The following is a 144,179-nucleotide window of genomic DNA, read 5'->3' as shown; positions in this document are numbered from 1 at the left end:
TATTAAGCATCCTTATATAATATAATTGTAGGTTGGTAGCCAAAAATGTCCTCCCAATTATGTTTACTAAGTTTAACTAAAAATCTATCTACAGATTCTTCATTAATGATTCTAGTTTGTATAACCGTATTGCTCCTAGTGATGCCCTCTTTAACTGAAAATGAGAACATTTGCGCCGCATGGTCAGATATATGTTCTTCCACAATCACTGAATTACCCTGTAACGTTGTTATCAAGACAAGTTGCAGAGGACACACCGGTTTGTGTAGGTTCAGCTATGGTTGGTTTCAAGTTATAACTTTTTAATAGTGTTAAAAAAAGTTTAATTTTGGGTGGATTAACAAGAATGTTCACGTTGAAATCCCTCAGCAATATAACTTTCGACACCTTTTCAAGACAGATAAGGAGCCCTTGTGATCTAGGAAGATATCAAAGTTTAACCTGGTTGGGTTTGGCCTGTACACCGTAATCAGTGTAATGCGAACACTATCAACACAAATCTGCACGACACAGCATTACAAAACGTTAATAATGCTGAGTTCATTTATATCTGATCTTATCTCAAAACCAATATTATCCCTAACAAAACATGCACATCCACAATGAATTCGTTCATCACGACAGCAATAGGCCAATAACTGGTATCTGTCCAAATTATAATATATGCACCCTGCTCTTCTCTAGATTTCCAATGCTCAGAAATCGCAAGAACATCGATCTCATATTTGTTCATGATATGCTGCAGCCTGTTGAAAGCTGTACCGAGCGACTGGACGTTCTGATCGAGGCAGACGAAGTTACTTTCATTGACCAAGTTTTCTGCTCCACTTGCATTATCAGCACTATTACCTGTAGACTTCCCATTATGCGTAGTTAACCAGCCTTTTTGACGATTACAGAGGCCCTGTTTCACTGGCTCGTCTATGCTCTACGTGAGGAGAGTCTGATCCTTATACTTATTGAAATTGAAGCGTTTTATGCCTACTCCGTTTGGCCAGAATTTGGTTCATACATTTCTTCTTTGAAACGACTCGCGCGTTCTACGCGCGCGTCGAGATACTAGGGTCCCAATGGTAGCGTCCAGTACACATGCGTTGGTTGCTGCGTTAGGACGGATTAAGTGCAATTTCGAAATGGAACTCGATAACGATATTGAACTTTTTATCGATGGAATGGAAAGGAGAATTCTGTTGTGGGATATGGAATCACCCGAATATTCCAATCGTATTCGGCAAAAAATGTTGGGAAGAAATTGTTGATAGATTTCTGAAGAAGGTGATTAAGGAGAGAAAAAAAGAGCTTTTAATAAGTAAACCATTTCTATTAGTGCGCGAAGTAGGATTATACGGAATTAAAAAGTACTACGCTACATGGAACAATACATGATACATGATACACCATTTGATTTTGTCAGGGCAGTTGACTCGTTTACAATATTCAGCAAATCGGTCTCTTGTATTACGTTTCAAACGTCAATGAGTTGTAAAAAGTGCCACTTTATATGCCAGAATTGGAAAAAGATAATTCTGTTGTGGGATATGGAATCTCCCGAATATTCCAATCGATGGATATCTACTGAAAATACATTTTGGGAAGAAATTGTTGAGATATTTTGTGAAGGAAGTAATTCAAAAGAGAAAAAAACCATCCACACTGGAAACCGAAGATTCAATAATAAGGAATACTGGACTGGAAACTCGCGTTTTGACGCGTAGACAAACGCCACATGTGAATGCAACATGAAATGACACGCACGTAGTCAATCGCGCGTTTCTCGCCGCATCTGGACAAGCTTGAGGACGAAATCTAGGAGGAAGTGCCAGAAACATAAGTAGATTTGTGTATGGTTATACGAGCTCAAACCACAGTTGAAAGAAAATTATTTTTTTTGTGGCCCAAACCACATTATTTTTTTCAGTTTTTGGAATTTCTAGAAATACTTTCATTTAAACATTACCTCTTACTTCTTTTATTTTGGCTATATTGAATGTTTGTTAATAATATCACGTATATTTGAAATAAAAAATTTGAAAAATTCACTCATTTTTTGTTTTTATTTCCATATCACCATCCAGTGGCTCAGGCCGTTATTCCACAGAGCGACTTCTGGAAGTAGCAGAAAAAAACTAAAATTCTATATATTACGTAAATAATAATTTTTTTTGAATTTTTGAGAATTCATCACCAATTCATGATATGTCGAAATTATTTATCAGAACATCGGATATCGGTTTTTCTATGATTCCCGAAGTCACAGAATAATCAACCAGATCTAAATGGCTCTTCTCCCATATTTTTCTCTTCCTTAGTTTTTATTTGATAACTTTGAAAGTTTCCATTTCAGTTATAGGGTTTTTTTGGTAACCACCACGTAGAATTTCCTGGATTAAGAAGAAGTATAGGTTGTAATTTGAAAATCTAGAGTTTTGATGAATTCGATTTGTTCTGGATGAGCTTCTCATAAACATCCTGTACATTTAAGCTCCAAACATCAAACATTGTCATATTAGAAGGAAAAATCCTCCTCTGTAGAAATATTCCAAAAAGTGTTACCTCTCCTTTTCATAATTTTTTTCATGAGAATCCCAATTTTTTTTCATTGCTGTGTCCCGTTACCGGGAATAAATCTACAAAAAGACATAAAAAAAGAACAGACTTATAATTTCTTAGATCTAATTACGACTGTGTGCCCTCCTGTGACTGGAGAGACCCAACCGTGACCTACAGATCTCCACACTCCGGGCATGGATAGTCACCAACCAGATCTGTCCGACGCTGTATTTTTCTCGAGTCCCCATTATAACTGTGCACCATAGACCTCCACTGTGACCTGCCTAACGCTAGTTGTTCCCAGTTATGATTGGCATTAACTGATTTTAGGGATTGATGTAGTGTATCCTTAAACCGCTTATACTGGCCTCCTGGTTTTCGGGCTCCCTCTGTCAATTCGCCATACAGAGCTATTTTGGGGAGTCTTGTGTCTTGCATCCTCAGAATGTGACCACTCCATCTGAGTTGGGCCCTCGTTACTTGAGTCTCAATTGTTGTACAACTCGCGCGTTGCAAGACTTCTGCATTCGAAACTTTGTGGAACCATCTGATGAGCATTATCTGTCTTATCCCAATACCTCAATAAGCGTTGAGTTTTTACGTAGGGTGCTATCAAGTAAGGTATCTATAGTCTCGTCTCGTGCAAGAGTCTCGCAAAAGTCTCATAGTCCCGTTTCTTATGACGTTTCGTGACAGCGAAATATTTGAATCTAAAGCCCGTCTGCAACAGCCGAGAATTCTCTAGAAAATTTACACGAGATTTCATGCGCCGTGAATTATGTACCGTTACATACGCACTTTCGGTAGAATTCTCTGTTCAGTTGCGTACAAAATAATCTCTGCCGTTTTCTCACCAAAATTTGGTAGATAATTCTCCAGAGAATTGTCGGCTGTTACAAACGGGCTTAATATTATAATAATCTATCAGGTAATATTTTCAATTTCTTTGCTTATAGATTATAATAGTACCATATGAAATTTCATTAATTGATTTTCGTATTTACCTCAAGAACTGAAGAAATAAATGAAGCATTCTATTATCCAGTATTAGAAAAGAGATAGTGATTATTCCTTCAAATTAAGTAAATGAAGATGAAGATTTTCGACAATGAAATCTGTAGAAGGAGCAGCTGAGAGAACAGCTCTGATAGGGGGCACAATAGACCTTATAGATGTAGATTGCTCTACGAACTCGACGTAGATGTATATCTAGATACATAGTTGTGAATTTCTTTAAGGAATGTCTTCGCTATTTAGAGAAGTACGCTTCAAAGCTCTCATATACCAATGTGCCTATAATTACTAATGGTTAAAGAAGTAATATTAATATTTCCTTTTTTTCTCTATAGCATATGGGATAATTTGTGTGTTAGTTGTAGTAAAACTGTCCGATCGGAACAATAAAGCAATAATTCTGATAAGGAGGTTTCAATCGAAAATGTAGGAGAAAATGTAGTTGCCCTTTGAAAATTTCAATTTCCTTAACGTGCTCTGCATTGGAAGCCTCGACCACGCGAGTATGCCGCGCGTGAACATATCTGGTAGAAGTAAACGATCACCCCTGCATATTACCCCTAAATTATAGGCACAACCAAATATCATACTATTGAAAGCAAATTGTAGGTATCTATATCTCAATGGAATTTAACACAAACAACCTTTATGCCCGTTTGCACCGTTTCGCTGGTAACCATGGTTAAACTAATCGATGTTTAATATTTAAACGTTGCTTAGCGGTTGACGGTTTGCACCGTGGAATCATAATCGTTGTTTACTTTAATCATCGAAAGGTTTGGCAACGCCACTCAGAGCATAAAAAATTCAAAATTTCAGCCAAGCACATCATAGAAGATAAATTAAAAAGAAAAAGATGTCAAGGTTTTGTGATTAAACTTCTGTTGTCAAGGTGGGAAATTTGAACATTTCTTTTGGAGTTTCGGCGTTGTGTTTTGAATTTGAAGTGCGAACATGAGTAGCATCAACACATCCTATTACTCTAGGAAAAGAAGCCTTCTTGTGAAAGGACTGTTGAGTGTTGATTGCACTATATCCTCATCTTTGGTCAATTTAATGAATTCGGAATATAATTTACCAATTGCTAATGAAACTGCAGCAATAATTCTTGATCCTTTCGATACATCTACATTTATGAAATTATCAACAGAAGCCAACTGACCAGCACTAGCATAAAACCTCAATGTAGCTAGCAATTGATTTATTGGATCAACACTATTATTCCTGAAATATCTATATTTGTATAATATAACTAATTATTAAATTCCAAATCATTCTCCATATATGGCAAAAAAAAACACGGTTTCTTTCGGTAAACGAAATCTTCTGAAAAAAGTGAGGTCCATTCTTTCGAAATAATTTCTTCTACGGGGAAAACATCTGGGAAATTCCAAATCATTCTCTATATATGGCAAGAAAAATAACACGGTTTCTTTCGGTAAACGAAATCTTCTGAAAAAAGTGAGGTCCATTCTTTCGAAATAATTTCTTCTACGGGGAAAACATCTGGGAAATCCAAATTCGATATTGCCAAGTGCATCCAGATCATCATCAAGTAATATCTCATCTTCCAAATCATCCATTATTAATTCGAATTTTATATCGACACAAATAGAAAACACAGTTGTCAATCGAATTTGAAGTATTACTTCAATCAACGTTTTAATCGAGCTTTAATCGAGCAAATTTCTGCGATTAGTTTAAACAACGTTTAAGGGCCTTATAATCAACGTTTAGGAACGGTGCAACCCGGTTAAGGAATTAAACGTTGTTTAAAAATATAATCGTTGTTTAGACAAACGGTGCAAACGGCCATTACCCAATTATAATATCAGTTAGCTGTGGCCGCTTGATTCGCAAGACGAATTATCTTTACTTCAATTACTTTTTCCAAGATGGTGGTGAAATGGGGCGGAATTGGAAAGTGAAAAATGTAGTCTGAAGGAGATTCCCTCCCAAAAGACAAAGCCGCGTAAAAATCCGATGGGCCTCGGTACGGTCTGGATCCGGGATATTTCTTGCCTAAATTTGTACTCCTTCAACCTATATCTCGCGAAATATTCGTTAAAAAACATTCGTCAGGAATGAATTCATTTCAAGCTAGTCAAAAGCTCTCTTCAAATGAAACATTATTTTGGTTTGAATTAAAAATATTGAAATTGGATATTGTGAGCTGTTCTCGAAAGTTAGAATATGGCATTGCTGACTTATAATTATATACAGCTTTTTGAGCCTTAGTCGTACCCGCTCATTTTTCATTGTCTCTCATAGTTTACTCAACGTCGACGATAATAGCCTGAAATCACGGACTTTCACTTTATTTGATATTATTTCGCCTTGAGAAATTTTTATCACTCAAGAATTATGTAGCTTTCTACTGCTGAAAGAATTTCCGAAATCAGTTCGGTAGTTGCAGAGATTACTTTATACTGACCTATAAACTTACAAAACTTTACCTTTTATAATATTATAATTTTTTAAACATATACAGGGTGAGTCTTTGAATCGTACAAATATTTTAACAGAAGTAACTTTTTTCCTATAATTTTTTTTCTATTCGGTCCTGATAAAAAGATATAACCATTTTATGTTTAAATAATGAGCTGCGCCACTCCTGGAAAAAACAAAATTACCTTCAGAATAACTAGCTAAATCTGTGACACTACACATTTGTAGTTCTTTTCAACACAGTTGTATTCAGCCAAAGTACCCAATTTTTCAAATTTCACAGATACTTGTTAAGTTTTGAACATCAAATTACTGATAAACGCCGCATTATACGTTGAAATATGAAGAAAACTTTTATTTTACAAAACGTTCAAATATTCATTATATAGCGTCCAACTCAATTTCAAGAGTTGGTTTCTTTGAATTTTTGGTATTTTTATGATACGTTATGGTCATAATGAGAAAACTGGAAGACGCGGGTGATATTTTGTTCGAAAAAAATGGTACAGGAAAAAAGTGCATCTTTCAACCCCAAAAATATACTGTGAAAATAATTGTACGACACTCACCCTGTAGAAATGATGACGCTTGCTTTTTAAGTGAAGAAGCAAGTTTCGAAAAGGTTACCTCCGTGTCATACTATATTATTTTCAAAATCATACGAATCAATATAACTGTAAAATTCCATATCTTGGAGAATTATTCATCATATAATTCCAAGGTAATTTCGTATTTATAAATTACAAAATCAATTTCGAATTGTTCACAATAATTGTTTCTCCCGTTTAGAGAATTTGATATATTCGAGGACGATAGCATACGAGCTGAAGGTCAAGTAATTCTTCAATGATGACTTTTCTTCACAAATAGTAGTTCAATAAGGCAAATTTAGTTCAACTCAAACTTATGAGCATTGAGTATAACTGGATTAATATTTTATTGGAGAGTTTCGTCCAACCTTGTATCCAGTAACTCTTCTCGTTTAAGTTTACATACGCTACTCAACAATTGATGAAGATCATCAATGAAGTTATTTCAGGAATATTCGCTTCAAGATATTTGATTTGGTATTCTTGTATTTTTCAGAAAAAAAGTGAAAGAATGAAGTACCATGAAAAAAAATTTTTCAATGAAGATATGAACAATTTTGGGTTTGAATAACAGAGAAAAACAATTAAAGGATAAGTTGAAAGTCTCTGTAAAGCTGGAACTTGGTTGTTCCCCACGAGCTCTTCTCAAGTATTTTGCTCTTCGAAGGATACATTCGATGACACAATCTATGAAATTTTTGGACAAATTGCTCCAAATTTCCAGATTTGGCTGTTCTAAAAAGTACAGTTGGCTTTACATCTTCGCCCAGACATGCCCGATGTAATTCATGTCTGGAGAGCGAGCTGGCTAATCGATCCTTTCAATAACATGAACTTCCAGCCAGCGCTTCGTTATCATTATAGCATTATCGTCAATTGATAGTTATTTAATCAACTGGTTAATCGATAATGACAGCAATTAATGATTGAGATATTTTAACATATTATTATATATTATATTGACATATATAACTTCGAATATCAGTGGGACATACAGATAAAATGATTATTCGGATGGCTGGTGAATATTTCTATGTTCGGTTGCTCATGACAATTATGCATTAATAAGAAATCATACCATTAAAGGGGGTCATTAATGGGTGATTTCATGATTCGCTATTATAAGCGGAAGGATTATTGGTTCAGTTATCATATCGTGATATATTTGGCTGGTTATAGTACCGTTTTGCAAAACAACCAATTCTGCGCGACAATTCGAACAATGCTGCAAAAGCAATTGTCGGAACCATAAACTGTTCTGAATATCTCCGACATCTTTGCCTTCAAAAGAAGAGTGCACAGATTACAGAGAATCTTCTCTGTAATCTGTGGAAGAGTGCATCCTCTGGAGATTTAAAAATGAAATCTAGATTCATAATAAATAAACACCGACACTCCAATTGCGGTGATCCTCAGTCCGCTGGCATCAGCGGGATTCTGGGATTCTGTAACGCTCTCAATTTAAACTGGGATGCTAGAGTCATTCGGGATAACGCAGTGGCTAATATTGGTTAGGAAATGTATGACGGAGTGATTTATTTGGGTGAAGCAAAAGGCGTAGAATCGCCGAATTAGTTGATTTTTATTTGCAATCGATCAAATTTACTATTTCTATTATTAATTTATAACATCGTTACAAATTCTGCCAGGTGTAAGTTTCAAATCTTATACTTTTTTACAATAGGGATTAATTCAGATGCATACCAGATGATTGACTGTTTTACAATGTTTTATTCGATCATGCGCAATGTTCAGATGAAAATTAACATCCTGGTCACAACACAAAACCATACTTTTGTTTTGTCGCTCAGGCTGTTTGTTTTCCACTCTCAACAAAGTCTATACGTATTGAAATTGAATACAAGGAATAGAATTCGAATTTCATGCCCTTCAATTATAAAACAGAAAACTGTTTTCAAACAGTTGGCCAAAATGTAGTCGGTTTTTGTTACTAGAGATATGAGGGCATTTCCTATCTTTCTACCATATAATCTTCGGGAGTCGTGAGAAAAACAACATAGACTATAAGTCATTAAAGAACTTCATACAGGAACCAGAACAAGAATTGAAACTTAGGAAGGACTCTCTGAAGAACTTCAAATCAATGCTGGTATTTGACAGGGAGGAAGGAGGAAATGGACCTCATCAGTCAAGATGATTTTTCGATGGAATTCCGGATCATTTTCATGCATTTCAAGGACCCAATTAGCAAAAACACGACGTTGTTGATGATCGGCCGGCTTGAGTTCTTTGTTAACTGAACTTTATAAGCCTTAAGACTCAAGTCTTTATGCAAAATACGGTGTAATGACGTTTGTGGAATGCCCAATTCCATAGAACGACGAGGAATGGACAAACCTGGGTTTTCTTCAACACTTTGGGCTACAGCAACAATATTCTCAGTTGTTCTTGAGCGACGTGCACGGGTTTTATTCTTCACATCACTAACTTGTCCCAACAGGTCGAATTTTTCCACCAATTTCTGTATTGCGGTCCGACAAGGTGCTTCACGACGTCCCAAAAATGCTCTAGTTTTGCGAACTGTGACTGCAAAATTTTCACCATTTTTGTAGTGAATTTTAATAATTTCAATGCGTTGTTAAAGTGTGTATCGTTCCATTTTTAGTAATGGCGTTGTTTCTACTTGTCAAATATCAAAAAATAACAGCTTCAAAAGTGACAGCTACCGAAATAGCGGGCTATTCAACATAACACCTCTTATTGGAAAACCCTTTATAAGATGAAGATATATGCTGAAAAATTCAATATGTGCATTTCCATCAACAAGACACAATCAATGGTCATCTCTAAAAATCCTATTAGATGTAAATTGGCAGTCGATGGTGGAATAATACAGCAGGTATCAAGATTCAATTACCTGGGAATTAATATATCGTGTGAAAGAAACCTGACAGAAGAAGCACGAACAAAAGCGATAAAGGCATCGAGAGTCAGCGGCTATCTGAGAGATATAGTGTGGAGGAACAAGGCGATGAGCTCACAGAGCAATACCAGAATCTACAAAACGTGTGTAAGACCTATTCTCACGTATGCCTCAGAAACTAGAGCCGAAACATTGAAAACAAAAAGCATAATGGGAACCACAGAGATGAAAATATTGCGAACCATCAAGGGAGTCACTTTAAAGCTGCATTCACAATTCACTTCGCGGGCCGAAGTGCACTTCGGCACGGAAGTTAAGCAGGTGGCGTTCTCTGTTACCATTCCTAGTGAAATTCAAGTCCAGTTAAAATTAATAATACACTCTTCGAGTGTTAGCTGGTATTTTTCAGCAGTGATGGATCCTTTTGTCATCTTCAATGTTGTGGTCCCGCGCGCAGAGATTCCAGCCCAAACCATAATTGCAGGTTCATGCTTAGAGTACTGGAATTTTGGCTTTTCTTTTCTTCAGACCTTTACTTTGTCGCGGTAGAGCTGGAAATAACTTTCATCGGTGAAGACGACAATCCCGATTCAAGTTGGCCCGGTACCATTCCACCCGTTTTTTCATGTAAATAGGTGTCATCTTCAGCACAATTTTGAGCAGCCATTTGATGAATGCTGTGTTCTTCAATGACCGATATATCGTCCATTGAGACACTTCAGGACTTCCTCGGTCTTTGGAGCTTTAAGATAATAACGTAGGTTACAATGTCGTCAATATAAATTGTAAACAAGATGGCGGCTAATAAAACTGGAGGAGTTAAACCTCCTGATATATATTTTAAATGTCATCCTAAAAAGGTCTCGGGAATTGTTGTTTGTGCACTATGTGATGCAGTTAATCATAAAAGTGATTATCAAGTGTTAAAGGACGTCGTATATGTTACTGATTTATTAGTAATCTGTGATAGTCATAAGGACATTAACCTAACCTCAGTCGATACTGGTAATGATTTAGATTACACCAATAGATTACTATTCGCCAGACTCGCAGTAACATAAGAGAAAAAAATAATGAAATAAATAAAAGTGCATATTCATCATTAAAACAGGCATACGAAAGCAATAAGCTTGAAAAAGAAAAACTGGCTACAGAAAACAAATGCTCAAAATTAGTGTTGATGCTCTTCAAAGAGAGAATGCTCTTTTGAGTAAATTAGTTAGTGAGAATAGTGACAATAATTGAAATAATTTTCGCAGGAATTTGGACAAATTTTTATTCATTATCCTTTTAATACATCGCCAACGTTTCGAATCGGTTGTGATTCTTTCTCAAGGCTGGAATGTCAAAATAAAACCAGAAACAGATAAGGACCTAGAGACGATCTGCCACTCACCTCGTATTTCATCGGATTGAATATCGTCAATTTAATTAAAATAATTGTCTAAGTATCTCGTATCAATTTGCATTCAATCTTCAAGTGGTTCATGTGTTGTTAAAACGACATGGGTAAACAGAATCGCCTCCCGGTACGTTCCACAAATCACAATGAGCAACATGGAGATGACATTCAACTCTCCCATAAAACATTATATATGTTCGTCGCAATATCACATCTCGGGTAAAAAACAATAAGGTAAAAACAACAATGGTAATAAACAACTTAACAGACTAAATCAAAACATTTTGTTTTTGGTGGATGCACCTTAGATATATTCATATGACTTTCACCATGAAACACCAAAATGTTCAAACCACACAAATATCGAGGCTCCGAAAGCTCTCAGTTATATCCATCATTAAGAACCACCATTTTGAGTCACTGAAACCCCAGCATTGCCCAATATAAGACTATCATACACCAAACTGAGATGTTGGACGTCTTCCCTATAGTTTACTGTGTTGTTGGACCTTATGTGAACCATTTCACTAATTAGCCGTCTACTGTAGATAGGTTCGTAATCCAGAACTGTGACCTCCGAGAAGTTGAATTTATGTCCTTCAGCATGAACGTGTGCAGCGAGAGCCGTTCCCTCTGTTATGTGAGATTTTTCTGCATCATTTTTATGTTGTCTTATCCTCTCCTGTAGTAGTTGCTTTGTCTGTCCTATGTAGCATTTTGTGCAGTTATTGCATTCTATTTTATAAACAATTTCTGATTGCTGTAAAATTGGTGTTCTTTCTTTTAGTTTTGTGTATAATTTCATCTTATTATTGAGAACATTATAGAATGCTGCAGCACCATTGTATTCGCGGAAAATTTTTTCAATCTTATATGATAATGTAGGATAAAATACTAGTTTGAAATATTTTTTAGTTGTTATATAACATTGTTAATGTGCTTTGTGATGTGCTCACCTTCTCTACGTCTGTGTCGATGTTCGAATGGTGCTGCAGCATTCTATAATGTTCTCAATAATAAGATGAAATTTTACACAAAACTAAAAGAAAGAACACCAATTTTACAGCAATCAGAAATTGTTTATAAAATAGAATGCAATAACTGCACAAAATGCTACATAGGCCAGACAAAGCAACTACTACAGGAGAGGATAAGACAACATAAAAATGATGCAGAAAAATCTCACATAACACAGGGAACGGCTCTCGCTGCACACGTTCATGCTGAAGGACATAAATTCAACTTCTCGGAGGTCACAGTTCTGGATTACGAACCTATCTACAGTAGACGGCTAATTAGTGAAATGGTTCACATAAGGTCCAACAACACAGTAAACTATAGGGAAGACGTCCAACATCTCAGTTTGGTGTATGATAGTCTTATATTGGGCAATGCTGGGGTTTCAGTGACTCAAAATGGTGGTTCTTAGTGATGGATATAACTGAGAGCTTTCGGAGCCTCGATATTTGTGTGGTTTGTTCATTTTGGTGTTTTATGGTGAAAGTCATTTGAATATATCTAAGGTGCATCCACCAAAAACAAAATGTTTTGATTTAGTCTGTTAAGTTGTTTATTACCATTGTTGTTTTTACCTTTCACCCCGAGATGTGATATTGTGACGAACATATATAATGTTTTATGGGAGAGTTGAATGTCATCTCCATGTTGCTCATTGTGATTTGTGGAACGTACCGGGTGGCGATTCTGTTTACCCATGTCGTTTTAACAACACATGAACCACTTGAAGATTGAATGAAAATTGATACGAGAGATACTAAGACAATTATTTTAATAAAATTGACGATATTCAATCCGATGAAATACGAGGTGAGTGGCAGATCGTCTCTAGGTCCTTCTTATCTGTTTCTGGTTTTATTTTGACATTCCAGCCTTGAGAAAGAATCAAAACCGATTCGAAACGTTGGCGATGTATTAAAAGGATAATGAATAAAAATTTGTCCAAATTCCTGCAAAAATTATTTTAATGTTTATAATATGGACGTCACCAATAATCGAAAAGTGACAATAATGACATTCTGAAGCAGCTGAATAAAGAATTAAATGAAAAAAATGACTCTCTGAAAGAAGAAAATAAATTATTGAAAGACAAACAAAATCAATCTAATAACGAAGTTTCTACTATAAAGACATGTGAGGATTATACATATGTTGGAGCCCTAATGTCCCAAAAGCCAAAATGGATGGTAAATATACCAAATATTGTCGTTAATCTAAAAGGCAAGGATGGTATCAGCCAAATGGATAGAATGAAGAACTTGTTATATACTCAAATAAACAACCTGCTTAAATTAATAAAAAACAAGATCATTATTAGATGTAAAAATAAAGATGACATTGAAGACATATATAATTTAATCAAAGAAAACATCCAGTCTGGCATGACAGTTGAAGAACTCAAAAAACCTAAATTGAAAATTATTGGAATTGATTTGGACATTAAGGAACTTAGCTATGATGACCTCAAAATGGAATTGGTTTGGAGAAACCATTGGAATGATGAAAATCAGAGTTGTTCACAAATTGTGGAATAAGAAGTACCAAAACTGGAACATAATTGTTGAGGTTACCTCTGAGCTAAACAAAGAAATTATGCATTTTGAAAGCATTTATTTTGGTTTCAATCGTTGTGGTACTGTTGATGATTTTAATCTGTATCCTTGCTTCAAACGCTGTGGCTTTTTCCACTCTTCCAAGAACTGTGACAAAAAAATCTGTGGGATCTGCTCAGGTGAGCACTACACATATGAATGTTCGAGTAAAGACAAATTAAAATGTCATGATTGTGATCTAGCTAATAAGATGTACAAATTAAGTAGATCCACGGATCATGAGGTTATGAACTTTAATGCTTGTGAATCATATAAATATTTACTACAGAGGCAAATCAGTAATACAGACTATCCATATAATCCTATAACCTAATCTATCAACTTCTACTATGCTCCATTCACTTTTATTTTAGCACTCGGTTGGCCATGAAAATTTGACACATTTCACTCTGTTACGAGAATGTGGGGTTGTGAGGCTTGCCAAAACATTTTTGGATTTTAAATCAACGCTATGTTGCCCGTTCTACGTAAAAGTTTCTGTTATTACGTATTTTATCACAATGTCGAATCTCTTCGGAAAATATGTGACGAACATAATTGAAGTTTATACAAACTGATTGAAGGCATACCAAATCCAGTTATTTGCATGGAAAATAGAAGAGATCAGTGTAATATTATAATACGCACTAGCTTGAGGAGAGTTAATGTTCGTCATCTTCTTTGGCTAAATTTTGAATACGTTACATCAGTTGTCGATTTCAAAAATATCAACCCGAAGATGAAATGCATATGATGCAGTTGTTGGGAATGGGTATCTCCCGAAAGAATTAACAGGAATTACAAGAATGTTGAATTCTTCAACAAACATTTTCTCGCATCAATATAAGTAAATGGAAAGTTTCAAGTCAAGATGAACTTCACTTTTGAACAAAAATTTCACATGAATAAACAATTAACAGGACAACTGACACGTATATGTGGCTGTTCATCCTAATACATTGATATAATGATAATAATAATTAGGTATTTATTGATACCTTAAGACATTTACAATGTATAGGACAAGTCGAATGAAAAATAGAAAAATCAATTTTTGGGAACTCGTTCTACGATGACATTCATCAAAAATCCTGTAGTAAACTTTTCGCATTAATTCACTCAAACATTAGATTCTCAATCACCCACCACTTTTTTGGGTCTCCCAATAGAAGGAAATTCTTTGTCATCCTCTTCATTCATCATCTTTCTGATTGTGGAAATATTCAGCTGAATTATAAGTCGTTTAGATTCTGATGAAATATTATATAAATTCTCTTAAATTGAATATGTTCGCTACCGTCTGACGTATTGTGGATTTTAGAATATCAGGGTATAACTATTTGAATGAGCGGACCCGAATTCTAAATAGCACTTCCTGGAACCCTGTTTTTTTTTCAATCACTTTCGGCATTTTCGTAATAAAAATTGATATAAGTTGTGGCATCGGCGTTATGACATTAACGACATTTCATGAGTGCCAACCTAACTTCGTTCTAGTTACAAAAACTTGAGAGAATTATTTCATGGCCAACCGTCTGCTAAAATAAATGTGAATGGAGTATACTTTATGAAGTTTTCGTTTTTCTGATATTTTTCGGTTAATGATAATGCTGCTTCATGTTTGTATCTTGTTTTTTTTGCTGTCTTGTATTATTGTTTTGTTCATTTTTCAATGAATTTGAATATGAAAATATTGATAATTTAAATGAATGCATAAAGGATTTTAATTGGATAATTATTTATGTCAATATTAGAAGATTAAAGTGTAACATTGCAGCCTTACAATCGTATGTTCATGGTTTATGTACTTTGCCTCAAATAAATCGTTCTGTTCTGAGACCTGGCACTCCTGGCAGCTTGAAAACCCATATTCGTTCTCTATAAAGAACTATAAAATTCACTATAATCATGGTAATATTAATCTTGCTGATGGAGTTGTTGTTTATGTTAGGGAGGACATAATTCATTCAACTGAAATCATTGAAATTGATAATTTCAGGGTTCTTAACTGTGAGGTCAGCATAGATCAAAATATTACAAATCTGTTAATTACTGCAATTTATAGATAATTAATTAATGAAGATCGCTTTATTGAAATTATGCATCAAATTGTTAAAAATAGTAGGGAAAAAAATCATATTTTAATTGGTTATTTCAATATAAATATGCCTGTTTTACTGGGGGTTACATGCCAATGTTCAGAACAATAACTAGGTCAAACGAATCTGGAGGGTCTTGTATAGATAATATGTACAGGGTGGGCAAATTTCGATGTTTTAGCACTACAGTTTTTAAATCAGAGAAGATACACAAAATCTGATACCCCATTCTCGTTCTCTTTTTCTAAGAAACTAACAATAGTAGTAGTCATTTTTGGCCACTTTCTTTTGTTTTCGAGTTATAAGCATAAATTGGAAAAATGGCGATATCGAAATAAATTTATATCTCCGCTAATACTGATGATAGAGCTCTGAAATTGAAACATTATACAGGCACTTTTTTACGTAGAATCCAGTGGCGTGCTCGCCTTTTCAGAAAGATTTTTAATTACGAAGCTATTACCCAAAGTTATGTTTTTTTAAATGGGAACACTAGTTTTCTGTGCAATTTTTTGAAAGCTTAATTTTTACTGATTTCAAAAATATATAATATCATATAGTTTGTATCAATATAAATGATTTTTTTAAAGTTTATTATAATCTACTTATTAAGGCTTGCAATCAGACTGACTGGTATAAATATAACTCGATAGAAAACCCTAATACTGCAACTGATTTACTTATTAAGGATATAAATCTCTGCACTGAACAATCTACAATAAAACTTAAAAAATCTAAACTCAATTTTAGAAAAACATGGATGACCCCCGGGTATTCTTGAATCCATAAGGCATAAAGAATTTTTATATAACTTATCCAAAAAATATAATGAATGTGTTGAATTTAAAAATGATTACAAGCTTTACAATAAAATTCGCAGAAAAAATTTATAGAAAAAGCAAAAGAATTATATAAAATGAATCAAGCTGAATTAAGTTGCAAAAACACAAAAAATATGTGGTCTTATATAAATAACAAAATGAGAAATAAAAAATCCAAGTCAAAAAATATTGAATGTGAATGATGAAAGTGTCACTGATCCCAATCTAATTGCAGAACATATCAATAATTTTTGTACAAATAGTGATCATGAACTTGCTGACAATATCAGTCCTGTTAATACTGATTTAACTAGTAATCAGACTAGGAACCTTAAGTTCATTTTTATTAGGCCAATTAGTGCTTTAGAAATAAGTGAAGATATTGCAAATTTGAAGGATAGAGGTGCTGGTGTTGATGGGATTCATGCCAAAATTCTTAAGGAGATCAATTTTTATATTAGTGGAGTACCTGAAAAAATATTCAACACCTGTATTGGAGAGGGGATTTGGCCTAATGTTTTGAAGAAAACTATACCAGTGTATAAATCTGAAAATATAACTTCAATAACTAACTACAGACCAATATCGCTTATTTCAAACATTGCTAAGGTTTTTGAAAAGCTAATTCACTCAAAACTATATTATTTTTTAATCAAACATAAAATAATTAACAATAACCAATACGGTTTCTTGAAAAATACTGCTACCGAATCTGCTTTACATAGAGTTCTTAATATAATATATACTAACATGACTACTTTCATTGACTTGAAAAAACCTTTTGTTACAGTTGATCATAAAATTCTGTTAAATAAATTAAAAGACTGTGGTATTAGAGGATGTGCTTCAAAACTTTTTCACAGTTATTTGACTGATAGAGAGCAATGTGTAAGAGTCAATAATGTAACTAGCCAATTCAAAGAAATTAATATAGGTGTTCTACAGGGAACAGTATTGGGACCGTTGCTATTTCTATTATATATAAATGATATCTTCCTATGTTGTCCACTTATATATATATATATACGCTTTTGCTGACGACACTAGTGTTCTAAGTACGGGTGAAACATGGGCTACAGCAGAGAGTAAAATGAGCTTATACTTGAGGGCACTGCAATTATGATCTGTAAAAAATAAATTAACAATGAATGTAGAGAAGACAATATATTCAATACATTTGGCAGTTATGTTGATAGTGTCCATGATTGATATTTATATAAATAATGAAAAACTTGAAAGGTCAACTATTGTCAAATATCTTGGTATTTACAAAGACTTCAATCTTAAATGGGATTTCCATATTCAATTGTTGGTGACAAGGGTTAGATAATTTCTATACATAACATTTGAGTTAAAATATTTGCCAGCAAGTGTATTAGTGACAATATATTATTCATATGTTTATAGTCTACTAAAGTACTAAACTACTCTGTGCTTTTTTGGGGGGGAGCATATGCAGCGCATATTGAACCAATTGTGAAATTGGAAGATAAATTTATCAAAATACTTAAAAATGAAAAAATTCCTTCCATTAAGCAGCTCTATGTGTCTAAATGTATTCCGTTTCATTAGGACAAACCAAAATCATAATTTTGCAATAGCAAAAGCATTACAAGGGGTAGGCAGCTGAGCATTCCACTGTAGGATCATACGTTATCAAAGACCAACAGTATTTATACAGCAACTAAATACTTCAACATTCTGCCAAATAATCATAAAACAATGCAGTGTAGGAATAAAATTGTCAAGAAAAAAATTATGAATTATTTTGTGGGCACATTACGGATTTTAGAATAAGCTTCTTGTGTAACATTTGCTAAAGTACTATGTACTATGATAGGAGAAAAGAGGTGTATTTTTTATTTTTAGGGTGACGTTTACAGTTATGTAAGTAACCATCCCTGAGTACAGCTAGGCTTGCGTCGCTCTTCAGGGCCATTATATTTGTAGCTCAAGTGAGCATCTTATAATGATTGGTAAATTGAATTGATTGATTGATTTGATGTTGAGCGCATAGATCAAAATCCTAATTTTTCGCTATAATTATCCACAAAAGTGTATCTTGCACTGATGCAAATGAAATAATGCGTATTTTTCAACATAGATTTGGCCGACCTGAATTAATAGATATTAATCCAAGAGGGTAAATCTTTGCCATTCATAAAAGCCTATAATTTCAATGCATTGGCATTATTCTCAGACAAACTTCAGTATTTGGTGTCAACTTTGAGTAATATCAATATTCACAATTATCTGACTTGCACGTTCTTTTATATTCAAAATTACTGCTTGATAATGGTTTAATCATAATCCGTATACATGCTGTTTTCTCGATGATCAGGTTCCAACTTCCTATATAATCCATGAATCAGCTACTTTTGGATAACATCTAACATCATTTTATTTTATCACATTTATTAGCCCTTAGGAAGGAAATGTAAATTTCCGAAAGCTTAGCTGAAGCAATAAAGAGATAGAATTTTATACCATTGACTACATACCCGATTCTAGTTCACAGGCTGAAAATATTTTTACATATAACTCAAAACTATGCAATGAGAACGATGTTTAATATTAAATTCAGATCATCATGTAGAAGTTTTTTGAGAACAAATAACATTTTAACAGTGCCTGGTTTGTATATCTACAGAGTGTTATTGTTTTTTCGTAAATATTCCCACTAATTTGAAATGTACAAAAATGAGAATGTAACAAGAAGAATACATGAATATTTTTATCCAATTCATAAGTATTCTAATACAGAACGTGGCACACTATACATGGGAATCAAGTTTGTATTTATTTACTGCCTAAGTCCATTAGAAATATTTTAAAGTACGAGCCATATCGTAAGGCAATATACAGGGTGGCCATTTGAAAACGAAACAGACGAGATTACAAACAAAATAAATTTTTTCGATAGAAATACTCGGACAGGTCGATTTCTGTTTCGAGGGGGACAACTTAAGATGTAGGTTACGGACGCATAGCGCTTCAATCCTTGCTACTACAACCCTCACCCCCAATTTTTGAATGGGGAAGATGGGGTGAGTGATACCTCATTTGAAAGGTATTTTTATACTGATTTCAGCACAGTAATTGTTTTTTCATTTTATGCATTAGTTCTCGAAATATTCTCAACTAAGTATTTGAAAATGAAGTGGTGTTTTCATTTCACTTGTAGTGTTTTTTTGTGAAAAATCGACATTTTGAGCTTCAAAACAACCATGACTGTGGCTTCCTTCCTCCAATCCACTGACATAGAAATCTTTAATCAAGATGTCGAACAAACAAAGCGTATTGCGAAGGAGCTCAATCTTGCTGAAACTCAATCTAAATTATCTTCGATATAATTTGCAGTATTTCCAATAACATGCGGTAACACTTGATCGATAGAAATCTCCAAAAAGCCCAAATACGTACATATCTCTAATCAGATTACCAGGTAAGAAAATCAAATCATTAATGATGCCACAGAAATATTCCAGTCCCAATTCGTGAAACGATTTCCGACTTAATTATGAAGTGTTTTCTCAGTTGGCTTCAATAATGTTTTCATTTTGTTGATTATTGAATTCATATCTTTTTCAAAAAAATGAGAATCGATAATTTTTTATTTATTACGAACAGATCATCAAGTTGGCTTACTGGTTCTTTGACATGAAAATTATTCTTAGTTTTGAATCGAGACTTGTATGTGTTTTTATTCATTGTTCGACATGGTTTCTTCAATTGCACTTCTTTTTGCAAACAATCAATGTGCGAATAGAACCGCAGAATTCTTCAATCAACGACATTTAGATGAACATGTTAATAGGAAGTATGTTTTGAAGCTCAAAATGTCGATTTTTCACAAAAAAACACTACAAGTGCCATGAAAACACCACTTCATTTTCAAATACTTAGTTAAGAATATTTCGAGAACTAATGCATAAAATGAAAAAACAATTACTGTGCTGAAATCAGTATAAAAATACCTTTCAAATGAGGTATCACTCACCCCATCTTCCCTATTCAAAAATTGGGGGTGAGGGTTGTAGTAGCAAGGGTTGAAGCGCTATGCGTCCGTAACCTACATATTAAGTTGTCCGCCTCGGAACAGAAATCGACCTGTCCGAGCATTTCCATCGAAAAAATTTATTTCGTCTGTAATCTCGTCTGTTTCGTTTTCAAATGGCCACCCTGTATATGTTGATATTGAACTGTGTACCTTATACTCTCACCGAATTCAGAGAGGCTTGTATTGTACATGTGTGAGGGTTGAATTTATCTTTTCTTTTTTGTGACATGTTTTCGTTTTGTTATCTGTATGATGATAATTCTGAAAATAAAATTATTATGACTTTAGCCTTGCGGCTTTCACACTCCTCTCCAGAGGAAAATTCACTTGTCCCAGATATCTCAGATATCAAAAGGATTAAGCTCTGTTGGAGCCCTTTCCAGGTTTTCGGGCTCGTGGTGGTGGTCGGGTCCGGGTCGCTCCTCGCCTCCCTGCTGTAGGTTGGATTCCTGCTCCACCCGCACTTCCTGTCGGTGCAGACGGTGTTCCTCCGCATTCCCCATGTACTTGCGTACAGTTCTCGCCGTTCCGAGCAGTACCGCCTTCTGCATGACTCTATAGATATTTTCGTCCAACTGAAGTTTCCTCAAGTTCTCTAGTAGTTTCTGCGGTATCGGGCCTGTAGATGAAATGACAATAGGGATGGTCTTGATATCTTTCAGCTTCCACTGTCTTCTGGTTTGTTCCTCGAGATCTCTGTATTTTGAAAATTTTTCAGTGTGCCTGTCTAGAAGATTGTTATTATTTGGAATTGCCACGTCGATGAATAGTGCTCCGTTCTCATCCTTATTGAGCAATATGAGGTCTGGTCTATTGTGGGTTATTTTCCGGTCTGTGAGAACCGTGCGATCCCAGTAGAGCTTGTGATGTTCATTTACCAACACAGCATCCAGATGGTAATTGTAATAAGGAACCTTTTTCGAACTTAGAAGTTGGTGTTTTAGTGCCAATTCTTGGTGAAGAATCTTGGCAACAGCATCATGTCTATTTTTGTACTCGGTGCCCGCGAACTTCTGACATCCCCCGGTGATGTGCTGGATAGTTTCATGTGTCGCACAGCCATAACGACAGCTATCGTTCGCCACTGAGGCATCCTTGGCAATATATTTCATGTAATTTCTTGTTGGAATCACCTGATCCTGGATGGCGAGCATGAAGCCCTCTGTCTCAGGAAACAACCTTCCGGAAGTCAACCAGTAGTTCGACGCAGATATGTCGACGTAATCATGGTTGACCTCGTTCTGGTGCCTTTGGTGCCTTCCATGCAAAGGTTTGCCAATCAGTTTCTGCATTTTACTTTCTGCAGAGTGTTCGACGGTTTCCAAGTGATCCTGTTGTAGATTTAACGGTGTTGAACTATCAGCAACACAAACTACTCGATGGAGTTCTGACGAAGCAGCCTTACTCAGGAAATATTTTCGAAGTCCTTCAATTTCCTGGGACATACGGTTGGACAAATCAACAATTCCTCTACCTCCAAGATGTCGTGGGAGCTCGGTCCGTTCTATTGAGCTTTTGGGGTGATGTTTATTGTGTTTAGTCAGCATCGTCCTTATTTTTCTCTGTAGAGCTGCTAAATCGGTGGTCGTCCAAGAGATGATACCAAATGAATAGCTCAGCGCCTAGCAAGCGTAGGTATTAATCGCTTTTTATCAGATTCTTGCTGTTGAGACCAGTTCTCATTATCCTTCTCAATCTTCGGGTGAACTCCTCCGTTAATTCTTTCTTCATCTGAGTCTGATTGATTTTTCTTGCCTGTTTTATGCCTAGATACTTGTATGTGTCTCCTTCCTTTAATGCTTCAATTTCTGCCCCTTCCTTGAGTTTGAACTTACCATCTTCTATTTTTCCTCTCGTTATGTTCAGCAGTCGACATTTTTCTAGTCCAAACTTCATTTTGATGTCTTCCGAGAATCCTTCCACCATTTTCAGCATCTGTTGCATTTGTTTTTTGGTAGATGCGAAGAGTTTCAAGTCGTCCGTGTAAAGGAGATGATTCAGTTTCATCATTGTTCTACTGCCGTTCTTGATGGAAAATCCGTAGTCCGTAGAATTCAATCTATGAGACAAGGGATTCAGGGCCATGCAGAACCACAGAGGGCTCAGCGAGTCTCCTTGGAAAATTCCGCGTCTTATTGGAATAGGTGCTGTTGTAATGGAGCAATCTGCCGCTTTCATTTGAAGACTAGTACGCCAGATTGACAGGGCATTTTTCAGGAACTCAACAATATTGTGATCCACCTTGTAAATCTTCAAGATCGTCAAGAGCCGTTCGTGAGGTATAGAGTCGAATGCTTTTTTGTAGTCTATGTACGCAGCGTAAAGATTCCTTCGCTTTGAGAACGCTTGATTGCAGATAACTGAATCAATTATTTGTTGTTCTTTGCACCCTCGGCTGTCTTTGGTGTATCCTTTCTGTTGTATGGCGATGATATTATTCCTTTCGCAATGGTTGTGAATTCGGTTTGAAATGCACGATGTGATTAATTTGTACATCGTTGGAAGACATGTGATTGGTCGGTACTTGGATGGGTCTTCTGTATTCCTTTGATCTTTAGGTAACAGGTATGTTGTGCCATGTGTATTATTATTATTATTATTAACCTTTTATACATTACAATTGAGGGGCTCAAAACTGAAGTGAACCAAGTCCATTCAGCCTAGTTTTGAGATTATTGGCTTAGAAGTTGTTTATCTCCAATTAATTCAAAAGTGACTTCTAATGAAAATCTAATTCTAATAAAGAGAATTTTCAACTTGGAAATATTTTATTATCAATGAAATGTTCAAGTGTTAGGGGCATGAGAATCGTAGTGGAGTTTCAGCCAATTCCTTATGTACTGAATGTACTCTGATAACAAAGTTTTATAACTCAGTCCTTTTGATAACTTTCAAATCACTGCTGATTTCCTATAATTTTCGTTCATTATGAGAAAATACACGGGAAATGTAAGCAATGAACAATTGAAGATATCGAGAATTGCATTCAACAGTCAAAATTCGGCCATTCGCAAGTCATCGGTGCTACTCGTTTAACGTTCGGTTAACGTACGTCGATGTTTAAGGTATACGTGGGAGACCGCTAGTTTACGTAGGCCGTAAAGCTGATGCTAACGTTAACGTTAAAAACGGACGAATGAGCATGCGTAGATGTCAGTTATAACGTTAACGTTTACATTCATGGCTGCACTTCAACTCTCTAGTCTAGTTTACGTAGGCCGTAAAGCTGACGCTAACGTTAGCGTTAAAAACTGACGAATGAGCATGCGTAGATGTCAATTATAACGTTAACGTTTACGTTCATGGCAGCAATTCAACTCTCTATTGAGAATTTTCAGCTTGGAAGTATTTTATTATCGATGAAATATTCAAGTGTTAGAGACATGAGAATTGCAGTGTAGTTTCCGCCATTTCCTTATGTATTGAATGTAATCTGATAACACAGTAATTTAACTCAATCCTTTTGATAACTTTCAAATCACTGCTGATTTCCTATAATTTTCGTTCATTATGAGAAAATACACAGGAAATGTAAACAATGACAGTTTGAGGTTATCGAGAATTGCATTTAACAATCAGAATTCGGCCATTCGCAAGTCATCGGTGCTACTCGTTTAACGTTCGATTAACGTACGTCGATGTTTAAGGTATACGTGGAAGACCGCTAGTTTACGTAAGCCGTAAAGCTGACGCTAACGTTAACGTTCAAAACGGACGAAAAAGCATGCGTAGATGTCAATTATAACGTTAACGTTTACGTTCATGGCTGCACTTCAACTCTCTATTTACGCAGAGACTTTCTCTATGTATTTACGGGTGGATTACGTAGCACGTTATCGTAATTAACGTTGTTTTCTGTGAATTGTGAATACAGAAACAATGTTTCATAATAGTTTTCTGTTTCTCTTAGGCTCGGTTATTCAATTCTGGTTTAAACCGAGATTAAAGTTAATCCTGGATTAAAGTGGCAGATTTGAACGGAAATATCAAAATTAATCCAGGATTAATATTAATCACGAATTGAACAACCAGGCCTTATTGGATTTCAATATCGACTTTGTTGAGACCAGAAAACAAATATCCTGAGCAACAAAACAAAAGTATGGTTTCGTTTTGTGACTAGGATGTTAATTTTCATCTGAACATTGTTGGTAATCAATTGATATCAATGAAATGCTTGTTTTTATTTGCAATTTATAAACATTTATAAAAATTTGAAATTATGGACAACGATTAGAGCTCTGACTAGGACAACTTTTGTGATCTGCTATACGTCGAAGGGGATATTTATGCGCAATACGTTCTTTAGATATTATAAACTTAGTGGAATTTGTACAATTTGTGTCAGAAATCAATATGAAGCAATATTCAATATAACATAATAACATTACTGATTACTAATTGCTGGGTGTGTTGGACGGATAAACCAAACCTGCCACTGCGACCAAGCGGTCTATTGTAGCACACAGGCAAGCTCGTAGAGCTAGATCTCTCCCTCCAGTCCCATCCTACCCAAAAAGGAGATGATGCCGGAGGGGGAGTGATTCTTGAGTTCCTCTAGGATCATCTTCACCACTAGAATACAGCATAATGGCTCTACAACCGACCATTTCTCAACCAACTCTGGAATAAAACAAGGCTGCGTATTAGCGCCTTTACTGTTCAATATTTTCGCGATAGCTGTGTCGATAATTGCTGACATGAGCATGCCCGTAAGAGGTGTTGGGATAAGATTCAGATTTGATGGAGGCCTGTTTAACCTGAAGCGCCTCAGAGCAAAAACCCGTACCAAGTTTATCACGGAACTTCAATATGCAGACGACTGTTCACTCATCGCTAGCAGCTCAGAGGATCTACAGATAATGATGGACACCTATAAACATATATACGAAGCTTTAGGCCTTAGACTCAATATTGATAAGACCAAAATCCTGGTGAGTCCGCCAGAAAGCCTTCAAACAGATATCAGCCTGGACAATGAAACTCTAGAACAGGTCGAGCAGTTCAAATACTTGGGAAGCTTCATAAATACTAGGGCTAACCTTGACACGGAAATACACAACCGTATCAATTCGGCATCACGGGCATTCTGGAAGCTGAAGGACAGAGTGTTTCAAAATCACGACATCAATCTGAAGACCAAGACAGCTGTTTACAGAGCAGTGGTCCTCCCAACGCTTCTTTACGGAAGCGAAAGCTGGACTCCCTACAGGCGACATATTAAACAGCTTGAACAGACGCAGCAACGTCATCTAAGACAGATAATGCACATCAGATGGTTCCACAAAGTTTCGAATGCAGAAGTCTTGCAGCGCGCGAGTTGTACAACAGTTGAGACTCAAGTAACGAGGGCCCGACTCAGATGGAGCGGCCACATTCTGAGGATGCAAGACACAAGACTCCCCAAGATAGCTCTATACGGCGAACTCACTGAGGGAGCCCGGAAACCAGGAGGCCAGTATAAGCGGTTTAAGGATACACTACATCAATCCCTAAAATCAGTTAATGCCAATCATAACTGGGAACAACTAGCGTTAGACAGGTCACAGTGGAGGTCTTTGGTTAACAGATATAATGGAGAATCGAGAAGGATACAGCGGCGGCCAGATCTGGTTGGTGACTATCCATGCCCTGAGTGTGGAAGGATCTGCAGGTCACGGTTGGGTCTCTTTAGTCACAGGAGGGCACACAGTCGCAACTAGCACTAAGAAATTACTCATAATAATAATAATATAATAAGTCTGTTCGAATTTTTTTTTTTTTTCTTCTTCTTCTTTTGTAGATTTATTCCCGGTAACGGGATACAGCAATGAATGAATGAATATAGATCTCAGATTTGTTCTAGAAAATCCTAGCCAACGATTGGTGTATGGGATGGAAGGCAATGAAATAGTCCTATGCGAGTGACCCAGTCCAGGACGGTTGCACCAGTACTCCAGGACCTTTTGCCTTATCCAGCTGTTGTTTCGGTCCCTGATTAAGGAATTGGAAATTCCTATACTAGGTTCCGAGCCAATAAGCGCTGATGTTGCGCCTTTTCTGGCTAGAGCATCCGATGCATCGTTGCCCCTGAAGCCAGAGTGTCCAGGTACCCAAATCAGTTGCAGTCTGTTCCCAGCTTGGAGAGTTTAGGTCTTCATTCAAATAACTGTGCCGAGTTGCATTTGTCTGCTGCGAGAGATTTAATCGCAGCTTGACTGTCCGTTAGGATTTTTATTGATCCACCCAACCAATGTTAAGCAAATGGCTTGCGCATAGATCAATGGCTAAGATTTCTGCCTGAAAAGCTGTCGCCGACTTTCCCAGACTGACACTGAGTCAGCAGTCTACGACTGTAGACTCCGGCTCCAGATCCCTGACTGTTTCTGGAGCCAGGTGGGTTGCTAGTCTTGCCTCTCCCTGGACAAAAATGTGAAGGGGAGGAAGGTCTTATAGCATCTCCATGGACGCAGTTGGAGTAGAGCGAAATGCCCCCGAAATCATGAGTCATGCCATTCTCTGGATTTTTGAAAGTTTGTTTTGGGTAAGAACGCGTTCTATGCAGGACCACCAGGCGATACAGCCGTAGGTGATCAATGATCTGATCACCGTGACGTACAGCCAGCGGAGCTGCTTCCGCGCTATCCCCCAAGTCTTTCCACAAATCCTTTGGCAGGCCCATAGGGAGTGTCTGGCTTTGTGAATGACTTTTTCCACATGGGAGTTCCATTGAAGCTCCTATCCAGGGTAATGCCTAGATATTTGGCCTCCTCTACGAGTGGAATAGTCCTGCCGTAGAGAATTGAAGGAGAAATTTGAAACTTTTTTCTCCTGGTAGAGGGAACGATCAAGGTTTTGCAGGGGTTCACATCTAACTGTTCCCCATCATACCAACCCTGAATTACTGTTAGTGTTTCCTAAAGAGCAGCTGACATGATTTCATCGTCATTGCCCGACAGTAAAATAACTATATCATCCGCGTAAGCCTGAACATATACGTCAAGCGAGCTGATGATTGCAATTAGATCGTCAACCAGAAGGGACCAGAGAAGGGGTGATAGTACACCGCCCTGTGGGCAACCTCTGCCTGCTTTGAATATAAGCGCTTCGCCGCAAAGCGTGGTTATGATGTTTCTTGAGTTCAGCATTGTGCTGATCCAATTCGATATGGTAGAAGGGACACCTCTAACCTTGGCAGCCCTCACCAGAGATTCAGTGAGGGCAGCATTAAAGGCTCCCTCAATGTCCAGAAAGGCAGCCACTGAAATCTCCCTGGAGTTGAGAGATTCGTTGATCCTACCGACAAGATTATTGAGGGCAAGATCCGTGGATTTGCCTTTCTGGTAAGCATACTGCTGAGCACTCAGGGGATGCTTCCGAAGGATCACCTCTCTGATGTGCTCATCTAGTATCTTTTCAAGGGTTTTCATCACGAACGAAATTAGACTGATCGGTCGGAATGATTTAGGCTGTGAGTCCGTTTTTCCCGCCTTGGGAATATACACGACTTCAACCTTCCTCCAGTTGGATGGTATGAAATTCCATGCCACACTGGATCTGAAGAGCCTAATAAGATAAGACATTAAGTATTTCAGTCCGTGCTGAAGTAGAGCTGGAAATATTTCATCGTCGCCGGTGCTTTGTATGGGAGAAAGGATAAAACTGCCCTTCTCATTGCTCTCACAATAACAAGTTTATTAACAACTGTCCAGCATTCTTTGCTGGGTCGCTTAAAGCGACTAGTGAAGTTTCCTTCTTCTGCATCTGCAGAATTAATCAACACGTGATCTGGAAAGTGTGTGTCAGCCATGATTTTAAGGGTTTCCGCCCCAGAGAGCGTATAAGTGCCGTCTGATCTTTTAACGGATCCCAGCGTCAAAGACAGCTCCCTGGAGAGAATTTTATGGAGTCTTGTCCCGCTTGCAGCATCCTCGATGCTGCTGCAGGAGTTTTCCTAAGACTCCCTTTTGGCCCTCCTCACTTCCTTGTTATACAAGGTGAGAGTTTGACGGTACACCTCCCACTCACCTGCTGATTTTGCTCAGTTAAATTTCTTCCGAACCTCTTTACGAAGTGTCTCTAGTCTAGAGTTCCACCAAGATACTTTCCTATTATCGGAGTTCTTTCTTAGTGGACAGTTTTCATGATATGCCGAGACTATGGCTTGGCCAATTGAGTTGGCCAGCCTCTCTAGGTCTTCATGATTGTTTACGTCAACGTTAATGGATCCCAGATTCCACTGAAGGGATAGTTTATAACCATCCCAGTCGGTCAGTCTGGGATTGCGATATTCCTGAATGGGATTACCGCCATGTTCAATATTAAATTGAATATTTCTGTGGTCTGAGCCGGAGGGCGTGTCGGAAACCCTCCAGTCAGTGATTTTAGTGCTCAGGTATTGCGAGCAGAGCGTGTTGTCCAGTACCTCAGCCCGATTTTTCGTAACAAAGCCCCGATTCAATACAAAGAGCTCTTCTTCTAAAATGAAGTCGAATAAGTAGTCATCTCTTTCGTTGATGTCCGTGCTACCCCACGTGGTGTGGTGGGAGTTGGCATCATAAGCAACGAGGAGTTCCAGTAGGCAACTAATTTTCGCACTTCGTTTGGCGGGGGGAACATGGTGTCACCAGGGAAATAGGCAGAACAGATAATCAGTTCTTTAGTACCCGTTTTCGTGGGAAGTTTCACCAGGATGGAAGTTACATTGTTACGCTCCTTTTCCCCTTTCAATTTTTTGATGAGTAGTGTATGTGTGAATTATGTTTATCTAGCGTATATTCGCTTAACTCGCACGCAGCCCGAGTTCGAACAAATCAGTTTTTTTTACCATTTCGTATGTTATTGTTCCTTTTGTACGGATTTTCCTTCTGGGGCAACGATTAAAAGAAATGTCATTCTTATGATAGCTATAAGGCGAAGATAGATATTATATCATTGGATATTTCCTTCGGGGATTTGAAACCCTCACCTTAAAGGGAAATTTTATAATAAGGAATCGTCATTTTTTTTGCTGAACTCGTTAATCGAGGATTTTTGATATAAATTTCCCGTTACCTTTACGTCAACCCCACTCACCAACAAGGGTAAGACAAATATCATTCTCCAGAAGGAATATTCTAATTATTGTTTTTGTATTATATTTTAGGGTTTTTTCATTTGTACTCCAAATTCCAAATCCTGCTATTTTATTATTGATTGGCCGTAATTAAAGCAGAGGATCATCGAAAATTGGGTTGGATAAGTACCCCACAGAGGATTTGTATTATATACCTGTATATAGTAAATTTAATATTGTCAAAAAAACAGGCGAATAGTTAGGATATACTAGGGATAGGTTAAGATATAGGAAATATAAGAAGACTAAGAATTAGAGTAGGTTAGACTAGGTTAGAGTTAGGTATAGTTAGGTAAAAATAGGTATATAGGTTAAGAATTAGAGTAGAATAGTGTTAGGAATTAGAAAGTTTAAAATTATAGATTTAAACAATAGGGTTTCTTCTTTTTTTTGATCAATAGATTTGGTAATTTTTAAATACAGGTGGCCAGATATTTAAATTACTTGGCGCCCACAAATTCATTAAATTCTTTATTGTTTCATGCTCAAGAGGTTACCCCACCCTGAGTGAGCTGGCTGGTCACCTTTTTGTTACATCGATCCAAAATTAATTAAGTAATTTCTTTTTTTTTACGTAACAACATCTCTGGAACAGAAGTACAGAAATGTCAATAGTGTTCCTGACAAAGATACAGGACCTGGGTGATTCCCCAGATCCAAGTGATATTACCTTGCGAGGAAGGTTACTGAGGCCGTTAATTCTGCCTCGAGAAGTTACCCAAGGTTCCTGGATGCGGGCGATATCTATCCTCTTATCCTGGATGCGTTTTCCAAGGAGGTAGGATCCAACCTTGGAATGCTGTACATTTGTTTGTGGGCATTTAGAGCGGCGCCATCGCTGGATGTCACAGCTCTCTTCTTCCTCCCAACCACCGACCCTTTCCTGGCCGTTTTATCAGCTTTGGGAAGAGCCCCGGTGGGAAGGGCTGCCTGCGGACCTCACTCCCTCGGCGGGCTCACCTTTGGAGGTGCCGGCGGAGGTGGAGGGATTAACCCCTCCTTCCACTTTCTTGGTTTGGGTGTTCGGCTCTTTATCGGCACCCATGCCCTTCTCTCTGGTCCGGAAGGTAACCCTTCCGAACCCATAGTAGGGCATCATGTCCAGGGCTTTTAGCCTAGACATGGAGCACTCATCAACAGAGAAGGTCCATGTCCGGCCCGGCCCTGAAACCTGGTGGTGTAACACCGCCCAGTTCCAGTTCTCTGCTTCCAGGTCTGGGTTCATCACACTCAGACCTGTCAGCACCTCATCTTGTGAGGGTCGAACTCCTAGTGGAGGGTCAGGGATGTACGCTACGCATACATAGGGCTTTGGCAGCTCCGATCCCTGGACAATGCGGAGGTTGTTCCTATCCCACGGCTTGATCTGCAACAAGCAGTTGCCGAGCCACGAGACGGTAGCCTCGTACGCGCATCTAATCATAAGCCAACCCGGCTCATGAGTACTGCTCAAGAAGCGGATCCCTGCTCCTTTTTCCTCCTTCCTGAGGGTATGCCTCCAGTCTTTGACTGTCCGGTCAAGTTGGCGCCGTAATTCTTGTGCAGGCCCATAGCCACGACACTACAGCTGGGCAGGAGAAGTTGGTCCAAGGTGGGATTTTGGAAGGCTACCGGTAGTGTTGTTAAGACTATGAGCCAACTTATAGTCCCACAGTCCTCAGCTTCATTTGTAATCATCAGCAGGAGGACCCCTCCTATCCATCACCTGGAGACGCGCCTGATTGGTACTTCACTCCAATACCAGAAACATCATAGCATACATATTTCAGTTACTCACATATCTATTATTCACAGAATTTTCGGAACCACAATTAAAAAAAACCTTACAGAGGTATATTACAAGACCTGTATGTTAGCCTGTCAGTATAGTTTATTTATAATTTCCTTAGGATATTGTCTCTTTATAACACAATATACAAATTGATAACACTCACGGCAAGTTTCATAACATTTTGACAGTCACTCGATGAACAAAACGAAATCAATCAAACCTTTGCATTTCTTATATTAATTAGAAATAGAAAGATATCTAAAAAGCCATTCTGAACAAAAATTACTAAGTTTCCAGATCCTAGATGATATGTTTAATATTTTCTTTTTATTTAAAATGAACATCAGAGACACTCGTTGATCGGCCGCCATTTCAATGAATTCGCAACGAACGAATGCGCTTCTTAAATCGTCAACATCTTCCCTCTTCAATGCGATCTTACCTTACCACAATGCCTGCTAGGCGTTAGGTATTCAATAGAATACGTTAGTATTCTATATTAGAATACGTAAATGTATGAAATGAATATTATTTCATACATTGCCTGACTTTTTCAGCCATTCATGCAATGCCTAGGCATTGTATAGAATGCCGGATTATACACAATGGCGGTAACATATAACCAGGTCCGTCCATCATTGAACTGGGGATAATCTGATCAGCCTATAAAATTTATATCAGTGTCATTCAGTTGAGAAACAATAATCTTAGGTTAGGAGATATCTTTGTTCTAGATTAATTTTCTGGTGTTGGACGATTAAGAAAGGCAAAATGTGAATATTCATTTCGATGATTTTGATAGTGCTGAGATATATTATAGTGTTCTGTGGTGCAGAGAAACCTTTTTTTGTGCCCTAGAGGTAGGAGGAAAGCCTACGGCCTTCTCCGCAGTGCTGCGGATTCGTATGGGACGTTCACCCACTAAAACCACCTCCTCTACACGATAGTCAGAATCCCAAGGACGCCGATTCCAACTAAAGTGTTTCGTCGCTTCGGGCACTAGCTGATATTAGTGTTCTGTGCTAGCCGGCTCACCAAGGCGATTGGTATATCACGGAAGGCCCTTGAGACCGTTCACTCCTTCCCCCTTGGATGTCGGGGATGTGGGGGGAGCTTAACACCTCAAATTTCGTTGCTCTGCTCACAATTTGCAGTCTCACAAAGAACTTGTGAGACCTGCTATTTGCTAACCATTGTTCCGAAGTTACACCCTGGCTCTGGTTACGGAACTCGAGCGGTCAGGGAGAGATCCTCGGAAGGTCTTGACCCGGCTCACGTATAATTTATAATCCTACAACATATTTATAGTGCCGTTGGCCCTAGTCCCTCGGGGATTGTGCATTGAAGTTGCGGTGTCTGTCAATGAGAACTGACAGAAGCGCTAACTTTACTCCTTGGGTCTTCCTCAAGTCCATGGTATTCGAGGGGCCAAGTGGATCATACTTGCTTCTTGCATGTGGTACTAACATTACTTTTTGGGTCTACCTCTTGTCCGTAGACTAGGGGGGCCAAGGCAGCCATAGTTAACTTTCCCATGCCAATCACCCGAAGCCTTTTCTCACCAGCTCTGTCTGCAGCGTCTTCTAGGCATTCTAGCTCAGGGTGGGTCACTATCTAGGCGCACGCCGCGACAAGAGCCCTTGGATTTAGAAGGGATCTGGGTTGTGGTGTGGATTACTATAATTGCTCCTTGGGTCTGTCCAAAGTCTGCGGGCGACTTCAGGCGCCAAATAAGTCATAGTTACTCCCCACCCATCATCGGTTTTGTGTTAGGTACCAACCAGTGACAAGAGAGACACCCTTTCTCTATGGTACTAACGCTACTCCCTGGGTCTAACCCGAGTCCGGAGATTCGAGGGACCAAGTGAGTCATAGTTACTTTTCTCTCGTGTGATACTAACTTCTTGGGTCTGCCCCCGTTCCGTGCACTAGGGGAGCCAAGACAGCCATAGTTAACCACGCCACTTCCTCGTGCGAACCGTCCAAAGCCATTTCTCGATAGCTCTGTCTCCGGCGAACTGTACGCCTAAACTTTAGCCCTTGGATTGGAAGGAATTTGGGTTCGATTATTGTGGTGTGAAGCACTAACATTGCTCCTTGCTTGCGATCCTCTTTTTTGTTTCCCCACTGTCGTTTTCGTTGTTTCCTGTAACGTAGAAATCTTTGTAGTGGGGAACGCATCAGAAATAGGAATACAACAGTGAGGTACTAATATTACTCTTTGGGTCTGCCCCGAGTCCATGAATTCGGGAACTCTGGGAGCCAAAAAGTCATAATTACTCCCTGTTGTTGTTGGTCATTCTTGGTATTCATTGCTGCCCTCAAAACAAGTTTTGAGATTTCTCGCCGTGCACCACGACAATGTGATACCGACCGCACAGGTGCCGAGAAACCTGAGCAAAAGAAAAATACCTATATTCTACGTTTTATCCCTAAAAAAATTGAAAGTTCAGTGGTTCCTACTCTCAAATCTTCGACTGTGGTCCGTATATACACTTTGGTTTGGTTTCTTCTGGTTAGTAAGTGGGCGGTCCGTTTATGCCGAATTCCTGACAATTCGGCTCAATATCTGTCACCAGAGTAACCGCTCTGGTAACTTTCGGTTACCAAATGTGTATATACGGACCATACGCTTTATTGAACTCTAAAAGAACTGGACGACGAAATGTGTGTCCAACTGAGACGGAAGATGTAGAGCAACCCATCTCTTTCTAATAGTTCGGCAACCAATCGAATAACCGCATCAGACGTCGGACGCAGCAGTCGTCTCACTTCAACGCCCCGGGTTGTTTTTGCTTACATCGTTATAAACCAATTGACAGAGCGCAGAGAGAGATAGATTGCTCTACATCTTCCCTTTCAGTCTTCCTCAGTTTGCCGGCATCGCGATGCCGTTCCCATAGACATATAGACATGGACTGTGCCTTCCTTTTATATATATGCATTAAATACGGTAAAAAAAGTGACAGAGAGAAACGCACGTCGGGCATGCAGTTGTCTTTTTCTAGAATTTTGATTGGATCACACTCACCTCTATGTGAACAAAAAAGAGACAGTTAAATGCCCGACGATCATTTATCTCTTTCTATAAAAAAAACATTTTCATGCTGACATTGCTCAGTCCATGTCTCTATGTCTATGGCCGTTCCAGTTCTTTGAGTTCAATGAAAATCTTTGGTTCCTACAATAGGGCTGTGGTCCGTATATACACTTTGGTTTCTTCTGGTTAGTATACCCTATATAAGTTATAATTTCTATAGTTCCTAGTTCCTACATTCTAGGCATAGACATAGAGACATGTCTATATGTCTGAGATTCTAGCAAAGAATAACAACTCTCTTTGATTCTAGGGTACTCCCAGGGATACTACAGTTTGAGTGTCCGTGGGGTTATGGAGGGTACCCCTCCATACGTGGGGTACTCCTATTATTTGAGTTCTGTGGGGTACTAACGATTTGACAGAATCAGCTGATTGTCCGTTACCGTGGGGCACACAAAGCTTTTCATTATCACTATAAAGAGGCGTATGGTCACAGCCCTCTTAACACTTAACTTAAGAGGGCTGTGTTATGGTCCGTATATACACATTTGGTAACCGAAAGTTACCAGAGCGGTTACTCTGGTTACAGAGTATTTGAACTGAATTCGACATTCACGGACCGCCCACTTACTAACCAGAAGAAACCAAAGTGTAAATACGGACCACAGCCCAACTGTATTCAAGCGCTTTTGGTCATTATTGGTTATAATTCGTGACGTCATGAACTAGTCCTTCAACGTCATCATTTTGAACCGCAGATAACCGGAGATAACCATACTTGAGAGCAGGGTTAAACTTCTGGAAGTGAAGTTAGAAGTTGTGAAGGGCCATAACCAAGGGCAAAACCAGCAATAACCGCGGTTATTACAGGTTATTCGCTTGAAATCGATTCAAAGTGTATATTAGTGTTCTGTGGTATATACGGACCACAGCCAAAGTAAATCATAAAGTAAGTCAAGGTTTGTTGGGTCTGTTCTGTGAAGTAAATTTAGTTCTGTGTTCCCCATAAACACAAGCGTCAAATTGGAGGTTACCGAATTGTTTTTCATTCAGATTGCGAGATTCCGTCTACGTAAAATTCGTAGACTCAATAATATTGATAAAACTTATGGTAAAATTCAACAACTAATTAAAGGCTTGAGCCACAAAAAATGGGTGACTACCCAAATTCAGACGAAGAATTCGAACTTCAGTATGGGGACGAACTAGAACTCTTAAACGAAGTGGACGATTTCGATGAGCCTGTTGTGAGAACAGCGGAAAATAAGGCCCGAAAAAGTTTGGATTATGGTTTACAAAGAACTGTCACAACGAACACACAATCAGATTTATTCTTCACGCAATCACAAGAATCCAATAGTAGTCGAAACAATCTCGATAATTCTTTCACAACCGATTTTCAACCACTTAACGAAAGAAACGATAATAATATTCCCAAAAATGTAGCAGACAGTAATGATTGTATTAGCCAAGCCCCATCAACTAGCCTAATCAATACTGCAGAGCAGCCACCAACTAAGAAACGTACAATTGAAGAGTTATTTGGAGATATTGACGATCTTCTATTTGAAAATGAACGAAAAGCTAAGAAAAGCAGGCCTGATACAAAATTAGAGCAACAGATGGAGATGATTGGCAAAATTCTCGAACTCAGGAAGCAAAGGGAAGAGAATGATAATATTCTATTTCGTAAAAATAATAGAATTTCGGTGGATGATAGGGATAAATTAAATTTATCGTGGAGGGTACCTGCATATCCTTTTATAAGTATAACTAGACATGATAAGGAAAGATTTTATGTAAGATGTCACTCTGATGATTATGAAAAAGAGGATGTAAGTAGAGTAATAAAAGATATAAATTTCGTAGGTGTAATGGGAGATATGTTCAAAGAAACATGGCAGAAAGCTCAAGAAATCATGAATAAAAATCTAGATGATTCTACAAAGAATGAAGATGTACAAATGGAACTAGAGGAAGTTGAAGAAGACAATGAACTTTGGGTGGATTTATATAAACCCAAAAGGTATTTGGAACTATTGAGTGATGAAGCCACCAACAGAGTTATGTTGAAATGGTTGAAACTATGGGATAAAGTTGTTTTCAATCGTAGACCCAAAATACGACCAGAAAATATTGAACCATTAAATAAGGCACGTACCAAATTCAATTTTATCAATATTATAGACAATCAATTAAAATTAGATGAAGATGGAAGGCCTCTTTATAAAGTAGCTATGCTCTGTGGAAGACCAGGACTTGGTAAAACAACATTAGCTCATGTAGTTGCTAGACATGCAGGTTACAATGTCATAGAGATAAACGCTTCTGATGACAGAAGCTTGGAAAGTTTCAGAACATCTCTTGAAAATGCCACACAGATGCGATCAGTAATTGACCAGCAAAAACGTCCTAACTGCATAATCTTTGATGAGATAGATGGAGCCCCTGCCAATTCTATAGAATTTTTAGTCAAGTTTATCAATGGAACTGTCGTAAGAGGAAAGAAAAAAGAAAAAGGGGGTAATACATTGAAAAGACCAATTATTTGTATTTGTAATGATGCTTATGTCCCAGCTTTGAGAAGTCTTAGGCAAATTGCTTTTATTGTAAATTTCCCTCCAACATCCTCTGGAAGATTATCAGAGAGACTCCTGGAAATATGTAGAAAACAACTATTACACACAGATGTTGGAGCAATGCTTGCTTTAGCAGAAAAGTCTAACAATGATATAAGATCTTGTTTGAGCATACTACATTTTTTCAAGACAAAGAAAAGAGCTATTACATTATCTGATGTTTACCGATCTAATATTGGTCAAAAAGACATGCAAAAGGGGTTATTTTCAGTGTGGACAGATATATTCAGTATAGAGAGGGCAAAAGTGAAATTTTCAGGTATGCAAAACATGCCCAAAGAGGATAAAGAAAAAAATTATGATATGAGTTATAAGGCACGAATGCAGAAAGTCCTTGGTGTGGTTCAATCCTTTGGGGACTATGAAAGATTGGCTCAAGGTGTATTCGAGAATTTTCCCCAGATGCAGATCAAGGAAGCTTCTTTGGTTGGAACCTGTCAAGCTTTGAACTGGTTTTGCTACACAGATAAAATCAACCGATTTATAATGAGTGAACAAAACTATAGCTTAAGTTCATATCTACCATATGCTTTTGTTGTGTGGCATTTTCAGTTCTCATCTTTAGTTTGGCCAAAAATTAAGTATCCAAATGAAGGATATGAGGTCAGACAGAAACTCAAAAATAACACTGCAACTGTAAAGGAAATGATCCAGGGAGTCCAACCTAAAGTAAGAGTATTTGTCAATGCTAAAAACTTGATACTAGACACACTGCCTCTTTTAACAAGGATAATAAGTCCTTCTTTCCGGCCTGTGAACTTCCATTTATTCACTACTGAAGAAAAAGAAATGTTTGTTAGAGTGGTTGAAATCATGATTGATTATAATCTAAATTATGTACAGGAAAAAAATTCAGCTGGTATATACGAGTTCAAATTAGATCCAGATGTAATGCCTATAGTTATGTTTCCAAACATATCACAAGATAGAAAAGTTTTATCTTATTTCAACAAGCAGTTGCTATCTAGGGAAGTTGAAATAGAAAGAATTAAAAAGGTTCAAATTTCAACAAGAGAAAACCCTGCATCAAACAATTCAAAGAAGGATGTTACTTTGTTGAAATCGCCAGAAGAGCAGAAACTACCAAATCACTTGCAAAGATTGAAGGTGAAATCGTTGAAGAAAATCGAACCAGCTGTTACCAAAGACTTTTTCGGAAGGATTATCCAGACCCCAACCGGCAGCAACAAGGGGCCCCAATTACATGGAGACATTTGGTATAAATATAAAGAAGGTTATAGTAATGCTGTCAGAAAAAAGATTAAAATGTCAAGCCTATTGTAAATATAGTGTAAATTCCAAATACATATTGTTTTTCATCACTTTTTATATTTAGTTAACAAATAAATAAATTATTTTTCATATTTTTCGAACTTTGTTATGATAATATGGTGGATCCTATGAAAGCACTGAGTGTACGTGCTGTAAGGAATATTAGAAGTTCATGGCGAAATATTTATTAAATCTGTTCTAATAAATTTCATACCAAGATATGTATATGGCAAATGAGCCTTACTTTTTAAAATATGTGCAAGGATTTATGACTCCCATTTCTACCAAAATTTATATCAACTCGCTTATATTATATTATATCATTTTTAATATATATATATTTATATATATAGAATTTACTTCTCATTATTTGACAGAACGCCGTTCGACAACAAAATTACTGACGATTCTTTTCTGGTTCCTTTTCCGTTCGATATAATCGGAAATGTGACATTGTCCAACTTTTCAAAGATTTTGTTTTGTTCATGACCTCGAAGAAATGACGACTGAATTGAAATCGTAGCTTTGAGTATTCAATTTGAGTTAATACTCAAGGATCGGAGCCATAATCACAAACTTGTGTCGAGATCCCGACTTATAACTCGGGATCTCGAGATCCTGACTTATAGGTCGGGATTGAAAATAAAATAATTCCTTGGCCCTTCCAGTTCGTAAGTTCTCAATAAATAATAAAAGTTAGTACCTATCAGGAATTAATAATTATTTTTATTCCCTAAAAATTGGTTCGTTATAAGCGAACATTACTGTACATTTAAAAGAAAACAGGTACAAAGTGAAAAACAAATTGAAAAATCAGAACATAAGTCGTATACAGCATAGGTACTGTGGTACCACAGATTACAGAGATTACTGTAATCTGTGCTGTGTACTACATAGTTAGATGAAAAATCTAGTCCTTTAATGAGCATCCGCAGATCCAAAAAAAGTTGTCAATGATTGCAATAAATTATTTTCAAGTTTAGCTGAAAACATGACGAGGTCATCACAGTCAACGCATCATCAGGACTATGGACTACCCCCCATAATCAGGACCTATAATCTATATACACTGTCTATTATACAGGCAAAGATGATAGAGTTCAAAGACATAGGTTGCCTCTGATCTTTGAGTATTAAGGGAATACTCAATGGTAGGTTTATGTCTCTAGCCCCCCCAAATTTGAATTTTTCAATTTTTTTGACGCAAAAGTTTTGTACTAGTTTTGTAACCGATATGTACCATTGAAAAAAAGTTTTGTACCCCTAATTAAAATGATGAAAATACGGGAGGGTCGTAGACATGCTCACCCCTCATTTTCGAAATTGCCAATTTTTTTATCTCAAAGTTTTGTACTAGTTTTGTACCGTCAGAAAAAGTTTTGTACCCTAATGGGTACCACACACCAGGCGTTTTCCCGGGGGTTTCGGGTAGGCAGCATCGAGGAATGCCAATCAGAAATCCCCGTGTGTGGCCGACCATCCTCAACTTTCATCATCCTCAACATCTGGGGATTTATTGTACTCGGGCGACCGATTCCGAGTTGCTGAATACTACACTAGAAGTGGGCTTCCTAGTCCCGAGTAGAAGCCCCGCCTGGGGCTGACCTAGAATCCGATCGTCCGATGGGATTCTCCGGCATCGATGCTGTCTACCTGAAACCCCCGAGAAAACGCCTCGTGAGTGGTACCCATTAGATTAAGGTACCTGAGAAGGTTTCATATTGAGGGGCGCCGGCTGGAGACATGTTTTCGAAATGTACCGTCACAAAAACGGCACCCTTCCAACCCCGGAGGTGTACCTATACTGCATATAAAAGTACTGAGACCCACAATGAAATAATTGAGAATGCCTTATGAGCTTTTTGCGGGATGTGGCGATCGCAGCGAAACCAGAGACTCTGTCTCTGCATGAATGCGCTGCATGTATGGTCTGTCGCTGCCATCCAAAGACAATCAGATCAGACATCACTGGCACCATAGGGGAAGGGTGTCTGACTGACACCTTGGAGGTAGGAAAACCTCCATGAACGACACCACGATACTGATGCACCGTTATCAACGGTATCAACGCCGCGCCGCGTTATTTTTCTATTGTGGTGTTCTTCATTCAACATTCGAATATGGCAGGAGAAAGTCGTGTTGGTATATGCTCCGCTGAAGTTAACTGTAAGAAATGTAAAGCTAAAGTCGTTAATGTCGTGAAGTGCGTGACTTGTGGTGGTTGTTATCATAAATGTGGTGCTAAAACTCTAAAATTTGATTTTCTTGACAAAGCAACGATTAAGTGCTGTTCAACCCCGGAGGTAGAGGAGTCAAATGACGTGGAATTATTTATTATTATTATTTATAACGATGAAAATACGATTGCACCTCCTGTGGTCCACCTCCCACATGACACTTCTAATCGGGGGGATTCCACCTGTGTTGATAATACATTGAGAGTCCCTCGACATGTGGGGACGGATTCCCCGATGGAATTACCACGGCTGCCAGATGTATCAGTGCCTGTTAACGACAAATTGGATTCTAATGTTGATAAAAGTGAATGGAAAAATGTCCATAGAAAAAAATCTGGGAAGAATGTTCGGAATACGTTGGCGGTTGGCAATGATACTGGACATGCAACAGTTGAGGGAGTCAGAGGGTGTCTCTCTATGTGTCTAATCTCAAACCTGAAACAACTGAAGGTGAACTTTGTGAATTTTTAGTTAAGACATTCCCTGAGGTGAAATGTGAACTTCTGAAATCCTGCCATCCGGAATATTATAGCTCTTTCTGGGTTGAACTTTATAAAAGTAACTTTGAGAAGGCAATGCTACCACAGAATTGGGAAAATAGAGCGAGTGTGAGAAATTTTTTCCAACGAAGGAGATTGATGTCCGTGAATACGTAGTTTCTCCGAACCCAGAATATTGGTTTCCGGGCTACTCCCCGATCTTTAAAGCTGCTGCAGCTCAATGTCCAGTGTATTTCCAACAAAATGAACCAATTAGAAGTGCTGTTGTCGGAGAAACGTCCACATATTATTGTAAGCACGGCTGAACACTGGTGTGGGAAGGAAGAGCTCACTTTTTTCTGTCGTGTTACTCACCAGCATGGAGGTACCTACTGTGATTTTTGGTAGAACTGACATCGGTTCCGCGTTTTACCATTGAATCAGTTCTGCGTGGAACTCCATTTTGAATGTTGCGGTGTTGAAATTGTGGATGGTGATTGTCGAATGTGTATTTTGAGTGTCTATCGTCCGTCTGATGGTGACTTTGGAATTTTCTCGAAAATTTTTTGTTATTTGTTGCTATTCCTCCTGCGCTATGACGGATATTTATTTATTTGTGGAGATTTTAATATTGATTATTTGAGCAGCAAATTGTCACTAAGACAAGGTTTCGTAGATTTGATGACTAGTTTCAATTTGAGTGTTCCCCAAATAAAAATGGTGTAACGCCTTCATCAAAGATTGACTATGTTCTGACTAATCTCGACATGAGTCAAATGCCTCGTTCCAGAATCGCATCTTTTCCATCTGTTACGTCAATACCGTCCAATCAGAGCGTAGATCTACGTCTATCTACGAATTACAGCAAAGTCTGCTCGCTTTCTTTCCTCCAAGATGTAATTTTGGACTCTACTAATGAACAGCTCATACCTTTGAGCCTGATATTGGTGATCATTTGGCTCTATCTATCTATGAATCTGTTATTGTTTGAATTTGACAGGTGCAGTTCAGTCAAGATTTCCCACATTGGTAGAAATAATTCGAAACGATGGATCTCGGCAGATGTGAAGATGGCTAGCAAAAATCTTTACTGGCTTTGTGTTAATTCTAGAAGCGAAAAAAATGCTATCGAGTACAAACAGGAGAAGAGAAGATATAAGACTCTACTCCGCTCAGCTAAATTGAAGTTTCATCAAGACTTATTTGCAAATTCGGTAAATCGCACAAAGACAGTGTGGCGGTTAGTTGATCTTGAGGCTTAGTACACATGAGGGCGTTAAACGCCGCGTTGAGCGCGCGTTTGTAGTTTTCACTTCGACCATCGCGTTTGCAGCGCGCTTCGAGTTACTAGACTGGGCACACAGATTACAGAGTAGAACTGTAGACTGGGCATCGGAGCGTACACATGTACGCGCGCTCAACGCGGCGTCTAACGCTCTCATGTGTACAAAGCCTGAGACTGGTAGAAAGTCTAATCTTGGATCTAGAATTAGAGTTGATCTAGACAATAGGGTATTAGAATTAGAGAGATATGGAACGTCATGCGGTAATAACGTCAAGCGCTATTAACGTTACGACGCATGCGTATTTCGATTTTCAGAATAGAGAGTTGAAGTGCAGCCACGAACGTAAACGTTAACGTTATAATTGACATCTAAGCATGCTCATTCGTCCGTTTTTAACGTTAACGTTAGCGTCAGCTTTACGGCCTACGTAAACTAGCGGTCTCCCACGTATATCTTAAACATCGACGTACGTTAAACGAGTAGCACCGATGACTTGCGAATGGCCGAATTTTGATTGTTAAATGCAATTCTCGATAACCTCAAACTGTCATTGTTTACATTTCCTGTGTATTTTCTCATAATGAACGAGAATTATAGGAAATCAGCAGTGATTTGAAAGTTATCAAAAGGATTAAGTTAAATTACTGTGTTATCAGATTACATTCAGTACATAAGGAAATGGCTGAAACTACACTGCAATTCTGATGTCTCTAACACTTGAGCATATCATTGATAATAAAATACTTCCAAGCTGAAAATTCTCTTTATTAGGCATATAAATCATTAGAACATCAATATTCCAAATGTTATTCCAGCTGTCGGAGCTCAATATTAGATAAAAGAGAGTTCACGCGAAACGAAAGCAAAATCAAATTGATAGGTTATGTTTAACGTCTGACGTTTCATGACGGCAGCACTTCAACTCAAATTTCATCACAACACGTAAACGTTATATCTGACGTTATTTCTCACGTTAACGTTTACGTTCAGGCTAACGTAGGCTAACTAAGGTTAAGAGAGAGTTGAAGTGCAGCCACGAACGTAAACGTTAACGTTATAATTGACATCTAAGCATGCTCATTCGTCCGTTTTTAACGTTAACGTTAGCGTCAGCTTTACGGCCTACGTAAACTAGCGGTCTCCCACGTATACCTTAAACATCGACGTACGTTAACCGAACGTTAAACGAGTAGCACCGATGACTTGCGAACATTGAACTAAAGTTCAATGCTTGCGAATGGCCGAATTTTGATTGTTAAATGCAATTCTCGATAACCTCAAACTGTCATTGTTTACATTTCCTGTGTATTTTCTCATAATGAACGAAAATTATAGGAAATGTGATTTGAAAGTTATGAAAAGGATTAAGTTAAATTACTGTTATCAGATTACATTCAGTACATAAGGAAATGGCTGAAACTACACTGCAATTCTCATGTCTCTAACACTTGAACATTTCATTGATAATAAAATACTTCCAAGCTGAAAATTCTCTTTATTAGGCATATAAATCATTAGAATATCAATATTCCAAATTTTATTCCAGCTGTCGAAGCTCAATATTAGATGAAAGAGAGTTCACGCGAAACGAAGGCAAAATCAAATTTATAGGTTATGTTTAACGTCTGACGTTTCATGATGGCAGCACTTCAACTCAAATTTCATCACAACACGTAAACGTTATATCTGACGTTATTTCTCACGTTAACGTTTACGTTCAGGCTAACGTATTAGAGAGATATGGAAGCATCCTTAACGTCATGCGGTAATAACGTCAAGCGCTAATAACGTTACGACGCATGCGTATTTCCATTTTCAGAATAGCGGGCGGTATTAACGTTACCGCATGCCGTAATTTTTTAATTTACGGGTGGATAACGTTGAACGTTATCGTAATTTACGTTGTTTTCTTGCCTTGCGCATTACTAATTTTCCGTTTGTTTTGACAGAAGTATGTTATGTTATGAAAAAGGGGCCTCTTAATCGACATTGAATCGAATTTTTTATAAGAGCAGAAGAGACTAAATGAGTTCCTCAAGAATAATCTAATAACCAAAGGTAAAAGTGTATATCTTCAATTAGTGGGTCACATGAAAGGAAGAGTCGAATGAAAATAGAAATTTTCATCCTAGTGTTTAATTCTGAGTACCTATTTCAATCCCATATTGTTGATTATGACCTATGTAACTTGTTTTCAATAGGAAATAAAAGGGTTCAATTCGAGATTTTTTTATTAAGACTCATAAAAGTAGAAACATCTAGATTGGACATTGGCTTATAGGTTAATGGCAGTAAAGCAGTACACAAATAATTCTACGTTATCTCTACATATCCTCCAGATGATATTCCAATTTTTTCTTAGTAACTATAGTGGCCACTTAAAGGTCCATGTCTATTTTAAAATCATGAAAGCATCACTGTGAACAGGTATTTTTCAATACAGTTTAATCCACCTCCACAAACAAAAATTCCTGTAGATATGCATCCATATAAACGCACATTATTCACAAAAACAGCATAAAATCAACCCAAAATGCATAACCTATCGACAACAAACTTTGACATTTACCGATCATCTGTTGCTTACGCTAATAACGTAAATTCGTATCTTCCATACGACTAAAATCTGAGCCAGATAGCGCAAGACGTTATTCCATTACCGCATGACGTTATTAACGTACGTTCGCGTTATACGCTTCTTCCATATCTCTCTATTGTGCACACTTCAACTCTCTAATAACGTCAAGCGCTAATAACGTTACGACGCATGCGTATTTCAGAGATATTGATATAGATATTCTATATCTCTGCTATAGTCTTACCGATACATACAAAGAATGACCCTGATGAAATCACTAATTATAGGCCTATCTCCATTTTGGGTGTTTTTTCCAAGGTGTTCGAGAGGGTGGTATGTGACAGGTGTTTTTTCCAAGGTGTTCGAGAGGGTGGTATGCTAGAATTCCTCGATAAATATAATATCATTGCTGACTCGCAACATGGATTCAGGAGAGGTAGGTCAACCCAGTCGGCTGCTAGTTCTTTGACTGAGTGTGTGTAGGTACAGGTCTCTTGATTGTGGTAAAAATGTTGCTGAATTGTTTTTTGATCTCTCTAGAGCCTTCGATTCCTGGAATCACAACTTCATTTGCGAGAAACTCCACAGGTTGGGCTTTCGCGGTGTCTTTTCTGAGTGGCTGCGTAGTTTTTTGGTGGGCAGATCCATGAGAGCTAAAGTTGACAATTCCTTCTCCAGAATATTTTATATAATCATGGAGTACCACAAGGCTCTATGTTGGGACTATTGTTTTGTTCCTATTATTCGTTAATGATTTGCCGGAATATATAAGAGCTAAAATATTAATCATGTTTGTTGACGATGTGTCTTTGATTTTGACGGCTGACACCTTTGATGAGATTATAGAGTACCTTCAGTATATTCTGGAGAGGTTTGTACACTGGTGTGACAGGAATGGCCTTATTGTGAATGTTGATAAGACTGAATGTGTTTATTTTGGTGCTAATGTCAGCTCCATCAGGGATATAAAATTACGGTTCGGCAATATGGAGATCCGGTCAACGGGTTCTACTAGATTTCTTGGAGTATATAGAGATCAATTCCTACGCTGGGATGAATATATTGATTATCTATGTGAAAAAATAAATAAGGCTTTTTATGCTAAATCCCCTATAAGAAAGTCAATGCCACTGATTTCTGTTATGAGTGTGTATTGCGCGCTTGTGAATTGCCATTTATCTTATAGTATTATTCTGTTTGGTAATGCGGCGAGAAGAAGTAGATTGTTTATTGCTCAGAAAAGAATTTTGCGCCTCATATTCGCGATCCCGCGAAGAGAACCGTGTAGACCCCATTTCATTGGGAACCAAGTTCTGACCCTTTCATGCATCTATATTTATAATGTACCTATTGTCATATATCAGATCGAATTTAAGTTCACTAAGGAAAAATTCCTATTTCCACAACTATCCAACTAGGCACACGGATGTGCTTAGTATCCCGGTTCACAAGACCAAAAAATTCGAAACATCCGCCCTATACCAGGGAATATTGCTTTACAATCATCTTTCATCTGTCTATAACAACATGAATGATGTTTCCTTCAAAAACAAAATAAAAAAATTTCTTTTGCAAAAAGCTTATCACAGTGTTGGGGAATTCCTGAGTGATCTGGCCACTAAGCCAGTTTAATTGTCCTTCATACTGATATATTTTGTTTGTTTTGTTATATAGATCTTGTTTATTTATATACACGAATATTTGTAGCAATTGTAACTGACTTGTCCCATACATAAGTGTATGTCTGAAGGGATCAATAAATTATTATTATTATTCTGAAAAATTGGTCGCACTGTATAACAAAAATATTCATATTGGGACATATCTGAAGCTATTCCAGCGATTATTGAATCGCTACTGTGAGTAATAGGAAGTAAGTTGTTCTCTTACTGATGAGCCCCATAGATCTTTGTGGAAAGTCATCAGTAATATCAATAATGTAGATAGCTTGAATTATGAACTAAAGGAAAAAAATTCATTGATTGATAATGTTATGTTAAAATTACGATTTTCACACAATCCCCTCAAAAAAATTGTTTTTAGTAAGGATCAATCAAAATTGTTATACTTTTTGTTTTCTGCTTCATGAATTTAATATTTTAATTGCATTCCAGTATACTTTTTACTGGGGATGGCGTAACAATATCAATCAATCATTCAAAAAATGGATTATTTTGTACAAGTGTTAATCGATACATAGCTAATGATTGTATGAAAAATCAAATTGATTCAATAATCATTTATTTTATTGAACTCTTTCTAGTAATTGATTCATTTAAAAATGCTTTTGGATAAACCTTATATACAGTGCTGAAATATTTGGACAATACAACCCTGTCGTTCTAAAAGTAAGACGGTTCTGCCTATTGTTAATGTCATGAACGGTGTGAAATCAGCTCAACGGTCCAATTATTCTTATCAGCTGAGGGATAAGTAAAAATTTCTATAAGTATCGATAGATAGAAGTCCTAATCTAAATTGGGATTTTACCACTTTCTGCCTGCTGTGAGAATAATAGAAAAACCAGTGACGTAAAGTTTGGTTTGGTTTGACTTTGACAGCTTATCTATGACGGCCACATGCACATGGTGTTCGACCCATAGAGATAATGCGGTAAAGGAATTTTTTTTAGACCACAGAAAACGAAATTGTATCTTTCATATTCATAACAATACAGCACAAAATAAATAAAACAAAATTCCCTGCCTTCCCTTGGTCCTTTTTTGGAAATAACTCAATCCAAATTCAATAAGAAAATATATTTTGTAACCCTCAAATAGTACGAATTCATCAAATTAACTACGAAACACCGAACAATTACAGAGTTACTGAACCGATTAGAGAACCAACAAAAGTAACTGTACAATTAGATTCCATTCTAATCATTTTATCCATGCAGGAGGTGAAAAATTGGGTGGCGTTGTGAGATGACAGGTAAGTTTTTCTGTGGAAATGGTTCGCTTATGCCTTTATGGAGGAAAAGGTGCTGTGAAAATTATATTTCCACGTTGTTATGTAACTATAACTTGGATAAACCTTTAATTTGGTTATTAATCAATCATCTCCTATCATCCGAATTTCACTATGGCGGTGATATTTTGACTTACTTATTTAAATTGTAGTAGTAGGATTCTACTAATTTTTGTTTTTCTCGATTATGATCGGAAAAACTAAAGGTATGGCTTCTCCATAATCAACTATCCTAGAACAATTGTCATTCTACTCTAGAAAGGATCCACTATCTTGCAGTATTTTCATGAAATTTCTGAAGTTTGTTATATTTTTAAATAAATACGTAAATTTCTGACGATATTTTCAACATACCAATTAGAAATGGTGCATTAAATGATTTAATTCTACACATAAAAGTATTCTAATGTCCTTATATTCTCTAATAATCATAGAGATTAAATAACTGTATATCAGATGCTCAATACAGTTTTAGGTCAACAACTTAGGTAGCTGTACAATATCCCAATTGCATAAAGCATGTCATCTAAAGTATCAGTTTCTTGATGATTTTTGGGCGAATTTTAATGTTTTTATCTTTCAGCAGGTTGAAGCAATGGATCAACAATTTTGTTTGCGTTGGAACAATCATCCTACAAATTTAACTGATGTCCTGAGTAGTTTATTAAGAAGGGAGGCACTATGTGATGTTACATTAGCATGTGATGGAGAAACCTTCAAAGCACACCAAACAATTCTTTCAGCATGTAGTCCTTATTTTGAAACAATATTTATACAAAATGCTCATCCACATCCTATAGTTTTTCTCAAAGATGTCAATTACAACGAAATGAAAGCACTGCTAGATTTTATGTATAAAGGTGAAGTTAATGTGTCGCAGAACCTATTGCCTATGTTCCTAAAAACTGCTGAAGCTCTACAAATAAGAGGTCTTACGGATAATAACTCCCTCAACAATAAAAGTGAGGAAATAGGTGTTGTGCCAAAGAGGGAAAAAGAACAAGATAGATGTTTAGAAAGGTACTCTCCTCCTAGTGAGAAACGAAAACGAAAGTCTGCAAGCTGTGATAACTCAAATTCAGTTTCTGACAGGTTTAGTGAGTCTCAGGTTAGTTCCTTTAATGTATAATTTTGAATTTCTCTGAATAAACAATTGAAATTATTTCCTTTGATTTGATGAAACTGACAATGATGATAAAAGGTCATTTAAAAACGCTAGATAGATAGGAATAATGAACAGTTTTTTAAAAATTTTTCAAGACTTTTTGAAATGATTGATTTTGATACAGAACTTCTGTTTGTAGGTCCCACCTCAAAGTAATTATAAATCGAGTCCCACTTTACCAAAGTTGAACCCTATATCACCGTCCGATAGAGATGGCTTTGGGCCAGAAGATATGAGAGTATCATCACCTCATATTAAGCAAGAACCAGCACCAGATTCCAGTCCCCTGATAGACTCTTTTCATTCGATGTCAGAAACACTTCAAACAGTGAGTATTATAAACAGTGGCAGTAATTTTGAATGAAATATTGATCAGAGCTTTCATCATTTTGAAAGCAAAAGAGATGGTTGTGATTTAATCATTATATATTATACTTAAATGAATAATAATGATAATGGGATTGTTCATGTCCATAATTGTAAATAATAATAATAAGAATCTTAATTTCAAAGTAAGTTGTTACGATCTGTGACAGTGGCACAACATAGAGTGACATAGTGTCAAAATGAGATCCATATATATGCTTCAACAATTGAGGTACGAAAATACATCATAGGGTTCAAAACCAATGAGGAGCTTCTTCATTTTCTGTTTGAATATGCTCATTTTGCTAATTGACTTTATTTCAGGAGGAAGATTGTTGAAAAACTTAATTGCTCAATAGTGGGCACTTTTCTCTGTGATTGTTAGATGATGGTTGGGGTTGAGATGTGCACACTGGTGTGAGCACTTATCACTCTTTGTCAACATTTCAGCAAATCGGGGATATGGGATGAGTTTCGTGGTGGCGCCAGGATGTTATTTGCTTCGTTCTATCCTTGTTCTATCAAAGGAAGTCCAATGATACTCCCTTGTTTTATTTTGTTTTGAGTTGATATCGAATATTAATCAACGAGTTCAAAAAATGAACTGGCCCATTATGTCAGCTGATGAATATTTGTGATTTACAGTTTAATTTTCCTTCTAAAAATAAATCTTTCGATATTTTGAAGTTTGAAGGAGTATTTAGTATTCTTCTTCAAGCTAATTTCTGTTTGACAAATTGTATTCATGAGGAGGGTAATTCAATATGATTTTAATGAAACACAGTTATGATGGGTCAAATATCCAATATATTCAGTTGACAGGAAGGGAATGTTCACCTCATCTACTCGTGAAGAATATTTGAAGAAAAGAGTCGAATAGATAAATGTATTTCTGTTTCTTAATACATGCTCGCATCACATTACGTATTTCCAATACTGTTCCTTTGAAATACTGCTGAAGTTGCCATGTGTGTCCCGAATGTTCGTTCATCTGATTTGGTTCTGCCTCAAATTCCTACAACACCGATTTCTTATCTGTAGTTATAGACAATATACATTGTCCATACAGAACATGTATAAATGAATGTTGTACACCTTTTGCAAAGTAATACATTTGCACACACCAATAATCCCTTATAAATACAACATATTCATAAGTCGTAGGAAAGTATTCAAATTATTTTCAAATATCAATTGACAATGCTCTGTCAAATTCTAACAGCGCTACCTACAGTGCGAAAAATTAAACTGATCCGATATCCCCGACAAAAATGGAACAAAATCGAATCAGTGAGTACACCATAGTTTTAGACATCTTAGTTGGGTTATACATTTGAATTACTTCTTGTAGAATATCCATGTGAAGGTCTATTTCCTTGGAAATATTCTGGATTTTTGAAAATGAACATCAGGCATTTGTAGATATGGAGGGCGTAAACTGTCATCATCTGTGCAGCCCTGAACACAGTCCTGCATGATTGATTATGTTTCATCTTGTTCATTACTCTGACAATTCTTTTTTGTACGACGAAAATTTTATTCATATTGCTATTGCTTCCCCAAAAGATAATTCCATACCTAGCCACCGATTCAAAGGTTGCAAGGTATAGAGCCCTGGTAGCATTTCCGTCCAGATATTTACATGTTACTTGAATTCCGTAGGATATCTGCTGAGTTTTAACTCGCGATTCTCAATATGACGGGACCACCTCATGAACCCATCGATGTTGACTCCCAAAAACTTCACGCTTTGTGATGAAGCTATAGACGAGTCACTGATATCTATATTGGGGTCTGTTCTGGAAAGGATCGTGCTTCTTTTTGATTCATTTAAGACTTCTTCTTCTTCCAGTGTCATGACCGTTGCGATCGTTGACTATGATGAGACCATGATGATGATGTTAATAAGCAATAAGATTATTTAAGACTAGTTGGTTTTTAAAATACATACCAGTTTTTGGTGTTGTCAAATAAATTTCCACTGTTTTCCATCATTTCAGGGAAAGTTTGACCACCAGCTAGGAGAGTAGTGTCATCTATTTTGATGAACGCCTGCTGGAGAGTTGTCTAAGTCAGTTCAGATATACATATATTGAGAAATAACATTGCAGGGATGCTGCCTTGCAGTATGCCGACTTTTGTGAGTGTCCTTGATCTGTAGAGCTGACCATTCCTTGATATCTCAGCTGTCTGTGGTCGGTCTGATAAGTACGATTCTATCCAGCCAAGGGCTGGTCCCCTTATGCCATATTTTTTGGCTTTCATTAAAAATAATTTGTGATTCAAACAATCATAAGCTTTAGACAGATCCAGAAACATGCCCAGTGCAATCACCTTACTTTCCAGTATATTGTTAATGTTCTGCGTGAATTCATGGATAGCCGTTAGTGTGGATCTACCCTGTAGACAGCCATGTTGACATCTACCAAACAAATGGCAGTTCATGAAATCTATTATTCTGAAGGACGAGGCTAGTTGAAATATTTATGAGAAGCTAGACAGAATACAAACTGGGCGGTAGCTTTCCATGCTTTCTGAAAAATTGGCTTAACAAGCTAATTTTTCAATTCTGAGAGGAATATTCTGAACTTAAAGGAGTTGTTGATGATGTAAGCTATTATTTCACTACTGGTTGGCAGGCTTCTCTTCATGATGTTTGCAGGAATTCCATCAACCCCACTAGATTGTTTGTTCTCCAATTTTTTGACAAGTCTTATGATCTCCACAGATGTAACACGATAATTGGTTATTTTCGGAGATTTCACGGTACTTTATATCAGGTAAAGTGAACGTATGCAACACTTGAGATTAAATACGGACTATTTTTATAAGTGAAGATCAGGCATTCTTGTATATGTACTGCAGGTGCAGTACCGTTAGTTAGTTACCATTTTTTTTAATATTTCTCCACATGATTCTGTGCTCTTCATATCATCTTCCAGATCTTGCGATCTTCTGCATCTTCAGCTCTCTCCAAACTATATGAGTAACCATAGAATATGATGCCATATGTCATCTTTGATTCGAACACAGCTTGGAAATTCCAAACAAGCGATACGCCCCCTGGTGTCAATTTTCGTAACTAAAAAGTTAATACACTTTTGTTTTTTTACATCGAGGAATGGAGAATATTTTGGTGTTTCAATAAGAGTTTATAAAAAATACGTATTAATCTATTGAAGATATCTTCATCCATCTCGTGGCAATGAGGGAAGCTTAGTGAAGTTTTCATAATTTGGATCGTTTGAGGAAATCTTCGAATATGATTTTCTTCTAAAGGTATCAGTTTTCACTATTTTCCATGATGAAATGAATATTGAGTCAATGTTTAGGGAAATATGTATTTTGGCCTCATAGCTTGGTAAAGTTTTTATACACTTCAAATTAGTTACGGAGGTGAATCAGCTAACCTGGATATATAACCTCAAAATGAAAGGATCTACACAAACAACAAATCTGTTCCCCCCAGAGAGAACTTTTTCCACCTAGTAAAAGTTGACATACATATGAATTTCGATGACAATCACACAAACTTCCTGATTTCCAGTTCAACTTGGACAAGTTTTCTTAGCATCAATGTTCCAATTTTAGCAATTGTATATAATGGAGAAGGCAAGATATCATAGTTGTGACGCCCATATAATGAATTTCCTTCTTCTATGATCTTTTAAAGAGCCAAGAATTTCGTATTCGAAAAATATTGCTCTGATTCAGAACGTAGTCGGAATTTTCATAGATTAAATAGATGGATCATAAGCTATTTTCCAGACTGTTCATTTTTCAAATTATTCCCACTCCAAATAACCACCAATGAAATGAATTTTCGCTTGTTTTCCCCTCCAGATCGCTTCTAAAATTTCTAAGACGGCGTGTGTATTTGTAATTGTCAAAATATTATTTCAATCATTCACGTCGTAATATTTTGGAAAATAAGCAGCGATGTGCCGTAAAAACGTGTGTTTGAAATAAAAGTGCAATTTATACACGAAAGAGGAAAGCGATTTATTTATTCTGGTAAGTTTTTGATATTTTATTCTTGTTTGAGTTCACGACTTTATGAAATCAGGGGAGGGAGTTAGGGCACGCCAGGGTCGAATTAAGTTTGAATCCCATCTAATGATGGGATTGAAATGTTGAGTTTATACAATCAAATAATTGATTTCAATTTTAGATTTCCCAGAAATGAAACCAGACGACAGCAGCGGAGAGTTGCACTGGGTCTTGAAAACAATTCACACTTCTCTTGTAATTTATACTCCAGACTTTAGTATAATGAGAGTAATCGACTTTTACCGTAAATTTGAAAAAAGATGCCATCCCGAGTGAGGTAAGATAGGTAGTTTACCACTTATTTAACTCGCTTTATTGTCTGATTATCACTTTCTTTGGAATTTTGCAAGTGATTTCTGACTACTTCTGAACTTGAAAATAATAGTAGATTTTTTCTTATTATATAATGCTTTTTAGTATAAACATTCTTCCTGGTTTCGAGATGAACAGTATAACGCGATATTAATTGCTTCAATAATGTTGTAATTATAGCCAATACTGTGCCAAACCTGTTATCAGTACTGGAGTTTTCGAGGAAAATGGAAGGAAAATGGGAACAATATCAAGAAACACGAATGCCAGTTCAGGATTTGCAGAAATGAAAGCTTCTTGTAGTTCAAGGATAAAACAAGTGAGGTACAAACCTACCCAGGGAGGTATACAAAATTCCTTATAAATTACTATGGCAAATAGAACTCGTCTTAGGAATGAAAATCCATAAAAATGAGCTGAGGTCATGTTTGGAACTTTTTGTGAAAATCAAAAAAGTTTCCTTTATTTCTAAAATGTATTTCAATGTAAAAATTATGCTACTACTGTAATTATGATTACAATAATGACCATTCAATTAGAGCTCGGATATTCCCATTATTTTTATGATTTATTAAATGAAAATGTCTGTTATCAGGATACCTCATATTTCGAAGTAAAACTTCAGTTGAAAAATTGTTGCAGGAGACAAGCGGAGAACAGAAATTAAAAAACAGCTAATTGACGTCAAAAAACCGATTTAAGATTACGAGTGAGTCGTCAGTACTTCAAGAAAAAAGTTGCTGCCCTACAAGCAGTTCCTAATTCATTGGAAAAAAAATTCAAGATGAAAGCTTAGAAAGCTTTGCTTAAAAGTTACATTATTATTGAGTTAGAGCTTACAGTTTCGTAAAATAACTCTTGATTATTATGCACTTCAACACCAAAAAGCACTTTCGAGGTGGTATAAAAATTTGAAAGGGGAAGCAGGTTGTTGAACTAGGTATTTGAGTTGCTGAAAAACACTGCTCTTTAGTTTATATGCAATATAACTTAATTCAATTTAAAACTGCCCGTAAAAAAAAATATTGATTCTTCATCTAGAATTGAGGGATTCTTTTATGAGTTACTGTATACAATAAGAAATAATTTCCTATTTAACAATCATTGGTTCATGTTTACAGTATTACATTACTGTTTCATTCCGCAAAATCTGTACGGAAGACTTGAGGATTTCTTCAATGAACAAACTCTTTTAGATTCTCATTATACAAATTCCATAAACTTCAGCTGCTTCCACTTCTATTGATTTGAGAATTTACCATTCTAAAGGGAATTTTTTTCATGAAAGTAATTTTTGGTTTTCAGTTAATGCTTAGTGAATAAAATTTCAAATAATCTGTATGTAGGTTAGGGTCATATTGACTATTATTTGTGTATGGTAACATTGTATTCAAAATAAATTCTTTTTTACATCAGTTGTTTTGGTATTACATATTAGTTCTACATCCCTTTGATTAGTTGTCATAAGAAAAATACTCGAAATCTTTGCAATGAAAATTGAAACATATTTCCATTCGATATAAAATTATTGCCGACTACCTGAAATATTCACAGTGTGACTAGTTCTGAATCCGCCCCTGTCCAGTTCCCCCACCCAAGATATCCAAATTCACATTTATGGCAGTATTTCGTGAACGCGTTTTTGTCGAGATGCTCTATCTCCTGTTTTATTAATCTATGGGAATTTTTTCATAAATACTAATGCTTCATGACATTTATTGACCTTAAATTGATAATAATTGTTGGAACTGATGTTTCCTCAGTCTATAGTTCCCTAGCTATCAGATATGGGTGTACCTTTTCGAATTGAGGGCCAAATCTACTTCTTATATTAACAACTTTTATTTCAATATATGTATTTGACAACTATGACAAGTTCTACTCAAAAAAACATTACACACTGACAACTCGACGATCAACATATATTCGAAAAACAAAGTAGGGGGATTCTTAATTCCAACACACTCCCACCTTGTGTCATTCATACATCGAAGTAATGACACAATCAATGTCCAAATCTTTCAGGAACTTTTACAGGTCTTCCTGATCTCGTTCTAACTACCGGATCTCTAGTTAACGATCTTTTTGATAACTGTTCCTCTTCACCTTTGGTATGATTATCGCTTTTCTTTTCTGTCACTGCTGGTCTTGGTGAATCTAATGACCTTTTCATTTCCAGTAATGAAATACGTTGTACTGGTCTCAGTAATTCACCTGTGGCAGTTTTCAACTTGACCAACCTCACTCTTCCATCACGTCCAGAAATAGTTTCAACAACTCGACCTATGGGCCATTCCAATTTCTTTTTATTGAAATCCGAGATCAGAACAATATCTCCAATTCCGATTGTTTCACTTGAGGTTTTCTTCGAGAAGAGAGTAAGTCGGCCTAAATATTCTGACTTGAATCTTCTGTTCAAATCATTTTTTAGTTTCAAACGATACTTGAATCGTCTGCTAAGATCTTTGGCTTCAACTAAATCAAGATCAGTTACTCCAACTTCTTTGATGTCTTGTAAGAACATTGCTGGTGTGAGAACAATACAATCGTTTGGATCTTCGGACATGTATGTCAATGGGCGAGCGTTCAGAACTGCTTCACAATCACAAAGAACAGTCTGCAGTTCTTCGAAATCAAGACTTGTTTTCCCAAGAGTTCTTCGTAACAAATCTTTCAATAATCTTATAAGCCGCTCCCACCAACCTCCCCACCACGCAGCTGTAGGAGGATTCAGCTTCCATTTTATTTGGTGTAATTTCGTACAGTTTTCAGCTACTTCCAACCAGTTTATTTCTTGCAAGGCATTTGCACATCCAACGAAATTCGTTCCGCAATCTGTATAGATTGTTGAAGTCTACCTCGACGAGCGATGAATCTTCTCAATGTCTGTAGAAACGCATTACTTGACAAGGACGATGTTAATTCAAGATGAACAGCTCGATAGACAGCACAAGTATATAAAACAATCCACACTTTCTCATTTGATTTAAGGTACAAAGGTCCTGCTAAATCTATGCCCACAATCTCGAATACAGCAGCATCACGGACTCTGTTTTCTGGTAAACTTATGGCAGGACATTTGAGAAGTTTGCATCTAAATCGCTTACAAGAGATGCAACCACTGATAACGGATCTAATAGTGCGTCTACTTTTAAGAATCCAATAATTCGCTCTAAGAATACTCATCAATCCTTGTACTCCAACATGATTATTCTTTATATGTTCTTCGAAAATCAAACGTTTCACAACTTCATGGTTTGTGGGCAATACAAATGGCATACGAAAATCCTCTGCATCGGTTCTATCTGAAATTTTTGTTCGCAATCTGATCAGTCCTTGGTTATCAATAAAGGGACATAATGATGATAATTTGGGATCTTCTACAGACTCAAAACTTTCTTCTTGTATGAAACGAATTACTAGTTTTCTTGATACTTCCAGTTCATCGACAGTCAGAAATTTTGAGTCTTCAGTATTTTTCTTTCTGCTATTATTGACAAATCGTTTGATCCATGCAACCATCTTGACGATTTTGCTGAACTTCGAAAAGTACTTGTAGTACCATACAAAATCTTTAGACACCGACAACGAGGAAACAACAGTTTTTCTTCTTTCGCAGTTTATTTCCTCTTCATTACTATCAAAATTCTGACTAGGCCATTGGGAAATTGGATCACACAACCATTTTGGACCCTCCCAACATCTTCCATCAGCTAGTGATTTAGCAGAACATCCTCGTGATGGAAGATCTGCAGGATTCATATCACCAGGAACATGGTACCAGTCTATAGGTTTAGAAAAACGTTTTATTTCTTCAACACGGTTCCAGATGAATGGTTTCCAATTTTCTTTCCTTTTGATCCAAGATAAAACAGTTGAGGAGTCTGACCAAAAAAATGCTTGAAGGTTGATTTCATAGTTTGTCTGGAAATTTCGAAATATTCTCACTCCAATTGTTGCAGCCAAAAGTTCAAGACGTGGTATGGTTAACTTTTTAATAGGTGCTACTCTAGATTTTCCTTCGATTAATCTCAAAACCTCTTGACCATCACCAGTTTCTGTTCTGAGAAAAATACAAGCTGCATAGGCATCTGCACTTGCATCACAGAAAACATGTACAGATTGAGTGGTCAATATAGTGGAATCTAAAGATATCCACCGAGGAATCTTAACGGATGTCAAATAGGGTAGTTCTTGTAACCACTTCAGGAATAATTCTTGAACTACTTCATCAACTTCCAAATCCCATCCCAATTTCGTAGACCAAGTCCTTTGGAGCAAAATTTTTGGGATCAGTGTCACTGGACATGAGAAACCAATTGGATCAAACAGTTTGTGTGCTGCAGATAATATAGTTCGTTTAGTTATCAGTCCTACATCCATTTTATCAAACCATTCTAGAGAAAGTTCTAAGGTGTCCAATTTACGATTCCAGATGAGTCCAAGGATGTTACTTTTTGCTTCGACTTCGACATTTTCTGGCAAAGAATGCTCCCACCCTCTCAACTCGAACTTTCCATCAGCCAGAATTTTAGTTGACTGTTCAATAAATTGGTTGAGAGCTTCTTCGTTTTGTACACTTATAAGAATATTGTCAACGTAAAATGACTTCAATAATTTCGAAATAACTTCGGGACTATAGGAGTTTTCTTCATGAATTGATTCTCTTAGAGTTTCCTGCAGATGAAATTCGAGGACTGCTCCCAATAGAAAAGGACTGCAAGTTACTCCAAATACGACACGGGCATGTCTATAAATTTTTATTTTTCCGTTTTTATCATACCAAAGAAACTTCAGAAAGTTTCTATCGTTTTCTCGTAATCCAATCTGAAGAAATGCCTTTCTTATATCAGCTGTGATTTCTATCTTATCCAAGCGGAAACGTAGAATCATAGATGGAATTAATTCAATGAGGTTGATTCCTTTCTCAAGGCACTGATTCAAAGATGGTTGATTCTTTGCTCCTGACGAAGCATCAAAAACTGGACGTACAGGTGTTGTGGTACTACTGGGCTTATATACTGGATGATGAGGTAAAAAATGACCAGACTGAGATGATGTTTCAAGAGGTTCATTTTCTGACGAACATTCTATAACTCCTTCAGCTAACCAATTGTCGAAGACGCTATCGTAGACGTTATAGAAATTATCCTTTTTCAACTTTTCCACAGTGTGGAGGAGTCTTTTATAGGATAAATCGAAGTTGGATGATAAAGGGGGATGACCTTCAATCCAAGGCATACACACTTCATATCGCCTGTCATCTCTTCGTTTAACTGTTGTTAGAAAATGTTCCATAACAAGTTTTTCTTGTTCCCGTTGTGATTCAGAATTTTCAGGAGCTTGAATACCAAGGACATCTAGGTTCCATAAGTCACATATGGACACATTTTTCGAAAACATTGAAGTTACAAGAAGGGATGTCTTAGATGAGTATTCTGATTTCAGTTTTCCCATGAGTGTCCAACCTAGTAATGTATGAACCGCTACAAGTCCACAATCCAAATCTTGTTTACGTCCGGAAAAAAGTTTTCCGGCTATGTCGGCACCAACCAAAACATCAATTGGCCCATCTGTAGTATCAGTAATTTCTACTCCCATTTGTTTCAGTTCATCCAGCCAAGGTCCCTTTTTCACTGAGCTTATGTGGTTGCAAATCAATGGTTGATCCAAAACTTCGAAGTTGCAACAGTAGTCTTCAGTAAGACTTTGAAGAGAAATTCTGAAGCATCTATGACTCACAGATTCAGTTTGTGTTCCTCCAAAAAGTGAATGTACTAGCTGTTCTTCTCGAACTGGAGGGTACCCCATCTCTTCGGCAATTTTTCTTGTAATATATGACTTGTGGGATCCAGTATCGATCAAGAGTCTTACTCGGCGACATTCTTTGTCCCCCCTCAGTTCTACTACTATGGTTTGCAAAAAAATTTCGGGAAAAGTGTGGTTGGACAGACTGTGTTCATCAATTTTTAAGTTTGGCTGTTTCAAATTCCTATCATTAGAACTCGATGATGACTCGACATCGTTTTTGGGACACATAATAACACAATGTCTACCTTGACATCTGTGGCATTTTTCTCGAGAGCGGCATCTTCGAGCTATATGACCAAATTTGGTGCATAGGTGGCAACAAGCATTTTCTGACAATTTCTGTTTCCTTTCTGCAAAACTGAGTTTCAACACTTCCTTACATTGATCAGTTGAATGTGAATTTTTGCAAAACACACATCGTGGAACTCCTTTGTTGTACAATTCAGAAGCAGTGGGTACATTAGAACTAGTACGTATGCTCCTATCTTCAGGCTTTCGTCTGTCTTTGAAACTGGACACCGCGAGATGAATTCTGTCTTCGTTCATCACTTCTTCTCTCAGAAAATTCATGAGAGCATCAAGACGCTTCTTCAAACTGCACTCTGATGAATAGAACTGACTTCTATGCCATGCTCGTATTAAATCTTCTCCTAGGCATGATTCAACCAAAGGGTATAGCATCGCAGCGCAGGTATCTGATTTTACACCCAGACTTTCTAATGCTCTCAATTGTGATTCAATTTTGTCAAAAAATGTTGATAGTTTATTTTTGGTATTCAGATTCATCAAAACTAGCTTGAGAAGTTCTCGGACATAAACTTCTAGTAACAAATCTTCTCTTCCAAATCTTTGTTTCAAACTATCCACTGCTTTAACATAGTTACCTTTAGAAGCAGGGTAACTTTCCACAATTTGTCTAGCTCGAGAGCCTGGTGTGGTAGCTTGAACTAAATATTGTAGTTTATCCTCCTCTTCTATATCAGAATCTTCATCAATTCTGCTGAATTGATTCCAAAATCCAAGCCAATCTTTCGTTTCACCACCAAACTGTCTGAATTGAAGTTTGGGAATCTTCAATTTGCTTCTGGATTCTGATTTCTTGGAGACACTGCTTTGACATATTAACTTATCGAAACTACATTTTATCTTGTGATATTGAGAACTCATCGTATTCATCAATTCCACTTCTGCATTCATATTCGCTTCTTCTTCTCCTGCATCCAACATTATATCAATCATGAGTTGATTCAGTTCAGATACTTGAAGCATTATTTCATCCAAGACTTTGATGCTACTCTGTATTTCTAGGATATCGCATTTTTCTTTGGAGAAATCTTCTTTCAACTTATCATAGATCCTTATAAAAGCTGTTCTTTGTAGAGCTAAGGCTCTCTTGGTTTTTTCCATACCTGTAATAGAGGGTCCTGTCACGGTCGCCATATGTTGGAACTGATGTTTCCTCAGTCTATAGTTCCCTGGCTATTAGATATGGGTGTACCTTTTCGAATTGAGGGCCAAATCTACTTCTTATATTAACAACTTTTATTTCAATATATGTATTTGACAACTATGACAAGTTCTACTCAAAAAAACATTACACACTGACAACTCGACGATCAACATATATTCGAAAAACAAAGTAGGGGGATTCTTAATTCCAACAATAATTAACACATTTGAATCCAGTTTCGGAGTAACAATAAGAGGTTTCACTTTGTCAATTTACAAGGCAAGACCTCGTTCACGGAATTTACAGAAACGCCAATTCTCACGCATTCAATCATCTGAGCTATTCCCGCCATGGGTGACCAATCAGATTGAAGATAGCAGTTTTGAACCGAAATATTAACATGCCGAAAATAAAATTAATTTTCAATGGAAAGAGAATCAAGTTCTTTGTACTCATGATATGAATTGAGATGCTGTTTTAGAGCAATTACGGAATATATTTGTATATGGAGAAGTTGGAATATATTCATAAATGATAAGGATCTTCCAAGTATTGCAAAGGGGGCGCTATTGTATGGACAGAACTTAAGAAGTTCTGCCTAAATTCATGAGTGAAAACTCTTGTTGTTACTCCTTGCTCCTAAGGTAAAGCAAATGGAACCTAGTTGACCACAAAGGTTGGAAATGTGCTCGCTCTGGTCGAAAGTTTCTTTCAACCTGAGACCCAGGAAATTACAGGATTTTGTCAGATTCAGCGTCTTGTTCGAAAGCTGAATGTTCTCTGCTGTTTTGACTCTACATAGAATGTAGAGTTATATAGAGTAGAACTCAATTTTTCGGAGTTTGTGCATAGAAGCATAGACCATTTACTTTGAATCATTTGTTAGCCTATATTAGGGTTGATTTTACCAACTCACAAGTCTCTGGAAGTGTCTTGGCTGCATGTCGTCTGCATATTCTACCATCTTGACAGTTGTTCCATCAAACATGTTATGCTGGTCATTTTGAAAGATCCCTGCTGTACTCAGGGGCGTTTCCACCCAATTGGCTGTGGGGGGTAATAAAAAAAAATTAAAAGCTTTTTTATTGCAAAAAGATTTGAACGAACAAAAAATTCTTAGGGGCGTGATTAATCGATTACACCCCCCCCCCTCAAACAGCCACTGGCGGTACACCTAGTTCTATGAATTCTTCTTCAGATATTGCTTCCTCCTCATTCTGACAGATCTCTTATTTTTGTTTACGATTTGTTAAGTATGATTTAAATCAGTTTAATTTTTTTCCCTTGATATCACGGGCATGTGGTTTTTGAAGAATGAGGTCGTGGAATATTGTATAAAATGTCTTTGATAGGATTAACATCAAACCTACGGTAGTATTTGTGTCCCTAAGGTATTAAGAATTCCTGAGATGAATTCGAATACTGCCGTCTGTGTTGATTTTTCCTTGAAATAGCCATGTTTAGAGAATGTTGGAAGAAGACTTACGGCCAATTTCACAAAGAATATAAACCGAGATTAGAGGTAGCTGGCGTTAACTGGAAAGAAACTCCTCGATATAAGTCGACCGCGCATCTTAACTAACAGTTAAAAAGGAGTGATTCTGTGATTTGTGGTTTCTTAACCATTTCAACTACAAAGCAGATGACAGTTTTAGAGGCAGTTTGTTTGAATTTTAATCTGTGTTGAGTTAAGGGTTGTTTATTACTGTTTTGTGAAATCTGGAAAGAGAACATAAAGTCTCGCTTTGAAGTTTTTCAGGTTATCACTTGTATATTTTGTTTGTTTATGGGTTTTTATTTGAAGCCTCTTTATGGGACAAGAAAAAGAAATTTTGCAAATATTCACAGACTTGGACAATGTCTGAAATGTTCTTTAGTGTTTTTCTGATCTGATTTTCCAAATCTTTGTTTATGTCCTCTAGGTTCTCTTCAGTCACATGCAGTTGCTCTTTTTATATGCTGTATTGTGATAATAACATAACATAACATTCGTTGGATCGTCCTTGCAGAGTAATTTTTATGGTTTGCTAGTATGTTATCAATACATGACTTGCTGGTAGAAGTTATTCTTGTAGGTTGTATGTTACGAGCATTCAAAATATCATCATTGCGTTATTTAATGACTGTCAGATGCTTCATTCCTTCAATATATTCAGGAATGATCTCATTCTGCAAACCGAATTTCTTTAAAATTGTTTATAGGGCTATCAGAGTTTTGTAGTTTTCATTGTCTGTTTTTCAGCCTCAACAAGTAAATGTTGTATTTAAACAGGATGATACATTATGTATCTCACGAAATCTGGAATCGGATACCGTCAAGTGGGGTAATTTCGGACGAAATATGAAGTTTTCATCCGAATACAAAAATATTGAAAAAATTAATATAGATTCTTTGGTATGCTCTTCAAACATATTTCATATTGAAAATAGTCAAAATTGTGGTAAGTATTGTTTTTTATTTAAATATATAGTGTCCGAAATTCCCCGCACAGCATCGAAATTGCACGTAAATTGAATATTAAACGTGTGTTCAATGAATTCGGACACCCAAAATCCTAAGATGAACATATTTCAGAGGTTTTTAATGGAAATTTTGAATAAAAAAACACGTTTGGATATTTTTAAAATACTTTTGTTAATTTTGTCAGAAATTGTAGATTTTGGCACACCATATTTTTTGGCCGCTTTCCGTATACTTAACTTGAGTCTTTTAACGTCTCTAACCGCCTAATCAACATTTTCGGCATTATAATACTTGTATGGCCTCCCTCCCAATACTTTTCTGTAGTTTCTGACCATTTTGTAGATGTCCGAATTTACCCAACAAAAGAAGCATTTTTTATAAAAATCTATATATCATTATCCGCAAAAGAAGTATTAACCTCAAATTTGGCCAGAACGTAGTTAATACCTCAGTTTAGAACGGCAAATGGTTATTTTAATCTATTTCATCAGTGCTGAAGGTTTCTACTAGTTATAAATGGTGATTTGCATGAATGTTTAATTTTTATTTATTATTAAACTCACCTGTACGAGGAATAAACACTACCACTACAACGGATTTTCACTTTAATTTGAAGTTTGTATCACAGTGAACATAATTACAAGGATACACATGTTCAGTTACCTATTATGAGATGGCACTGCCGCTAAATTTGATTTTACATCGAATTGCCCGAAATTACCCGTACTGTCCGAAGTTACCCCAATTTACCGGTACTAGTTCAGTTTATATTCTAATGAAAATAATAAATTAATAGCAAATTCAGTATATTGAATAACTTCAAAGCTTAATACGAAAGAAATTATCACTTCTGGAATTATTAACATCCTAGACAGCCATGGAAATTGAAACTATAATTCAGTTAGGTTTTGAGTAACGAATTTCTGGTTATATTGGTAATAACTCGTAGACCTACTATAAATGAGTCTATGCACTGAAAGAAAAATATTTTAAACTAGCTGACCCGGCAAACCTAGTTTTGCCATTTAAATTATTTCTAGGGTAGATAATAATAACGAACTCATCATTTTAAATTTTCGATTTACTCGATATAACTTAACTTTTTGTCTAAATGTCGAAAACCTATAAGTACTCTATGATTGCTCGATTGGTCGTAAGAAAAAGGAATGCCTTTTTTTCTGTTCTGTACAATTTTTTTTGGGAATATTTTGTTATATAAACCTTGCCCTAACAATAATAAACACAACAAAAAAAGAATTGTCCAATTTGGTGCGATCGTTTGAACAATAAAGCATTTTGAAGTAAACCATAGATCCTCTTTTATTAATATAGATTTTGTTCTGTTTGATTTTCGTTCCTGGTTTAATCGAACAAATCGAGAAAATAATTTTGAGGATTTTCAATGATGATCGAAAATTTCTTAATTTGAGTATTTCTTGTGTTTTCCGGATTATATTTTAATGCTATAATGGAACTAGGGAAATTGAGCATAAATTGAGCATTTTTTCGGTTGTGGAAAAATCTGCTTCACAGATTCAACTACGATCTGTGTCCTATGATATGTCGGGTTGGCTGGTTGATATAGCCGACCGACTAAAAAACTACAACATTTAATAGGCGAAACCTCCCTTCCCCGGAAAAGGCATTTCAGCCCGGACATCGGGTGAAGGGGCCCAAGTCTTTCTCCAGCTCTTGTCATCATCTAGTCCCTTCCTCATTTTGTCTGTTTCTGTCCTGTTTCTCTTTCCTTGTTATAGTCTGGAAATGAAGTCATAGATTTTATTTCACCTCTCTTGATTCCAGCATGTTCGGTATGATCTTCGATACTCCTGGTTGTGCTCCAAGTTCGCCATCTTTCGCAGTCGTAGAACAGGTGATCGGGGCTGCCCTGCTGCACTAAAAAAACATGTGAAATCTGATGAGTTAATTATCTTCATTAATGTGTGGAAAGTATATTCACAATTGTAGTGCTTTGAAAGAAAACGATTCATATTTCCCTGATTTCTAGATGGGGAGTTCTTGAGTATAGTTGAATAAATAATAAATCAATACCATATATTAGTGTTTATTCTTGCAAATATTTCTTCCGTTCACAAATGTGGCATCTTTTTCTTGCATTGCTAGAAGACTTCGCCTCAGTTTCCTTCCGCTTTTTCAACTGAGGAGCTTCACCACTGCAACTGGGTCCTGGTGCATCTTGTACCACTTTTTTTTGAGCTCTTTGGGTAGAGAAGATATTTTTAATCGATTCTGTATGTGCCCTTTCGTTAATTCAAGGGCAAGTGATTTTATGAAATGCCTCCTCGTTTCTTATCCTTGGTCTTTATTTCCTTTGTAAGTGATATGAGCATTAATGGCTGCAATATCAAGTAACATATAAAATAGTATCATAGGCCAACGATTTGTATTTCTTGATGTAGAATTAATATGTAACTTATAATTTATCGGCGATATCAACTCCCGATTTCGTTTCATTGTAAAAAGTTATGATTTTGAGTTTTATCACCTCTTTGGTGGCAGTGTCTATTGGCGCATGGTAGAAAACAAAACATTTTTTTATTTTTTTTTTGGAATATAAGATACTTTACCATTTCCAGTTGTAATTCAAAAATTATCAATTGAAATTCAGAAAACATCAATTGTATTTTGAATTAGTCAAATTCATTTCAGAAAATATGAAATGTAATTCAGAAAAGTCAATTTAATTTCAGAAATGGTCATTTGAAATTCAGTTTAGTCACATTTATTTCAGAAACCGTCAATCGTATTTCAGAAAATATCAATTGTAATTCAGAAAGGAATTCATTGAATTTATGAACTTTTATTATCTTAAAATACACTAAACTCTATGTATATAAACAAGATAATAAAACATTTCAAACGCCTACAGGCATGTCGTCCATGGCAATAGCAGCAGCATGGAAGGTGGTGCTATGCTGCGCTGTTCTACTTCATTTCCAGTTGTGATTCAGAAATAATCAATTGAAATTCAGAAAACATCAATTGTATTTCAAATTAGTCAATTTCAGAAATGGTCATTTGAAATTCAGTTTAGTCACATTTATTTCAGAAACCGTCAATCGTATTTCAGAAAATATCAATTGTAATTCAGAAAGGAATTCATTGAATTTATGAACTTTTATTATCTTAAAATACACTAAACTCTATGTATATAAACAAGATAATAAAACATTTCAAACGCCTACAGGCATGTCGTCCATGGCAATAGCAGCAGCATGGAAGGTGGTGCTATGCTGCGCTGTTCTACTTCATTTCCAGTTGTGATTCAGAAATAATCAATTGAAATTCAGAAAACATCAATTGTATTTCAAATTAGTCAATTTCAGAAATGGTCATTTGAAATTCAGTTTAGTCACATTTATTTCAGAAACCGTCAATCGTATTTCAGAAAATATCAATTGTAATTCAGAAAGAAATCCATTGAATTTCCAAACTTTTATTATATTAAAAAACACTAAACTCTATGTATATAAACAAGATAATAAAACATTTTAAACGCCTACAGGCATGTCGTCCATGGCAATAGCAGCAGCATGGAAGGTGGTGCTATGCTGCGCTGTTCTACTTCATTTCCAGTTGTGATTCAGAAATAATCAATTGAAATTCAGAAAACATCAATTGTATTTCAAATTAGTCAATTTCAGAAATGGTCATTTGAAATTAAGTTCAATCACATTTATTTGAGAAACCGTCAATTGTATTTCAGAAAATATCCATTGTAATTCAGAAAGAAATCCATTGAATTTCCAAACTTTTATTATCTAAAGCCCGTTGGCAACAGCCGAGAATTCTCTAGAAAATTTACTCGAAAATTCATGCGCCGTGAATTCTCTAGAAAATTTACTCGAAAATTCATGCGCCGTGAATTCTTTACCGTTAAATACGCACTTCCGGTAGAATTCTCTGTTCAGTTGCATACAAAATAATCTCTGCCGTTTTCTTACCAAAATTTGGTAGAGAATTCTCGGCTGTTACGAACGGGCTTTAAACAACACTTAACCTTATGTATGTAAACAAGAAAATGCAACAATTTAAACGCCTACAGTCATGTCGTCCATGGCAATGGCAGCTGCATGGAAGATGTTGCTTTGCTGCGCAGCTCTGCATAGCACAATCACCCCAAACCATTCTGGCCTGGTCAATAACATTCTCCAAATATGCAAGTTCTTGTTGGAAGAACTCTTGGAGGCACACTGGAATTTGGAAATTTACTTTCACATAGCATTTAATCTTCGACCATACGATTTCAATCGGGTTCAGCATTAGAGAGTAGGTAAGGGCTCGGTCGCAGCAATATTGCTCCATTATTTATTTATTTATTCATTTATATATAAACAAATCTCCTTACATGAGAAAAAAGTAAAGTAAACAACTTTGCAAGTCGAAGTAAGCCAGAACTATTACAATAATAACTCAAACAAATACATATAGGTACCCTAAAAATTTTTTTCCTATTTATGATATTCATTGAGACATCTATAGAACTGCTTGGGTTTGAGGACAAAGCTGCCAGACAAACTTAAGAAAGTGTTTGTTATTTTTAATGATTCATGGTTCATGATTGTTTAAAACCTTTAGTGGTATTATCAAAAACAATAACTTAATCCGCTAACGGTTTCCCATGTCTTGGTACTGTTGAAGTAAAGACCTAACCCATTACTTTGCCAAATCCACCGAAATATATCCTATTCAAGAATAGGATATGCTATCAATCACATACAACTGAAATAACTTAAAAATTATTTTATGTAGCTGATATCATAAAAATGCGTATTATGTGAGATATTCATCTGACATAACCAATAATATTATTAGTACTCTTTCGTATTTTCTGAATTACAAATGACGGTTTCTGAATTACAAGTGATTGATTCGGATTTACACTTACTCTGAATCTCAAATGACCATTTCTGAAATTAAATTGACTAATCTCAATTTTAATTGATCATTTCTGAATTACAACTGGAAATGGTGTAGTGTCATGTTCTTTTGAAAACCGAATTTGGATGTGAATTCCTCTTGGCCAAGAACTGTCACAAAGCTGGGAGGAAACTCGCGTTTATTTTTCCTCACTGTCCCCACATATGTAAGTTTGTGATTTTTGAGATCACAAACTAGTTCATAGCTCGTGAACCAATTACCTGCGGTGACATTTTATCCAATACCATATATTGGTGCACACAACCTTTTCACGACAGAGGCGCATTTGTTGTAGACCTTATAAGGACCGTCTGGTTGAATTTCTAAGAAAACCTTTAAATTTAACGTATGAAACATCTTCGAGTCCACAAGAGATAAGACTTTCATGCCATATTTAGAAGGTTTACTAGGAATGTATTGACGAAACGGACACTTTCCTCTGAATAACGGTTACATTTCGTCGATAGTGGCGTACATCCATACGGAATAATTTTTTTGACAATTTGGCGACAAACATTTCGAAAAAGTCTCTAACTGGTGCTAGTTTATCTTTGGCTTTTCTCTCGTTCCGAGTCGCTTTATCGTCAGATCTAACACTCAGCTGGAGAAAATGAAATCTTGTTCTTGACATGGTCAACCGGAAAAACTTCGATTCCGGATCCATCGGTAGCACACAGATCTTCTGTATTCAACTTACTATTTCGGTGATATCCAGCCATATATAAAAGACCATTATTTCTGTCGAGTCGGTGATTTTACAATCTATGTCATACATTTCTTTTTTATTTATAATGAATCTATTTATGTTATGGACGATTATGTCTAACATATGTTCATCAAATAATACAGCCAACATTCCAAAGCAGATTTCTCGTTTTTTGCCAATCCTTTCATGCCAGGCAAATGGCTAACAATAATATGTGATCGATGCTTTACTCTAGAATGTACATTCAGTAGCTATTTTGTCGTTTTGAGTTTCCATAAACGTGATCCTCAGTTTCTGACTCCTCATCCAAACTAAATTCAGATTCATCTTGCTCTTCCGCATCTGATTCCCCAACTTGCAGATGCTCTTCTACTAGACGGAGAGGCAGAGCCAAAAAAATTCTCTCAGGTGATTACAATCATAATATACAATAAAATACTGCGGTCGGTCAAGTGGATGTCGTGATCACCTACATAATAAAATCAATTTCTTAAGGCTGAAACTTTATGAATTTTTGTTTTTTGGTATGTAAATCAAAATTATGATAGTCAGTCAACGTCCAATCAGGACACAGCTGGTCAGTCAGCTTTAGTGCGCGTAGATAGAAGTTGGAACTGGAAATCATCAAAAGATGATGTCAGTGAAATGCATCAAAGATTAGGAAATTCTGTTTGCAATGCTCTTTCTGGACTGCATGATTTGACTGGATGTGATTTTAACCCAGCTTTTTACAAGAAAGATAAAAAAAACCACTGCAGATAATGAAGCAAAGCGAAGATTTTCAAAAAACATTCGCTGATCTTGGACTTGCAGATGAAAGCAACCAGAATAGTATGTATGTTCAAAAAGGTTCAAGAATTTGTTTGCCATTTATACGGGTTGAAAAAAATAAAATTAATTGACGAGGCGAGATTCGTTTCATTTTCAAAGACGTACAAATGTCTTAGCACCACAAACGATCCTTTTAAAATCAAAATAAGGAATGTAGATGGGTCAGTATGCCACCATGCCAATCAGAATTGATGCAGCAGTTCTTGAGAGCGAGCTTCATTACAAATATTTGGCGTAATGCTCACCGTCAAATTCCAACGGAGCTGTCTCCCACTGACTACGGCCGGAAATTGGTGGATGAGAAATATGAGTTTGATTGGTTCAAAGGCGATCAATTACCAGAACTTGTACAGGATGTTATTATTCAACCTTTACAAGAAAATACAGGTATAGAAACATCTTTATCTGAATTAAACAATCACAAATTTATTTATTTTTATAATCTGCAACACCTGAGCTTGACGTGTCAGATCACGTTAGTGAGAATAATGATATGGAAGATTCAGATGATGAATTATGTGATGATTATTTATAGCTTGTTATCCTTAATGAATTGAATAAATATTAGTCAAAAATGTTTGAAAATCAATGAGTTCTTACCTGTGCCTATACCTGCGTTCGTTGAAAACACTATTGATTTCGAATGAATTTTATTTCTGAGATTTTAAGGTACAATTGCGACACAGAGGTGCCTTATTAGAAAAAATGTGTTACTTTGATAATTATGATGTAAAATCTATAGAGAGCGAAAAAAAAATTATTTTTTTATCCACTGACTGACGGGCGTTTCTACAGAATGGATGACTGACCATTTTATTTATTAATAATATAGTCAGTAGCAGAAACAAACAAAATTTCACGCTAAATAAACGAATTGCACCCTTATAAACGACGCTACGCACATTAAAGATGACTGACCAGCTGTGTCCCGATTGGATGTTGACTGACTATCATAATTTTGATTTACATACCAAAACACAAAAGTTTATAAAGTTTCAGCCTTAAGAAATTGATTTTATTATGTCGGTGATCACGACATATTTTTTGACCGCGCACCTGAGGCACATGTTCTAATATCCACTTGACTGACCGCAGCATTTTATTGCATATTATGATTGTAATCACCTGAGAAAAAACCAGGTTAATAAATTCAGACTCTTTTTTTGGGTCTGCCTCTTGGACTATACGTGTTCTGACTCTTCTTTGCTGGAATCATGGGCTTCTGATTGTTCGTCTCCAGATTCCAAAGCAAGATGACGCAAGTACTTTGCATCTGCTTCAAAAATGGATCAAATTTAATGTTTCGGTCCATCTAGAAAATAAGCAAACACTTATTCAAACAATAATGCTGATTTTTCCCAGTTTAACTCACCTTATTCATACAAAAAATTTCACCTATAATGTTACACCAAAGCTCGCGCGGCGTCTGAGAGACTCGTAATGAAAATAAACGTAATATAACTTCATTCATTTGTCTATTTGCGTCATTGACGCATGGGCTCGACCGTTTGGTCATGTGCCCAGTCTCCACTATATTGATTCAATTGATTGAATGATTTCAAGACACTCACATTTCCACACAGTCACAAACATCCATGACCGCGGCGGGATTCGAACCCGCTACCTCTGGCGTACTGTAATATAACTTCTCTGCTTCTAAACCACAGAACACAAATAACTAAACACTAACTGCCGCGCCGACTGATATATGATCACCAGTGAACTCTAAAAGAACTGGAAGGGCCTCTTAGGTACCGAAATACGGCGCAAAGTGTGTTCAATTGAGACGGAAGATGTAGAGCAACTCAACTTTCTAATGGTTCGGCAACCAATCGAACAACCGCATCAGACGTCGGACATAGCAGTCGTCTCACTTGAACGCGACAAACTCTCTGTCCCTGTTATTTCTCAATAACTTTCTCTCTGAATGTGAGGCCCTTCTGGAAGTTTGGCATTTGACGGGTCCAGGTGTATGACCAGCTTCGTAGCATAGGCTGCAGTATGCCTCGTTCTGACAAGTTTTGGATACATGGCTTTCTTTGCCGCATCTTTAACATATTTTGCTTCGGTCTGGTCCTTTGTAGTTTTCTGCGCTATGATTATTGTTGCAACAGCAGAACTTAGCTGCTTCTGGACTTTCAGGGCCTGCTTGATGTTAGGTGTCCCCGAAGCAAGTGTAAGTAAATCTTGAACATTAGAGAATATTTATATTCTCCTCCAGAATTCTTTTTTCTTCATATGACCAATTACGAAATTCAATAATTCGACTTTTTCAAATGGAGCACCCAATATTTTATTGCACCATTGCACGACATTTTAAGAGCTTTTCGCTAATATGAAGTTGTTGGTGGGTCTATTTGTTAAGTTTGCGAAATATGTTGCAGAATAAGAAATGTGGATAGTTTTTTAGGAGTCTAGTAGGCCATTGTCGTAAAATTTGAGATATTACAAAATCATGAACAAAAGTATCTGAAATTGTAATAGAAACAATAGTACATCACTGCCTATTACTTGACCGTCGCTATCCCCAGACCTTAATCCTACAGATTGTTTTGTTTGGGGGTGCGTGAAGGAAAAGGTTTTCAGAGATCCTCCGACAACTGTAGATAATTGAGAAATAGGATCACGGAAGGCTTCCATAAAATTGCTGGAGCAATAGTTGCTATAGCTGGACATTGGAGTTTCACGATAGCGACCTTCTAGATTCATCGAAAACGATCCGTTTTTCTTATTTCGCAATATATTTCACAAAGTAGACCCCACAAATATATCGCCGAAGAGCTATCAAAAATGTCATGTAAAAAAAAGTTAGAGAGTGGTCATTTTCACATCAGCAGTCAAAATTGATTTTTCTTAGTACGGCACTGTAAATATGATATTCGGTATACATAATCCAACAGATGCTGACAAGTGTTACAAATTCGGAAAAAATCATTCAATTCTGATATACCGAACCAGAAATACATTCGAATGAAATTTCGGTCAGAATGAATAAATCATCCTGTATATTGGTAAGGATAGATAGGAGACATTTCCAAGCGTCCATTTCGTGATGCTGATGGTTGACCCTATATATGGTAGGAGAATGTAAAATTCCTCGTGGGACACCCTGTATGATGTTTCACAATTTTTTGATTAAGTTGAAATTTTTATCATTCTTTGATTATTTTAAATTTTATAATTCCTAAAATGCTTGTTTATATGACGATTGTGTGTTTTATCACACTTGTTAATCCTTATGGGATGGTATTCCTTAGGGAATTGTCCTGCTGCACTAGGGCATCGAAAAGAGCGTTAAATCCCGGCCACTCCTCGATTTTGCCGTGGAAACAGGACAGCTCAACCCGTGGAATCGGTAGATCAACCGATGAAGAATGAGGCGCCGTAACAGAAGCAGATGCAGTCAGACGACTATGGGCGGCCCGTACATGCAGGCAAATTTCGAAAATGCCGCGAATTTTGCCCCTTTCGACTCCTCCAACTGAGAGTTGAGTTTGACGATTAACTCATCAGCTTCTTTGAACGTGCTCTCCACCTTAATCAACTCGGCCAGGCATATGTTGGCCACATCGGCTTCATTGGTCAAACCTTTCATTAGCTTGAGCACTGCAGATGCCGCGGAGAATGCATTCTGGAGCTTGATGATAGACGTGATAGATGCCCTCAATTTCTCCACCGACGGCATTTTAAATTTTCGAACAATACCGGTATGTGAAAAGAATGAAAATTATTCACGGAGATTTCGAAGAAGAAATGAACAGACGATTTATTTGCAAGCGCTTATCTCTCACTCAGTAAACCAGAACTGAGGAAATTGACGGGCGCACTCACAGGACACTGTCCCGTGACACATGTTGCTTCTGTCAAGAAGTCACTGAGACAGCCAAACACTTGTTATGCGAGTGCGAAGCTGTTCATCGGAAAAGGCTACAGCACCTTGGTTCGTGGTTCCTAGAGCCGGAATAAGTCATGGATGTGGCTCCCAGAAAGGTGGTGAAGTTCATTGAGACTCTACTGCCTGACTGGTAAACAGCATGCGAGGTTGGATGACCTTTCGCCCCTACTCTAATCTGATCTAAATCAAATAATAAGATGAAGAGAAGTGGAAGAAATTGACTGAATTTACGGGATTAGATTACAATTCCCGGGTTTCTCGGCACCAATAAGTGTTTGCGACCAATTTCGGATTATTATTATTGTGGATATTGAGCAACTGAACAGGTAAAAATGCTTTTACTAACCGCAACGGGCTCAAGAAGAATCCTAGGCGAATCTCCACTCGTCTGGTAGCAGAAAGGGGGTTCCAAAGGGAAGAGTAACAAGGAACTAACCCTTCCTCCGTACAAGCTTCGTGGTTATCACTTTGCTGATAGAGAAGACACAAGGCACTTCACTCAAAGTTGCTCAATATCACTCTGGTTTAATAAGTAGATGATTCCACTAAAGATGACAAATGGTGCAAGAAATCCGGCGATCATACAGAGGATTGCTTTAGGTTTTCTTAAACTTTTGGAGCGCACGGCGACGAATGTTATTGTGGTGATCGATAGACGAAAAGTTTTGTTTCCTGTCCGTAAAGTGACGCTCGCAACTGGTTCGAAAAACGCCTGACGAACCGTAGTCAGGCAACCCAAGTCATGCTTTTGTGATTCTGGTTTTCTATGTTTGTAGCCTGAAGAATGAAATAAAATTTCCGACAGGTCCATTCATTATCTTATTTTATTCATTTTTTTTCAGGGTGGTAGTGTAAGTGTCCATTCGGAGGAAATGAAGCTGCAAAACCTATCAGATCAGGGTGAGAACGACGGTGCCTCAACGATACCGCCACCTGAAATGGCAGATACAATAGACGGTGAGTTATCTCGTCGTTACGCTTGCATGTTCGGCTTCGCTATAGTAGACTATTAATTTTGAGTAGATTAAATGCAACTATTTTCTTCTTCCTATCGAAATCCTCCTTCAGCCTCTTTCTCGTTCTCACCAAGCAAAACCACCTTCTTTGCTGGCCCCTCTTCCGAATGCATGTGAGTTTATTGTGAGTACGGAATTTTCGAAAAACTATCATGTGTGTCAACTTCAGTTCGCCGTTATTGGGATCCAACTATCTGCGTGAGTATAACTTATGTCAGTTATTTGGTTAGAATATGTTACGTCGTGAAAAGCGTCTCGTGAAGATCGACTCAGATGGGTATAATTCAAAAAATTTAAGAAAAACGGATATAATTGTGGCAAAATGCCATATTTCAACAATATCCAAAAAAGTTATAACGAAATCGTCGTGCTTCCATTACGTGTGGACAGAAAAGAGTCAGTGAAAGATTCGATCATGGTCAAAAAGTTTCCATGATCCCTTAGAATGAAAAAACCATAAAATGAAAGCGTTTCGTTCGAGTTATAAACTGGTATTGTCGCTATTGGCAATTGGACCTCTTATTTCTACTGCGATAATTCGTACAGAGTTAATTTTTTTATTTCGAATTATTCATCCTGTGTTGCATGAACAACATACCGTTATTTTATGCCGGATCAAACGTTGCACGCACAGCTCTAACAACGTAGATCAGTCGACCGTTTTTTTGATACAGCATTAAATGTGTAATGCACGATGACTAAATTCGAATCATTTAGTATAAACTTTGAGTATAAACACGAGCCATGTTAACAAACATTCCTAAGAGTTGGGACGTTGTCAAGTTTTGTGTCTTCCGTAAACTTGATTATGACTCGGAGCAAGATTTCTGAATAGTATCAACCAAGCCCCTATCTGAATATTCCTTACCCTAGGCCATGATCTAACTTTACCCTTAACTTAAAATTCATTGTCACGCTAAAAGGTCACTTCACCTGGTGGTGTATTTTTTATACGTAGTAAGGGGTTCGTAGCTTACCCAATTTGGCTACGAGAGACATGTTCCTCCATTCTTTTTTCAAACAAAGCAACCGATCAGATGACTGTGTTTTCGAAAATCGTTTCATTTAATGAAGCATCGAATATTAATCCCCAAGAGGAACAACCCGATTCAAAGGAATGAAGACACTTACCTTCTCCGCTTCATAGTTGGCGCAGTTTTTCTTCAGGATGCGGAAAAGTTACACCCTCGCATATGGCGGTGGGTAGCTGAACTATTAAGCGCTATGTCACTAAGGCCCGGTACTTTCACGTGCGAATAACTAAATTTATTCGATAAATAAGTCTTAGTCTTAGGATAAGTAAAAATGCAGTCTTTTCACTTTCAGATAGTGTTATTCATCGAATAAATCTGTCATTGAAACTCGTTAATAAGATTTTATTTGTCATAGATCGAATGTCGGTACGTCATTATTGGTTGAATTTTTAAGATTCTGGATGTATGGTTATTTTTTGTGTGATTTTCACGAAATATTTGTTTTGTAGTTGGAATTATGACAATTTCTACAATGCGGTGTCTTATTTTACATTAATCAGTGAAAAGTAGTAAACCGTGTTTTCACAGAATTGCTATTCGTCAAATAATTTTATCTGAAAGCACCGAAATAAGGTATCCTTCAGATAGGAAATTATTTGACGGATACTTATTGACAGTGAGTAAAATTTATTCGAAGGTGAAAGTACCGGGCCTAAAAGGCTAGGCATCAAGTTGATGATGTTCAGGTTTGGCGCATGGAAATGTCGGTTGGATAGATTCTGACAAACGGTTTAATTAAGTGTTCGTTGAATCTATTTCTATAAGAAATTATTCATATATGAAATCTAATATATAAAATTCTCGTGTCACAGTTTTCGTTGCCATACTCCTCCGAAACGGCTTGACCGATTTTGATGAAATTTTTTGTGCTTATCCGGTATCTATGAGAATCGGCCAACATCTATTTTTCATCCCCCTAAATGTTAGGGGTAGTCCACCACTAAATTTTTTTTTTATTTTTTAGAGAAAATTTTTAATTTCTATTTTTTTATGATACAACATGGAAATTATTTATATGGCAAAACAACGTTTGCCGGGTCAGCTAGTAGCTTTTATAAAGAATACTCAATATTATCATTGAGTTTCAGTACACGAAACAGATTGTTTACGAACGGGAATGTCGAAATGTCATTCGTAAAATTCAATTATAACCATAAAACGAAGAGAACTATTTCGAGATTTATATTTATTATGCTTTCAGACCTCCATACGTAAATAACTCAATCAGTAACAAATTACATAAAAATGCGTTGATACATGCTTGACAAGTTTTTACGAGAAAATCGTTTCGTTAATTCCAGCCTACACCCAATGGGTAAAAAGGGTCAAAATGACTATATATATATATATATATATAATTCCAGCCTATACGACGTTACAACCTGATGATAATTTTTTTTCCTCAAAAACTGTTACTTCTTGTTATATCAGGTACATTCTGTACAACAAACGGGTATTACAGTCAAAACAATAATAAATTCTAAGAATGAATACAACTTTATAACATCTCCCGTTTTCTACCTTTTTCTTACAATTAAAATCCGGTTTCTACTATTTCTATACATAAGCGAAACCAGGTTCAAATCTTGTTCTTCCTCGGAAACTTCGTACAATTTTTTACAGTTTGCTTTGTCTCTCTACCATTTCGTTTGATTGGGGATAGTTGGGACAAAAAGTTACACATACATACATAACAACAACATAACAACCAAGTAATTGACTACCTTCTGTCTCCATACTTTCCAATTCTCTAAAACATTTCCGGAGAAGTCCATTAGGGGTAAACCTCTGTTATCGCCTATTTTTGAACTCACTATCCACAGACTTAAATTTAATATCCTAACTGCGCCATGTTATATTGTTATTTTAGGACTACATAATGAGTAACTATACCGGTTTGAGCATCTCAATCGCCTTCCGAGTGTGACTTAGGTATTTTCGACTTCAAAGAATTTAATTTGTATAAAAAATATTACGAGCCGTGTCATTTTTCAAACGATTGGGTTGGACTCATTGATGAAGAATTCACGGTCAAATTCAATTATTTATCCGGCCGTAAACACAGTAATTAAAAAAAAAATTATGGGCATCTAAAGTTTTTCTCACAATATTTATATGTAGTTTATTTAAGTTGGTGGGCATTCTAACTTCGATATGGACAAATGATTATTGTTATAATTATACTCCAATCTCTCTGACACCAAAACAAACATTCCTTTGATGTACCACATCTTGACCCAACGCATCCAACTGTATCGAACCGTTGGAAACTATACGGATGGAGTTGGCATTGCCGAATCTAACGTATCCGAATTAATGATCTATGTTCGTCGTGATAGCCGTTCCAAGAAGAGTGTAGCTTCAACATAAATTCCACTGATGAATACCTTCATCCTAGAAAAATTGTGATTCTTATAGAAACTTTTCATGTATCAATTGAAAAAAAAAAAGATTTCAGGTATATTGGAAAAAATGGTTGTTCTACAGAGGAAAGTTGTGTAGATTAGTGAATAGTATGAGGTTGCAGCGCTTCATTAACCAGGCGCCTACGGTGAAGACGGTCAATCGACAATGGAAATTTTCACCAAAAGCTTTCGCAAGCAGATCGATATCGTAATATATTTGGCTTCGATATTAGCGTTCTGCAAAATAAACAACTCTGTGCAATGGTTCGAACAACTGCCACCCCATACACACATGGAACCTCCTCTGAAATCGGTTATGGAAACTCACTGTTTCCGAATATCTTTCGGAGTTGACCAAACGAAATCTAGACTCATCCGTAAAGGTACATCGACTTCAATCTTGAACTTGTCCAACAATGAGAATAATATGAATTATGGTAAATTTAATATGAACATAGTATTTTTTTTTTTTTAATATTCACACAGTTGTGGGAATCCAGAGTTCCCCGGGCGCAAGCGCCAAGAGTGAACTCCGTTCGTCAATGCGGATAAAGCGTCTTTCGCACTATGTTGACTGTGCCCAGATTACTGCCTTTTGCATCCACATTAGTGAATTCTCTGGTAAGTTCAGTTAAGATGTTCGGTCGTTTTTCGATGGACGAGACCATTCGCGCTGATGATAAGAGTTTTTATGTTTACGCTTTTCAGTAAAAAAATGTTATTTTAAGTTAGGAATATAGTTTTTCATTTTTTTGATGGATCTTTTTCGAACACAAGATATCACCCTCGTCTTCTATTTTTCTCATTTTGACCAATCCGTACCATAAAAATACCAGAACTTCAAAGAACTCAACTCTTGAAATTAAGTGCAGAATTGGGACTCTGGCGCTCTTTGTGAAATTGTTCGTGATACGGCTGCCGTATTTTCACCATATTTGTACACCGGGCAAGACTGCGGATATCAAGTTGATGGTTACACTTATACAATTCTTGTGAATCATTTTGACCAATTTTATTTGTGAGCTTTTGAACTACATTAAGTTTTTTCTACTGGTACGACAGTGACGTTACAAGATAATGACAAAAATACGGAACTTCGTCATCTTGAGAATACATATATCATGTTATAGTCATTTGACGAAACGTTTTATTTAAACGAGTTCTACCTTCTGTTATAAAAAAGACCTACCTTTGGAGACACCCTGTAGTGTTCAATTATATTTGGAGAAAATAATTAGAGTTAGTCGATATCCGCTATGGAGTATTTATTGATCGAATTTTTGTTCAAATATACAAGATTATAAGTAGTTCTATGTAACTGAATTATCTGAGTTTCGATTTACATAATCAATTCTCAATAAAAGTGTACTGTATTATAAACCATGTAAATAACTTGATTTCCAATAACGTACCTTAATTACTCTATCTCTAAAAAGATACTCATTGGCTGGTGCAGGTTTCAACTTTCTATAACATTTTTTTTCTCTGCATGTGAGAAGGTTATTTAAAATTTTCTGCCACTTAAAACGACTAAAATTACATTGGCTCGACCGCTTACCTGTTCGAGTACCACAAACGCGCCACGCCTCACAAGTGCTTCAGTCTTTCGATAAAATGTCAACGAGGTCAAAATATGAATTGATATTTCTGGTCGCTGTTTCTACCACCGCTCGCTACTATAATTGATGGCGTACCAGATGAAACTGTAATCTTGTATAACTAGTAACACTATTGCGCATTCCAAAAACCTCCGAACCCCGCCATTTTAAACATATGCCCTTAGCGTCTACAGTGAAGTTTTTAAATAGAGATTGTGTGTCACACCGTATGATAAAATTGATATTGTTTCTTTATGAGCGAATTTGAGATTTCCTTCTGGGCAACATATAATTAAGGAAAGGTATCATTTCCCCATTGCTGAATGCTCAGAATGGATGCTCAAAGTTCTTTGAATGTACATCTATCAATAATTTCTTCAGATAATGTTATTGTGTCCTAAGCATGATTGAAAAGAAATGTTACTAGACTCACATTCGTGACAAAATATACAATCGAATCCGAACGGAAATTGTTTGGATTGAAAAGTGTTTTGGAAAAGTAAATACTCATCAAGCTTGTTATTAGTATATGTATATTCCTTTTGGTACTATATTTATTAGTCAATTATTATTAGCCATATTTGGATATAGGCGAACATAATCTAATCGTAAAAATCTCTACGTGTGAAAACCTTTCGTAAAAATGTAACTCACTTTATGAGCAGGTGAAAGAAGAAACTAATCGTGGTATTTTCATTGTCATGAATGCGGTTCACGCCAAAGGCATTCTCAAGATTTTTTTATCTCACGATGGAATTTTATGAATAAATCAACAAAAATGTTGCTTTTTCTAGATAATCATGAAAATTCTGCGTATATAAACAAGGAATGCTATCATGGAAATATTTAGATGTGTTATGTTTTGGGATGATTCTCCGGAATGCGTTAATGAAGCAGTGTACTTGACAATTCTCTTTTTAAAATTTTCAACCTTGCTATGGTTATTTCAGCACACACAAGCGAAATTTGATTATTCTAGCGAGTGTAATCTTATACACCTGTGATTTTTAATGATCTCATTAGTTCACGTGTACTTTACACGTGGATGGAATTAATGGACTGAAAAGTTACCCTTTCAAGTGGTATTTTCCTTTGAAATTGTTTTGTTTCCACCGGAGATACAACGTCATTTACTCGTAAATGGCCTTTTCAAAATCTTGATCGATCTTTTCTTTGCCGAATTGGAAACGTATTAGAAACGTGAAACTTTGCTGTTTCAGAACGTGAAATGCTGAAAAATTTAATATTTTAGGCGTATAATACATACATAATAACCCCACTATAGAGAAAAATCTGAGTGACACTGTTATAAAGGCAGGGTTGGCCGATGGTTTTTCAACAAATAAGTCGTATGTTAACCGTAGATTCGAATCGGTTATGCCTACAATTGTATCATGCAACAATCAAACTACAGATCAACGTACATATTCCAAAGCTGTTAGTTAGAAATTGTAATATCCTTTCAGCATTCACTTATGCGGAGTGTCCGTATACAATGTTCAATATTTCGATTCTAGACGTCGAAATGTGCATATTAATCTACGTCCTCAAATGCATTCATCACCATCATAATAAGTCTCAAAAATTTTCATTTGACAATAGTACACAACATTTTTTTGTAAGAATGCATTACTTACATTTGAAACCTATTCCTTCTCGAGAAAAGGGCTCCCAATGCTAATCTAGTGTACTTTTTTATTTGTGAAATCTTACTTTTGTACAAAATATCAAAGAATAAGGAATGAGGAGTCATTTGTGAACTTCCCTCCAATTATGAAATTAATATTTATTTATCACCCGACATTTCAGGAAGAGTTTGATAATGTAAATCATATTATTATGAGAAAAGAATACTAGATTCAGTTGGAATTCACAGACATAGCCATGGGCAACTTGCTGCTGATGTAATAGGAGACAGTTGACAGCCAAATATTTGAGAAAATTTTCTACCTTTAGAGAAGGTGAATTTTAGAACGAATTTCTCATGTTCGCATCAATTATAAATTTCGGTAAACTGCGTTGGTAATCCTCAAAGAAGGTAATTCGATCCAAACATTGATGTTTTTGAAGATTGAAGAGTTGTGTTGGAGCTCTTGATTTCTCGTTAATATTATTCCTCGCCATAAGGCATATTTGAGATTAGTATCTTTTATTGTTTTGTCTGGAGTTAAAGTTTCTTTAGTTCTATCTATGTCATGTAACTTCTGTTCATATACTTCATATAATCACTAAAATCTGTCTGAATGTCGAGAGACATCTAACACACGAGAGACATCAACTACACACGATCTTCAAAATGATCGATATTTGAACCCAATTACATACCTGTATTAAAGTCAGCGAGTAGCTCACGAATACTTGAATCGTTCCGTTTTTTTTTTTAATTTTAGGCTGACAACTTGGACCTAAGTCTCTTATTGGCAAGATAAATCACGATCTTGTCAATTATTTTCAACCATCAGTCCACCACGGCTGTGACGAATTTTTATCATTAAATCGATATCATAAGAATATCACGATTTGTCTTACGTTTCACCTGTTTTTTGATTCTGTCATATTCACACTAAAAGTAATAAAATGGGAACGGGGGGTTTGATGCTTCGAAAACGTTGAATTGCTTTGATGAGAGATCTAGATATCTTACGGTTTTTTTACCCGATTCAATAGACAATACCAACCATGCATTAAAGTAAGTTTTTACAGTACCTCTCAATTCAAGTTAGAATTATTGAAAATGGCTGTTCTGCAAAATCACTCTGTATATAAGAAGCCTTTTAAAATAGTAAAACTCTGCACTTATTGGATATAACTGGTTTTCTCGTCTGTTTATGTAATATTATGGAATCAAAGCGATTTGAATCGAAATTTCATTACACACATGACGGATATAAATATCGAAAAATGGGAGTTGAAAGCCTCCTTCAAGTTTGGAGAAGAATCTTTGTGTATTACTATTTTTCAAGTGCATTTTCTTCAATATCCAGACTTTTCTATTCCTTAAAAATATATCTATATATATATATATATATATATATATATATATATATTTTTTTTTTTATTAACGTTACGAATCTGCTCGAGATCGCATATTTTCAATTTACCGTTGATATCATCGATCGATATTTTTCATTAATCAACGCTTTGCGAGCTGAAAAGGATGATTCGATCTCTTTTTATTGCAAGCAATAATATTCGTCTTGCTCCAAATACATTGTTCGACAGGCGAATATGTAATAAAATATAATATTTCATTAAGCTTGGTGAAGCGTGAATGATATTCATGAAATAGTTTTATGTTAAGATTAAAAAAACTATTTAGTCTTAAATGATCGAAGTCTAAGCACTTGTTGTATATGGGTGTGAGGTTAACTTGTGGTACTTCGAACTTAATACTTGCTCTGGGGTGCACTTTCACTACTATGCTGTCACTATCAAATATTAACACCTTTTTGCCTATACCTGAGAGTCCAAATAAGAGTTAAAACAGTGTTTTCGTTTGCAGGTTCGAAAACCTGGCACATGCGACTTACGTTCGACAAACTGCCAGGCGCCTGCAATCTGCACCGGTGCAAATTGTGTGGGAAAATAGTGACGCACATAAGAAACCACTATCATGTGCACTTCCCGGGCAGGTTCGAGTGCCCGCTATGTCGAGCCACTTACACGAGAAGCGACAACTTGCGCACGCACTGCAAATTCAAACATCCGCGTTACAATCCCGACACGAGGAAATTCGACGGCACATCGCCATCTATCGTCAACGATACCGCGGCCGACTGATTGTTGCTCTATTATTATTTTTACTACGGGGCCATGGGCTCCTAGCTGACTGCCCCCTACGGTCCGACAAATTTTTAATCAGTGTTCTGGTCGATCTTTCTCTCTTTCATTCATTGAATATTTCACCTATCCTCCAAAAGTCTCATCATCGATTAATTATATTTCGAGGAATATGGGTGTTTTGTCCCGTTGAACTTTTTATTTCCTGCAGAGCTGGGCGAAGTTCTTCGCTGAAATACTCATATTTCACAACTGGTACCTTTAAAAGAAGACAGAAGTACAGTATGATTATTTCAAATCAATTACAATTTTGAAATTATTTCTATCGAAAGATTTCAAAATGCTTAGAAGAAACAACAATAAGTAAAAGGAACAAACAAGAATATTACTAATACATTAATTAGCATCAATACCTCTTACCTCTTATTTATTCGGGAGTGAAATAATGATGGTAATATATTAAGCTACAGATGTTCCAGAATGTGAATCGCTTAATTTTCAACTAAGTAATACGTTAAGCAAACAAATATGAAATTGCAATAAGATACGTTAGTAAAAAAGCTGATTGAGTTGATTTTTCTTGTAAACAACCAAACCTTTCGGCAAAATATGAGTCGTACCTAGTACAGTACTCACAGTTACTAACGAGTACGTTACTCTTGAATTGTAGGCACTGCACAGTACTTGAAATTAATCGAGTATTTACTACCTTCGAAATAAAGTACTCATTAGCAGTTATTAGTACGAACTTTGATTACGGGGATACAATTTTGAGTACATTTACCTCCAGTACTCCCCAGCTCTGAAAATTTTTTGTTGCTTAAAAAAGCATTTAATATATTCTTGAATAGTGTCATATTTCAGTTCATAGGACTATGACCATTTCGAAACATACCTTCGGGAAGGTATATTTTACCGGGAACAGTTTATCACAAAGTCAAACCTCAAAATTTTAATCTGATTTAGGACGGTTAACAAACAACGTAGACGGGTCTACTCACATTTATGAAGAATATCATTGAAGATTTTGGAGCTCATTTCAGGATATTCATCCTGATAATGTTATACTCAACATACGTCATAACTCTCAAGAATTTATTCCAGGAAACCTCCTAACCCCGAAATGTAAAAACTTTTACTGATTTTCCTGAATCTTATCCAGATATTTTAACTATATAAGTAAACTAGCAATGTAGAAGGATCGACTATGACGAGCCAAAATTTTTAAATTTTCTGAAATATGTCTCAGCCTTAACCTGGCCCCAGCCAATGACGTTTTAGAACATCACATTTTTCGACTTGAAAATTATTCGAATTAGCCAAGACTGAATATCAATTTTTATACCAGTATTCATTTTATGTATATTAGTGAAAACATGTTTAGATACTGTTAAATTTGCTGATTTTTCTTAAACCTTTCTCGGACTAAGGGGGATTCATCATTAATTTTTGTATGTTCTCTAATATTAGTTTTGGTCCATTTTTCACAATAAGCTAGGAATTTTAAAAATAAAAATGTGCTCTAGTTGTACTTTGAATTCAGCATCAAAATAGCTATTCAAATTTTCCGAGCTAAGATTGAAGAAAGCATTGATTCTTCTTTGATTGTCATCAATAGGATGAATTTATTATTGTTTTTGATTGGCTTTGAAAAATTTTCCACGATTTATTAGTTGTGTTTTTATTTCACCATCAATATGGAATTTGAAGTACAATCGATGAATCACATTGAAAGCAAAAATAACGCGTCATAGGGTGTGAAAATCTGTGATGTCTTTTGGAAAACGTCGGAATTATTTATTCATATTAACCGTCCGAAGGTTGAATGCATTTTAAAAACCGATCATTGGCAACTGATGCTGCGAAAAGTCTGTTTTTATATTGAATCTATAGACTTCAATAATGAAATGTTGTGAGATGAAGTTAAGTGCAATTTTTTCTCGTTGGTATTACCTCATCTTTCTTCTCGTTACTGTTTAGAAGTATTTAACTTATATGCTGCCTTTTATTTCGACTTTTTCGATTTTATTCGTTCGTATTTTTGATAAAATGTTACGAATTTCGTTTTCGAGCCCTATGACTAATTCAAGAAGAATATTGATAGTTGAGGGAACGAAAATGAATTGAAGCTTACTATTTATTATTGCCGACAAGCAATATAATCGAATCTGTTTTGTTCTGGGAACAAATTAGCTTACTGTGTCGTGGAAGGAGACACTTTGCCTGTAACTCTATAAATTTTTTTTTGAGCGTGATATGTTTTATTCAATGTTGGTACCTTATATATTGTACATAGGTAATATGTGGTGTTGATACGGTGTGGTTCTTTCATAAGATTATGTTTTTCAAACGATGAAGCTTCTAATATATTTGTAAAAACTTATTTACATCATATGGATCTATAAAGTATATTTTAGGAACTTTGAAATACATTTGTTGTTAGTTTTTATATTAATATACTATCTTTACTAAAAAAATATATCGTAATATATTGGCATTAAGAAGGTTTACAAATCTGACGGATCAAGAAAATTAAAAAAAGATTGTGATAATATAGGGATGGTGCTAAGTAACATTTTCTATCATATTCGAAATGTGCAATATTTAGTTTTATCTTTGTTATAATGCTGTATTAAGAGTGACTAATAACTGGTTTTGCCATTGCCTTTGCGGTTTGATATGGAGCAATGAAAATGCGTTTTGGATATTCTCTGAGCTCAAAGTAGGTTCATTGGATTTCATTTCTAAGTAGAAATTAGAACATTCATCAATCATATGATTAATCATTAATTCACTAATTTTCACTGAGTAATTGTCCAATTAATAAGCATTCGTTGATTTTCTTCATATCAATTCTCATAGGTTGAGGATGCAATTCTACTCTGGTAGTCATCAAATAATTTTATATCGATTGAATTATTCTGTTTATCTAATTTACGAAAAGTTATTACATATTATTATTGTTTCAGTGGAATTATAAAATGTTCAGAATCAAGTTAAGTTTTAGGAAGTGCATTGAAATCATTTTTATGTTTTAAGTGGAATAATTAATCAAAGAATCATATAGAAAAGTAGGTGGGATTTTCATTGGTTCTAAAACACTTAGTTCTGTATGAAAATTGAACATTACTTCTTAAGTAGTCCAATCAAATGGCGAAAATGTATCAATATATTTTTCCCTGGCTGAAGTAACTCTTTGAAAATCTTTTATTAATTTCAACGTTATTTAGAATAATTTATATTTATTGTTGTTTATTTTGACTTCTATATTTAGTATACTATCCAGTGTTATCATTAATCTGTTTTATTTATTTATGATTTTTATTTTATTCTGGCTATCTCCAAAAGATAGGGTTGTTTCTCCAGGGTAGATATAACAATCTGCAATATTATAAAAGTTGTTCTTAAAAATTTTCAAAATATCATATGGGATAAAATGAATTTCGGGAGAGCAGGAAGTAAAAAAAATTCGAACTCTCATCGAATTAACAGGGTTTCTAAACACCGATCAATTATTTCAAATAAATGAATTGTTTTATCAGCTCAATTTATTATTACTCAAAATGATGAACAGTTGTTTCTGTATCTTAACCGATTAATATTAACATTTTTTATAATTATTGATTTCTTCGTGGATGAACAAAAACTTACACTTGTGTACTTCATTAATTTTTATTAAAATGGTGTGTTAAATTGTGATTTTATTGGTAAACCTGATATCGATTTTGAACTTTCTCCTTCTCATCGAAATTTGTGGACTCAGATTCAGAGTTGATTATCAAAAAACAAAAAATGTTTGAAACGTTATTTTCTATGAACGATGTATTAACTTGATATCTCGACTCCATAATTGTAATTGATAAAATTTCTAGTCAACAAATTTGTCAGATGTATTTATTATAGCGAGGCGCTCACGTCTCCACACTGTTCTTCTTTCTGTCTATATCATTTTATAATGCCTGAAATATTATTTTGTACTACATATTTGAAAGGAAGAATGTCGGAATAACAACTCCTAGGTCTTTCAAAAAAAAGCTGGCTTTGAAATGCCATTTATTCCAATTTTACTCTTCTTTTTTCTTCTCGATTTTTACTGCGAAGGAAAGTAATAGAAGTCGGGACAATAGAGATTTCGCTTTCATTGGAGCTCAACACAAGTATCGAAGGAATGAATAGATCAACAACCCAAGGTTCCTCTCCTAGATTCTTGCGTACATTCTTTTATCCCATATGGAACTGTTTCGTAACTACTCATTTATAGTTTGATGCTGTCCACAAGATGAGTCGGGATACGCCCGATCAATAAGCAAAGAAGCTACCCCACTATGGTTCTGCCTAATATATAGAACTAAAGTCAAGGAAAATGAAAGGAAACAGTTTATGTCCACATGAATTTAAAAAAGGGTATAATGAATCTGTATATGTATTAACATGTTCTCAGGCTCTCCTTGGGATTGAATGATTTCTGAAGGCTGAGAGATCTTTGGATCATTGGAACACAATTGAGGGGCCTGGAAGTAAAAGGGCTCAAGTGCTCATATTTTGAAAAATCATGCAACTGCAAAATATCTCTCCTAAAAGATATCCTAAAAAAGAATTTTTTTCTTGGAACCATTTTTTCCTTCGTAAAAATCGAAAGTATTCATATATAATTTTCAAACTCAATCCTGGATTTTTGATATGCAAGTTAAGCCAATTATTTCAGAACTACAAAATATGCACTTGAACACTTCTACTTCCTAGCTCCTCAATTGTAATACGGAACTTTTTTTTTTCCGAAAAAGCATTCCTGTCGTGAATTGTGCAGGCAACAAGGTGTCAAACATCAGTAACATCCGATCTGACTGATATAGGTGTGTAGGGAGGAACTTACAATCCTCATTTACACAAAACTAACAAAATGTTTTTTATCTGGTTTTGGAAGTAAGCTGATGTGTGTGAAGTTGGCCCAGCACTTTTCGAATTTCGAAAAAAAAATTGTGCTAGGTTTGTGCTGCTTTGTGCCGTAGAAATTATAATAATAATAATAATAAAGGGCCTTTATTTTGTACTCTATGAATACAATCATGAGGCGAAGTTTAGCCTATAGCTATTCTACTCAACCTCTTAATTTTTTCTTTATTCCACACGGTTCTCAAAATATTTCACAAAATATATTGAATGGGCCAGCCCAGCACTTATCGAAAAAATGAGTTTTGGCAACTGAAACAGGATGTGCTATGCATGTACAGTGTTGTGCCGTTCGAATTTTTGCAAAAGTCCCTCTTATCTCCCGGAAAATCGAAAAGGAAAAAAAAAGTTAGCCCAGCACTTTTGTTTTTTCTTCTCAAAAATTAGTGGAAAAATTTGTGCTACATTTGTGCTGACTTGTGCCGTAAATATTTTCTCGAAAATTTGTTGGATTTTCCGGGAAATCTTGAAATTGAAAAAAAAGTTAGCCCAGCACTTTTGTTTTTTCTTCTCAAAAATTAGTGGAAAAATTTGTGCTACATTTGTGCTGACTTGTGCCGTAAATATTTTCTCGAAAATTTGTTGGATTTTCCGGGAAATCTTGAAATTGAAAAAAAAGTTAGCCCAGCACTTTCGTTTTTTCTCAATGAAAACATATGTGAACAATTGTGCTACACGTGTGCTAACTTGTGCCGTTGGAATTTTCAGAAAAAACTTTTAACTTTTCCTTCAAATGATGGATATCAGAAAAATCAGTAAATTGACTGAAAATGAGTATATATGTCAACAGGCCTAATATTCATACCGTTGAGGTTGTCAACCCTCCATGCACAACTTACTCATCAACTCATTTGCATAGCGTCATAAATCATCAGAAGTGAATCACGATAACAATGTTGGCAGAATTCAGTTTTCAGAAGAGAAATCTCATAAATTGAGCTTAATGAACTCTAGCGTGGATAGCTAATGACTAAAGAAGATTACTATACACTATTGTTATCGTGATACACTTCTGATGATTTATGACGGTATGCAAATCTTGATGAGTCGTAACTTGTGCATGGAGAGTTGCCAACCTCGACGGTTTGAATATTAGGCCAGTTGCCATATATGTACCTATACATATTTTCAGACAATCTACTGATTTTTCTGATATCCACCATCTGAAGGAAGTTGAAAGTTTTTTCTGAAAATCTCAACGGCACAAATCCAAAATCTCAATTTTTCGAAAAACTACGAGGATTTTCGTGAAAATTTCAACGGCACAAGTTAGCACACGTGTGGCACAATTGTTCACATATGTTTTCATTGAGAAAAGACGAAAGTGCTGGGCTAACTTTTTTTTTTTCAATTTCAAGATTTCCCGAAAAATCCGACAAATTTTCGAGAAAATATTTACGGCACAAGTCAGCACAAATGTAGCACAAAATTTTTCACTAATTTTTGAGGAGAAAAAACTAAAAGTGCTGGGCTTACTTTTTTCTTCATTTTCGATTTTCCGGGAGATAACAGAGACTTTTGCAAAAATTCGAACGGCACAACACTGTACAGGGTGGGCAAAATTCGTTGTCTACTGAAGGGATCTCGAGAACTATAGCAGCTAGAAGAAAACGGACGACACATTCTCGAGCTCTTTTTTCTTGACTAACCAAATCTGAAAACAGATCTAGCCTAACATTCATAGATTTCGAGTTATGAAAGAAAATTGAGAAATTGTCATTTTCGATGGAGCTGAATAACTCGCTTATTTGAAGTCGTATTCGAAATCCGTTGTTACATTCTACAGGCACTTTTTTATGAGGAATTTGAATATGATATTAATAAATTTTTTGATCCAGTAATTCTCGAGATACGACAGAGATTTTTGATTTTTCAAATGTAAACTATAGTTGAAAGTTCTTTCATCTTGCTGCAATTTTTTTGCTGACTTCAAAAATGTATCATATGTCGCTATTCACATGCATATAACATAAGAAAAAAATTCAATACTATTTCCTTCTTTTTGATTCACTGTTGAATCTTCAGTAGGCTGACGTAACCATAGCGACCATTGAATATCTTTTGTGAACCTGAGCCTCTATGAATGGAATCACGGATTTCTGAATAAATATTTCGATGATTAATTTGTCATCGTTTGTTGTTGAGAATACACAATCTGATTATTATTCCTAATGGCCCGAAATATTCCGAATTACGAAAAATTCGATATGTTGGTATGTTATATTCAAGCGAATGAAAATATCCGAGTCGCAAGGGAAGTGTATTTCGAAAAATATCCAGAACGACAGCAACCGAGTGAAGAGTACTGCCAGCGGTTAGTTCACAATCTAAAAAATTATGGTAGCTTTACAAAAGTACGTTCAAAAAAATATAATGAATAAAATGAAGAGGAGAATACTCTTAAAATAATTGGAGCTGTGACAATCAATCCAAATATTTCGTCTAGAAAATTGGAAGAGGAAGTAGGCATCAAACGGAGAAATGCGTTGAATATATTGAAACGCAATAAATTTCACCCTTATAGATATCGTAAAATTCATCATTTGAGAGATGGGGACTTTGAAAGAAGGATTCAGTTCTGCAATTGGTATTTGAATAAAGTAGAAGAAGATTCTCTATTCCATGAAAAAATTATTTGGACTGATGAAGCTCGCGTTGAAAATTGTGGAATCATCAACAGGCACAATACGCACTATTGGTCAGACCAAAATCAACACTTGGTATTAGAAGATGGCCTTCGACAAGGACGATTCGGGTTCAATATATGGGTTGCTTTATACAAGAACAAAATTCTGGCATATAACATTTACAGTCAAACCCTTAATGCAGATGCATATCTCAACATCATGCAGCGAAAAATTGAACCAGCACTCGAAAATATTCCATTGGTATTTTTGAGGGAAATATATTATCAACAAGATGGGGCCCCTGCACATAACGCCAGAGTCTCGAAAAATTGGTTGAACTCTAATTTTGGTGACCGTTGGATTGGTACCAATGGCCCTGTGAGATGGCCCGCGCGTTCTCCAGATCTTACACTGCTAGATTTTTTTCTATGGGGATATTTAAAAAATAAAATTTACGAAACAAGAGTACAAAATTATGAACAATTAAGAATCAGAACGGAAAGCGCCTTGAGAGAAGTCACCAGTATTCACATCGCCAACGCCATACGTAGTGTTAGATCACGATGTTCGGCATGCTTATCTAACGATGGTTCACAATTTGAACACTACCGTTGACAGGAGTTTCTATTTTTCAACATATTTCTCTTGTAAAAATAATAATTGTAGTTAACTATCAGATTTTTTATATTACTCACTAATTAAGTTTCTTTCATAAATAGAAAAACAATAATTGAATCAATTTTCTTCTTTAATGATCAGACGAAAGTCTTTCACTCTCTTTTAATTAACGGATATCGATCTCGATATCAATATACAACGTGTCCCAAAATTCAACGATAAGCCCGCGCCGTAGGGTGGACATGGTCATGACTACTTCAGAAAAAATAAGAAAAAAATCCAGCAAAATTTTTTATTTGATTACAAAATAAATTATGAAATTCTTAGAAAATCAACACCCTTCATAATTTTTTGAGTTACCACGGCCACAATTTCCCAAAAATTTCTGTTCTTCTTTTTGTATCGGGAACTTACTGCTGCCCACCACAACTCCTAAAACTCCCAGAATACCTATAGTTTTTACACATAAAATAATCAAAATATGTTTTTCCCATAAAATTTTGAAAGATTTTTCCGTTCAGCCCACTTTCCCTCATTGTTTTGTTAAAAAAAGTATGGACACTATGGCGGCAAGTTTTTTTAAAAATTTACACAACTAACCAAGATTCCAAAATAGTATAATAATCCAAGAAAAATAGTCGCAGAAAGATCCATATTAGTAGAAACAATAATGAAATTTCTTAATTGCTCTTGTTGGTAGTAATCAACTATGTGCCGAAAATGGGTTTTTGTTGTTGAATTAATTGAAAAATGGTATTTATTTATTTATTTGATAATAAACCTCACAAAAAATGTTCAAATTGCTTGCCACCAGCATCAATACACGCATGACATCGCCTTAGAAATGATCTTTTAATGCTTCGTGTATATCTTTTTTCACTGATATGAGCCCCAGCTTGACAGATTTTTTGCCGAAGATCGTCGAATGTCGTGATGGGTGTCGCATAGATCCTGTCCTTGAGACAACCCCAATAGAAAAAGTCCAGGGGGTTTAGGTCGGGTGAACGGGGTGGCCATAAGATAGGGCCAAGTCTGCCGATCCAACGCCCTGGATACTCCTGATTCAAGTATTCTCGTACAGGACAGGCGTAGTGTGCTGGGCAACCATCATTTTGAAACCACATGTTTTGTAAATCACTTAAGGGGACGTCTTCTAATAATATTTGCAAATCATTTTGTAAAAAGTTCAAATAACTATCTCCATCTAAGTTTCCTTGCAACTCAAAGGGCCCAATCACTTGTCCATTTAATATGCCCGTCCATAGGTTAACCTTGAATTGATATTGGTATTCGTCTTGTCTCATCTATTCGTACTGAAAATTGATGTTACAATGATGTCCGAGTCAACTGTCTCAATTTTGATTGGCAACACTAAGCAACTATCTCACTCCAGTCTTTGGAATGGTTATTTTCCATTCCATGTTTCTATGTTCTGAGATTGGTACTGACTTTGCCGAGAATAGGAACTTCTTTATCAGTGCTATTGTTATTGAACAAAGAACATCCTTCTCTAAGGTGTATCTCTCGCTATATTTTCTCTCTTTCATTTCTAAATTTCATCAACAACACACGTACCCCATTGAAATTCCAAGAAATGACTTTACACAATCTCTTTTCGGCACATAATAAAAATTGTCCCTATGAACGAGAACAATTAAGTAATTTAGTCCTTCTAAGAAATGGTACGTATATTTTTTCTGCGACTATTTTTCTTGGATTATTATACTATTTTGGAATCTTGGTTAGTTGTGTAAATTTTTAAAAAAACTTGCCGCCATAGTTTCCATACTTTTTTTTAACAAAACAATGAGGGAAAAAGGGCTGAACGGAAAAATCTTTCAAAATTTTATGGGAAAAACATATTTTGATTATTTTTTGTGTAAAAACTATAAGTATTCTAGGAGATTTAGGAATCGTGGTGGGCAGCAGTACTACTTAAGTTGCCGATACAAAAAAATTTACAAAAATTTTTGAAAAATTGTGGCCGTGGTAACTTAAAATGTCTTGAAGGGTGTTAGTTTTCGAAGAAGTTATTTTGTAATTAAATAACAAAGTGAGCTGGATTTTTTTTCTTATTTTTTCTGAAGTAGTCACGACCATGTACACCCTACGGCGCCGGCTTATCGTTGAATTTTGGGACACTTTGTATAAAAGAAATAATTATTCGACAGTCGATGATTCCTATCACAGAAGGTTGAGTTCACATAGAATTATGTGGAGTTCACGTACCATAATGCATTTTCAAAGCTCGCTATGGTTACACTAGCCTACTGATAATTCAACAGTGAATCGAAAAGTAGGAAAAAGTATTAATTTTTTTTCTAATGTTATATTCATGTGAATAGCGACATATGATACATTTTTGAAATCAGCAAAAAAATTGCAGCAGAATGAAAGAACTTTCAACTATAGTTTACATTTGAAAAATCGAAAATCCCTGTAGTATCTCGAGAATGACTGGATCAATTTTCGTTCATATAACTCAAAATCTATGAATGTTAGGCTAGATCTGTTTTAAGATTTGGATTAGTCAAGAAAAAAGAAGCTCGAGAATGTGTCGTCCGTTTTCTTCTAGCTGCTATAGTTCTCGAGATCCCTTCAGTAGACAACGAATTTTGCCCACCTTGTACAGGCATAGCACAACCTGTTTCAGTTGCCAAAACTCATTTTTTCGATAAGTGCTGGGCTGGCCCATGCAATACATTTTGTGAAATATTTTGAGAACCGTGTGGAATAAAGAAAAAATTTTCACGGCACAAAGCAGCACAAACCTAGCACAATACAGCACAAAAATTTTTTTTCGAAAATCGAAAAGTGTGGCCAACTTCACACACATAGTAAGCTGACAATATGTTCCAATTGATACCTATCGAAAGTACATACCTATTTTATAAAAAAGTTTCCTTTGGAGGAGAATCTTGATCAAGTGGTGAAGACTTTATGGCCGTTCTTCCTACTTTTCTTTGCAACTCAGATCTATTCTGGATAATTTTCTATATTGAACCTCATAACAATCATTTAGATCGGCTTTGGCCCAATTAAGGGTAATGTCAGACGCAGCGGTTTTGACCGAGACGTTTCTCAAGAGTAGAACCGTATCGGAGAGTTGTCAATGGGTTTCAAATGGGCCAGAAGTAGCGGTATGAATCGCCAGGCGTTTTTGAAACCGACTCAATGGGTCGTCCGGACCACTGTACGCCGCGGTTTTTATGAGCCTTTCATAAAGTCATCAGTGGTATGTATCATCAGTGTATATAGGACATGTCATAAGCGGCGGTTATATCGTTCTAGTCATGACCTCACACTGCCTAGTATTTAAAGCCCGTTTGCAACAGCCGAGAATTCTCTAGAAAATTTACTCGAGATTTCATGCGCCGTGAATTATGTACCGTTACATACGCACTTTCGGTAGAATTCTCTGTTCAGTTGCGTACAAAATAATCTCTGCCGTTTTCTTGCGAGAATTTTGTAGAGAATTCTCCAGAGAATTCTCGGCCGGTGTAAACGGGCTTTAGATATTAATAGACACGACTGACATCGACCAGAGGAACGCTGCCGAAAAACGTCTCGGTCGAAACCGCTGCGTGAGACATTACCGTAAAGTGGGGCACAATCCTCTTCAACTTACGACAACATTATTTCGATTTCGAATACCAGATCATGTCAATTTTGTACTAGTGCTGAATGAAGTCTGCAGCAAGGGAAAAAACGAATTAGAAATTACTTTTTTCGTGCTCAGATGGGAGACTGTAGTACGAGGTCCCAGATGGGGTGGAGAGATTATGTATATCGCATAGGCCCTGAACGATTAGGAATATTGAAAAAAGCATAAAAACCATCAGATGCTAAACGTGTCAAACGACCGCCTTAGAGATGACGAGAAAGCTGTACCTCTACATTCCAAGAAATAGAGAACATATAGCAGCAGTAAGTAACAGGACAGGATTCTTCCTTTAGCACCTACATTCTCACGCATTCTTGAATCTTGTTCAGAAAATTATCGGAGAAACTAATTCTAATAAGATACGAAAGGATTTAGCATCCAATCTCAAATAGTTTCTAAAGTCCATACGAAAATTTTCACGCAAGTCATTCAACATAGGCATATGTCCATATGTATTACGATTTTCCATCCATTCTTTCACCAAACGTCTTCTGTTTCTCTTCTTCGAAACATTCATATACACTGCTAAGCACTTAGTCACTTTCAGTTTGCGTCTTTAATTTAATTCGTCCATTTCAAGCTATGGAGCGCCGCTTAAACCGTTGAGAATTTCAACATGCCACGAGTCACGCCAACCTCTCGCTTATAATGGAAGATTACACGCGAGACTGCGCGAAAAACCTTTGCGACTTCAAGGCACAAAATAGTTGACACACGCCACTCCATACCTCGTGAAAACACGAGTGACTGGCACTCGCGATTCGATCGCGGGCGATGGAGCGTTAGTGTAAAGGCATCTATAGTCCTAACCTAAGAAGAAGTAGGTTCATGTGTAGGAAAGTGTTAACAAGGTAACCAATGTATACATACTATAATAAATAATTTGTGGATACCTACACAACAAAAGCTCTTTTCAAGAAACAGAAGAAGTGTTATAATTCCGAAGGAAAACTATCATATTCTGAGAAATCACATTATTTAAAGTTTTTATGTATAAAAAGATATTGAATTGATGTTGCAGATACTTGATGAAAATCCATAATTGAACTGAAACTTTACGTTCAAATTTCATCGATTTTATTGATCCAAACAATTTACCTACTTGCGCTGAAAAAAACTGATTGTATTGTCTTTTTATATTTTTATTATATTGTATGAATGTATTTTCATTTGGTTCTTAACTCAGTATATTGTTAAATAGTTCCAGACTTATTCTAACTGAAAACTAACAATAAATTTTCTCTAGCGCAAGTAGGCTAATTGGTTGGATCATTAAAATTAATTAAAAACCATTTTAGTTCAATAAATAGGTACTTTGATCTTTCGTTTGAGGAGCTAAAAAAAGTAAATTCGATTCCTGAGGAGCTGAAACTTGAAAGCCATAGCGACTCTTTTAAGGCACGTTACTTTTCAATGTCAGCCACCGATCAGTCAGTGGAGTTGACATTTTGAAACTACAGACACGATAGTACATTATTTTCTTCAGCATTTTATTCTTAATTTTTCCAGTGCCGAAGTGCATGGAATAGTATATAAACCACGGAACTAAGTTTCTTTTAATCCCTCAGCTAATAAACTAAACATCTCACTTCGGGATCAAAAGTGCCAGTGAAGTCCCTAGGTAGGTATATAACGTCGCCTTGGACGTGAATAGGTCTGATCCACTCAATAGAAATTTCGAGTAAAACGCATTCGAACTTTTTTCGCTCTAGAAAATAATTAACGCCTAGCTCACGACTGGTTGCGTAATATAGAATTCAAGTGTCAGCTTGTGGGTCATTAATTTGAACTCTATTGAATATTTCAGATCAGCCCTGTAGAAAAAAGTAGTGAAACGATCCAAGCCGCTAGGTTGTAGTGGCTAAAAAAAATTGTTGCTTAGATCTTTCAGCAATTTTGCTAGAACTCAACGAATCTGCTACAAATCGATTGAATGTCTTCACTACTTTAAAATATGAGCTTTTTTGAAGTTGTCTACAGTTCTAACTCAAAAAACTTAAAATTGTGGATTAGACCCATTCACATCCAAGGCGACGATAATATACTATCTCATGATACTTATAACTTCGGAGCAGGGCCATCATCAGACATTTGGAGGTCTGGGGCAAACACTTATCCGGGGCCCTCTACATCTAATAGATTGTCCTTCTCATGGTACGGTGTAAAAGAATCAATCTAACCTCCCTACATTCTACATTAATTAGAATATACTATTCTAAGGGCTGGTTTATTCATTCTTCCAATTAAGTTATCTTTAATTTTCCTTTGTTAAATTTTTAATCACCACCTGTGACTTTTGGGTTCTTCATAAACATTCGTCGTTTTGCTAGTTAAGAAGAGATATATTCTGAAAGTCATGGCTATCGTTAAACTGTTCAATAGCCTTAACAGCAAGTGAATAAACTGACCCTTGGTTATAACGTCAATGAAAATGGTTCCATTTTGGTATGATTTGATAAAAGTTCAAATCAATACGAATCGATTTGGTTCAGTCAGAGTTCCTAGTCGCTGCGTTTTTTAGTTTCGGTGCTTCAAAAATTAGAAAAAAATTAATTGAGTTAATTCTAACTGATGGTTAGAATTATTCCCTAACATTTTCAAAGAATGTGAAAAACACTCTACTAAATTATTTTCTCGTTATACTAGTGTCGTCCATTCGGATCGTTGGGAGTTCCCGAATAAAAAAACAATTGTTGTTGAATAGTTATTTAATCAACTAGTTTATTAATGACAGCGATGAATGTTCGAGAACATCTCTGAATTAATAAACGAGTTGATCACCTAATTTTTCCGTGGACGCCATTTTTTTCATTGCAAAAAACATTTTTGTGCAATCTACATAATTCAACTTTTCTCAATTCACCCGCTTCTCCGAAAATCAATGCGACATACAAATAAAATCATTATTGGGGTGGCTGCTTAAAACTTCTATGTTCGGTTGCTCATGACAATTATGCATTAATAAGAAATATACCATTAAGGTCCGGTACTTTCACCTTCGAATTAATTTTATTCAATGTGAATAAGTATCTGTCAAATAATTTCCTATCTAAAGGATGCCTTATTTCGGTGCTTTCAGATGAAATTATTTGACGAATAACAATTCTATGAAAATACGGTATACTATTATACTTTTCACTGATTAATGTAAAATGAGACACCGCATTGTAGAAATTGTTATAATTCCAACTAGAAAGCAAATATCTCGTGAAAATCACACGAAGAATAACCATACATCAAGAATTTCAAAAATTCAACTAAAAATGACGTATCGACATTCGATCTATGACAAATAAAATCTTATTATCAAGTATGGAGAGTAGAGAGAAGGAGAACGATCGCCGTACTAAAAATGTGTCCCCGAAAACGGGGAACGTAGGATAGGTGTCGCTGCGATCGCAGTGTTTATCGATAAGGGGTGGGGATTCAAGCGTCAAATTGAATAATTGAAATGAACAGCCTTCATTTTATTTTAGGTTGTGTCATTGTAGTTTTTCTGATGATTTTTCAAATACCTTTCTTCAAATCTATATTAAATACGATTTCTCTGAATTATATGCAATAAAATGCAAGTCAAATTATAGTGGGGACTATGTTATCAGCTTTATTCATTCATAATGAATGACGAAATCAATGAAATTCAAAAGAAATCACTCATCAAAAAAATTGTACCTACTTTTGTTTAACATTGTTTATTGAAAACAGGTATATTAGTTGGTTTACCACCTTCAAAATTATATAAATTTGCAGTGAGGAGTAGTACACATCAAGACAACAAAAGGTAGCAATCTCAGGTATTAGAGTAGATTCTGTTTCCAATACTCAGCTGAGAACCGATATAAACCATATATTATGTTATGCCAACAAAATTCTTCAAGAACATCCACTTCTGAACCATGTAGTTTTATTGGTTAGATATTCTTATTCAGAAGAATCAACTTCTCACGAGGGATGACAATTACGATTTCGTTTATAATGAATCCATCATCTTTTTGATATCTTCATCGCAAAAGTGCTCTTGACACACAAATTGATTCGGAGTCTATTCTTGAGGCGAGGTTTTTTCCAATTTTCTCTCAAAAATGCTCTCGAAAATTTTATCTCTTCTCCTTTTCTCTCCAATGCCAAAACACTCTTACACTAGCGCAGGCTTCAACATTTCACCATGGTCATATGTCACCAGGAAAACTCAGCCAACTTCCACTAGTTTAAATCAAAACTTCGCCATCAAGTGATGGCCAGCAGTGATGGCCAGCGTGCCTGTTGGCAAAAACATGAACTACCATATTGGTAAATATTTTAGGGGACAAAAAATCTATGGTCTCAAAGCAGCGATCGTTCTCCTTCCTCTACTCTCCATATTATCAAGTTTCAATGACAGATTTATTCGATGAATAACACTATCTGAAAGTGAAAAGACTGCATTTTTACTTATCCTACGAATACGACTTATCTATCGAATAAATTTAGTTATTCGCAGTTGAAAGTACCGGGCCTAAAAGGGGTAATTTCAGTGGGTAATTTCGTGTACGTTAAACAGACCTATTATTATAGGGTAGGCGGAAATATTTTATGTTCGTAATTTTCAGCTAGGAGGCGCAATTAATATGGCCACCATATCTCAAATTATGATGCGCAGAAACTAATTTATGATTTAGATTAGGTTAGGTTTTCAAAAGAATTTTTCTGACTTTGGTAAATTACATCTAAGTGCTTTGTTGGAAAGCGTTGTACATTGTACAATTGTTCCTCAGAATATGTTGATGAGCAATGATCAATATTTATGAACGTTTTTGTATCGATATGTAATGAATGTTTTCCGAAGAAAATTTGCAAGTATGGTAGAAAGCAAAAATAACTTAGATGTTTTTCGAAACAGAAAAATTCAAAATATAATTTAAAAGAACTGCAAAAAAGATATGATACACTTTTAAGGAATGACAGCTCTCATTTACGCGGAACGAATCTCAAATTCTGATTACTCTTCGAAATCACTGTGGCAGGAAGTGAGAGAAGCAACTAAGAAGAGTGACACATATACTGATATCAGGATTCCTGCAAATTTTGGTTAAATCAAAAACGATATTCATAAGTATGTTGTCAGCCTACGGCTAACCGGCCACCTATTGCGAAGTTGAGCGAAAGAGCAAAGTTGGGCTAAGCTGCTCAATTTCGAAAACCGAAAAAAAGATTTTTAATAGATGGCCTCCGAATGCGAACCAGAGCGAGCTGAATCCAGAGACGTAGCTTAACTTATCATATTACGAATCGTCAGTATGTGAAACGATGGATAGATAGGTTTATTGAAAACGGCCGTTAGAGAACTTAGGGACAGTTAAAGCCATCTTTGACAATAAATATGGTGAGTTGATCCTGCTAGTAAGTAGTCTCTGAGCAAATCTCGCACACTGAACCTCTTGTCTCGAAAGTAACGACATCTTCATATAATCCATGATGTTAGATAGGTCAACTCTGCGCTCAGGATATCAAACGTTCTTGAAAAATTTTTTGTGTATGCGTTCCAAAGAATCCGAATGAAGGTTGATTCTCACTATACGTTCCGTATCCGTTCCATATCCATACCATATACCTTCCGTAAAATTTATGCGTGTTCTTACTATACCATCCGTCTCCTTTCCATATTCTCTAGCCCACATGTTTTCGACGGAAAGGTCGAATAGTAGGGTTGATAAGGTAAGGATAGTGGGATTAGTCCTGTTACCAATCAAATCTCCTTGTTGAGTTGAAGATTGTGCATAGCTTCACAGGTTAGAAAAAATTACTAGAACTGCAGATTATTTCAAAGTATACAGAGGTTATCAAAAAATTCCTTATATGTATATAAATCTTCAAATCAATACGGGGACTAGATATGGAAGCAAGACGAAGACTATTCCCACTATCCTTACCGTTTCCTTTCCGTCAAAAATACTTTGGTTAGAATATTGTATATATGGAAAGGAAACGGAAGGTAGACGGAAGGTATAATGTGCATACTCCCAATCATTCAAAGCAAACAATATTTTATGTAGACGGAAAGGATATGGAAGGTATAGTGGGCATACTTCCATTTCATTTGCATTGCACAATATTTTAGGTAGACGGAAAGGAGAGGATACGGAAATGATATATAAGGTATGGTGAGAATCAACCTTAACACTGATATATAGGAAACAATATCAAGCTTGCATATTCCATTTTACTGACGACAAGGCTAAACTACGGCGCATTAGTAGAGACGTCACTTCTCCATTTATGTAGTTGCCGGTTCCAAACAAACCTCATTTGAAGGATACAGGGAAACAACCATCGATGTCAATTTTTCTTTCAGCTGAGAAAAACGCGTTTTCAACTTTAAAATCCGTTCATATTATTTGAAATATGAAAAATTAAATATTACCTTTGAGTATTCAAAATTCAGGCTTAATACTCAAGTATATTACTGTTCTCGGAAATGATCATTATTAATGATATTATACATAAAATGAGTGCATTACATGAAATGACTTAGATTTTTCTCTCCGTGTATTGATCGACATCGTTAGTTCTTTCCCTGTGCGGTAAATATTCGGCAGGGATTTAACTTATGACTGAACTAATTTCATGCCTGTTTTAATATATCATCATTCTGAATTGAATTGTGCGTCCAACTCATTTTCGTGAAATAGTATCCTGTTTAAAATAAATCAAAGAAAGTATTTTTGTTGCTGTTCTTATTTATTACTGAAAAAAGAGAGGTATGTTTCCAATTTCGAAATCCTGATGATTAGAATAAGAATAATAGCTGTATTAGAAAAGTATTTGATAGATAGATAAAGAGATATAATCATTAGACGAATTTTTACAATCAACCCATGTGCTCAATTTGTTATTCATTATTTTTCGCTTATTGTATGTAACATTCATTGTTTTATGTCCAAATGGCTGAGAAAAGTGTAATTTCAAATTCCTACTCCAGTGGGAATGGTGTTCGACTCGGAAGTCCAGTCAGCTGTGCTTAAAGGAGAAGTTAAAGCCAGCATGAAAAATAAGAGCTATTCAATCGAGGTAAAGTAACATATCAATAAGGAGATACTTCATCAACATTTCTGATACGTTCAAATGGAATTGTAATCACACATGATTTATGCAAAAAAAAATTCAGATATCTCTTCAGATATGGACGATGGCATTGTTGCCGCATCATGTTCGTGCCCTAGAGGTCAGGTAATATGCCATCACATGGCAGCTGTGTGTATTTTTGGGCACCACAACATTAGTGTGACGGATAAGGCGGTGAACACATATGAGCGGCCACGATCACGATCGAGAAGCGTCCCATGCAAATGTATTATTCCGCACATAATATCACGATCTGTTCAGCGATATAGCGGCGTTCAGTCACGATGTCTCACGATCGTGATCGTGATCGCGGCCGCTCATATGTGTTCACCGCTTAAGGCGTGCACATGGAACGTTCCTAAAATAAATAAAGAAGAGAAAATTCAAACTATTGATGACCTCTAACCAAAGCCGAAAGAATAATGTGCTGTCAAAAGATTGGCAACAGACGCTGAGATAAAGCGTTTTGTCAGCAAATTAGAAGAGCCTGTTGGCTTCAGCTCGTTGTTGAAACCAGAGCCGACAGATGAATGCCTAAGCCTCATTCCAGCAATTGTGGAAATTGTATTTTCGAAAGAATATTCGGAAACCACAGAGAGGAGTGAGTTTTTTAAAGTGAAGGCGAGAATAGGCCCAGATGCTCCAATGAGGATAGCTGAAGCTACGAAGGGTCAGCATCATAATGAAAACTGGCTTGTTGTCAGGACTAAATGCTAGCCACTTTGGCGCTGTAATTTTAGCATAGCTACAAATAAATACCCGCCTTCACTTTTTAAGACCCTTCTTGGGGGCATAATTTCGATCATGCAAAGGCAATCCAGTGGGGACGACAGAATGAAAAGGAGACATTAGATATGTTTCAAATTGGAATGAAAATGGAGGTCGTATCCACTGGATTGTGGCTGGATGAATGCGGATTTTTAGGGGCTAGTACAGATGGACTCTGATAGGAGACGATGCACTGATCGAAATCAAATGACCCTATAGCTACAGATAAGGTGGTCTGGGCCTTGAAAGTCCAGACGCACCATAATATCTGGTCACAGAAGATATTCAATAATTTCTGTAGTTTCAATCACAGAACTGGAATAACAAATATAACCTAGAAAAGTATTTGAAAACAAGAAATACTCAAATACAGAGCATATTAATCGGCATTCAAAATTGATACAACAATGTTTTCACTTTGTGAGATTAAATTAAGAATATGAACAGCAGTAAAAATTCAAATTATCTGCTGTCAGTGCATAGATTCACATATAATAGGTCTATAGATCACTGTCTATTCATATTACCAACCTGAATTTCGCAACACAAAATCTTAACTTATGGGCTATTACCAACTTAAATTCGATTTTCCATAGCCAGCCGAGATGTCAATCATTCTTGAAGGGACAATAATTTAGAAAAGTTTTTGAAAAGACGAAATATTCACTTTCAGAGCATTTTAATCAGCATTCAAAATTGATACAATTATGTTTCCAATTTGTACGATTGAATTAGGAACATAAACAGCATTACAAAATTAAAATTACCATCTGTGAGTTCATAGATTCACATGTAATAGGTTTATAGATCACTGTTTATTTACAATACCAACATGAATTCCGCAATACAAAATCTTGACTTATGGGTTATAACCATCTTAAATTCGATTTTCCATAGCCATCCGAGATGTCAATCATTCTTGAATGGACTATATAATCTTTTTTTCGCAAATAGATAGTTAACTGATTTACATTTACAACTGTTCTCACAAAATGAACCTATACTGATACAGTTGAACTAAACTGCTCACAGGGAATAATTTTGTATCCAACCATTCTCAAGGCGGAATTGGGTATTAGAGGGTTAATCGTATAAATTGGAAACATAGTTGTGTCAATTTTGAATGCTGAATAATATGCTGCAAATCTGAATATTTCTTATTTTCATATACTTTTCTAGGTTATATTGATATATTCCAGTTCTGTGATTGAAAGTACAGAAATTTTTAAATATCTTTTGTGGCCAGATATTAAGCTGCGCCTGGGGTTTCAAGACCTACTAGGATGTCAATCATTCTTCAATGGACTATATTTACCTCATTTAATCAATTGAAGTGTATTTTAGAATTGTATTTGTCTTAAATAAAAACAGTATGTATGTATAACGGTCATTTTTTTTATCCTTCTATATAATATTTCTAATTATCACATTTCAAAAACTTTCCAAATATGAGAAAATGCACTTGAGAGTGACTCTCAAACTGCCACTTCATTCCTATTAGTTTGTTGAAACCTATCATCTCAGTCATTAAAAAAATTCTTTCAATTTCAGTAAACTACTAGGCACATGTGCAAGAGTATTACATACATAGTGCAAATGACTGTTGCATCTTAATCAGAAACAAATTTTAATTCCAGATTCTCATTTTTCAATGTGTGACAATAAAAATTATACACATATATTATTCATCTTCTGAAGAATTAAGGGACACTGTAAATTTTTTAGGGCCCCAATCACTTGAACAAAAACTTCAGCATGTTCAAAGAGTGAACGGGGAATGAAGGATTTTGTAGATCTTCATTCGTTGAATTGCTTTCTCAACGTGGATTATTGCTCTGGCAATAGTCTCCGTTTGCTTAACTTGAGTGGGTGTGAACTGAGCAGTTACGAGAAATGGAGGAATATTTACATTCACTCCATTTGGTAGTAAATCCCTAATTGAAAAGCCTTTATCAGCCAATACCAACCTGCTTCGAGATTTCCCAAAATGCCACTGTTTTGCACAATACATATGTAGTCACATAAGTAATAACCCCATTTGGAGCCAGTCCTATAAGTGCCTTCCATGTATTTTTATGTTTATAGCTACTATCAGTGACTTTTTGTGTACTCATTGATGCACGGGGAACAGTCATAGCCATTTCAGTGCAATCAAGAACAATCCTACAATTTGTAAACATGTTGAACGCTGTTGGTAGGCACGTTCTTCCGGGAGGGTATATTTGAATTAAGTTGCTTGAATAGAACTGCATGGATAACATATATCCATGTGATAATGACATTGGCTGCAATAGCTTGAGGTATCCCAAACCTTTGTACTAAATCACTGTGTGGATAATTCTGACGTAGTTTCATCAAGCACATAAGAAACTGGTCAATTTTAGAAATGTTTCCAACATTCCAACCCAAATAATAAACTATTGGCATATCTCCAAAGACTTCAAATGTTGCAAGGAAAATTGAGGTGGTAGGAATGCCTGTGAATAGTTTACATAATTTTTTGTCTTTTTCAATAACTTTGAAAATAAATGCTCCACTAGTAGATTCATTTTCCAATTCTGTTTGTCAATTACGTTTCCGCAGGAAATAATTTTCTGTCTCCAGTAGGGCCGTTGAAGTAGATGTACCAACACAATCAGCTGTTTGGTTCTCCTCTTGAATGTGTGCGGGTGGAACGCTGTAATTGCAAAATTATAACTACTTGCTATAAAAATATTAGCCCACACGCAGACAAACCTTTCAACAGATTCCACATCTTGAACCACAGTTTGAGAGGTTTGAGAGCAGTACATGTAGCAACTGATCTGTTCTTCTTCTCCGGTGAAGAGAAAGTAAAACGTTTATTCACCTTATGAATGAATAATGTGGGTAAATTTTTCCCTCCATTTTCGAAATGACACGAGCACAAGCATGCATATGGTCGTGCCTTTATATACCGCCTGCAAAAACTCATGAATAAAATTATTACAATGAATGTACACATACCTTACAGGTTCCATCCATTTATTCCGCAGTTTAGGATCTTTTAGTCCGGGAGGTGGCGTCACTTTTGAACTAGTGATCGATCTTCACACGAATTTTTTAGCATGAGTAGTTCTCCACTTGTACATATGAGGTCCGGCGTCAGTCATTCCAATAGCGGTGGGTGTGGGCGTGGGAGGCGGTGAAACTCGCCGGAAAAAAGGTGGAGATATCGAATTCATTTTTTGACCCGTCCGTGCGTTTTTTCCATCTCAAAGATCCAAATTCGGCGTGTGAAAGTTATTGATGGAATACTGAATCACTCTGTATAATAATAAAGCCATGAAGAAACAAATACACTCATGCAGGAAATTGAATTGCCTTTCCAACAAGGTGCCGCTCAACTCCTTTTCCCTATTCAAAAATGAGAGCTGTTAAGAGTTGCAGCTAGAAGGGTAGTGATATCAAACTCAATTGAACACTCTTATTTGTCCCCCTATCAACAAAATTTGACCTGTCTGAGCGTTTTTTCGTTATTTCATTCCAAAACTCAATTTTCGGGGTGGGAAGTTATGGATGGCCAACCCTGTATATTATATTATATCAGTCGTCCAGAGGGTCCAGGTATCCGAAATGAATAGAAATAGTTTGTGCGGAAACATTAATTTTCGATTTGATTACTGAGCAATTCTTATTAGTTTGAGAGAATAGTGATAATCACTATTCAAAATTTTAAAATTATATATAAACAAGTAATTGTTATGTTATGTACACTCGATAAATAAGCGTCAGCCGGCACGATGCCGTTGGAATATGCGTCAGTCTAACTGCATAAGATGCAGCGAGCCAAACGAAGCTGGTCACTGCCCTTGACTCTGGAAGCCCGACTGACGCAGAATCCACCACTATAAACGTGACTGACGGCCATTTTTACGTTCAGTTCGATTAAAATTATCATTTTTCAAAATTTCAAGTGAAGATAGGTCACTTCAATTTTCAGATTTTTCCGACCACTTCAAACGCCTGACAGACGATGTTTCCACCATCGGGAACGTGACTGACGACCATTTTCACTCATGATCATGAATAATTTACATTATTACAAAGTTTCACATGGAGATTAATCACTTTTTTTGAGATTTTTCCGGCGAGTTTCACCGCCGCCCACGCCCACCACGGTCGCGCTGACTGACTTTCGATTTCGAGTACAGTAATAGTGTAACTCTCTAATTAAGCACATTCGAGTTGGAGATAAATCACTGATAAAAAAGTGACACCACCTCCCGGACTATTTAGGAATCTTGAAAAATTCACATATTTCCCTTTCAATGTAATGTTTACAGGCAGGAGCCCAACACATAACTATCTGAAACACAGATTACAAAGTAAATCTGAAATAGGAATATAAAAACTGTTAACTATTTATACATTAGCAATTTCCAATGGCACAATTTGCTGATGGCCTCTGTAATGCCCATGTAAATCAAATTAGAGTAAATATTTTGAGGTTAAGTTTTTTAAACTAGCCGTGTTTTCGGCTTATTACAAATGTCTATGAAATAATGTGGACATTTCGTTTAGGAATCTCTTAATTTAGTGAACTGTGTGAAATATTGAACACAATCTTGAACAACTCTCACTAAAACAACTTTGTATAGAATCCAGACACTGACCTACGTCAATTTGCTACGTCACACTAATGCACCGCATACAAACTCCTGAGTACACATCATTAAACTCTCTTTTGCTCCTTAGTACAAAGCCCAAAGTTTTACTGGCGGATGCAAATACCTCCACAATATGGGGAACGAAGCTGAAGGTAAAGTTGAACAATAAACCAAAGTCATACATTTCATCCTTACCAACAATGAAGTTAAAAGCCAAATAATAGTTGCAAATCAATGGTTGCGAGTTACTAGTATATGTGACCTTAAAACATTTTCCTATGTTAAATTTCAGTCTGTTGCGCATACACCGTTCATGAATACACTGCAGATTTAACATCATATCTGAATCATCACGTATCCTCAAGTAGAGGCCTGTTTTGGTTTGCTTTTTCGATGCTTCGAAATAGTCGCACATTTATTCATTCATAGCTACTTTGAACCGATTCGAAACTGTCCTGGGTGCGGACCAAAACATAGCTAATATCATCAGCATAAGTCAAAGTTGAACATTCATGAAAGACCAAGAGGTCATTAATTTAAATTAAATCCCTGTGGTACCCCATACATGAGTTCATAGTCAAATGATCTACCATTATACAGGGTGTTTCATGCAATGACGGCTCGTCAAGGTATGCAGGGTCGGCCAGACCGACCCAGATATTCAAATCTCGATTAATTTCCTCGTATAACGTAGTATTCAACTTACTTCGATCAACATGACGGCCCGGTCGTCCCTAATTATTCGATTTAGAAGTTCCCTTCCATCTCTCCTTATACTAATCAAGCTATATCGGCCAGCCGTGCCTGCATAGAGCGAGCGCTTCAAGTCCAGTATCATCCAAGAATTCCGTAACATAATTATAACAATAATACTTTATTATACCCAACAGGAGAATTCCCAATTACAGGGTAATAATTAACAAATTCACTCCCAGATCACAAAAGCGATCACCGGCAGAAATCAGTTGATCACCCATTGATAATATAATCGAAGGTGAGCGGGTATGTTATCTTGAATCACTTCTTCAAATTCAATACCGTTCTGCAAGCACCAATCGTTAACAAATTCCAGGCTAGACTGGATACTCAAAAGAACAGTAATCGAACATATTACCAAGTAAAAATTTAAATCATCTGCATAAGCCAAAGCGTTGCAACCATGATAGCGGAGGAGATCATTTATGAAGATGTTGAAGGATAACGGACCTAGATTAGATCCTTGAGGTACTCCAGTCTTGAGATCATACTCGAAAGAATTGTAGCTCTTAAAACACATGGTTCATTCTTCCCCTTGAATAAGAACTGATAAGTCTCAGAAAAGAAGGATTGAGGCCAAATGATTCAAGTGTGTCCAGTTGCAATCCATGATCTATGGTGTCGAAAGCACGTGAGAAGTCCGTATAGATCACGTCGACCTGATCTCCATCATATACAGACTTGGCAATCTTTTGTGAAATTGTGGCGAGATTAGTTATTGTTCACCCACCTCGTATGAAACCATGCTGCAAAGAGGACAAATAAATGTGATTTATAAGGGTAAATACTGTCATAATATGCCTCTCCATAGACCTTGACGAAATTAGGGCGTACCGTTTTTAAATATGGGAATAACCCGAGCTCTCTTCCATCTAATGGCAAAGGTAGAAGTACGAAGGCTAACAGTTATTATAATATGCATTGGCTTGGGTAGCGCCGTATACTTTTCGAAAGAGCAAAGAGGGAATCTGACCATCAGATGCAATAGAAATCGGCGGAAGCTGATCTATACTGTCGGATTTTACTATCATCAACAGCCATGGTCCTCACATCAGAAACGTGATCGACAATTTCACGGGGGTTATCGTGAGGACGTCCATTACTGTGAAAGACCGCAGGTAATCTCGGAAGAGTTATCTTTCTCCTCTGATTCAAATATCTCCACGCAGAAGGATGAGATTTTATCTGTCATTGCACAGGTAGCTGTCATATTCAGAAGATATCTCCGACTCGACCAAGGATCTCAATCGTGTGAACTCATCCAAATATTTTCTGAATATGCTGAGATATCGTCGCCAAGTAGCTCACCGTAGATCTTCCTCGAACAAATCCGTGCTGCTGCGTGGACAAATGTGAACTGTCATTGAAATAGAAATTTCCATTAGTACCTCCTTATGCCATACACTGATACACTTTTGCATGGCGTTTTTCCTGATACCCTGAAGGTGGCAGTTGTTTTGTTACTTTCATTTTCAAAAAGGGAGATCCGGTGTTGCTTGAAAATTACAGATCTATTAGGGTGTTGTCATCTTTCGCGAAAATTTTTGAAAAATGCATGTGCAGTAGAATTTTGGAATTTTTCAATAACTCCTCTCTTTTCTCTAGTTTTCAACATGGATATTTGAAGGGTAAAAGTGTAAATACAGCACTATTTGTTTTCTTCCAACGTATAGATAACCATTTGCCATACTTGTTGACTTAACGAAGGGATGAATCATGAAATATTACTTGAATAGTTAGAACAGTACGGAGTTAGAGGGGTTGCGCTGAAACTTATTCATTCTTATCTTTCAGGCAGAAAACAGTTTATGTAATTGAAAAAGAACGGTAAAGTTCATCTTTCCGATTTCCTATCACAATAGCATCTGCAGGTAAAATCTTTAGCTAACCTTAGGGTTACCTTCACACACCAGAATTGCTGATGTGAGAGCGAAACACGTGTTGTGGTTCAAGAACTTATTTCAGTGAAAATCATAAAATGTGTTTTTAGTTCAATTCTGAATTTGGTATTGGCCACATCAATTCAATATTTTCTGATACTTTTCGTGTATTTAAAGAGGTAACCGTTGAAATAATTCTTACGTGAACTATGAATATTATACCGTTATGTTTAACTATCTCCAATGTTTTAATCTATATTGACGAGTGAATATTGTATTCTATTATCCTTGTATTTCCTTCGATTCTCCCTAATTTATTTTCGATTAAATCTTCGAGTTACGAACAAGAAATTACAGTCAATTTAAGGGTAAGCTGTACGCTTAAATATGGTAATTACACCTTTCTTCAGTGCTTCAATACGCTAATCTTCCTTACTTTGTTACAGATATGAAATGTTACAAGGTGTCGCAGCTGTTCGAGAGGGTGGGAAGCATGGACGAGAGACGAAGATGCGTTCTGTGTGGAAAAATCGTGAGCAATACTAGGAACCATTATTACGTTCATTTTCCGGGCCAGTACTCGTGTACGCAGTGCCCCGCAGTTTACACCAGAAGTGACACGTTGCTGTTACACATGCGGACCAAGCATCCAGGCCTGGCTTAGCTAATTCTCTCGGTCTAGTAGGGAGCGATAATCACGCCCGCGCCGTTAACGGGTTTGAGTACGGTGAGAAAAGTTTGAGACGGTTTTCCGCCTACTTTATCGCCATCCTTCTAGACTCCAGGAGTGTGGATTGTGAACATAATGAAGGTTGACTGGTAAAATGTACAGTAAACATAGAAAATCATATCATAAACCTCATAGCTTTTATCTCGATATGACCATAGTTTATGGGAAGTGATAAAAAATAGGCTGTGTCTAGAGCCCGACTCGGGACTCGTGTCCAGTCCCGAGTGACGTCATTCCGGACTGATATTCGGTCCCGAATTCAACTATGCACTGCACTGGTGCTTTGAAATTATTGAGCAGTGGGAAGAGTAGCGAAAAACTCAATTTTCAGTACAAATCATAAGCCTATACCCAATCAAATAGAAACAATGATTCATATTTCAATCGGGCATGTAGATTTGAGTTGCTATAAAGATAAATATGTTGTTAGTATACAATTTTACTTTCAAATCATCACATTTATAAAGAGAAAAAAGAGCAATCTTGAAATGAAACATCTAAGATGGACATTTTGAACAGAACCACTATCTTTACCTTTTTCGCTAAATTTTCATACACTTCAAATAAAAATACATTTTATTGAGATGCCGCAGCATTGTGTCGTTATTTCGTATGAAATGTTATATATTTCACAAATATATTTGTCAGCTTCCTTTCTCTATCACATTCTTTTTAGTCAAGAATGGCCGTTAGGAAGAGGTTCTTTTCTGAATCAAAAAGTACGTCTGGCAATTCCTCTGGATCAATTTACACTAACCAATTCCCAACTTTCTCACTATTTAGAATTGCATACTTGCTTCTTCCATTCTCAAATTAAAAGATTTTCTCCTGCCTTTTCAATCTTGATTTAGAAAAAGCCCACACAATTTTTTGATAAAGTATCACTCCTTGAATTTTGTCGCAACTATTCATAAATAATTTTATACGGTTCGCGAACATAACCTCAAAAACCTTTTACAATGTCGGGACTGGACAAGGGTCCCGAGTAAGGACAAGAGACCTGTTTGGTAATTGAGTCATTTGATTTCGTCAGTCGGGACAGGATACGGATCCCGAGTCGGGACTCAAGTCATAGCCTAAAAAATAAAGTGAGGTCGAGAGCAAACAATACCAAATTACATTTAGAATTTCGAATAGTTGGTAGATATAGTTAAGTTTGCAAGTCGCTGGTATAGGGATCATTATAATTATGGAGGATACTCTGCATAATTCTAATTAAAATTGTTGATTCGATACTCACTGGATTATGAAAATAATCGAATACTTAAGGCCCTGCCGCTTAGGCCGCCCATTTACAGTGAACGTAAGCCGCATTTTTAACGCGATTTCAACTTAAAACGTGAAGTTGAAGTATTGGTTTTATCTGAAAGTGTTCACAATACGAAGCTTCATAGAAATGACATAAGTAATGAAGGTGAAGTTGTTATAACAGGCAAATCGATCTGGGCTGAAAATAGTCTCAGACGATTGGGTTAAACTCATTGATGAAGAATTCGCATCGAGTAAGTATTGGAATAAACTTATTTTGGTTAGAAATTCTTTATCTTACGATTCGAAGGATTTCTTACCTAAAAAAGTTTCCGGCTCTGTATAGAACTTTTGAGACAGCTAACTTTCTTTGACAACAATTTTATCATTCCTTGGATACCAGGTTTGATAACTTATGTCGGAACATGATTTTTTTAATTTAGAAAAATTATCTCCGATAAACATTGAAGTGAAAGATTATTCTTATTATCTACTCATTCTTCAATGATGGGCTCTACGAAATCTTGTACTTGTCTTCCCCTTTTTTTATGTGCCTTTATAATAATGGAAGCAATATCACAATATCTTAAATCCTTCAACAGAGATTAAACTTTTATTGTTTGAAACATTAAGAAATATTTGACAGTTGCTAAAATTTTCCATTTCGAAAGTAAGAGTTGGTACATTAATGTTGCATTGTGAACACCTTCCGAATTACGTCAATATTATGTTTACGTTTGAATTACGGCTCACGTTAATTCTGAACTAGCCATATTCCCTGGCCATATTCCCTGCCCACCGCGTTTCGGCGTTATTTTTGTATTACGCCAAATTGCATTTTCCCTGACATAAAACTTTTTATCCTTGGAACGTGAATGCGTGGAATGGCCATTGCAGTGCTACGAATGCCTTAGTTGTTGTAGTACATACATTCGATACTATTTTATCAAGCGCGACACTAAGGCAGTGGCCCTACATAGATAAATATAAATATATAATATAAATACCTGGATAAATTTATATCGTTTCTATTTTGTCGCATTGATAATTATCGGCAAGAATGTCAGAGCCAACTATCCCCATTGCGATTGGCGATACGAAGCAACGATCTCACTCCAGTATTTGGCCAACAAAAAATGTTTATTTTCCATTCCTTGCATTCCAAGGTTTTATGTCAGTGATTCGTTTAGGAAACACGGCGTCGCACGTTCAGGTTGTACAAAATTATTAGGATTCCGAGTGTTCTGCCTCTATTTCTTTCAGTAAGTTATTTTCAATATGGTAAAAGTACTTATACTCATATTTTTACCACATGCCAGTCAAATCTTAAAGAGATGTAGTGAAGCAGGCGGAAGTATGGAAATTGATAGCTGAATATTCTAGACGGGCATTATTCTGAATTATTATGTAGTTAAGCAAGCAGCTTTAACTACAGTTGATACATCTGGTTCTATTGGTCTTCAAAGTACACGCCATGTCATAGCACGTAAACCGAACAGATTTTCTACTACATACATGAGGTCCTCGACTGAGTCGTGCATAAAAAACCTTTTCTTGGAAATATCACCCCAGCTTAGAGATGAGGCCCCATTTGGCTCGATGAAAGGTATAAGCTTCACCATATATGATCATGAGTCTTATGAGGATTTGTCCCTTGGGAGAAGGATTGTTTTTTCGTAATTATACTAGGAAATGTACTTTCTTATCATCAGAAATACGCTGTTTATATGAAAATTCTGCGAAATTGCTCTTTGAAAATCTATCTGACTCGCCCAGATAACACTAACAGTGTGACTACTTCATATCGAGGAGAAAGCGCATTCTCTTTACGACGCGTCATAACGTGTTATTAGTTGGATATGATTATCAATAATACCGATTTTTATTAGTGGGATAGCAGCAACCTTCAATTAAATCGTGAACAACAACGAATTACAAATCATTATCAATAATGAAATGATAATCAATTTGAAATTTCACATGGAGCAATCAATTTCAAGACAAATTGTGTTTCCGGAGTGCAGGTTTCCTGTCCACATTCGTCGTCAGTGTAATCGAAAATGGACATTTTCCAATAACTTAAGGTTGAGTCCACGTTGCACTGAATCAAGCTTAAATAGGCCAATATGGGAAGATGCATTCGGTCACCTCAGTTTGATATCGCTCTAGGAAATTGGTTTGGCTGTGTTTGGACGAATAAGAGCGGTTCGAGAAAATAAAGTGCAATAAAACAAATTTATAATGTACGGACAAGGGAAACATTTCTAAATGAAAATAACAGGCCATGTTTAAAAACTTCTTAAATCCAAAAAGTTTTGATAGAATAATGGGGAGGAATAAAAAAAGTTATGGAAGAACATATGTATTCCTCCGGCCATATGTCGAACTGGGCTTGCAGTTTATTAGAAGATAGAACTATATCTCTCTATACCGATCTACCAGCGATAGATATTGGCGAAGTTCGACTGTCATGTTCGGAATATTATTTTCATTAATTGCGGAAATTATATTCGTTGAAAGTTCTGTGTAATTTTTTACGCCAAAAAGTTTGAGTTTTCTTGTTGGCTCAACGACTTCACCTCAATTGAATGGACGTTATAAACCCCAATACTTATACAATTGAGAGTTTTTTTCTAGGAGTAGGATCTAGTCAGTCAACTGTAAATTTCGCTGGTATGGCTTCCTAGCGCCTGCTGGCATTTAACTATCAGTAGAAATGGAAGGTTCGAGACTTCGACGCTGTTCGACGCCTAATCGCCACGTTTCTCAATCTTTGCAATCGTCTTTAGGTCTCTGTCGCTCATGTATTTATACTTAGTTCAAATGATAGCGCGTAAACGCGCGATCCACAAACCTCGCGACCAAAGATACAGAGGAGTCTACGCGCGATGTCGCGGGACCATATGAACATTTGTATATGACTCCTCTGTATCTTTAGTCACGCGGTTTGTGGATCGCGCATTTACGCGCTATCATCTGAACTGAGCCTTATACACAGCAATCTGCCATTCCAATTTAGGTCTGCCTCTCTTCCCTGATCTTGTTGGTTGCCATCCTACAGGCGGCTACAGACAGCATGGCAAGCCTTGGCCAGCGTTTGAACAAACGTTTGTGGAAACGTTGGTATATTCTCGATATTCGTGTACCGACGACCATATACACAATATGTTAATTTGGCAAGTCTTGTCGAGGCAAGTAAGAAGAGCGAGCGTTGAACAAGCGTTTGAAGAAATGGAGTCTGATTTTTATGTTTGACGTTTTGTGGATCTCAAAAAATTGGGCACTTTTCATACAAATTAAGGAACTCTATAATGGTGTCATTGCTCCAGTTTTCAGTAATTTTAGCCAAAAAAAATAATAATAATTGACAACAAGAGACATTATTAAATCCACTGAAATATTAACCATGCACGACGTACTTCACAAAACACCAAAAATTACGAACTTCCTTAATAAGGGACATCAACCACAAACCATTTAGGCCAGATAGAAATTGTTAAATTACCTTATAATTTGAAATATGACTCGCGTGTCGTGTGTATGTTGTGTCCACTGGCGAGTCTCGACAAGTCCCTTTGATGTGTGTTGAAAATACCGCCTTCTACGCGAACCTTAGTTAGCGCCAACGTTAGCTTTGCCTTGCCATATGTTTTGCATACACACGATGCGCAAACATTGGAACGAGCGGACGTTTGCCAAGGCTTGCCTTGCCATGCCATCTCTAACCGCCTTAAAAATTGTTTTGGCAGTCTCGTATCAGGCATATGTGTACATGAGAGTTGTTGATTCTTTTTATCTTGTGTTATACTTCCCTCAATTCCCATTAGTTGTTTTATGGTATCATTTCTTATGTGAACCCTTCGTGAGATACACAGTGATCTCCTTATTGCATCCATTTCCACCGCTTCAACTTTTCTCTTCAGTCTTTCTGAGATTCTCCAGGTTTCTGCCCCGTATAGTAGCGTGCTCTTGACTATAATCTCGTATGTACGGTATTTTGTGTTCTTTGTTATTTCACCACTCCAGAATACACCATTAAGGCAAATCTTCTTCGCCTTTACGATCCGGTTCCCGATTTCCTCCGCATCAGTACCAGTATCGTCGAAGGTGACCCCCTAATACCCCTTATATCCTAATACCCCCTAATACATGACAGAATACGATCTCATGTCTATTCTCTAGCCAGAAGGTTCCACTCCCAAACACAAATATCGGGTTTTAGCGATGGTAACCACCAACCCCTAGAGGGCGTACTCCTCGATGACCTTTCTCATCATGTACTGCATATCATCTTTATCATTCGCTATAACCACCTGATGGTCGGCGAATTGAAGCGTGCACAAGCACCGATCACCAAGCTCAATACCCATCCCGTGAACTTTTCGTTTCCACAGTTTTAAGGCTGCGGCCATATTCTATATAGATAGATTTTAAAGAGAGTTGGTGAAATGCAGCCTGTCTGTCTCAATCCTTAAGTAACTCTAAACTCTCTGGTAATGTACTTGCCTATGCTCACTCTAGACTTGGAGTCCTTATACAGTGCCTTTAAAGCCACTATGTAAGTCTGATTTATATTGGAAGTTTCTAGTTTGGATATCGGGACAGTAGCGTACGCTTTCTGGAGATCTACAAACGTAAGATAAGTCTCCATATTTCTTGCAGACCTTTTCTCTACAAGCTGATTTAGACAGAATACGTTATCTGTACACGATCTTCCCACGCGAAAGCCACTTTGTTCTTCTTCTTCGGTTTCTTTGATGTCCTCTTCAATCAAGTCGCGTAAGATTCTCCCATATAATCGACTCAATGTGCTAGTCACAGAAATAGCTTTTTTGTAGACAGATGATATGTGAGTTACCTTCCATTGTTCTGGCACCGGATATCCGTTTAGGCACTGATTGATGACATATGTTAAGTTGTCGTAAAGTTTTTCTGTCCCGTTCTACAACATCTCAGCATATACTCCCTCTGGTCCACAGTATTTGTTATTTTTGGGGGTTCTTACTGCTCTCTTCAAAGTATTGACATTATTTCTCATCTACCTGAACTTGTACCGCTTCAGTGGAAACGCTCTCGAAGTGTTGTGTTCAAATCTTAACAAATGCAAAATGAAAGTTGCAAAGTAGTTTGGTTCAATAATGCGAAACTGAAGCAGAGATTTCACAATGTAGATCCATAATTCTAATACACTCATTGGCACCACTACCGCACTTCGCATTGCATCCTTTCCTAGAAAAAATCTTTGCCGTTATGAAAGAAGTCGATCGAAAGTAGTCGATTCAAATAAAAATATCACCTCCAATATTTAACCAGCTTGATTGTGTTAATTTTTAATTATGTACCAACTATTTCTTGTTCCCATTTCTTTTTCGTGAAATTCTACCTTCACCGTCTAAATTGTGTTTCTCGAAAAATGAGACCGAAATGTTCATTTTACCATTCAATTCAACCTATATTTATATTTAAGACACTTAAGAGCTCGTGTTTTCAAGAAAGAACAATCGTCGGTTACAGGATATTCTAGTTACGATATTCGAACTTCTGTCAAATGTTTTGTTATTCGATTTAATCCGAATTGTCCTCATTCACTATCAACTTTGTTTTCATTAGTTTGCAGTAGAAATTTACACTTTTCAGATCGAATCTTCTATCTCAAACTTTTCTCATCATAAACTTTATCTCATTTTTTCCAAAAAAAATCTATATCATCTATCAGCATATTCTAAGGACTGGGTGGGGAGAGTAACTAACAATTTCAACAATGCAATGGATTTCTTGGAATTTTTTAAGATTAGACATGATAATTCAAGTCATTTTCAACGAATATAACCGTTGATTTGAAAAACGATCATTTCGATTAGTAGATTATAATTCTCAAATAAAACCTTTATATGTAGAAAACATTCAAGCCACCTGAATAAATATATTAATTGGTCAACAAAATATTCAACGAGGCAAAAAACAAAGCAACATTGACCTGATAAAAAGACTGAGAATAGAAGCCATGTCACGAAAATATAAAATGAACACATAAATGGTTGCACTGAGAAGCAGGGTATCCAACAGAACAAATCCAGATACCTTCCAGGGAATTTTTCAAGCATGCCAATTGTGAGTGATCTTTGTATTCCGAGTAATATACCAATATAAGTGAGAGCATTAGTCATTGAAATATACTATACAGTTGAGCTCTGTACGTTTGTACTCGCAAACAATATTGGCTGTTTGCTGAGAGAAGTCCAATTTGAGATAAACTTTCATCGTTATATTACATTGGTACACTGTCCTTTTTACGAAGATTTTCGTCCGATAAATTTTTGTGTTTGCTTATTTGCTTCTATCTGGTGGGAGCTGGTTATCCATAATAATTATAATAGTTTTATCATTTGAATCAAATAATTCTTATCTATTCTAATCAAGATATCGGTATGATTCTAGATTATTCAGGTGCAATGATATGGTTTTCTGAAAAGTTCTTTATTGATGTTCTGATTTTATTCGACCAAAAGGTAACACATCTACAAATAGAATTTTCTTTCTTGAATATGATGACACGTTAAAGAATTGCACTTTTCCGTAGCTGTTCTGTGATATCAGGAAAGAATTCTTCGACTATCAGACGAACCAAAATTACATACGAACAAAAAGCCCACAAAAATATTCAGTGTAATTTTTGGTGAAGGAAATAGTTATTTGTAGATTTGAGTCAACATGAAATATTCGCAATAATACTAGTCAAATGTCTGCCGTTTCGTTACATCACATATTTTTCATTAAACTCCAGTGTTGAATAAATAAACAGTAAACCAGTGATTATCCAAAGTATCTAAATTCGAAGGGCTTCATACATTTTTTTGTTTGAGTTTTTATTTTTATTATTTTATTGTATAACTTTGTTATAAATTAAGTCAGCTAGAACAATATATACATAAATATAGAGCATCAAAGTTTTATATACAAAAAATTTATTTATATTTTGATCTTTGAGGGTGGTCTTATTTGAATTGTGGTTGCATGGTCTTATTCAGATCTTCAATATTTTGAATACTCCTATATTTGTAACATAGTCTTAAGATAGAATGAACATTTATTGAGTACAAAAACTTGCCATAATAAGTTATTTACTTTCACCCTTCTATTAATTTCGTAATGTACATACTTGTTTAGTGTAAATTTTCAAATTTATGACAGGAAAATTTAGTTTCCCTAGTCAAAAGATTGCCAAAGCCGTACTATTTTTGCCAAATAGTTTATACCAAATCATACTAGTCATATTTACGTGTGTTACATCATTCGATGTAGAGAAGAAATGTTTTGGATTGATTTCTCAAAATGGAACCATGTAGATATTTTTCCATATATTTCAACCTATTCGATATATAACCAATTTTTCACCTTTTCTCTGCATGGCTCCATATGATGTTTTCACGCTCATAATTTGATAAGAATCTAATTGTCGAGGCTTCTTTAATTTCAAAAGGTGAATTCCCAAATTTTAACTCAAAATTTTTCTAAGATGAATTTTCGATGCCTCCCAACTAGACTTCTTTCTCCATGAGTCAGAGGTTTTCTTGTCAGAACTGGATTTTCCACTACCCAATCGCTTCGTTGATTTCTAGATTGGATTTGATGTGTATCCCAAATTTTTCATTGATCCTTGGATTATGAATAAAAAATTCTTCATCTTCAAAATGATATCAATGGTGGAAAATCTGGATATTTTGTAATTGTAAATGATGTTAATCTTCGGAACAATCTCTGATCATGTGTATATATATGTGCCATTATTAAGAATGTATTTTTATACTTCACAGAAACTTCGATTTTACTAGTAGGGAGTCTTGTAAATAATTTAACAAAACTTTACATCGATAAATAGGTTTTATTATACTCACTGTATAGTCAAAAAAGAATATATCAAATATTTATTTATAGATTATCAATTTCGAAACTTATTGATTGTGTTTTGGATGAGTAAGGCAATATTATCTACTTTTCAATATTTTGATAATAAACGCTGTTGCAGTTGAAAATTTTTTTATTTGAACCTTCTTTTTCTGTTCCCATTTGAAATATGTTGCTTCAAGAAAAAAAAAATTTCAATTCATGCACGTGCAAATAGGAAATACAATTATTTGTAACATTGCTAGTGTACAGGTACTGATGAAAATGATTATTTTTTTATTTCGGAAAAATGGATTCGTTGGATAAGGAATGCTAATGACCAATGTATCCTTTTGCTTTTGTTTTTATATGATGAGTAAGTAATAAAAACATGGAGTTATGCATTTTCGGTATAACTTAAGGTTAGTGTTACCACTTCTGCTTGATGTTATTTTGAAAGCGAGAAATAATGAATAATTTTCTCGGAATAGTTATGCATGTAGAAAGTGCCACAAATTCCTTGGTATAGTTCTCAATGTTGTGAAATAATTCGAAAATTTATGTTTGGATGTTTGCAGACGTAACTAGCCTTCAGATTTCATACAACGGAATGTTCGAAGCATCTGGATCAAGCGTTCTGCTATGGAAGTGCAAGTGCTGTTCGAAACAAGTAACCAACAGGTGGCACCACTACCACTCGCACACTCCAAGTCGCTCAGTCTGTCCCTATTGTCCGGCCTCCTATAGCAGGATTGACACACTCAGGAGCCATATGAGAGCTAAACATAATTTATTCATAAAGCAATATTAGCAATCTTCCAATCTGACGTTTTATGTGACCCGATCTAATATCGATGTCTAGAAAATTCAATATTTTGTGTAACCTTCAGATTATTCATTTTTATTGTTCCAATCTTGATTTACTGTTAAATTGACTGAAAGATTCGTTATTACTTAATAACTTCTGTTGATTTTATGACATGAAATATTGTTTCGATTGAATAAAATGTAATTGTTCAGAGGGCATTGATTCATTTCTGTTGAAGTTTTTTTTTTTTCATTTAGTCATAAGAATACAAACAGGCTTACGACCACTAAAGTATTCACAACAAATAACAAACATTGTACCCAGAAAAGGCAGATTAAAAATAAAAGACTTCTCAAGAAAATAAAAGATAACGATTGAATAACATGTAATTCTTCAGAGTGCAATAATTCATTTCTGTTGAAGTTTTTTTTTTCATTTATTCATAAGAATACAAACATGCTTACGACCACTAAAGTATTCACAACAAATAACAAACATTGTACCCAGAAAAGGCAGATTAAAAATAAAAGATTTCTCAAGAAAATAAAAGATAACGATTGAATAAAATGTAATTGTTCAGAGTGCAATAATTCATTTCTGTAGAAGTTTTTTTTTCATTTATTCATAAGAATACAAACATGCTTACGACTACTAAAGTATTCACAACAAATAACAAACATTGTACCCAGAAAAGGCAGATTAAAAATAAAAGACTTCTCAAGAAAATAAAAGATAACAGAGACAACAGAGACTGGTTGTCTCTGCCAGATAAGTACCGTTCAATAATATTCACAGTGTATTATCAATATTGTCATTGATAAACATTGAACATTGAACTTTCTTTAGTTCAATGTTGATAAATTATCTTAAAAAAAACAAACAAAAAACAAATTTTTTTTTTTAGATCAGTCTAAAAATCGTCCTCAACTTTCCTCTGAGTGCAAGGCAACTGTCGACAGAAAAAATATCGACCGTATTACCAAGATCATTACACGAGTGAAGCATTCTTCCCAATGGAATGGCAGAAACAAGTTGTCTCTGACTGTTAGTACGTCTTAGCTATGGAGGGTACTACCCTCCATAGTCTTAGCAAAGAGGAACTCTTTGGTCTTAGCTTAAAGCTGCATTCTTAATCAATTCGCGGGCCGAAATGTACTTCGGCAGGGATGTTAAAGTATGTTAGTCATCATGTAGGTAGGATATTAGTAGTATCGATACCGCATGGTCATTGATTAAGGTCAGAGACAACCTGTCTCTGAGGGCCTGTTCCGACATTGCTGGTTTTACTGGCCCGCAATCGAAAAACAATAGAACTCGAACGACTGGGCCAATAGGCATCGTCTCTGAAATACTGACAGTACAGTTCAGGAATATCGGAACAGACGGTATGTAAGGTATCGATACTTTTATCAGTTAGGGATGTAACGATTTACATCCCTAACTGATAAAATTGGAAGCTCCATTGAAGATCGATCAAATTTGTTAGTTTTCAGTGAAGGCCTTCTAATTATCAAGTATTGTGTTCTTGATGGACATTGAAAATTTTGCGAAATTTAAGTCCAAGATATTATCGGTAGCAACGATTATTATAGAGTCTATAAGAGGAAGGTTCCTTTACCTCCATGAATCTTTGTAAGTTTTACAGAGAGTAGAGAGGAGAACGATCAAAGATATTACACAATAATATTAATTAATTAATAATAATAGAGAGTTGAAGTGCAGCCATGAACGTAAACGTTAACGTTATAATTGACATCTACGCATGCTCATTCGTCCGTTTTTAACGTTAACGTTAGCGTCAGCTTTACGGCCTACGTAAACTAGCGGTCTCCCACGTATACCTTAAACATCGACGTACGTTAACCGAACGTTAAACGAGTAGCACCGATGACTTGCGAATGGCCGAATTTTGATTATTAAACTGTCATTGTTTACATTTCCTGTGTATTTTCTCATAATGAACGAAAATTATAGGAAATCAGCAGTGATTTGAAAGTTATCAAAAGGATTAAGTTAAATTACTGTGTTATCTGATTACATTCAGTACATTAGGAAATGGCTGAAACTACACTGCAATTCTCATGTCTCTAACACTTGAACATTTCATTGATAATAAAATACTTCCAAGCTGAAAATTCTCTTTATTAGGCATATAAATCATTAGAACATCAATTGGCGAATCCAAAAATCTAAACGCCGCCTAGCGGCCAAATCACAAACCTAGAAAGTGAGTAATAACTTGTGTTTTACTTCTTTGGGTTAGATATTTTCATAACATATTCGGTTACCAGTGGACTATATTCACTAAACTTTTTGGATGTCTGACTAGAAAAATAGGTATTAAAATAATTTAGTGAGTATTTATATCAGTGTCATTCAGTTGAGAAACTATTTACCAATTTTCACTATAATTTTAGGTTAGGAGATATCTTTGTTCTAGATGAATTTTCTAGTGTTGGACGATTAAGAAAGGCAATGCGAATTTTCATTTCCATGATTTCAATAGTGCCGAGAAACCTGAGCAGAAGAAAGTATATGAGATTAAATTTCTGACATACCTGAAGTTGTACGTGCATTACTGGACTTGCAATCTTCAAGGGATGATACGTTGGGAACATTTTAAATGAAAAGTAGTGATTTGACTTGGAATTTTGCAAGCAGTTGAAAGTGATCAATAATTAAACCGTTCGACAAGAATTTCAAATTTCGTTAATGAAATTACAACTGTAGAATTAATTTTCAGGCGGTCTTGTTGAGTTGGTTGTAATTACTGGAAAATAATTTCTGTGTTGGCATTTTGAACTGCATAATATGTTTTCATCCAAATAAATTATCTCAAATATTTACATTCATTTATTTCCACAAATTACATAATTCATGTGAGTGTGATGATAGAATGAAATCTTCTGGATATAAGTTCTTGTAAAATCTTCCATCAAACGACACCAACATGTTCAGGAAAGTTCTGGAGGAACCCGAGCACAATCAATAATCCCATAATTATTCACTACCTTTACAAATATCTCTATAATCGGATAAAATCTACGATAACATTGCTTTCACAATAGAGTTTTCACGATGATTACTCATTTTCCGCCATGTTTGTTGACAAGTCGCAGCGCCCTCATCGGTAGTTGGATTCGCCTATATTCCAAATGTTATTCCAGCTGTCGAAGCTCAATATTAGATAAAAGAGAGTTCACGCGAAACGAAAGCAAAATCAAATTGATAGGTTATGTTTAACGTCTGACGTTTCATGATGGCAGCACTTCAACTCAAATTTCATCACAACACGTAAACGTTATATCTGACGTTATTTCTCACGTTAACGTTTACGTTCAGGCTAACGTTCTGTGCGCACTTCAACTCTCTAATAGAGAGTTGAAGTGCAGCCATGAACGTAAACGTTAACGTTATAATTGACATCTACGCATGCTCATTCGTCCGTTTTTAACGTTAACGTTAGCGTCAGCTTTACGGCCTACGTAAACTAGCGGTCTCCCACGTATACCTTAAACATCGACGTACGTTAACCGAACGTTAAACGAGTAGCACCGATGACTTGCGAATGGCCGAATTTTGATTGTTCAATGCAATTCTCGATAACCTCAAACTGTCATTGTTTACATTTCCTGTGTATTTTCTCATAATGAACGAAAATTATAGGAAATCAGCAGTGATTTGAAAGTTATCAAAAGGATTAAGTTAAATTACTGTGTTATCAGATTACATTCAGTACATAAGGAAATGGCTGAAACTACACTGCAATTCTCATGTCTCTTAACACATGAATATTTCATTGATAACAAAATACTTTCAAGTTGAAAATTCTCTTTATTATGCATATAATCATTAGAACATCAATATTTCAAATATTATTCCAGCTGTCGAGGCTCAATATTATAGATATTAGATAAAAGAGAGTTCCAGCAAAATAAAATCAAAATCCAAATTGATAGGTTATGTTTAACGTCTGACGTTTCATGATGGCAGCACTTCAACTCAAATTTCATTACAACACGTAAACGTTATATTTGACATTATTTGTCACGTTAACGTTTACGTTCAGGCTAACGTTCTGTGCGCACTTCAACTCTCTAATATCTTTGAGAACGATCGCTACTTGCAGACCACAGATTATGTGTCCCTTAAAATATGAACCATAGAGAAATCTCTTGTCTCTGATATGAACCAATAGGTAGTTCATGTTTTAGCCAATAGATGCGCTGGCAGTCAAAGGAGAACTACAATGACTCTTGTTAGAGTCGGTAGAGGAGAACTACACTAACTTTATACATAGAGAAACTCTCACTTTATACAGTCAATTCAAGAACATTGAACTAAAGAAAGTTCAATGTTCAAGAATGATTGACATCCTAGTAGGTCTTGAAAGTCCATAGACCTAATAATACATGGACTGGCCTTCACGTGGTTTTCCCGTTCACCGCATCGAGGAATACCAACGAGAGAGAGGGGGGTGGTAGAAAAGAGAGATAACAGTAGTCCCTGGTAGTAAACGTCAAGCTGGTAGCTGGTAGAGAATAAATCAACGTTGCCGCTTCAACCAAGTTATCGAGTAAACTCGGGAATTCTACCAGCCCGCTGAACCTCCATGTTGCATTTTTGGGTGGTTGTCGGTAGATTTATAGACTTTCTATTAATTTGAAGCAATTTTTGTACTGAAAGAGAAGACAACAACAGAGGTTGTCTCTGACTGAAATCAACTTCGAAAATGTTATCAAATCAACTATATTTTTCTCGTACTTGAAACTTTCAAGTGTTGATAAAATAATAGATTCCGTATAAAAAAAATACTACCTGAAAATTTTTTTTCTGATTTTAATTAATGTAAAAAACTTGAGAGTTGTGTAAAACAACACTATTATCTCATTCGCCAGAGTCTGATTTTATATACACTGAAATTACTCGTGATTTGCGAAGATAAAAGGACCCCTGCTTTGCGTTCTGGCTGCACAGAGAAAAATTAATCGTTAAAGTGAATTTTTTAAACATTTCACCTTCCTTGAGCAAGAACATGTGTGGTATAGAGAAAAGGACAATAATTTTGAGTATGTTTATTGATACTTTCACAAATAACATGAAATTTCCTGCCGGGGAAATATTTATATGATGATTAATCAATCACAATTTTTTTTTCAATTATTTTGATAGGTTCTCCATCAGGTGGTTTAGTTGCTCTTCTCTGGCACTCCTGGCAGTAATATTTTACTGCTCCTGTTTCTTTATCGTGTGGCTTTCCAGTGTTAGATTTCTGTGACACTGATCAACAGAAAATATTGAGTTTTTAGTTTGCCGATGTCACAGGACTTACTGAATGATTTACATCTTTTCTCTTCCTAATATTGAATCCAGATTAGAGTTAAGTATTTTCTTCGGACATGCCTTGAAATAGAATGTGATGGTACAATATGTAACTACTTCGTTTAGAACAACATTCCTTATAATATTCAATAATATATCTACTATCTCGAAATTCAAGTCACCTCTACAAATTCTTGCTGTGGCCTTATGAAATATAGAAAGTAGACTAGGTATATTCCTTGTAAATCTTTGTAAATCATGTCCTATATGTACATACATGAAATAACAAAGAAACTCCTTCATTGGTCTATTATTTCCAAAAATAAATCACTTTCGCTTTATTAGCATGTAGCAGTCGATTCTAAAAACCTAGATTTCTGCTAAATTGTTTGTGACGAGAATGAAATATCGATTGAAAACACAGTAGCTGAACAGTAAACAATAAACATATGATTTTGACATTTTCTACCATATGTCCATCTCTTTCTAACGTACTACTCGTGACCTCTCTCTCTCAGGGCCTGTCCATATTTTATTAGGTCTATGTGAAAGTCCAGGCGCAGCTTAATATCTGGTCACAAAAGATCTTTAGAAATTTCTGTACTTTCAATCACAGAACTGAAATGTATTAATCACAGAATAATATAACAGTTACAAGAAGTGAAAAGTCCTAAGTAATCTGTGGCAACACCAAATGTCATTTATATGCCGCCATATTTGGTTGTGGAAGTAGATATTGAATGGCGGGAATTTTGAATTTACAGGCGTACTATACCCTATATATTAGTGTTCTGTGACTATACCTATATACATACTTTTCGTTGTTTTCACTTCATTGTGAATTTACAGCTTCTACCATTAATATTGAAAACAGATTTGGAATTCATGATAGAAGCTGTAAATTTACAATACATACATAGAATATAACATCAAGGTAGGAGAAAGTTAGAATTTCAGCAATTTATTTATTTTTTGTAAAAGTTCTATAAATGGTACTTTCCATAAGAGCACATTTATATATCAGTCAGCCAAATGCAAATACATATTGAGGATGAAATATATCAAACAATATGGTATTCGAGAAGAAATAGAATTGTTGATCGTAAAACCTGTTCCCCATATAAAATCTCAGTATAAGCAGAGGAAATGGAAATCGAGTAACATCCACATATATGTATGATACAAAACAACCAAGATAAAAACCTCAGCAAAAATCTGTCCCTATATAAGTTTAGTTATATTGAATTTATTGACATAATGAGCCATTTAAATTATCGGACCGGCTCTTTCATTGTGATAAATTTTCTTGTTCCCTTGTACATCTCGAAATTGAAATCATATCTGAAACAAAAAAAAAAAGAGAATGAAGATAGAGAAAGCTTAGTAAATAACATAGTAACAAAGGGATTGATGTAGAATTGGAATGATAAGAAATTCAGAGATCAAAAATAGCTCAACCTACCTAATCACGAGTATCAGAATAGATGAAAATAATATTCAACATTCGGTCGTTCGTAAGTTACATCTCCTTGAATCTCCTAAATATTCCGCCTGGTTATGTAGTAGTGAAGTGAAGTTGTGAAGTAATTTTTCAATTAAATAATGAAATGTGAATATTAAAAACATAATTTTTGAAACGTCAACAGGTTGTCAACCAAAAGAATTAGGTTAATTTGGTTTTGACTGTCACTTCAACCGGAAATTCATGTTCACGGGTGTGTTCATAAACTTACTCCGAGAGTAGAGTATGAGTACGGTCATGCTCAAAGAGCATACTCTGAGGAACTAAAAGTACGTTTGTGAACGCTTCGGGTAATCAGAGCTTACTCAGAGCTTGCTCTGAGTAAGTTTGTGAACGCAACCCCAGAATCGCATCTTTTTAATCTGTTACGTCATACCGTCCAATCAGAGCGCAGATCGACGTCTATCTACGAATCAGAGCAAAGTCTGCTCGCTCTCTTTCCTCCGAGATGTAATTCTGGAACTCTACAATTTGGTTGTAGATTTGACCATAGAAGAGGGAGTTTCACCCATAGACATAGAGACTCTATGTCTATGGTTTCACCCCCCTGGTATTAATATAACCTAGAAAATTATATGAAAATAAATATTCAGATTTGCAGCATATTAATCAGCATTCAAAATTGACACAATTATGTTTCCAATTTATACGATTAAAGAAAGAGCATGAAACAGCTGTACAAAATTCAAATAACCGTCGGTAAGTGCATAGATTCACATATAATATACTTCATTCACTTTTATTTTAGCAGTCGGTTGGAAATTTGACACATTTCACTCTGTATAGTACGAAAATGTGGGGTTATCATAGACATAGAGACATGGACTGTGCCTTCCCTTTATATCTATGCATGAAATACGGTCAAAAAAAGTGACAGAGAGAAAAACACGTCGGGAATGCAGTTGTCTTTTTCTAGAATTTTGATTGGTCTACACTCACCTCTATGTGAACAAAAAAGAGAAAGGTATATCCCGACGAGCTTTTCTCTCTTTCTAATAAATAGCCAATTTCATGCTGACATTGCTCAGTCCATGTCTCTATGTCTATGGGGGTTATGAAGCTTGTCAAAACATTTTTGGGTTTTGAATCAACGCTATGTTGCCCGTTCTACGTAAAAGTTTCTGTCATTACGTATTTTATCACAATGTCGAATCTCTTCGGAAAATATGTGACGAACATAATTGAAGTTTATACAAACTAATTGAAGGCATGCCAAAACAAGTTATTTGCATGGAAAATACAAGAAATAAGTATAATATCATAATATATGCACTAGCTTGAGGAGAGTTAATGTTCGTTATCTTCTTTGGCTTACATCATTTGTAGATTTCAAAAATATGTAATAACTCGAAGATGAAATGCATATGATGCAGTGGTTGGGAATGGGTATCTCCCGAAGGAATTAACAGATAATTACAAGAATGTTAAATTCTTCAACAAAAATCATCTTGCATCTATGGAAGTAAAAAGGATTGAAGGAAGTTTCAAGTCAAGATGAACTTCACCTTTGAACAAAAATTTCACATGAATAAACAAGTAACAGGGCAACTTGCGCGTATTTGTGGCTATTCATCTTAATACATTAATGTAATAATAATAATTATAGGTATTTATTAGTACCTTAAGACATTTACATTGTATAGGACAAGTCAAATGAAAAATAGAAAAATCCATTTTAGGGAACTTATTCTCCGATGACATTTATCGAAAATCGAAAGTAAACTTTTCGCTTTAATTCACTCAAACATAAAATTCTCAAATGCCACCACTTTTTTGGGTGTCCCAATAGAAGGAAATTCTTTGTCATCCTCTTCATTCACAATCTTTCTGATTGTGGAAATATCCAGCTGAAATATATGTCGTTTAGATTCAGATGAAACATTATATAAATTCTCTTACATTGAATATGCTCTCTATCGTCTGACGTATTGTGGATTTTAGAATATCAGGGTATGACTATTTGAATGAGCGGACCTGAATTCTAAATAGTACTTCCTGAAACCCTGTCTCTTTTTCAATCACTTTCGGCATTTTCATAATAAAAATTGATATTAGTTGTGGCAACGGCGTTATGACATTAACGACATTTCATGAGTGCCAACCTAACTTCGTTCTAGTTACAAAAACTTGAGAAAATTATTTCATGGCCAACCGACTGCTAAAATAAATTTGAATGAAGTATAGGTCTATAAATCAATGTTTATTCACAATACCAACATGAACACAAAATCTCAACTTATGGGCTATTACCAAAGAGTATCAACAAGAGTGAATCCTCTATCATTTTGGCCGGTTGCGTTTCAATGCCCTTGAAGAGAGTGTTACCTGACGTATGGTCCGTATATACACATTTGGTAACCGAAAGTAACCAGAGCGGTTACTCTGGGCTGTGGTCCGTATATACACTTTGGTTACTTCTGGTTAGTAAGTGGGCGGTCCGTATATGTCGAATTCCTGACAATTTGGTTCAATATCAGTCACCAGAGTAACCGCTCTGGTAACTTTCGGTTACCAAATGTGTATATACGGACCATACGCCTGGTGACTGATATTGAACCAAATTGTCAGAAATTCGACATATACGGACCGCCCACTTACTAACCAGAAGTAACCAAAGTGTATATACGGACCACAGCCCTGGTTTAGTGGAAGGCATTGAACTTAGTTCAATGGCACCAACCTATGGTGGGTAAATAGAATGAACGAACGACAAATGTCAACCACAAAAATCATGGGAAAAATTTGAATTTGAATGCAATTTGTTCGAAAATGTATATGAATAGATAATTCTTAGAGTGGATTAAACGGAAATTCTACAGTTTTATGAATAGTTTGTTTATAAGTTGTTTTTTATGGTTGTCTCGTTTCATAACAAAAATATGTGTAATATCTATGGAGGGTACCCTCCATAGTAACACAGCCCTCTTAAAGGCTGTGTTGAGAGGGCAGTGATAGTAATCAAGGAGATATATTAGATATTAGAGAGATATGGAAGCATTCTTAACGTCATGCGGTAATAACGTCAAGCGCTAATAACGTTACGACGCATGCGTATTTCCATTTTCAGAATAGCGGGCGGTATTAACGTTACCGCATGCCGTAAATTCGTACTTCCATACGACTAAAATCCATTGAACTAAAGTTCAATCTTTAGTTCAATGCTAAAATCTGAGCCAGATAGCGCAAGACGTTATTCCATTACCGCATGACGTTATTAACGTACGTTCGCGTTATACACTTCTTCCATATCTCTAATAGAGAGTTTCTATATCTCCTTGATAGTAATATCCAAAGATATTACCAAAGAGCATTGAACTCTATGGGATTTCAATGCCAAAGAGTAACCAACTTGGTTGGTTTCTCTTTGATATTACCATTGAACTCTATGGGTTCCCATAGAGTTCAATGGATATTACACATCTTTGGTTCATAACCCTACTTCTACACAAACTCCTTTCGCGCCCCACCTTGGGAGCTGGGGCTCATAGAGTTGATGCCGAAAACTCTACTCCTTTTAGAACGAACGACAACTATTGACACTTTTTGTTCTGAAACTGCGTGCTCGAACGACTCGGAACAAAAAGTGCTGATAGAGTCTACTGGCCGAACGCAATTATAATATACAGGGTGTGGCGTAATGAATGGATAATATGGAGCCTGCAGGTAGAGGACCCTATGGCGGTTCAGAAAAATATATTTTACGTTCAGTAAAAGTCCCTTGGTTTTCGAGATATTCGAGATTTTCGAAAATTCAAGAAAATCACACCCCTCGCCACTCTTTTTGCAGGCAAGACTCCAAATGGAGGAATTTTTTCAAACTGTTTTTTGGATAGTATTCCTGGATAGATGCGCTATCGAATGTAAATTATTATTTTTGAGGCGCATGAATAGTTTTTCATAAATAAAAGAATTAACTCAAATTTTCCGTTTTGCTAATTTTTTTTCCTAAGTTCAACCCAGCGTGGTGTGAAAAATAATATGGTTACCTGAGTGCCAAAGCAAGAGAAAACATGCCTGTTTCACTGAGATTCTGAAATGGTATAACTCACTCTATTTTCAGCATTAAATACAAAATAAATTTCTATTACAATGAGTCAAGGCAGAGTTTGACGTAAGCCTTTTTCTTTAATGTTTAGCAACTGAAATGAGACTTGCAAGCAGAATAAAGCAATTATTCATATGAAGTTGTAGAGCATCTAGTACAGCTCCTGATGCACACTTTGAATACTTTCTGTGAAACTCGATTCAATTAAACAATATGTTTTAAAATTAGTTTTTTTCCCTCGTATTCTTTGATTATTAAGCCCTATAGTTATAAAGTTAATAGTTGTTAAGCGAATTTCAAGTAACTAAGTGAATTTCAGCACTTCTGTAATTAAGAAAAAAAGCTGAAAATTAGGTAATTTTTATTACATTGAGTCAAGACCCTTGTTACAAAAATGCTGAAATTTAATACATAACTTGAAATCAACTTGAAAATATTGATTTCACAACGTTGGGGTTCAATAATAAAAGAAAACGAGAAAAAATAACAATTTTAAAATATCGTTTCATTGAATAAAGTTTCACAAATCACAAATGATGCTTAAATTGGCCACCATGAGTTTTGATACATGCGCTATAGTCTACACTTTCTAATGAATCATGGCTTTATTGTATTGATATCAACAATTTTAAAATGAGTATCGTTTCATTGAATTAAATATCACAAAAGATTCTCTAAGAGGCCACCATGAGCTTCAGTAAATGCTCTATACCTTCTTATAGACGATTGCTTCATTCTGCTCGCATTTCTCATTTTAGCTGATAAAAATTTTAGAAAAACTGTTTACATTTAACTGGGCCTCAACTGATTGCAATAGGAATTTATTTTGTATTAAATGCTGAGAATACAGAGAGTTATACCATTTCGGAATATCAATGAAAGTGGCATGTTTTTTCTTGCATTGGCTCTCAGGTAACCATATTATTTTTTACACCGCGCTAGGTTGAACTTATGAAAAAAAATTGGCAAAACGGAAAAGTTGTGTTAGACCTTTTTTTCATGAAGAACTATTCATGCGCCTGAAAAATAATGAATTACATTCGATAGATCATCTATCCAGGAATACTATCCGAAAAACGGTTTGAAAAAATTCCTTCATTTGGAGACTTGCCTGCAAAACGAGTGGCGAAGGATGTAATTCTCTTGAATTTTCGAAAATCTCCAATATCTCGAAAACCAAGGCACTTTTACTAAACGTAAAATATATTTTTCTGAACCGCCATAGAGTCCTCTACCCCCAGGCTCAATATTATCCATTCATTACGCCACACCCTGTATATCTCTGAGAGGCAAAGGCATTGAACCACAGCATTGAAATCTAAAAGAGTTCAATGCAGAGACCTTGACATAATTAATTTTTTCACTCGTTAAGCAAAACTGCAAATTTGAATTTGATAATTCTGATTATTCTTAGGGCTATAAGCTGATGAATCATTATTTACTACGTATGCTGAGGTCTTGGCAGGATTCAGATTTTGGATGATTATTTGCTTTGATAGATTTAATTAAGCCCTAAGTTTGGGATATGTATAGTATATGGGGTCTATATACTATGTCAAGTACAAATATTAATTAATGAGTATCTAGCAGAGATATAGAATATAGATATATCTCTGGTATCTAGACGATTATCTCTGTAGATAGTGAAATAATGAATCTTCAACCTAAAATAAGTTTTATATTTAACAACCTCACAAATATAAAGGAGTGTAAAAAAACAGTAATTTTAAAAAGTTTAATTCATAAATTCTAATGCTGTAATCTCTTAAAATATAAAATAAGAATTTCCACAAGTCTTCTGATGGAAAAGGTTGTATCTTTTCCATCTTTTCCTACCTCACAGACATTGAACTAAAGAAAGAACTTTAGTTTAATGCTCACAGACCATAGACATAGACTCTATGTCTATGTCACAGACATAAGATATATTCGATGTCCTGTGGGTTGGTGACCTTCTGTGTCAACTGTCAATATGTTATTATGACAGGACAATAATAAAGTACCTAAAAAATCCGCTAATCCTAATAAACACAAGCAAAAGAATACCGGCAGTAATTTATCTTATCCAATTATTTAATGTTCTTTTATATACCTTCATTATCGCAGTTCTCCGTTATGCAAAGACGTCTTCTAACTCATGTAAAAAATATAAATTTTGCTACTTGATTTCAATTTCCAAGGTAGTAACAAGATGGGGAATTATCATTATTTTCTATTAGTTTTGTTTATGTTTATGAGCATGATATTAAGTCATCCAATCCCCAGTATGTTGGATGATATTATGCACAAATGTAGCTTGTATGAATCTCAAAATAAGCTTGGAATGCTATCGGAATTAAAGGGATGTCAGAACTGGACAATGATAAATTCAACCCAAGAGTATTCTGATACAAATAAGAACTCGATAGAATGCTTATTGCTTTATGATTCAATAGTTTCAATCTGTAAGGATGTAAAATTACAAGATCAATTTTTTCAATTGTTGGAAACTCAACCAAACGATACATCTGCAAAAGATGTTTGCAAATATTTGCTGAATTTACCACCAGCAGACTCTCCTACTATTCACAAAATTATACAAACACAAGAGGTATGTGAGCATATGTGTGGCTATTACCAAAATTATTCAATTCTTTCAAATATGATGTGTGCTAAGTCCCACCTTTTCTATAAATTTTCATATAATGTTGATGTGGGTCATGCTACAAGTAATGAATCAAATGCTTTGAAAGATCCACCTAACCTTAACGAAGCAACAAGTGAAGTGAAGACTACAGAAAATGACAATACACATGATCAGGAGGTTGTAGAAACATACACAGTAGAAGAACGAAATGAAATTATCAGTCAAGCAAATGCACAAAATGTCATGGGAAGTGACAAACCGCTTCCTGAACCAAACGCAAGTTCATCTCCAAAAAGAGATAATTTAAGTATTTCCAGCTCAAATTCATCCACATTTGCCACCCAAGTAAACCAAACACAAGCTGGCCAAGAGGGAATAAAAAAAACTGATACAGGCCCTAATAGCTTAGATTCTTCAACAAATGATCAGCAAGCTCCTCCAATAACATCGAATTTAAATGATCAAAACACTGCTCAGGGGCAGATGTATGATGGAGATGAAGAAATTCCTTATAACACAGAGCAAGGCAAAGACCAAAAAGTAGCGAAACCAGAGGAAGTTCAAGATGGTAACGATGATATTGATGATGATGATGAGGAGGTTATTCAGAATAAATGTAAGTGGCAACTATGCCTGCACAACAACAATATTTTGTGAACTGTTTCATGTGATTAATCTTAGAAGATAATTATTTTGAAATAGAATGGGGAATTCTCCTTAATTTGGGTTATCACTGCATATGCAAGTTTAAACTGAATAAGTATGAGATTCAAATTCACCGCGGAAACTATCCATAATCATCCTTCAAATATGGGGTTTTAAAATTTAAATCGCTTCGTGCGGAGTTTAAGATTTGGCAACAGCGCCTACAAGACAATGAAAAGAACAATGTCCGATCAGCTTGTTTATAAAATAACAGCTGTTGATCTACAGGCGCGTACTTACTGGCGAGCTTCAAGTGCAACCGGCCATCCCATAAAATTTTACTACCTTCCTCCTTCGTCGCAAACTTCATAGACAGCCATCTTTGTCTATCTTATCAAGACAATGCATTTGTTGTCCTTTATTATCAAGGCATATTTCAGTCGATGTTGCCAGCTTGTACAATTCCCACAAAACGCTTTAAACTTTAAATACCCATTTTTATTTTTCATTTTTAAATGCTTAAAATAATTTTTTTTGGGAAACGGTTGAAATGGTTATTTCAAAATGTGACATTTCAGATATTTCATAAAAAATACATCATTTTTGTCAGAAGGAGTATTCCCTATTGAAAATGGTTAGTAAACCTAAAACCTCAAAGGCTTCTTAACTTTTCTCTATTAGGTTTTTCATGCAGTTTTGTAATGCACTACATAGTTGATAATTCAGACTTAATGGAGTGCTGTTAGACTGTAAAATGAGAAAATGTAGGAACTCGCAGAACATGCATCAATTTTGAAACGAACTCATTAATCAGATTCTTCATATTCAATATGAGAAAGTTGCTTCTTTCGAAATACGTCAGTTTTTTCAAAAATATACAGGGTATCACAAAAGTATCGGAATTGTTAAGATAACTTGGCAAGAGAAACATGCTTTGGTTGCCCGAAATGAATAGAGCGAGAAATTTCAAGTTCAGATAAGTCATGCCTCCCTTTTGACCTTGAGGTCCCTGCAAGTTGAAACAAGCAAAAGTAACGGATCGGCCGAGAAAATACAGAACAGTTCTGAGGAAAATATTGCCCAAGAAAATTTCAGAGTTTCTTCTGCACTATTCCAGCATGACTTCGACCTTGGCGCTGAGCTTTAATGCCTTTTTTTTAATGAAATCTTAAGATTTTTTCAAGAGAAATCGAATATTCGCGCTATTGACCTTTGTAGAGCTTCCTTCCTGAAAACCATATTCATATTGCGAAAGTTCCAAAAATTCGATCAGTCTCGATTTTATTACTCGTTCTATCATTTTTGACACTGTTGATGTGATTGAGATTGGACGGTAGTTACCCATATCATCCTTCTTACCCTTTTTGAATACTGGTAGTACTTTAGATATTTTTAAGGATGGAGGAAATGCTCCAACTTTAAGGCATTCATTAATTAATTGTAATAACTTGTCTTTTATTGTTTAAAATATTTTTTGCATGTCACGTGCAGAAATTCCATCATCTCCTTTCGAGAATGTGTTTTTCAATGAATAAACAATTTTTTTCAATTCAGTTTCAGTACATCTTTTGAAGTATAGGTATTTGTTGTTAGGTACACAATGGTTACTGTCGCTGTTCAGTTTTGTCATCTTTTTGTGAAGGTTGGTTCCGGACTCTATAAAATATTCATTGATTGAAGATGCAATCTCATGATCTGTTGTCACGTCCTTTCCCATCGACTTTCAATTTGTTGATGTCTAAACGATTTCGTTGTTTAATATTTATTATTCAGTAACTTCCACATTTTCCTTGAGTCTGTTCCTGTTTTTGTTAGTTATGTATAAAATATTATTTTTTGGCCTTTTTAATCATATAATTTGTTTCTTTTTTGAGTACGTCAAATTGGTTTTTATATTTTTCGATGTTAGGGTATTTTTTAATTTTTTTGTAATGAATTTCATAGGAATTCAATTCAATAGCATTTTTGTACTTTTTAACAATATTTGTATTATTAGAAGAGGCTACATTCAAATTTATATCACCAATAATTATACAATTCCTGTTGAGTATACCTTCTAGGAAGTGTATAAAATGATGTGCGTTATTTTTCGGGGCACGGTAGATATTCACGACACTAACTTTGAAGTCATTTAGGTAGATTGCACTTATATTCGTTTTATTGATTTTTTCAATGTCTATAATGTCATACTTCTGTTCTTTTCTTATGTACAATATTGTTCAACCACCTCTCGTTTTTCTGCAATCATGGACTGCATTATAATTGTCGATGTTGTAATAAGTTGTTTCGGAGTTTTTCAGCCATGATTCCGTAATGGCTATGATATGTGGATAGTTAAATTTGGATGCATAAATTTGTAGGTTCTCATATTTGCGTTTATTTCGGATCGAGCGAATGTTAAGATGAAGTATGTGAAGTTTCTCAATTTGGTTTGAGCTTTTTAAGTTTTTTCAAGTCTTCTTCAGACTTTATTCTTAATGTAGGGCTGGAGTCAGTTTTTCTCACAAATATTTTTCCATCATTGTACCATGCATACTTAACCTTGATCGATTTCAAGCGAATCACCCGTAATAACTACAGTTATTGCTTGTTTTGCCCTTGGTTATGGCCCTTCATAACTTCTAACCTCACTTCATAACCAGAAGTTTAACCCAGCTGTCGAGTATGGTTATCTCCGGTTATCTGCGGTCCAAAATGATGACGTTGAAGGGCTAGTTCATAAGGTCACGATATTATAACCAATAAAATGACCAAAAGCGCTTGAATGCAGTTGGTTATTGTTGGAAATTACCATTGATGACCAGGTTATTGGCTTGAAATCGATTCTTGTTCGACTTTTTGAAATGTCTAGCCTTCTTCAAAATAATTGGTTTCTTGGTGTCATATCATGGTTTATGTTAATCGTTTCATCAACGGGTAAACCAATTTTTTTCGTATTCGAATTGGTGTTTTTCTTCTTTTGCATGATAAGTTCTTTCAACTCGGTTTTTGATAAAACGACCTTAATGAGTTTTGGATTCTGTTTACCCATTTTGAAACACTTGATACCTTGTTCGGTTACGTTGATACCCAGATTTTTTGTTATATTCAGAACAAGATCGTTCATTCCTTTTTCATTAGGGTCATCGTCCAATGGCAGACCACTTATTACAATATTGTTCTTGAGGGAATCCTGCTTAATGTATTCTTTCTGATTTTTCAGATTATCTACCTCTTTTCGTAAGGCAGCATTTTCTTTCCTTATTTCCTTGAGATCTTGTTTCAGTTGCCTGTTTGCCTTTTCAATTGATTCCAATTTCTTTAGTATTTGTTTCAGTATCGATTTTGCTCTCAGTGTTCACGGCCCTTCCTCCACCAAAACTTCTTCTCGGATTTTTCGGCGAATTTTTCTTGAGCGGCTCTACATCTGCTGCATAACATTCATCTTCGGATTCCTCTTCCTCACAATCGTCGTTATCCTCTGATTCTGAGTCTAAACAAACTTTACAAAACCATAGTTCTTTATTTTTCGTAACTTGCTCCAGTTCTTCTTCAGACAGTGAGGTGCACTGTTTTGTAGCATGGTGCCAGCATTCTCCACTGCAGCGAATTTAAGGATGAATCTTCCCCAATGGTTTGTTGCAACTTTTGCATTTCGGGGCTTTATTTTTCTCATTTCCACTCATGATTAGCGGTCGATTGATAACAGCACGCCAATGGATACAGACTTACTATCGTTGCTGGCCGTACCAGATGTTTACACAATAACAGTTTTCCTCGTATTATTATTGTTTATAGTAATACTAGCTGACCCGGCAAACCTAGTTTTGCCATTTAAATTATTTCTAGGGTAGATAATAATAACTAACTCATCGTTATTGCTCGATTGGTCGTAAGAAAAAGGAATGCCTTTTTTTCTGTTCTGTACAATTTTTTTTGGGAATATTTTGTTATATAAACCTTGCCCTAACAATAATAAACACAACAAAAAAGAATTGTCCAATTTGGTGCGATCGTTTGAACAATAAAGCATTTTGAAGTAAACTATAGATCCTCTTTTATCAATATAGAAGATATAGATAATTTTCAATAATGCACACTATTTTTCTAAGCTGAAAGTGACCAATATCAGAACCAGTTCTAATATAGTTTTGACTAGTGTAACTTCCAACAACTAAAATTTCTTTGAACTAGCGAAAAAACTTGAAATTTCTCCACTAATGATTATGTCTCCACAAGGAAGTTTTCAGAGAAAATGGCGGGACAGGTCAATATTTATTCGGAGGGGGACATGTTTCTAGCGGAATTGTAAGCCAAAATCTCCTCAATCTTAGGTGTAGGGGTTGTCAGCCCTAAATTCTTAATAGGGAATAAAGGTTGAGCTGAACCTCAATTGGAAGACAATAGTATTATGTAAAGGGACATATTGTCTTCCAATTGAGGTTTAGCTCACCCTCTATTCCCTCTGAAGAATTTAGAGGGGATAGCCCCTACACCTAGGTTTGAGGAGATTTCGGCTTACAATTTTGCTCGATATATGTCCCCCTCCCTTTAAAAATTGACCTGCTCCGGCTTTTTCTTTGAAAACATCCTTGTCGGGACATAATTGGCCTGGCAAGATTTCAAATTGTCACCTCTTGTAACTACTTCAAGGAATCAATAAAAATTTGCAAACCATAGTATCCATGTAGAGGGACAAGTGATCTTTCAATTGAGGTAAATCTCACCCCCTATTCCCTATTGAGAATTTAGGGGTGATAGTCCCTACACCTAGGGTTGAGGAGATTTCGGCTTACAATTCTGCTCAAAATATGTCCCCGTCCGAATAAAAATTGATCTGTTCCGACATTTTCTTATAACTACAGTGATTATATATACAGGGTTACAGGGGAAGTCGTACTGAATAATAAAGGACGTTATTATTCAGGTATATGGTGTCCGAAACTCAACCAATATGGAGATACTGAGTTTTGAAGATTTTTCTGAAAAATCCTTCATTTTTGGCTCACCACTAACAGCTCAATACGACTGCTCGACAACGGCTTGATATAAAGAACTTTCTCTAAGTGTTTTCAACTTTGAAGCGCTTTTTTTGAAAAAAACTTCATGGAACTTATTCGGCATATAATTTCAGAAACTTCTACGTCTCTTCAGCTATTCAAAAAGGTTATTAATAATAAATTCTTATTGAATAAGCGAAGCATTGTCTGGCAGTTAAGGTAGTAGCGGCGGTGATGTCGAACAATGAATACTTGCGACGGTATAGGATACCGTCGCACGATACTCTTCGAGGCTCTCGTCGAGTACCGGATATTGGCGTATTTGACAGAGTTTATCGAAGACTACGAGAAACTGGGTCTGTTTTAGTACTTCGGACTGACATGGAAAGACCTCGTATTCTGGATGACGACAACGAGGAAGCAAATGAAACATGACGTCTCTTTGAAGAGGACCCAACCACGTCAACAAATGATGTCGCTCGACGAATTGGTATTTTCCAGTGAAAAGTGTGGTTCGTAATGCACACTTCTGTTCAATACCCTTACCATTACAAGCCAGTGCAAGTAAATGAAGAAGGGGATCCATTGACTCGACTAGACTTCTTCAGATTTATGCTAAATGCTGATATTAATGATAAACTTTGATGAAGACGGCATCACAAATTATCATAGCGCCCATTACTGGTCTCCCAAAGCGCAAGGTAACCAAAAAAAAAGAACAAAAGTCGTATTGAGCTGTTGGTGGAAGGTTCGATTTCTGTTGATCATTTTTATTAATTGACATGACCTGAATAATAAGGTCCTTTAATATTCCTTGTAACCCTGTATATATATATATATATATATATATATATATATATATATATATATATATATATATATATATATATTCAGTGGAAAACATCTGGTGGCACAAGTGAGAAACATTAAGATCAGAAAACTACTGGCTCCTGACGAGCTTAATGCTATCAAAGCCGAAACATTAATCCAGTCTCCAGCAAACAGACTGAGAAACATAAGAAAAAGCATACAGGCAACAACTAACACACCGCGTCGAGAACTGAACATGGAGGAACAGGAAACACAAACAGAGCCACAACAGAATGAATCCTCCCTTCAGATACTGGAGGTATATGAAGAAATAAACATAAAATGGAGGGGATTACCGCTGGAGAAAAGACCGAAAATCCAGAAAATTCAACTAAATACTGCAGCCAAGAACTCCATCAGAGCGATCGACTCGGCCTTGAGAGAAATCATCCAAAACGCAATGGACTTTGAAGACCTGTGTCATAAGGTTTATTGTGCAGCTATCACCGCGAACCTTATTGTACAAACAGAAAAAAAGGGAGGAGAGCAGAACCAACAACCTCGGAAACCACCATGGGAGGAGCGCCTGGAAAAACGAATAGCATCACTCAGAAAGGAGATAAGCATTATTCATCTTTATATGAATAATGAAAAAGTGAGCAATAGGGTACATAGGAAACTGAGGGAGTACATAAGAAAAATTAAGTTGAAGGAACGGGATGCACACTATAAAACTAAATTACGGACGCACCTCGAAAAACTCAAGCAAAAAATTGCTGCTTTAGGAAATCGCCTGAGGAGGTATCATAAGAGGACCCAGAGATATCAACAAAACAACCAGTTCACCAACAATCAAAAAATGTTCTTCAGGAAAATAGATCAAAAAAACAATGGAAAAAATGAAAAACCCCCAAACCCGAAAAAAATGAAAGAGCACTGGTCTTCCTTATGGTCAGCAGAGAAGGAACACAACCGGACGGCCCCATGGATTGAAATCGAAAGGAAGGCACAACAACATTTACAAGAGATGCCCAAAGTGACGGTGAGCGAGAACGATGTCAAAGAAACAACCAGAAGGATGAAGAACTGGGTGTCCCCTGGCATAGATGGAATCCACAATTACTGGTTCAAAGCTTTGACATCTGCTCACAAGGCTATGGCGCGACTTATAGAGGAAGCATTAGAAAACCCTGAGATCATCCCATCTTACTTTACAAAGGGGAAAACTTTCATGGTGCCAAAGAAGGGAGACTTAGCACAACCTGAAAATTATAGGCCTATCACATGCCTACCTTCTGCCTATAAGATATTAACATCCACGCTGGCCCACAAAATTAGCACACACCTCAAAAGCAACAACATAATGGCCTGGGAGCAGAATGGTTGCAAAAGCAAGAGTCGGGGCAGCAAAGAACTCCTGGTTATAGACAGAGCAATCACGAAACAGGCAAAGAAGAAAAACAAAAACATAGCCGTCGCCTGGATAGACTACCAAAAGGCATATGACTCTGTCCCACACTCGTGGCTGATCGAAATATTGGAAATCTACAAGATAGAAAGGAGGGTGATAAACACGCTAAAATTCTTGATGAACACATGGAGGACAACTTTATCAGTGAGCGAAGGTAAAGAGACCTACGAAACATCTGAAATATTAATCAGAAGAGGCATCTTTCAGGGGGATGGACTGAGCCCGCCCTGGTTCTGCTTGGCGCTCAATATTCTAAGTAGTATGCTCAATAGATCAGCATACGGATACGCCATCGATGCCCGGACAAAACTGACGCACCTTTTCTATATGGACGACTTGAAGCTCTACGCAAGGGGACGAACACAGCTGGAGGGGGAGTTGGAACTGGTCAGGAGCTTTAGTGAGGACATAGGTATGACACTAGGGCTAGAAAAATGCGCGACTATAACAGTTAAAAGAGGGAAGATGGTGGAAGAGGAGAACATGAGGCTAAGGGATGGTAGAGAAATAAATAATCTAAGCACTGAGGAAACATATAAATATTTGGGTATACAACAATCATTTGAAATCAGACAAACAGAGAATAAAGAACAAGCAAAAACAGAATTACTTAGGAGGGTAAAATTAATCTTGAAAACACAGCTGTCCTCTAAAAACAAAATAATGGCCATAAACATCTGGGCTATTCCGTCGTTCACGTACACAGTAGGAACACTCGCTTGGTCTAAAACGGACCTGCAACTAATAGATAGGAAAATAAGAACCACATTGACCCAGTTCGGCCTACTGCACCCTAACTCTGCTGTTGAAAGAATATACTTACCCAGAAAAGAGGGAGGTCGAGGCTTGTGTTCCATCGAAGATACCTGTAAACAAGAAAAAATTAATATCAAAAATTATTTCAATAACACAAACTTACCAATACATCAATGGGTAGCAGCACAGGAAAGTATGACACAGGAAACGAACGATGATGAACAGGATAGAGAAAACCATGCAGAACAACTCAGACAAAGCTGGCAAAGTAAACAACTGCACGGCAGGTTCTACGCAAACCTGCACCAGGAAGACGTAGACATAGCAGCCTCCAATACCTACCTGACTCAAGGTTACCTCTTTCCACAAACAGAAGGAACGATCTTCGCTATTCAGGACCAAGTTATACCAACCCGAAATTACAGTAAACACATCATGAAACAACAAGTAGAAAACACCAAATGTCGACTGTGCAATAACGCTGAGGAAACCACACAACATTCTACGCAAACCTGCACCAGGAAGACGTAGACATAGCAGCCTCCAATACCTACCTGACTCAAGGTTACCTCTTTCCACAAACAGAAGGAACGATCTTCGCTATTCAGGACCAAGTTATACCAACCCGAAATTACAGTAAACACATCATGAAACAACAAGTAGAAAACACCAAA

The 144,179-nt window shown here is 36.1% G+C and overlaps 4 protein-coding genes and 1 long non-coding RNA gene across 13 annotated transcripts in view; 3 read left to right on the top strand and 2 right to left on the bottom strand.

Annotated features, from left to right (window-relative positions):
• Positions 1–35,384: 35,384 nt before the first annotated feature.
• LOC123318718 (chromosome transmission fidelity protein 18 homolog) lies at positions 35,385–38,385 on the top strand. Its single transcript, XM_044905424.1, has one exon. The coding sequence runs from the start codon at positions 35,534–35,536 to the stop codon at positions 38,303–38,305; it is 2,772 nt and encodes a 923-aa protein (XP_044761359.1). The 5' UTR covers positions 35,385–35,533; the 3' UTR covers positions 38,306–38,385.
• A 9,041-nt stretch (positions 38,386–47,426) lies between these two features.
• On the top strand, positions 47,427–121,542 carry LOC123318719 (sex determination protein fruitless). 9 transcript variants are annotated; one of them, XM_044905427.1, is made up of 5 exons: positions 47,427–47,486; positions 48,430–48,951; positions 49,148–49,336; positions 74,677–74,791; positions 121,100–121,542. In XM_044905427.1, exons 1-5 carry the CDS (start codon positions 47,442–47,444, stop codon positions 121,330–121,332), a joined length of 1,104 nt encoding a protein of 367 aa, XP_044761362.1. In that variant the 5' UTR covers positions 47,427–47,441; the 3' UTR covers positions 121,333–121,542. The 9 variants fall into 9 exon arrangements, with proteins under 9 accessions (XP_044761362.1, XP_044761368.1, XP_044761360.1 ...); XM_044905433.1 differs by lacking the exon at positions 121,100–121,542 and adding an exon at positions 111,106–114,127; XM_044905425.1 differs by lacking the exon at positions 121,100–121,542 and adding an exon at positions 83,390–84,148.
• Positions 121,543–125,754: 4,212 nt separating this feature from the next.
• On the bottom strand, positions 125,755–127,156 carry LOC123319049. Its single transcript, XR_006538441.1, has 3 exons — positions 126,834–127,156; positions 126,674–126,732; positions 125,755–126,609 (listed from the first exon to the last, which is right to left on the bottom strand). It is a non-coding gene; the product is annotated as an uncharacterized LOC123319049 (long non-coding RNA).
• Positions 127,157–141,534: 14,378 nt separating this feature from the next.
• LOC123318326 lies at positions 141,535–143,371 on the top strand. Its single transcript, XM_044904937.1, has 2 exons — positions 141,535–143,248; positions 143,322–143,371. The coding sequence occupies exons 1-2, from the start codon at positions 141,535–141,537 to the stop codon at positions 143,369–143,371; spliced, it is 1,764 nt and encodes a 587-aa protein (XP_044760872.1).
• The window catches only part of LOC123319129, a 1,555-nt gene continuing 580 nt past the window's right edge, over positions 143,205–144,179 (bottom strand). The window contains exons 1-4 of the mRNA XM_044905981.1: positions 144,018–144,179; positions 143,669–143,805; positions 143,573–143,615; positions 143,205–143,490 (exon numbers count right to left, since the gene is read on the bottom strand). The exon at positions 144,018–144,179 is cut by the window's right edge and continues 580 nt beyond it. Coding sequence (XP_044761916.1) covers positions 143,374–143,490; positions 143,573–143,615; positions 143,669–143,805; positions 144,018–144,179 — 459 coding nt within the window. The 3' untranslated portion in view covers positions 143,205–143,373. The remainder of the gene's footprint in view (positions 143,491–143,572; positions 143,616–143,668; positions 143,806–144,017) is intronic.

This window comes from Coccinella septempunctata, chromosome 8, assembly GCF_907165205.1.
Source record: "Coccinella septempunctata chromosome 8, icCocSept1.1, whole genome shotgun sequence".
In the NCBI taxonomy this organism is placed as follows: Eukaryota; Metazoa; Arthropoda; class Insecta; order Coleoptera; family Coccinellidae; genus Coccinella; species Coccinella septempunctata.
This window is presented reverse-complemented; position numbering and strand designations above follow the sequence as displayed.

Bases quoted from the DNA above. Each gene is read 5' to 3' on its own strand.
- LOC123318719 (XM_044905425.1), top strand. From the start codon at position 47,442: ATGACGGCCACATGCACATGGTGTTCGACCCATAGAGATAATGCG. The intron at 49,337-74,676 runs GTGAGTATTATA...ATTTTTTTTCAG, and splicing joins TGTCAGAAACACTTCAAACA to GGTGGTAGTGTAAGTGTCCA. The intron at 74,792-83,389 runs GTGAGTTATCTC...TTTCGTTTGCAG, and splicing joins AATGGCAGATACAATAGACG to GTTCGAAAACCTGGCACATG.
- LOC123318326 (XM_044904937.1), top strand. From the start codon at position 141,535: ATGGAGGAACAGGAAACACAAACAGAGCCACAACAGAATGAATCCTCC. The intron at 143,249-143,321 runs GTAGAGAAATAA...ATTTGAAATCAG, and splicing joins GAACATGAGGCTAAGGGATG to ACAAACAGAGAATAAAGAAC.
- LOC123318718 (XM_044905424.1), top strand. From the start codon at position 35,534: ATGGGTGACTACCCAAATTCAGACGAAGAATTCGAACTTCAGTATGGG.